Below are 144179 nucleotides of genomic sequence, written 5' to 3'. Positions count from 1 at the left end.
GCTGCCCAAATTATTGTTATTATTCATTGTAGCAATATTTTTGAACTCAAGTGCCATTTGCCGAAAGGTTTTTTATTGTTACATGATTCTAGTTTAAATTTATGAAAACTTCCTTCAGAAAAACCTTTTGTTGGATTTGTATCACTCTTCACACAGCAGGTTTTATTCAAGTCTTTCAGTGACCATGCTTTTGTATTTTTTTTTAATATCATCCAAATGCATTTTGGAAATTCAACTACATAATTAATTTCTCTCTCAGCTTGAATAGAATAATAAACCAGAAAATGTTTTTTTGAATGCATATTTTGTGATGCATGTTTAAAAATACTTGTTTTGTTTTGTAAAAGAAGTATGTCCCCTCCCCCTTTTGAGCAAGGGTGCACCCCCCTAAAAATAGCGAAGACCCCCAAAAGAAAGAACCTACCTGAAAAGAGAGAATAATACTCCTCAAATCAACCCCGCCTAAAAATTTCAATTTTGCAGTCTGCACCAAGACCTCCCCCCCCCCCAGGTGGGCACCCCTGGTAAAAGTCGGTTATCCGTGGAATGAAATGAAGCAAGCGCATGGACACCAGAGCAATTGCTTTTAAGACCAACGTGTAGAGGAGTTTTTTTTTTTAAGAATAAACACTTAAGTGTTTATTGTAGCAAGTTGTAGTGTTGTCGTGTTATATATGTAGCTATTTATTTCTTCTCAGTGCATTAAACTTTACAGAATCCAAGGAAATAATAATTAGAGTCATTGAACCCCAGTAGTTGTTTGGATAGAAATATATGAAAAATTGGAAAAGGAGGAAAGAAAATAATTCAAGTGTACTTCACATCACAGCGAGTTGGTTGTTTTCGGTTGGAATGCGATTGGAACAGGTATGAGATACCAGGCAGGTTTCACCTGTGATTTTTATTTATTTATTAATTATTTTTAATACATTTAAAATAACTTCCAACGTCAAATCAACAAGTTACTGAACCTTACCATATCAGATTTTCATGAAACTTTCAGAAATATTACTCATTGACATTTTCAACACTATATTTTATTCTATCATTTATAATTGTCGAATAATTAACTTTTGAATTCTCTAAAAGCACTTTTTTTTTCTATTTATTTCTTTTTTTACTTTATATGGAAAATAAAAACTAAGTTTTAGAGTTTTCCTGTAAAAGGGAAGGACTCCAATTTTCCAGCCCCTGAACATCTGATTTCATATTATTCACACTAAAAATAAATGAGGAAACGAATATAGTGACACACTTTGATCCAATATACTTTAAGACATTGTTTTGATTTAGCAAAAAAATTCTTTGTCAAGAAAAGAATTGCCACGGAAATATGAGATGCATGTTCGAGGCACCTGAGGACTCCGCCCCTTATCCTCAGGTGTGACTACTATTGGAGAATTTTCCCGAGGGGAGACGTTGGCTGCTATTGGCAAGAATGGTAGCCCCGTTTGTTGATCCTGGTGGTTCCAAGGGAGAACAATGTCGGAGGAAAAGTGCACGGGAAAGAGGGGTTGATTATATTATAATTTGATTATATTATAATGTTATAAACTGGACGGAACATTTTTAATTTTACATTGCTTTCCTCTCCTTTGGATATTGTCTTGTTTTTAAATTTGCAAAACCAGATAAGATAATTTGCGCCCATAGAGACTTAAGATAGCCTAAAATTGCATTTTGAAGAATTACCAGAGAAGATCCTCAGACCTCGAAAAGTACCCAAATATTTCTTTTTACACTTTCGAATTGAGAGGTCATATTTGAATAGATGTTGAATCCATCTTTGCCTGGCTTACACAATGATGCGTAACATTTTATGAAAAAGACTAGTCTTCCATTGTATATTGTGAGTTGGACTCTGTTGTCTGCATTCATAATTGAGAATGGAATTTTGTGTTTTAATGTAATTGGATGTAAAAATGAGTTTAACATGCTTTATGAGATTTGCTCAACTGCTCTAGATATTTTAGCAATTGAGACAGTGAGAAGCAAAAGGATGTTCGTGGCAAAATTAAATATTTGGGGACAACCAGTACAAATGATAGATGAACCTCTTCTTTGTCTTGGGGCAAGAAATAGTACTAGTAGCCCCGGTAGGTGCTGCTACACAGCATGATTTAGAAAATCTGTTCGATGAAAGCCTACTTAGGACCTTATCTTTAAACCTGTTTCACTCAAAACTTTAAAAGGTCCACTTACACCCCTTTGCCTCTCACAGCCTCATTTGTAGATTACTTGTAGATAGTGTAAATAATTATTCTGAGACTATTTTCAAAGGCACCTGAAATTAAGGCATTGGACATACTAAACTAGGAGGCTAAGTATTTAAGTAACTTGGAGCTTAATACCCAAGCTTTGCCTTCAATTCACGAGTTGAACTGCACCATGCTGCAGACTCTCGCTGGTGAGACAAATTTATTTTATCTACCAGTTTGTTGGCACTCGCAGCTTCAATGAAATGACATCTGCCTCCAGTTCAGTTATTCAATATTCCTGACTGAAGAGTTCTAATAAGAACATAAGTGCAGTCTCAGGCTGTGATAACCCGGTTGTCTAGTATATTGCATGTAGGAGACCTTTTTTTTTTTTTTTTTTGAAACAGTTGAAGAGACCAGAATTTCTCATGACATGAATAATTTAAAATGAATCAGATCAATTACACAGTAAATGTTTTATTCACAAAGGCACCAATATATACACACATTATAACTATCAATATAGTTCTCTATATATTATAGGAATTTAATTAAAATTTAAATATAAACCTTTACACCAGTGTAGGAAACAGCTCTGTTAACGTTTCATCCCAAGAATTACCAGCATTGCAAGGAGATGATATGGAAAATGATGAATCATAGCCAGTGTCACTACTAGATGCAGGACTGGGACAATCTTTTATACTTGAACACAAAATACCATTATTGAATGTATGAAATGAGAATGTGTTATCAAAATGCAAAATATCATTGGGACAGCTTAAATCTTCTGTGCTTGTAACACTAATGGTTGGAATGTTGGAAGAATCTGAAACTTCGATTTCACCTTCTGACTCTATTTTAGGCAATTCTGTAATATTGTCCTTTGTGGATAATGCACTTTCTGTAAAAGAAGTATTAGCATCAGCATTAGAGCTAACCACTTCTTCCTGTTTGTAATAAATATGATCGAAATGAATCAGTTCTTTGTGGGATTCCAAGCTTTCTGATGGGGTCCCCACCATTTCAGAATCTGTGGATTGCTACAAAAGAAAAACAAAATGTATAGCATATTGAGATACTAGAAATGACGATAATACAAAATTATGAAACAATTTATTGATGACCTTTATATGTATATACTATGGTTTACGATCGGAAATTCTGAATCCAGTGATATCCTGCGCGATACAGTAAAACCTGTAAAGTTGACCACCTTTGTAAGTTGACCACCTGTCTATGTTGACCGCTTTTGTCAGGAACGGAATTAGTTCTATCTTATATAATGAAGGAAAACCTCTGTAACTTGACCACCTCTCTATCTTGACCACCTGTCTATCTTGACCACTAATGAACACAAAGTTTGGTTTGGAGTATTGTAAAAAACCCTTTGTAAGTTGACCACTTGGTTTATTTTTTTAAATTTTGTTTAGCAAATTATTTTTATTATTATTATTATTATTTTATGCTTTCCAAGAATATTTCTGATGCCAGACCAGCATTTTACCAACTAAATGAAACAGCAGCATAACTAAACCTGCTTTTGAGTTTTATCACATGGAAAAACTACTAAGAACCCTTTTATTCTCCAAACTTGTTTTTCTTCTGTTGTTAAGCAAAAAATTTGTAATTTTTGATTAGCTATAAATTTTTAGGAACTATTAATATAAAATGAATAACTTTTCACAAACAATAAGGCTTTTTTTTTTTTTTTTGATCAATTTACTGAAATTTTAAATTGGCACGACACATTATACGTGATTCTGGGAAAATAATCTCGAAAAATATTTGAATAACAGCTTAAACTATTGTTTCAAAGTAATGCTAAACAATGAAAGTGAGTTAAACAGAAAGAGTAGGTGTCAATTGCAAGAATTACAAAAGGTGTCATGGTGCAAGAATTCGAAAAAAAAAAAAAAATCATTGCCCCCTTTACAAGTTGACCACCTGTCTAAGTTGACCACTAAAGTACTGCACCGCAAGTGGTCAACTTACACAGGTTTCACTGTATTTGGCAGGATCAATCCCACAGGTTTGAGGGCAAAATTCCACAAGATTTACAATCCCACAAAGATTTTCCATGCAAACATTTTCCAACTTTTGCCGTTATAAAATGAATATTTCCACAAGCATCATCTCAAGTTTGAATCAACACGATTTTGAATGTCCCTTTAAAGTGAGAGGTAACATTAGCGAAGTTATCCAAAAACATTTACTGAGATTTCTACATGGTGAAAGCAATCAGCATTCACACGATGCTGCAATGAACCAAATGCACCAATACAATGACCAACATCAATAAAGCAACAATGGTATTATCGAAGCAACAAGGGTATTCAAAATACAAGTTAAATTAGATGCAGCAATACACAATTCAAATAGACGTCGTTTTTGTCTGAAATTAGCAGCTCTTGAGCAAAAACCAAGCATGAACCTCATAAGAAAATAAAAATTTATTTTAGAAGGCAATGAAGTTTATGGGAATCTTTTGCTAAATGTCCACAATTATTAACTTCAGTGGAGGCACAGCACAATCTTTCATCCAGCACATGATTTTTTTTTTTGAGCAAAAATTTCTTCTCATCCCATGCAAAAGATGTTTCATTAAGATCCATTGGACTTTTTAGCACCAAACGATAGTTGCTAATTGGCATGTAACTTTTTAATACTTTACAATTGGTGTACTGAATTCGAGAAAACTACTACCTGAAGTAACAAATGCAGCTTTTCCTAAAAGTTTTTTTTTCCTTCTATTTGACATTAAAACTTAGTTTTTAGAAGAATAAAGTCAATCCTGCAGGATTGGCTCTGAACACCTAGGTCCAAAACCGTAGGCTATTTTGATGAAAAAGTTTTCATAAAATTAGCAGAAGAACAATGTTTTTAAAAGATAATTATGAATAATTTATCGAAGCACTCATGTGCTCACTATTAATTTATCACATAGCAATTTAAAAAGTAATCACATGATAAACCAATGGCTGTTTAATTATTTTATAAAAGGCAGTATTACTTTTATAAAATTCATGTGTGGTTGCTTCAAATTTATTAGGGTTTCAAACCTCCCCTTTAGGTAATGGCCTAGGTGTCTTGCACTTGTGATAATTGTATTTTTTTCCCCTAAAAACAAACTTATTATTTTCAGCACTAGAAACTAATATCAATGGAGTGGTGATTGGTATAACAATGCATGCATATTAGCTTGAAACTTCTAATTAAGTGAGAGGCGGAGTTTTTACCCGGCTTCTAAAAGAGGCAGATATCAGATCATACCATAGTTTTCTTTTGTTTATTAACTCATAGCGTCTCACTTAGTGAACCAAATTCGATGATTATGTTTTCAACGGATGATATGGGATGGTCTAACTTGGGTCTCATACCTTTGCTTGACCATATTTGTTCAGTAAAAAATTATTGGTTAAAAACAGTAAAATTCACATAATTTCCCTAAAAATGATTAAATATAAAACCCATTGTCAAAGAAAATGGTTGCCATAAAACAGAAATATTAAAAGTAATATAAATTTGCTATTAATACCAGTATCATAATGGGAATTTTGAATTAAGGCTTCCCTGAAGCAAACATGAAATTCATTCACCGTCATTGCTCTAGTGGTATTTTTATCTTCATCTATACCAATAATAGCTAACAAGGCTACCTAAGGAGACATAGGCTTTCTAACATGAGTAACGTGACATGTATCGTTGTGAAATATAAATTAGTTTAGGAAATCGTAAACATTTAAATGGATCAAGTTAAATTAGCACACAAATTGATCACAGAGAGGAACAAGGATTAGTTTTTTAGTGCAAATCACTTAAATTTAATGGAGATGTTAATTTTTTTTCTTTAATATGGAGTATTTATGTGTAAAAATAAGGTGAAAATTTGTGATAAAAAAGCAAGTTTGATGTTTCTGGACCATATTTACACTGAAAAACATGAAACAAAAATATTTTTTAAAAAAAACATCAAAATTGCAGCTGGAATTAGCTTTAAAAAGTAAAGCATTATTTGAACACTATCAATACTACTATTAAACATAATTTTGGAAGTTTGCGCACAAATAATACATAAATTACCCAAAACAATAATTCAATAACAAACATAAATTTCATTGGATCCATGTTCGTTATAAGCACTGATATACATTAATAACAACATATCTGTGAAACGGAATAAATGTTTTGTCCCCCCCCCCCCCCAAATATGAACACATAATTGGCTACAAATAATTTTATCTATTGTTTTCAAGCTGACTTCAAAAATTATATTTAAAAGTAGCATCAATGGTACTGAAAAAAAAAATTTTTTTTTTAAATTGTTTCATGGCAATATTCAGGTGCAGTTTTGAAGTCAGTGTTATTTATGCATTTATTTATTTTTAAAAAATATTTCTTTGTGTAATGAAATAAGACGTTTCTAAAATAATGAAAATAATTACTTTTCTGTCTTCTGTATTGCTGGGGATGGTGGAGTTGATGTCATACTGCATAAGATCTTCACTACACTGCTGCAGTAAAGCAAGAATATCATCATTCTGGAAGAAATATATATATATATGTAATATAAATACATATAAGGGTTCTTTTCACATGTACACATAACAATACAATAAATAAGAAACTAGCAAAGATGGATTTGATACATTTTGAAATAGTAATTTCTAACAAGGCAAGATCAATTATAAAATTAATGTTTCAATTTAAGTTTGAATACCAGTATACTTGAAAATTTAACAATTACTTTGCACATCTGCAAAGATAGGTGTGTTAAGAAGCAACGCAACCACTAAACGGTAGCTTAACTATACTAAAGAGCAGCTTCCTTGAGTGTAGTTTCATCTGTTAGGCACCAGTAGCGGATACAGGGAGGGTCATGAAATGGTACTACCTACATTTATATATTTATATAAGGTCTAAAAACACTTTTAGGTCACCTATATTTAAATCCTTATTCCTCACACAGTTTTTTGAATACTCAGTTTCAAATATGCAGATAAGTAACAAAATGTATTTTTTGTCTCCAACAATTTGTGCTTTTTTCTCTACATTTTCTGAAGGGTGAGAATTGCATAAAAAAATTAAAAAATATAAAACTTTGATGCAGGATGGGGGGAGGGGGAGGAGAGAACCAGAGGATCGAAACCAAGAATAATAAGAGAATAAACCATGCTTATAAGTTTTTTTTTTAGTTTTTTTTAAATTTATACTGCATAGCAGAAAATGATAGTTAACAAAATAAAACTGACCTGTATGTTACATTTCTTTATTTAAACAAGTATCATTGCCCCTGTCTGCTGAATTTAGAATAGAATGAAATTGATTTATTAGTATTACCATTGTTATATAAAAAGGTAAACACGTAGGTTTCATTGGAGGACAGCTAACGAGACGTCTCATTTTGTTGACTAGTAAAAATGTAGGTTTCGTGTTCTTCAAGTGAAATCAGCATTTAATTGATTTATCACTATATCGTGACATTAGACAGTTAATAAATAAGAAAAAAAAATGTTCAACATCAAGCAGGTGTGAATCCATTAAATAGCTTATCCAATAAAGAACTTCTAACATAAAAGCATCTTGCAAATATCTAACAAATATAATAAACATAACATTGTTTTTAAAACTGAAAACCTCTATTAGCAAAAAAAAGTTTTCTCCAAAAAGTAAATTCCGTCTCTTATATTGTTACTTCTATTAATCACCACCACAATTCAAGACATCAGTTTTTCCCCTTAAGATTTTGGAAACATGGTGACTTTGCATTAAATAGTTTACACAGTTACATAACAATTATTATAAATTAACAAAAAAATTACCTCGTTATTGCAGGTAAGTAAACGAAGTGCATCATCCAGAGTGTAAGCTTCTGTAGGTCCTGTTCCTTCTGCAGAGGCACATTAATGAGCGATGCATGCTCAAGGGACAAACTTTCAACAGACAGCCTGGATTCCGCTTCTTCATTCACCTCCTTTTCTTCTTTTTCCACCTGAAAATTTTCAATACATGAAACACAACCACATTTTTAGCATACAAGATCCAATTACTTCCGGCAAGAACAGAATTAACGGAACATAATGGTAAATTTCATTAAAAAGATAGCTAAAACAAAAAATACACTATTAAAATAACATTCATGAAATTCATTTTAGGAAACACTTGTTCACTGAAATTTTTGCAATTATATTCTTAAATAGTTTTACTAACATTTTATGACATAAAAAAGTGGTTTTTGGGCCCCGTCTGAACTTGTTTCCCCCCTTAAAAGATAAAAAACATTATCAAGACTGGAGCATGTTCAGGTTGAGCATGACATTACAAACAGGCCCATTATTCCGAATTTTTACAGGGAGGCAAAGGACGTTTACTCAATAAAATTTATCAGAGAACAAAAGACAATGCCTATACTTTTGTTTAAAAGCATTAATTTTTCAAAGCCAGTCAAACAAAAACAAAATATTGCTTCTGAGAATTCTCTACAAATGCTTCTGAGCTAACATTTTATTAAGCAGAATGCTGTGTCTCATGATGATCCACGCTATAGTGTGGATGTTGCTTTGGAGGCAATTTAAAACATGAGGGAATCTATACATTATTCCATCGACTATTTTCGTCAAAAATCAAAACTTTGCTAAACATGCAAGATATTGTCAATGTTGTATTCTGAAAACTGGCTCTACTCATTTTGGAAACTTCTGGATGAAAATTTTTAGCAAGTGTTAATGAGTAACTTCAATTTCGAAGTATTTCTGGAAGATAGTTCAGCCCTTAACCTTCTCAAAGTTGGTGTTCAATTGCGTATGTGTGCATGCATGCATAAATAAAGATAGTAAAGGGTGAGAATTTAAAATCAATGACCCCTCCATTGAACATTTTCTGAATCTGCCCTTGGATAAGTGGGACTTAAAAATGTATCCAAGCACAAGTATTTAAAACATATCATTTTAATATGCAGGGTAAAGAGGGAGTTAGGCTTCAAAGATAATGCTCCAACCTGTACTCAGGGTGAATACCCTTCGGGGAGAAAAAAATTCAAGCACTTTTCAAGGCAAAAAAAAATTTTTTTTCAAGGCAATATCAGAAATTTGTATTCAAAATATTGATGCAGATTTCATTAAATGCAAACATATAAATAATAGGCAATAATATAGAAAAGTAAAGGAAAACTAAACTGTTCTTTCTACAACAAGAGACACTTTGATAAAAGATCTGTGTCGAAAGTTTTTCGGAAAATGCCTGAAAAACTCGGTCATAAAGAGGAGTAGACCTCATGAAGTTTAGTTTTGCAATCTTCACAGTAGCATATTTTCTAAAATCAGGAAGCTAATATAAAAATAAGTAAATAAATAATTGAAAACTTCTATAGGTGCTTTTAACATTTATGGGAAGAAACCAAAATTCCTAAGTTGAGTGGCATAGTCAAACAGGAGGTTTTCAAGTCTTCAAAATATTTAAAAGATGCAAAAGAATTGAAATCCCAAACACGGAAGCAATTTTTCGCGATGTTGCAAATCGAACACATGTTCAGAAAATTGCATTGGTGAAATACTTTTTTAAAAGTTTTAAACACAATCCGATGATTTCTGGAAGAAATTAAGTACTAAGAAACTTTTTCAAGGTTTTCAAGCATTTGAAATGAACTATTTTTTCAAGCACTTTTCAAGGTTTTTCAAGGGCCGTACAAACCCTGATACTGTACATGAACAGAGCTACTTGCTCTTTTGTTATTTTTACTTGAAGCCAGGGTTGCCAGGTTTGACAAATATTAGCCATTTTGGCTATTTTTGCCAACATTTGGCTAGAAAAAATTCAAAAGCATTCGCCAAATTGATCTACATTTTGCTTAACATTTATCATTCATAACTTGAATAATGCTAAGAATCGAAAAATTTAATGATCAGAATATTTACAAAGAATATTAAAGAAACTATTCAAACAATATATTTCGAAAATATAAAAGCAGTTTTAAACAAAATCAATAAATCTTGCAAGTAAATGTAAAGGAAATGTCTTATGAGCTTTTTTATGGTTTCAATTAAAAATTTCCAATAGGTATATCCAGAAGGTAGGACAGTTCTCCTGCAGGATGGCTATTTTTGTATAATTTTATGAAGTGGTCAGGCTATTTTCCTGAATCTTCACAGTGCTTGAAGCCATTATAGATTTTAAAAGCTTCAAAAAAGGTATAAAAAAAGATTTTCTGTAACATAAAAGCAAGTATAAAATAACAGAAGAATGCTATAGAAATATTACTTTTACAATGCTTTCATCTGCAATTTTTCCACCAAGTCGAAGCTTTAATTCTGAATTTTCTTTTTCTAATGCAAGATTCTGTTTCTGTAATTCGGTGTTTGCCAATGCTAATATTTTTTTCTGAAATAAACATAACAGAAATATAATAAATAGTTATATATGCTCAATAAAACACATCTTGGTTTTCTCATACATTGTTAAAAAGGACATCAAAAAAATGACATCATTTAGGAAAAAGTTACTTTATCTTAAACAAATACTAATGATTTCATAAAAGTAATATGTTACAGATTTCAATCAGTGAGCAATTGCATGAAAGCTCAGCTTGTGTACTTCTTTTCAATTCTTGGGAATTTTTACATAATTGACAGGCTATTGACTTATGGAAGTAAGTTCTGGAGATTATAAGGCTCCTGCATTACTTTTGATTGAAATTAAACCTTGCTCTCAATAAAGAAATATTTTTAAAAATTAAGAAACACATTCAAAGGAATATTCAGTAAGTTACCGCCCTTGAGCCAGGACTAAGGCAGAAATACATGAAATACACCTCCAGCTCAGTCATTTCCAGCCGAGGACTGCAGTTTCGTGCTTATTAGCACTCATCAGCCCGGCATAGGAAAGTGACTGAGCTGGAGATGCGAAATGCCGGGCTGATGAGTGCTAATAAGCACGAAACTGCAGTCCTCGGCTGGAAATGACTGAGCTGGAGGTGTATTTCATGTACATTCAAAGGAAGTTTTATTTTGCAAATATGTAAATAGAATGGAGTCCAACACCTCAAGCCCTTTATTTTTTCCCAAATGAAATATTTTGTTCCTGTTAGCATGCTGAGCTGAAGTTGATCAAATTTTTCCTATATAGTAAATTAAGGGAAAAATTTTTTTAGAAAACAGAACTTTTCCTAGGCATATAAACAGTTATAAATTGCCATGGCTGAACAACTCAGATGTATAGCATTATTTTTTGTTTGAAAACAAAGTAAGCATGATTAAAATTGAAGTCATGACACTGCTTCTTTTCAACTGAAGGATTTTCAATGGTAAAAGACACAATCAGATTAGATTGAATATGCGCAGTAGAACTGGCTAGAAGCATAGAAGTACAAATCCAAACAGAGTCGGAGAACTCTATGAATCTGCAACAAATAAACCACCCGGTCATCTATGTAGCAAATCAAGATGGTGGGACTTTCACCATTTAGAACTCAGGAGTGTCCAGCTAAGGACATGATGCAGACTGTGCCATTGAAATTTTCAAGGGGGGAGGGTGCTTTTAGGGGTACTTTTTTGGGGGGAGGGGGTCATTCTTAGGAACTCCTTCTTCACACATAGGTTTTTTAAATTCTCAGTCCATGTTCCAAACAATTTTTGCTTTTGCTGATACTATTCTAAATCTTCACTAACTTTTCACTCTACACCAAGTCTAATTAGAAAATGTATTTGTTCATTAATAAAATTAATGATGAGTCTAACAGAGTTGGCACGCTTTTGATTCCCAGGTTTTCTCGACAGTTCAAAACATGGTTTAAAATGCCATTCAAAAATCAATTTATTTGTGGAAATTAATAAGTAAAATTCTTTATTTTTAATAAAGGATAACTTTTCTAAGTGTGTTGAAAAGAGAAGTGCATGAAGTAAGTTTGTTTAAACTTGAAATAAAATACACTGAGCTTCATTCCACCATTAAAACCTGCTGTTAGTAAATAACAGATGCATTGTCTTATGCATGAAAGTAACATTAAGTTTAAAAGGTTTAGAGCAGTAGTACCTAATCTACGACCAGGGGGGCAGATCCGGCCAGCAAAGCTGATCCGTTAGGCTGTTGTTTTGATTTATCTTCTTTATCAAAAAGTACAATTAGTGACAATGACAGATTTTAAGCAAAATGGTAAAATTATTGGTTTGTAATTTTCTTGCCTTTTTTATATTTTCTCATGTTACATAGAAAATTTAAAACAAAAAATGAATTTAGAAATTTTTTATATATTTTGGATCGCAAAAAATCATTTTAATTGTGGCCCGCTGGTTTACAACATTGGAACAGTAACATAACTGAGAAAGGAAATAATAAGTAAAGAAAAGTTTTTCTTCAAGCAAAAAAATAAACTTTTAGAAATGTCAATTTTGAAAGTACAGTACACTCCCGATTATCCGCGAGCGGATTATCCGCGAGCGGATTATCCGCGGGGTGGATTATCCGCGAGTCAATTAACAATCAGGAACATGTATTTTCGCAACAAAAAGCAAATACCAATGGTTTTTTTTTTTCCGAAAAATTGTTAATTTAAACTCAGCTGTTTTTGTTTTATTTATTTGGTTATTTATATATTTTGGGGGGGGAGGGGGGGTTTCTTCATTGTGCATACACTTGCTTGTTATTAACGGAAAGTTCCGGTGTGCAAAAATACAAAATATTTTTACTGCACTATATATATTTCAACTTTTTGTAAAAAGTATTATGCATCAGTGCAACCGAGTTTTAGAGGAAGGACAATTTTCAACCTTATTTGTCCCTCATTTCAGTCTTTTTGTGGTTTATCTGCAATTTTTATTGTCCGTGGCAATTGTGCCACCCAATTCCGTGGATAATCGGGAGTTTACTGTATAAATAAAACCAGATAACATTTTCCATGAAAATAATCAAGTTCTTAACCCTTTCATATATGAAAATCATACAACTACCATGATATTGGCAAAAAATAATTTTACTTACTTCTTTCTCAAGTTGTGTAACTAATTCTTCTAATTCAACCATTCTTGCCTTTTTTCTATCTCTTGCTGTTTGAGCAGCAACCCTATTCTTCATTTTTCTGAAAGTAAAAGCATATGTTAAATTAAGAAAAAAAGGGAAAGACTTTTTTATTTACTAAACTTTGCATTATTTATACTGTCGTGTCTGACCACTGATGAGATCGAAAGGCTAACATTTGGTTTACGGAGGAAAAGGATGCATCTTTTCGTTTTTAAGGATGCCATCTTTTGTAGATGTGCTCATCAGAAAACTAAATAGTCACATTGAAATGAAAGAAACTTGTGCATCAAAGTTAAACTTTTCCCCTCCTCATTCAGATACACTTGTCGAAACTGGACATTTGCCAATTCCATAGCAATCATGGGCAGAGAATGCAAAGTATTATCATCAGAATGAAATGCAAGCAGCCACTGCATGGTGATTAGCAGGAAATCAATTAGAGGTCTTAAAAACCTTTCACATTGTGGAAATAATAATAGTGAAAGTTACAAAAAAAAGTATTTAATGCATATTTCAAATGATTTTCAGCCAACAGTGGAGAAGGGTGTAATCAGTGCCGAATTTAAGGGAGGGCAGGCGGGGCTACTGCCCCGGGGCCTCCACAACAAAGGAGCCCCCACAATAAAATTTTTACAAATTATTCTAACTTTCACGGGTCGAAAATAATATATTAAAATATTCGGATATATATCAAAGTATCGGATATTTTCGAAAATATGATGATCTTTTCGAACCCTGGTCAGGGGCCTCCACTCCTTCGCTGCCCCAGGGCCTCCACACTTCTAAATCCGGCCCTGGGTGTAATACCTAACAAAAATAATTGTAGCTACTGCTTTTAAATATGTAATGCACAAACCACTGAGGCAACTTGAAATTTCGACTATGCAACTTGAATACTCTAGAATGCATTGGAGTCTATAATAATTGTTAACATATCAGAGAGAATAGGGATCTTTCATCAAACAATATTCTACTTCCTTGTGAATCTCATCAGATTATAATTAAAACATTGAGCTACATAAAAGGATAAGTATTTGTTTATTTCTTTTTGCTATGTACTAAAGTTATGATCAGGGATGCCCTAAGCTAAAATTTTTAGACGAGGGGAAGTTCTTGATTTGCCAAATGAAATTCCAATTTCATCGAATGATCAGGCCCGTCATTTGGGGGGGGGGGGGGTGGAGGCTGAATTGTCTCCCCTAACAAAATATTGAAAACTCATTCTTTTTGCATGTATGTTAACGTGATTTTTGATATTTTCCGATAAGTTTTGGGTGGACACCCTTTGCCGATAGGATAAATTTGAGATGATAGTCTAGCGAGTGACAAAATACAAGCAGTTACATATATCATATACACTACCTATTAAAAAGGAATATTAAGTATCAGTAAAAATCAATTGAAAAAAGTTGAAACCTAAATGTTGCAATATTGTCTCTGAACATGAGGAAATTTTGCAACTTGAAGAAAATTTTTGGTATGTCACACCTCCTGTGACCTGTCATCAGGGTTGCCTGGTTATGATGCGATAGCAGTATCAATTTTATTAAGTGTGCATGCAAAATGGAGTCCTTTTGTGCATACTGCAGTTATAAGTTTTGAAATATCAGTGTATGATCAACTTTCAAAAATTCTGGCAGGCCCATATTAATGGAAGTCAAGTGAGGAAAAAACTAAATATTGTTCATTTTCATAAATTTGCCGAAATCACTGTTTGACGAAAAATTGTTGATGAAAGCAAAACATAGAGATGATCGTAATTTAAAAAAAAAAATTCTTGACGTTTTCGTCACACTAAGTGATCGCAACGATCGGCCATTTTGGATTGCCAGCTGGGAATGTTCAAGAACTTTCCATATGTGGGCGTGTATGATTAAAGAGATTGCACTGAACATGGAATATAAACAACATAAATAGAACTTATAAAACAAACCAAGTTGCATCATTTGTCATCATTACACTGACCATCATCATATCAAATCATGAATTTTAACGAAATACATTTCTTACAATTGAATGTTGCATAATAGAAAAACTGGTAATATACCTTCTCATTATTTTTTCTTCTTGTGATAAGTGATCCAGCCTCTGCCGTTTCCTGGGCCGATTTTGTGTCACTTCACTTGTATCACTTTCTGCCTCACTTGTTAAAATTTGGGAACCATCACCATCGATAAACATAGGCAAGTAGGGCGATGTTACGAGAATATCATCTTTCTGATAAGTTCCAAAAATGTCTTGTATACTGATGTTGAATTTTGGTAAAATATTACCGGAGATATGCTGTACTTTCTTTAATTGAGGCATCCTTGTAAATATTCAAGGAGTTTGACACCTAATATCATCTAACCCAGAAGACAGGGCTACCACACACGCACGCCACGAAAGAAAACAAACCTTAGAATGGCCGAATTTCGTACTGCGTGGCGTCATCTGATTGGCTAATGAAATATCCAGTTGAAGTTTCGTCATCCTGCCAACGTACGCGAAAACACGCTGCAGAAAAATAACAAAAGGAATTTAATGACGCGTTTCAGGTTTTCCCCCCAATCTTTTTTTTTTTTTAGTAACAGTTGATTGTCGGTGCAGTTCTTATCAAACACCGCAGGTAAAGAAAGCGGAACTTTCTCTCTTTCATTTTAAAGTGAAAATAAATTGAAAACGCCAAACAGCCGTCCTTTACGAAAAAGATTTATTATTACTTTTTTTTATCTTCAGAACTTAAATTTCAGTTCAATGATCGAAATTTCGGAATAGGGCAATGCTCTTTATTTAGGGTACGCTTGATCAAGATTGGAAAGTTTTGAAAACATGTTCTGTGTTCTGAAAAAGTTAAAGGAATTAAAATTAAAAATTAAAACAAAATTAATCTGTTTCTGACAAATTTAAAATTTCGCAATCAAGGGTGTTGCAGTCAGGTGATTACTTTGTATTTGAAAAGTTATAATATTGCTTGAGCCGTCTTTGACCCCCTCCCCCCCCTCCCATTAAGAAAAACTAATGGTTTATATATATATATATATATATATATATATATATATATATATATATATATATATATATATATATATATATATATATATATATATATATAAGTGAACGTGTTTTTTTCCTGTTTTTCGATTACATTTGTATTGAGTTTTCGCACCTTGCCTCGTTCCTCCCCCCTGTAAAAATTCGTTAATGCCATATTACCATAAAGCAATCATCAAAAAATAAATTATTATGTTGTAAGAAATGTGCGCAGTTGTAATATTAAAGAATAAAAGATAGTTTAAAATACTGTAATCTCTCTATATATATTTTTTAAAAAGTAACGTCGAAAAAATTGTGAAAGGATGTCTTTGGCGGCCTGCGTCCAGGTATCTACAGCCTTGAAATTTTGTACAAAATTATTTTCAGCCCCGGGGGTTTGCACCTGTTTTAAAATTTCGAATTAGTTTTTTTTTTCCGTACTTAGTTTTTAAGCTAAAATCTCACGTGAATTGCTTTTCAAGAGAGGAAAGATTACCCACACCCCTTAACATTCTATGTCGTTCGAAAGAGATTTTTTTTTTTTTTCTGTTTCAAATAAAGCTTGTTCCAATTTTCTCAATTAATTAGAACAGCAGATATAAGGATTTGTATTTTAGCGAAAATTCCTAGGCTCAACTTTTTTTAAATGACGACACAGTTCTTGAAAAAGCACAGGAGATTTATTTACAGCTATGTACAGAAAATGTAGTTACAACTGCTAAATCAACCATAGCAATTAGACAAATATCAATTAACACCGTAAACTCAACGGTCACACACGTATTTACATCCAAATACGCGAAAACACAGTGCGAAGGCTCGAAGGCACAACGGCTCCGACAGTTTAAAAAAAGCAAAACTAAAACTTTATCACGCGCGGAGGCTATTTATAAATCCTAGCAAGGGCGTTTATAAGGAAGGGGCTAAGGGGGCCTGGGCCCCCCTCCAAAATCTGGAAAAAAAAAATTTGAGATTTTTTTTTTTTTTTTTTGGTTTTACTTTTACTACCAACTTTTAGCTGCAAAAAAAAAATAAGAATAATAATAATAAATAATGATAGTGTTAACAATAATTATAATACGTTAGATCAGGGACTTCCTAACTGGGTGCCGCAGGAAGAGGCGAGGAGTGCCGCGAAGTATCCAAGTTAATAATAATATGTAAAAACTAGATTAGGTTGATAGGAGAAAATTCCAATTCTTCAAAGGGTGCCTCGAATTGTTAAAGTTTGGGAACTCCACGTTAGAGGGCACTAGGCAATGGTGCTCAGAAGGGGTCAGGGGATCCATACCCCTAACTCAAGAAAAGAACGTGTCTTGAGAAAGTGAAGTTATTTTAACAAAAGGAAAGACAAATAATGTTAGGCGGGGGAGGAATCTCAGTTCTTTCAAAAAGAAATGTTTAATTGTTCAAATAGAAATGTTAAAAAATTTTAACAGATGCACATTTAGCAAGTTAAGTTCTCCTCTCTTTCTTTCACTCCCCGCTCCCCTTTTTGCCTAATCAATATGAAAAGAAGGGTCTTCAAAATGGTTCTCTCTTAACTCTTGTCCTCTGCAAGAAATTTAAAATAAGTTTTAGTTGTTCGGCTGGTGTAATAATGGGAATTGATGTCCTAAAAACGAATTTATTTAGACGTTTTACGGACATCATTTCAAAACATGTCTGGAGGAGAGTCCCGAACCAACATCCTTTTCACTGAGGTTACTACCAAAAAAGTCTGGAAGTGTGCCTTTAATATTTCAATGTTGAAAATTTTCGGAGAACGATCTCTAACCGCTCCTTACCTCTAAACGTCTCCAAAGATAACCTGTAATTGTGCTTTATCTTTTAAGGCAGGATTCTTGAACTCTTCCTTTCCAAAAATTGCCTAATTTTGGGGGAAATCTAAATTACTTTTTTTGAAAAGAACCTTAAAATTAAAAAAATCAAAAATTGCTTCAAGATTAGGTAATTACGTCCAACACCTCATATTTCTTTCATTCCCCCCCCCCCCCCCGCCCCATTTTTTTTTTTCTTTTTCCTAGTCGGTTAAAAAAAAGAAAGTCTTCAAAATGCTACAATTGGCAACTCCCCCCCCCCTCACCAAAACCATTAAAAGGCTTCTCAAGTCTCATTTTCAGGGCTTCATGTCGAAAAATTTCCAGGGGACAATTACCAAACGTCTTGCCTTCTAAAAGCATCAAAAATCGTTCTTAAGATTGCTTTCATGGAGCTTCAATTTCGAAAAATGGCCGAATCCTTAACGTTACCAAATACGGTTCCCAATCACGTTCTTAAATTTCAATTACAAAAAAATTTCGGACGGAGGCCCAACTGCTCCCGTATGAAATCGGAAAATGAAAATACTATGATTTCGAAAAATTTAAAATGGAGAGCGTTTAAATCTCTGCTTCTAGTATCACTGAATGTCTCTTTAAAACATCGTTTATTAGGACTTCAATTTTGAAATAGTTTTTGAGGAGAGCCCCAGAACCGTTCTGCCCGTAACAACATCGAAGTTTCGAAGTTAGTTTGAAACTGCGTTTTTGGAATTTCAATTTTGAAAAATTGAGCGGAGGGGTGGTCGATTTCGTTTTTTTTTCTTTTTTTTTTTAAATCGGTCCTGGACTACTTCAAAAAGTCCCATTCCTTTCATTACCCTAAAGTCAACAACTATAACCTATAATGGCGTTTTTAAGATTTGAATTTCGAAGCATTTCCGCAGAAGGCCTCCGAATTTTTCCTTCTCGTAGCATCACCAGAGAACGTCTAAAACTGCGTTTTTAGGACCACAATTTCAAGAAATTTCCGGGGGGATTTCAGAGAGGAGCTATATGGGCTGGTTATATGGAGAGATGGTTATATGGAATGGTTATATAGTATGGTATAGGAGATGGTTATATGGGCCCACTCCAAAATAAAAACATTTATACGCCACTAGTGATGTAAAATACCCGCAGGCCATACCCGGGTATTTTTTTAGGGGTAAATATCCAGGGTATATACCCGGGTAAATACCCAAAATGGGTATTTACCTCATTTGGGTAATCATTGGGGGATCTCATTGGGTTATCTCATTTGGAATTATTGTGTGAAACAACTTAGTAATCTATACATATTAAATGTGTTGGATATGCCTAATCAATGTTGATAGCCAAATTCAGATATAAAAATCGATTCTACAAAAAGTAAAAAGTTTAACTGGTTACAAAAAAAAAAAAAAAGCAAACATCATTTTTTTAAGGCCCTAGTCTTTTATAACCCAGTAATATTTCCCTGCATGACATCAAAATGTAACGAAATGTCGCTCAATTTATTATTACTATTTGTTTACCTATATCTTTTGCAGAAATTTCCCCCAATCCCAGTTCAAGTGCTCAGGCGTATTCTGCATCTCACACACACACATATATATATGTTACCGTTAAAGTATGAAATCCGTTATTTTATAGAATACCTAGTCATTTCATGGAATAACTAATTGTGTCCGTTAAAGTGTAAAACTCTCTTGTATTTCATGGTTTAACTAGCTATTTCATGAAATAACGATCTGCAGCCCGTTAAAGTGTAAAATAATCTACATCATATATCTTGCACGACAAATACATTTACCTTCCACTCCTACTGCATTTATCAACTATTCCAAGCCATACGTGTCAACCCAGTGTGTCAACAAAAAATGTTTTTGTTTTAGAAATAATTTTCTTTGTAATTCCAAGTGGTATTTTAGTAATCCTTGTTGTAACAAATGATTTTATGGTACGTTTCCATAAATACCGTTTATACGCTGCATAAATTAGATAAATTGCTTCTTTTTCATTTTAATTGTCTATGTCTAACATTAGTTTATTTAAAGAATACCTAGTTATTTCATTTTAGATAAATTGTTTATTTTACAGTTTAACAGTCTCTCATTAGTTAATTTATAGAATAACTATAGTTAAAGTGTCAAATTAATAACATATTACACACTTTAACGGACACGATCAGTTATTTCATGGAATGCCTAGGTATTCTATAAAATAATTGCATTATATACTTTAACGGTAACATATACAGATACACACATACACATAATATACAGAAACATTTAAAATTCAAAAATAGTAAGAAACAAACCAAAGATGTTCTGAAGAATGGACCTTGCGAACTAAGTGGCTGGTCTACCCCCTGACAACGTATCAGTCCTTAGTTCACTTATTTCATTTTGATACTTTGACTTTCTTTTTTTATTGTATTTCAAGCATATGTATTGAGTGTGAGAAAAAAAATAGGGACGTTACAGCAGTTTTACAATGTTTTAATTTAAAGAACAAAACATTTTAATACTAAAAATAAATGCAGTACAACATAAATGTTAGCATAAAAATACTTGATCAATCCTTCTTCAGTAAAATGTGTTTGAAGATGCTTAAAATTTTTTTATTATTTCTAAAGGAAAGAAACTGCTGAGGTTTGTTTCAAAATGATAAAGTACTGATAATGGGAAAGAAAAATTAAAGATTTACTTCCTGCACTTGCAGCAAGAAGGAATTTTGATACTGTCTCAAAAATCATGTGTTACTGATGGAATAACTCTTAAAGTAAAATCCCAAAATAGTGTTTTAACAAGAAGAAAATTTGAGCCTAAAATATTTCATTCTAAAATCTGACAGTTTTTGTGGTAAGATTTCATTCAGCTTTTAATTAAAAAAATTTTAATATATAAAGTTTTATATTTTTAGTCTTTCATTTTACGGTTTATGTTAAAAAAAAAAATCATCATCTTTTGATATCACCTAAAATATTTTTGCAAAATGCGCAATTACTAGGGTATTTACCCTACCTTGGGATAAATACGCAAAAAAATGTTTACCTTCCCATCCTACATCACTGATTGCATGTATTAAAAATAGTTTGAATAAATTTTCATCATGAGGTACCCGGAACAAATGCAAATGAGCAAGGCAACAGAAAACAATTTTTTTTTTTTTTTTTTGCTTATTAATGTAAAAACTGTTTCTATATTTGTCACGTTATCACTTAAACAGCAATAAAATAAATACATAACATCATAGTCTTAATAACTTCTAAATTTATTCTTCACTGTAAATACGATTCAGAAACGTTTCTGGAAAATAATAGGCAGCTGATGTGCCCAATTTCTGCCAGTAACATGTCTCGCAAAAACCAGGAACGTTTTCCGATAAAATTCAGTGAACTTCCTGAAAAATCCAGAAGTCTTCCCATTTAAAGCCAATCGTGTCTCCGGAAGTTCAGAGCAATCTTAGGTAAGGATAATATAACAGCTTGGCACCTTCCTGATTTATCAAGACGGTTGCAAAAGCAGCATTGCAAAAATGGCCAAAGCTAAGCAAGAATTGCAAGTATTACGTATCTCGCATGATTGCATTTCTTGCAAATCTACGTAGTCCATACTTATTTGCTCCCTTTGGGAGTTTAATCAGCATGGACGAGCCGCAATCGAATGGAAGCCGATACACCTTATAAATACTCTTAGTTAATCTCTAAACTGAGAGCTAAAAATATTTTTACAAGAGAGAGAAGTCTGTATTTGGACAACTTGTAGCAATTCAGGAAACTTTTAGACAATGATACTTGATATTTCCAGGAAGTGGATAAAAACCATTGAAATCCCGAAACATTACACGGAAACCCTCAGGAACGTTTCGGAATTTTTTTACAGTGTTCCAAACATCTCTCATCTTCCCTTTTTTTTTTCATTTTGGATATGATTAACCTAGGTTGTGATTTTGAAATCCTGAAGTTCATCATTGAATTGCTTATACTTCTCCAATTATGGCATTGAAAAGAAAGATTCTTTGGTTCACGATATATTTCTTTCATAATTTCATCAAGTCTTTCAATAAAAAATAGTGTAACTGTGTAATTTATATGTATGTATCAGTTTTACCAATTATTTAATACTTATTAGATTTAAAAAAAAAAATCCCATTCACTTTATGAATTTTTTTCTAAAATACTCAGTTTTTGGGTATTTACACAGGCTTTGGGAAAAAACCTGGGTAAATACCCAAAAAATATTTACCTACCCGCTGGGTATTTACCCGATCCACATCACTATACGCCACTGAATCCTAGAGAAGTTTCGACAAAATTCAAAATGCTTCTCGATGTTTTCTTTTTATTCCATTCACAAATATCATCCGGGGACCATATACTTCAATCGAATGTTAGGGGGTTGTATGTACATTACAAGAAACTTTACAGGTTACGTTACTAAAATAATTTTAGATGAAAAATAATGGAATAAACGTCAAATTTAGCTAGATTATAACAAATTAATCATAAAAATAATTACTATTTACAGAATTTGTAACATTATTTTATACTAGAGACCACGAATCTCAAAGCGACTTTTAAAACTCATAAAAAAACTGCCGTTTTACGTTGGTGCGAGTTAGTTTGGAACCAGGGAAAGGGGTGCTCTTCAAAGCGCTTTTTTTTTTTTTTTAATATCTGGGTTATGCATATTTCTACCTTTTTTTTTTTTTTCAGGTTGGATTTAGTTCTAATTGGTTAGATTGTGTTCTAATTGTAAGCTCTTTACTTAAATACTATTTACTACTGGAGGAAGAGGGGGATTTTCATTTTGAGTAAATTCATTGGAGCTCGTAACGCTCTTATTCAGGGGGCGGATACAGACTATCATTTTAGGGGTGTCATGCTGAAGAATGACCCCCTCTCCCTATGAGCGAAGCTACGTTTCTGGGCGCGAAAAGTTTCTGAAACTGCTTGGGTGTCAATTAAAAGCATCAAATTGTACAGGAGCAGGGCACATAATACGACTTAAAGGTCACCAATTAATTTCATAAACAATGAAAAGCAGTATTTTAAATATTTATTTTTTTAAATCTCCACATAGTATAAAATGAAGTCTCCAAAACGCGTCTGTGTGTTTGAACTCGAAAAACTCGAGAACTACCCGGACGATTTCGGTGAAATTTTCACAGTTTGTTCCTTTAAGTCCTGAAAAGGTTTGCAGACCAGTTCGAAAAAAATTCGATGAAGAGTTCTTTTTTTATTCCAATTTAGGCCAAATTTTCACGTAAATTCCCGAATATGGGAGTGAAAAATTGCTTCACATATTAATAATATATATCGTTGGAAAGAACAGAATTATCTGCATTCTACGGAATTTGTTTCAATGCTCTAACCTACTTACGGCAGGAGTTATTTGCTTTTTTAACTCGAATTTGTTTAAGAAAGCTGCCTTAGCTGAAATTTAGGCACTACTTTCTTCATTAAATCTGTCAATAAAAAGTGAAGGAATAAACCCACAGTCTTCTTTTTGAATACCATTGGAAAAAGTGATATTTTTTACTCCAGATCTATCTCGACTTACGGTCGAAAAGCTAAGCTTCTATCTCCAAAAGAAGAAAAGTTACAAGCCTTTTTAAATCATGATTAAAAAATTGCATTTCCATTCAAATTGTTAACCATTTTCTTTCGCATTTTAATTCCTTAAACATTGTATTTTGTGTTTCCATGGTTACGCTTTTTAAATCCGTCTTTCTCATAGACTAACAATAAGAGTAGACCGAGCTATGGTAACCCTTTTGCTGTTCATAAACCAAACCATGTGACTGGTGGATATCCTAGCAACAGCGGGCGTTGATCGTAGCAGACGATCAACGCCCGCGAGAAATAAAATAAATAGAATTAATGGAACACGGAAGAATGATCTTTTATGGAGTCCGATTTGTAAGTTTGTTATTCTAAGTTGTAAATATTTTGTTAATACAGTGAGTTTTTCGTTTAGATAGTATTGTGCATTTTCTTTAGTCAATTTCAATAACTCTCTAAGCAATTAAAGATGCAACGTCCAAAAAGAATCGACAAACGGTAAGATTTTTACCTACTATTTCAATTTAAGATATCGATTAGTACATTTTTGCGTCAACGCAAAACGTTTATGCCATTTTGTTTACACCAACGCTAACGCAGCAGTTCCGAATGATATAAAAGTTACTGAAAACTGTGATCAAAAACTAATTACTAATGTCAAAATAATGCATAACTAAAAGAAAAACAGTTCAATCTCTGCACCTGGAAAAAAAATTACAATAAAAACACATTACGTCTTAAAATACATGTCGAGTGCCAAACTATAGATAAACCTGCCATCTAGCAACCATGCTGCCAAAGTTTTCGCCAAGCCTCCCACCAGTCACATGATGTATCCATGAACCAATTTTTTTATCCGCAAGTCTGAGAAAGCTCGGTCTACTCTTATTATTAGTCTATGGTCTTTCTCGATTTAATTTCTTAAAAGTATTTTAATATCTGTCGTCATTGCTTGGAAGGAAAATTTTGCATGATGTTTTTTGAGCAATCACGATTGCTTATTGCTTTCATTTGACCGTCCTTGACGTTACGGTTCCTTTTTCAGCTTGGACCAGGGCTGCAGCACCACCGTCCACCGGCGGCGGCGCGGCTGGTCCTGAGCACTGTCCACCGGAATCCACTTTTGCTGGGCGGTGGCGTCCATGTCCTACACACGCATGGTCATATACACTCCCCTACGTGCGCACGCCTTTACACACATACACACGCCTACGTGCACACACGTAAGCCTACACACACAACTATACACACTTAACCACCCAGGAGGAGGGACATGCTTGGGGGGGGGGAGACGTTTCCAGAAACAATAACTCTAATCAGTAGGGTCTTGTCGCAACTCGTGATTGCGAAAAACATAATTTGAATTCAAAGTTTCGGAATTCAAATTAGAATTAATTGGGGGAAGTAGGTCACAGATTTTACTTTTTTGTTTTTATTTATTTATGTCTGATTGTTGAATATACGTCACTTCACACAATTTTTATTTTTAAGGTGGACCGGGCAAAGCCGGGCAACGCAGCTAGTAATTAATAAATTGAAAAAAATATGAAATGGTTAACATTTTACAAAAAAAAAAAAAAAAAAAAAGAGGGTCTGAACACAATGCGGGTGGACAATATTTTCGACGGTTTGGGAGGGGTCATGACCCCCATGACCCTCTTCTTGTATCCGCCACTAATCTATAAACAGCTCAAGCATGTGCAGTAATTGCTCAGGCCTAAGATGTAATAACATGCACACTAATATCATAGACAAAGATCTAGAAGAGGACGGTGCTATGTTTGAAGAGGACTGAATACTGATGATACTTTACATCAATATGTCAGATTTAACGTCCTACAGTTTTATTAAATATTACTATTGAACTCAGTTTACGAACTTCGAAAAGTTAATAAAATATGTATGGTTGCAATATACAGGCAAATATGCCTATTTTCCAAAGAAAACTTTAAAAGCTGCACTTATAAAAATGTTATCATTAAAAACGATTTAATTATAAAATCACAGTTGTACAGGTGATATTTTTATATTTTAATATCATCTGTGTTGGAAATATATTCATTTTTAACGCGGCATTGTCCAGAGAAGTTCAGGTTTCTCCGTGCTGCAGATTTATATAGCCTTGACCCATGAAAACCTCTTTTCTCTAATAGAATCCCTTGAGTAGGTGGTGGTGAGGTTGTAGTTTATTCAAGGGTTTATCACAAACGTACCACCGGCCCCTAAAATCGCAATTGGCTTTTACGAAACACAATTCATACGAAAAGTTAGTTTCCTTAGTGATAAAGAATATTTTTCCGAAAAATCTAAAAAAATCCGAACATTTTCTACTTTACACTCTCTGTAACTCTGGAACCTTTCACTTAAAAAATAATAATGCTTAGGACCATTTTGTTCGCAATTTCGTGCAGATTATTTTTTATATTGTACTTTTTGCGCTAAATGCCATAATTTTCTAAATATTTCCGAAAAACTGATAAAAACTACTAATTTACCAACTTCTCCCCCCCCCTCTCTCCAAAACCTGACGCTGAAAACGGTGTAACTTTTTACTAGAGACTTACCGAGCACTCGGTAACTACTCGGTACTCGGCTTACTCCTCCAATTTGCCGAGTACTCGGTACTCGGCCAAATTTTGATCAGGTACTCAGCCAATACTAAATAGTTGTAAAAGATTGAATATTGTTCAAAGCAGATTTTACAATTAATAAAAAAGTGCAAGCCTACAATGTACTGCAATCATTTACAATTCAAATTTAAAAGTCAAATTTAAATTTAGATATAATGAAGTTTGTTATGCTTCAATGGAGTATATCTTATACTAGCAAAAATACCCGGCGTTGCCTGGGTCAGTAATAATTATTAGAAAAAATCGTTACTTGCTTTTGTTTTCTGTTTTAAGTGAAAGAATTTAAAACACATCTTTTTGACGTGATTAAAAATCGAGTTTCTTCCTTACCCATAAAACTAAAATAGCAATAAGTATAAAGAACAAAGTAGTATTGATTTAAAAACGAAAGCACTATATTTAAGCATATACAAATTTAAAAAACATGAAATTAATCTTCTCATATTTAAAAAGATTAATCTGTTGATACTTTTTTTTTAACATGGAGTCTAAAACCTTCTCTGTATGGCTAATGAAGTACGAAGTGATTAAAAAAAAGTAGCTGCGCTCGTAATCCCCTCATACTTGCTTTAGTTATTTCGGGAAATTTCAATAATTGTGGCTCTTGGTGCGATTTTACCGAATTTGCGAAAGTCGTTTCGGGGTGCCTTCGATGATGCTCCCCCATTCTTTCCTTACTTTGTAAAACGATATATTAATTTTCGTTACAGAGATATCGTCGCCAGATGCTGAGATATTTTTGGTCACCATAAAATGGCGCTAAACAGTTTCATCCGAAATGTTACCAAAATAAGTAATACAATTTGGTGAATGTTTGAAATTGTGCAAAAAGGAAAATTAATGGAAGTTTTTGTGCTGTTTATGGATTTGCCTAATTTAGTTGCTGGATTATTTAACACAGTAAAAAAAGTCTTTTGAAAATTCTTTGATTGGCGATATTTTGTTTACATGGTGAAAGCTGAGAAATATTATGACGTAGTCTTCGGCTTCAAAAACAGCAACGTTGAAAAAACTGCCAAATGCATCAGCTACGGAAATCTTTCTGCAAAAATTTTGGCGATCTGCTGGTTGTTTGGATAATGAGTAAGTGTTCAATCAGCATAAATAATAATAAAAACCATTAATTACATTAAAGTTCCGTTTAAATGGAAAATCATCAGCCAAATCATGTATTATTTGCCAATCTTGTGCAAAAATCTTACTTCAAGATTTGACTTGAGAAAAGCCTTGAACAATCACGAAAAGCAAAGAAAGTCAACAATACAACAATTGTCGCTATCGACAGGGAGTTGAGATGATACACTAAATACTGTATTGAGTTGAGGAAAGCCTTCGAACATGGAACTAAAAAGCTCATAACTCGTTTTTTATTCTACTTAGAAATTTCGAACAGGTGCCATCTTCAGCAGAAAAATCAGAGCTTTCGATGGACATATAATGTAAATATGTGCAAGTATTTTTTCATCCCAATATTAGAGAATTTATACAAAAATTGTGTTTTATTGCCCCCCTAAGGGGGTTTTGCCCCCCATAACGGGACGAAAACTACCCTATGTGTTATTCAGATGCATAAGCTATATTATTGTAAAGTTTCATCAAAATCCTTTCAGTAGTTTTTGCGTGAAAGAGTAACAAACATTCATGCATCCATACATCCATACATCCATACAGACAAACTTTCGCATATACAGGGTGAGTTCGATCGAATCTGCCATACGAAAGGGGGTGATAGATGAGCCCAAGTGGAGCATAGAACCACCCATTATCGTGTCCAATCCTTAACCGTAACCGAGTTTTGGTAAATTTAAGGAAAATGAGTAAAAAAACAAAATTCTGAGAAAACGGCCAACTTCTGAAATTCTTGTAGGACATACAAAGAAAATAAGTACATATTTGGAAAGAGCAGACTAAATCCTACAAAATGATACCTTTCGCATTAAGATAGTCGCATTTTACCGAGAGCTACAAGCTTTGAAATATTGGACACACTCAGAATTAAAATGGTGCCAACGTTTTTAATCGACATTTTCAAAAACAACCGTAAGAGCTACAATCGGGCAAATCTACCAAAAACTGGCCCATTTTATTGGCTTCCCAGTAAGCAAAATATCTTGCCTCAGTATTGCATAAAGGTTGACACGCAAGAAAAATCATCTTGCATTAATGCTGCCTCAATCTTGTTATGTTACTTCATTTATGCTGTCAGCAGGCTGCCACACTGTTGACTGACAAGGTGTATGCAGCATACTATCAGGAAAATATCAAGGTAGGCTGCTTTTGTAATATTGCATACGTATTGATATGACAGGTTAATATCAAGATGTTGTCATGACAGCATGAAATCAAGGTCTAGGCAAGATGAACTTTCTTTTGTAATCTTGCATACGTATTAATATGACAGGATAATATCAAGATGCTGTCATGACAGCAAGAAATCAAGGTCTAGGCAAGATGATCTTGCTTTTGTAATATTGCATACGTATTGATATGACAGCAAAATGTCAAGATACATTGACATGGCAGTATGAAATCAGCACGTTTGCAAAGTGTTTTATCTATTTATTTATTTGTATTATTTTCACTTTAAACTCGAGAATTAAGTTTCATCCTTTAATTATTTCTGTTCTCTTAAAGATAGTTTTCTAGCCTAAGAATATTTTCTTAAAGCTGATATCTGATCGGAAATTCATATAAAGATATTAATAGTACTCGCAATTTAGTTTAAAAAATGAAAGTTTCTTCGTTTTGAATAATACTTGACTTATTTTTTAAATTCATGCTTCTAATTGTATTATAAAGACATAAAATGCCTAAATTTAGAATAATTGCGGTAGTTTTTATAGCACATTTAAGAGTAAAGATAGCAAAATAATAAATAAATACAATAATGTACATTTCCAAATGGATGTCAGCATTAAAAATATCCCATGGACAAAACATACGAATTTATCTTAAAGAATAACATAAATAACCATCGAATAAAATTAATCTTACTCGTGAGATTGAAGTGATAATAAGAAATTCTGGGCTTCATGTGCTTTGTTTCAAAGTCTAGGGACGAAAAAAGTTGTTTTCGGCCATTTCTAACATTGATCGCACATCGTCTGCGATATTACTTGTTTAGTACTATATTAATAAACGAATGCAGCTATCATCAGTCATTCATAAGTTATTCCTAAAACAATACTATTCCACTCTAATAACTAAGCAACCAAGTTAACGAAGCCTAAATGTAACGCCACGTGCAGCTCATCTGAAAACCGACTGAATCGAACGTCGAAGGAGGAAGATGTGTGCGCATGCGCAAGTATCAACGAAGGTCCACCTGTTCTCTTGTGTACTTATTACCTTGATGGCGACAACATGAAATCAACATCATCTTGACGGCATCAACATGTATGCAATGTTGTTATTGTAAGGTAATATCAGTATTGATATTTCAAGATGAATGCAATGTTGCATACGTGCTGTTATTGCAATATTGCTTTTTAATCTTTATGCAAGTTTTATGCAGTATGAAACACGTCAATATTGACGCCGTCAGTATAATATCAAGATCTGTCAAGGTTGATGCAAGACATTTTGCAAGTAGGGTTTCAGATGATACAACAACAAATCATATTGGGCTTCAAGTTCAGCTGAAAGTCAGGCTTTTGTTTGAAACAGTTTAAAAATCTGCATTCGTTAAAAAAAGGAAAACCAGCGAAGAGTCGCACTTTTCTGTTTTGAATTTTCTGTTTCACGATAGCATGTTGCTTTCTTTGTTTAAGAAAATGATATTTTTATATAAAAATAATAGTTTTAACAGTTTAATAAGAAGAAAAAACACACGAGATAACGATTCGTAGAAATAAAAGAAGCATTACTTTCCCGTGCTTTTCACAAAGGGAAAATCAATAACAAAAAAATGTTACACCAGCATCGATTAGTACATTTAATAAACCTGCAAAATTTACAATAGCTGCTGAAATTGGTCGCCGCCACATCTGATACACGCTCTTACCCTTTTGCGAACGGAAGCAACCGTTGCTCTTAGAGAAATTTCATTCCTTAGTTTGCCTACTGCTTCAACAAGCCGGTCGCTCAATTCTTTCAAACTTGCTACTTCTGTTTTGTAAGCTTCTTGTTTTAAGAATCCCTAAACAAAGAAGTCCACTGGCGTCAGGTCTGGGGATCTAGGGGGCCAAGGGAGGGGGCCCATACGACCAATCCATTGGGGATACTGTTCAGTTAGAAATTCCCGAACGGCATTTGAAGAATGTGCAGGGGCTCCATCGTGTTGGAAAATGATTTCTGCCCTCTCCTGAACAAGAATAGCATCAAGAAGGTCAGGCAAATGATGTTCAATGAACTCTAAATATGTGTTTCCTTTTAGGTTACCTCGAAACACATATGGACCAATTAAATGATCTCCTATTACGCCAATCCAAACATTTATGCTGAATCGAGTTTGGAATGATGAGTTTTGGGTTAAGAAAGGATTATGTTCAGTATAATGATGCCAGTTATGCAAATATATGATGCCCCCTCTAGTGAACAACGACTCATCTGTCCACAATATCTTTCTTAGAAAATGGTGATCTTCAGTGTCTCGGGCTAGTAGCCATCTGCAAAATGTTATCCGCTTTTCTAAATCTGAATTGCGCAGTTCTTGTACTAGAGTAAAATGATACGGGTGATACTTGTTTTGGTGCAATGTTTTCATCACTTTACGTTGTGATAGTCCACCTTCTATAGCAATCGAGCGTGAACTCACACTTTGGTTTTCCACTACTCGGTCCAGCACATACTCCTCAACATTGGCAGAACGGTGATCCTGGCCCCTCTCGAACAACGTACCAAATGAACCTGTCTCTCTGAGCTTTCGATGTATAGAGGCAAACACATCTATTAGATGCAGAACGATTTTGGTAACGGAGCCGGTATTCTTTCTCGGCTCTGCGAGCATTACCATCACAAAATCCGTACACGAAATGCATGTCAGCATACTCTTCGTTAAAAAATCGAGACATACCCAAAAATCGAGAAAAGAATATAGCAACTTATCTTTAGAAACTTTCACGAAAACTTTCAAAAACTAAAAACACACTCTCTACTGACTTACTGTAAGAAGAATCATAATTCTAGCAATTTTCAAAACACATTTACAAAATATCTGAAAGAAGCAAACGATACATAAAATATTATGACAAATGAATAATTCTGTTTAGTTTTTATCATTAATTGTTTTGTTAAACAAATGCTTTTTATTTTCAGACGATATTTTTCACAATCATAAATCGTAATCGGAAGTCTTTTGATGGGTCTGTATACGTTTTAAGGTCTTATAATGCAGGAAGCTCATATTTAGAGTTCATTGAACATCATTTGCCTGACCTTCTTGATACTATTCCTGTTCAGGAGAGAGCGGAAATCCTTTTCCAACACGATGGAGCCCTTGCACATTCTTCAAATGCCGTTCGGGAATTTCTAACTGAACAGTATCCCCAATGGATTGGTTGTCTGGGCCCCATCCCTTGCCCCCCCTAGATCAACAGACCTGACGCCAGTGGACTTCTTTGTTTGGGGATTCTTAAAACAAGAAGTTTACAAAACAGAAGTAGCAAGTTTGCAAGGATTGAGCGACCGGCTTGCTGAAGCAGTAGGGAAACTAAGGAATGAAATTTCTTTAAGAGCAACGGTTGTTTCCGTTCGCAAAAGGGTAAGAGCGTGTATCAGGTGTGGCGGTGAGCAATTTCAGCAGCTATTGTAAATTTTGCAGGTTTATTAAATGTACTAATCGATGTTGGTGTAACATTTTTTGTTATTGATTTTCCCTTTGTGAAAAGCACGGGAAAGTAATGCTTCTTTTATTTCTACGAATCGTTATCTCGTGTGTTTTTTCTTTTTATTAAACTGTTAAAACTATTATTTTTATATAAAAATATCATTTTCGTAAACAAAGAAAGCAACATGCTATCGTGAAATAGAAAATTCAAAACAGAAAAGTGCGACTCTTCGCTGGTTTTCCTTTTTTTAACGAATGCAGATTTTTACACTGTTTCAAACAAAAGCCTGAATTTCAGCTGAACATGAAGCCCAATATGATTTGTTGTTGTATCATCTGAAAGCTAATGGAATGGGCCAGTTTTTGGTAGATTTGCCCGATTGTAGCTCTTACGGTTGTTTTTGAAAATGTCGATTAAAAACGTTGGCACCATTTTAATTCTGAGTGTGTCCAATATTTCAAAGCTTGTAGCTCTCGGTAAAATGCGACTATCTTAATGCGAAAGGTATCATTTTGTAGGATTTAGTCTGCTCTTTCCAAATATGTACTTATTTTCTTTGTATGTCCTACAAGAATTTCAGAAGTCGGCCGTTTTCTCAGAATTTTGTTTTTTTACTCATTTTCCATAAATTTACCAAAACTCGGTTACGGTTAAGGATTGGACACGATAATGGGTGGTTCTATGCTCCACTTGGGCTCATCTATCACCCCCTTTCGTATGGCAGATTCGATCGAACTCACCCTGTATAATATTAGTAAGATTTTAATGCCCCAAAGTTAATGAAACTTATTTATTAAAAATTCGGAAAAAAAGGTAAGTACAAAAAATATGAAATTTTTATATTATTAAATGGATTTTTGAAGCATAAAAAATATCTTTTCTTAAAAAATAAAACAACGTTAAAAGCACAAATGTGCAGGAACACTGCAGACACGTGTTTTGGCATTACAAGAAAGGCTTTTTTAAATGCACAAAATGTGAGCTTATGGATTTAAAGACATCGTACAAAAGTCGGATCTTTTTAAAATCATTAGCTCTTATTTTATGCACTGAAAAAGATGTTCCTTGTAATGCAGAAACATGTGTTTGCAGTGCTCCTGCCCATTTGTGCTTTGAACGTTGTTCCATTTGCTTTTAAAAATTATTTACGTTTAGCGGACTAGAAGTATAGATTGATATAATTTGTTTTAATTCCAACTTGATTAATCCTTTCTTCGTGTATTTGTTTATTTTTAGTTTAAATAAAATAATAGTTTAAAAAACTAAAAAAACACGCTTTCGTAGCAAAATGAACTAAAAAGTGAAAAATAATCTTCGGATGATAGTCGTTGACCAATCACTTAATTTTAATGGAATACAAAAAAGCGTGGGGTGCTGTCTATTTTCATTTTTGCTTGGACATTAAATGGAAGAAATTCAAGACAACTGATAAGAAGCCCCCGACGCTTTTTGTATTCCATTAAAATTAAGTCATTGGTCAACTACTATCATCCAAAGATTATTTTTCACTTTTTAGTTCATTTTGCTACGAAAGCGTGTTTTTTTAGTTTTTTAAACTATTATTTTATTTTTCTGTTTTTTAGTCTTATACTGGAGAATTATCAGGTAAAGTTTTTTTTTTTTTTTTTGTGCGGTATGTGAAAATTTGAATCAGACTGGGACTTAATTGACGAAATTATTTATGAAACGAGTGCGAGGTAATATCTCAAAGTTAAGACAAGGGCACCCCGATGGGAAGCTACTGTGAGTCATCGATGTATGTTTGCGGAAATTATATTTATATTACTTTGAAAATTTGAGATGCATTTGAATAAAAGTTTTGTTCAACAATGGTCTCATCCGCAATAAATTTCCAATTGAAGGCTCACCTCAATTTTGGTATGAAATTAGTTAAAAACAGTTATATTTCATGTTCTAATTACCTTGGAACATTGGAACAAATTTTGTCTGATGCAGAAAAATTAAAGGTTTTTGTAGATATTTTTAAATAATTTTTGCGAGTTTTTTTTAATGTATTTTTTTAAATTTTTCTTTTTTCACATTGTTGGATTTATGCCAAAATATTGATTAAAAATGGAGGAAACTCACAATTAAAAGAGTTAATTAATTAATTTGATTATAGAATATTGCATTGTCATCGGGTCTGAGGTCGCGTGCCAAATTTCAAAAGAATCCGAACGCAGGAAGAGGGCGAAATTTGAGCTGCAAGATTCCATTACAAGATACATACATACATACATACATACATACATACAGGTGAAGCTAATAAAAGCGTGTTAAAAACAACTTATTTGTAAAATTATTGACACAAACAAAATCTTTTCAAAAGTGCATAATTAAATTTCAGCTGGAATTTTGCTTTAAAAACTATTAATTGGACATGGAGGAATGGAGGTCAATACTACTATTCCAATGAGCTCAAAATTCGTCACGTGTGTGTCGTGGTTCTTCTTCTTTATCTTTACTAATAAAGCTAAAAGTCACTCTGTCTGGATGTCTGGATCCCTCTGACGCGCGTAGCGCCTAGACCGTTCGGCCGATTTTCATGAAATTTGGCACAAAGTTAGTTTGTAGCATGGGGTGTGCCCCTCGAAGCGATTTTTCGAAAATTCGATGTGGTTCTTTTCCAATTTCAAGAACAAAACTATCAAAACATGGACGAGTAAATTACGAAATTATCATAACATGGAACCGTAACATGGGCACAAGCCAATTGGCGAGATACGAAATTATCATAACGTGGAACCGTAACATGGGCACAAGCCACTTGGCGAGATACGAAATTATCATAACGTGGAACCGTAATATGGGTACAAGTCAATTGGCGAGAAAATTCACCATACATTATTTGTAAATATACAGGCGAACCAAAAGACCTTTTAATTTTTCTATTACGGACAAAGCCGTGCGGGTACCACTAGTAAAACATAATTGGAACTCGGTACTCGGTACTCTGGCCGAGTAGTGAAAGGCCGAGTATTCGGTACTCGGCCAAAGTGCTACTCGGTATATATGTGAACTGTATAGAACAATTTGGAGTTGGATGGAAATTTTTACTTGGGATGTTGAGGTTAGGCCGTTTTTTGAGCTATATGCACCGTACTATTTGTGACCTTAACTTTGGACATGAATGTAGAATGTACATATGTAGATGCCTTTGCATGACTTTAAAGCTACGTTCAACTCAATGTTTTATATTTCCTACAAAAAAAAAAAAAAAAAAAAAAGAAAGAAAGAAAGAAAGAAATGTTACTTTATGTTATGTTTGACTTTGGCCACTAGAGGGCGCCTGTGATGAAGGGAGTGTTATTGCTGCTAATTTGATAAGTGTTTTCTTACTATAATTTTTCATTATTACTGACTAGTTTTAGGTTTTTTTACTTCACTTTATCATGTAATTTAGTTTTATTGTGTTTTGGGGGCTCATTTTAGCTGTTATTGTATTCTTGAAGTGTTTTTGCATTTTTTGGAGCTAAGCCTAACATGTGGTGATCTCCTGGTTTTTGATCTTGTGTGCTTTATTGGGTGTAGCAACTCTGTTTATTTACTGCTGTTTTTAGTATTTATTCTGTGTTTTTTTGCATTTTTATCTTTCTGTTTTGCCTTTTGGAACATATTCACTGAGTAGAAATGGGTGTTATATGCATTATGAAAGAGGTAAAGAGTGGGAAGGGGGACAGGTGGATCTCTTGTGATTTATGTCATATGTTCTGCCTGTATAAGGGGGAAAATGAGTCTGTTTTTGAGGAGGATTATATTTGCACTAAATGTGCTGAACTCTCAGACTTAAGACTTAAGATGCTAGTTTTGGAAGCCCAGTTAGCATTAGGGTGTAGGCCAGTTGTAGAGGGTATAAATGTTCCAGAGATTCAGGGGGAAGTTTCAAATGAGGAGTTAGATTGGGAAACTAAGGGTGTAATTTTGGGGGACTCTATGGTAAGGGAGGTGGGTAACACAGTTGGGAGAGTAAAGCGTAAGGTGGCTAGGTGTTGTTTACCAGGGGCTCGGGTAAAAGACGTTAATATGGTTGCTGAAAAGAAGGGAGTATTGAATAAGGAGGACATGGTTACTTTGTGGGTGGGAACAAATGATGTAGGCCACAGTAAAAATGAGGAGTTTTCTAGGGAATGGGAATCCCTGTTGGATAAAGCAACCAGCTTTTCGACGAATGTCCAAGTGGTTGGTTTGCTTCCCAGGTATTTAGTGCATAGGAGCTGGCTAAATCAACGTGCGAGGTGTATGAACTTGCTACTGAAGTCAATTTGCGAAAAGCGCAGTATCAGGTTCATTGATGTATGGAGTCATTGTAAACGGGATTGGATTGCTAGGGATGGCCTGCATCTGAGCTCTACAGGGGTCAAAATGGTTAGTGGATTAATTTTAAGGGCTTCGGAGTCAAAAAACTAAGTTGGAATGGGGGGCATGGTTCAAGCATCAGGTATCGAGAGAATGAAATTTTTTTGGGTATTGCTAGAAATGGAAATAAAGTGACGAACAAGAGTAGTAATGTTAACAATTGTAATTTAGGAAATTTCAGGGTGTTAAATAAAAGCAACTTAGGCATGCTTAAAGTTTTCTATACCAATGCTCGCAGTATTAGGAACAAGATGGATGAATTGAAAAGCATAGTTATGGATGAGAAGTTGGATGTTATTGGAATTACAGAGACATGGGCTACCGAATCTGATGCAGAGTTATTACATATTGCTGGGTATAATTTGTTCAGACAGGATAGAGTAGGTAAAAGAGGTGGTGGGGTTTTATTTTATGTTAGAGCCAATTTTATTTGCAATGAATTGGTCATAAATGATAAGCCTACTGATATTGATATGGTTTGGCTGGAGTTGATGAGCAGTAAGGGCAAAAAGCTACGCTTTGGAAACATTTATAGGCCACCTAATTCAAACCAGGGACAGGATGAACAGATGTATCGTATTATTAGTGACATGTCCAGTAAGGGATCCGTTATCATAATGGGGGATTTCAATTTTCCAGGTATTGATTGGAATAATTTTTATCCTGGTAATGGCAAAGGAGAGGAATTTTTAAAAGTAATTGGTGACTGTTTCTTAGATCAAGTTGTAACTCAGGGAACTCGAGAGGAGGCAATTTTGGATCTAGTTTTTTGTGACATAGGTAGTTTTGTTCAGGGGTTGAGTGTAGGGGAGCATATTGGAGATAGTGATCATAACAGCATTAGGTTCCGGGTTAAATTTGAAGTGTGCAAAGATGATAATTTTAGGTTTGTGCCCAATTTCAGAAACACTGATTTTGTTTCACTTAGGCAGAGCTTGAAAGAGGTTTTTTCGTCAGGGTTGGAAAATAGCGACGTAGATCAGCAGTGGACGGAATTTAAGGATAAACTTGCTAAAACCGTTGGGGACTATGTTCCATTTAGGAGAAAAGGTGTTAATACCAAAATTTGGCCCATGTGGTTCTCCAGGGAGACTAAAGAAGCTCTTAATTATAAGCAAGCCACTTTTCGTAAGTTTAAAGAAACTGGTCAGAGTGCGGAGAGGCTCCAGTATGGTAAGGCAAGGCGAAATTTTAAGTATTTGGTACGGATTCAGAAAAGGGAATTGTAGCAAAGGCTGGCAGATGACATTGATGGGAACCCTAAGAGGTTTTTTGCTTACGCTAATTCTGGGAAAGCTCGAAACAGTCAAATTGGGCCTTTGGTTGATGAGTATGGAAATTTAATCCAAAACGATAAGGATATTGCAAATGTTCTGAATAACTTTTTTTCCAGTGTGTTTAACGATAACTGTATCTCAACAGTTGACACTAACAAGACACAAGCTATTATACAGCTTGAGGATTTTGTATTTTCCAGGGAGGAGGTTTTATTTCATTTGAAAAAGATTAATGCAACTAAAGCTCCGGGACCAGATAATATTTATCCAAAAATTTTAGTTGAATGTGCAGAGGAATTAGTGGATGTTATTTTGAATATTTTCAATGCTTCTTATAACTCGGGGACGGTGCCAGAGGACTGGAAGCTGGCTAACATAACGCCACTCTTCAAGAAGGGGTCTAAAGGTATTGCTGGGAATTATAGACCTGTAAGTTTGACTTCGGTGATTTGTAAGATTTTCGAAACTTTGATCAAAATTAAGATCATGATGTTCTTAGAGACTAATAGTCTGTTGACTAGTTTGCAGTATGGTTTCAGGAAAGGTAAATCCTGTACTACTAATTTATTGCATTTCTACGACAAGGTTACCTCAGCTTTAGATAACAAAAAATGTGTGGATGTTGTTTATATTGATTTTCAAAAAGCTTTTGACAAGGTACCGCATGTTGCTCTTCTCAGCAAGTTAGCTGACATTGGAATAGGAGGAAAAACTTTACTTTGGGTTAGAAATTGGCTTACTGGTAGGAAGCAAAGAGTAGTTGTGAGAGGAAATCATTCTAATTGGAGCGATGTTTTAAGTGGGGTTCCTCAGGGATCAGTTTTAGGGCCTCTTTTGTTTATTATATTTATGAATGACATCAATGAAAATATTTCTGGAAGCATGAATTGTTTTGCTGACGATGTAAAAGTTATGGGGATTGTTGAAAATGAAGAACAAGTAAAACAGCTGCAAGAGGATTTAGATCATATTACTAAGTGGGCAGATAAATGGGGTATGGCAGTTAATGTAGGGAAATGTCAAGTGCTACACTTAGGTCATGGAAATAAGCGTATGAGATATCGTTTACAGGGTTCAGTCATAAATCAGGCAGAAAATGTTATGGATCTGGGTGTCTTTATAAATCAGGACTTCAAGTTTAGTCAACAGTGCAGTATTGCTAGTAACAAAGCCAACAAAATGCTTGGGTTCATCAATAGATCTATTTCAAACAAATCTAAGAAAGTTCTTCTGCCTTTATATAGGAGTTTAGTAACACCTCATTTGGAGTATGCTGTTCAGTTTTGGTCGCCTTATCTGAAGAAAGATATTTTTGTATTGGAAAGGGTTCAAAGAAGGCTAACTAAATTAGTAAGGGGACTCTCAGATTTAGATTATGATACCAGACTTAATAGGCTTAACATGTATAGCCTGGAGCAAAGGAGAGTCAGAGGGGACATGATTCAGTTATTTAAATTTATCCAAATGAAAGATGTAAATGGATTAAATTTTTGCTGGAAAAGCAGGACGAGGGGTTATTGTTTTAAGCTATTTAAACCTCAGGCTAACTTGGAAATCAGGAAAAACTACTACTTTAGCAGGGTCGTGGGCACTTGGAATAGCTTACCGGAAGAGGCGGTAATGAGCAAGGGAGTGGATAGCTTTAAGAGGGCCATTGATCTTCATTGGGGACTAATTAATTGACTAGGACCAGCCTAGCTGGGCCCAGAGCCTGTTGCTGGTCGTCACATTTGTATTTGTATTTGTATTTGTATTTGTTATTCACATACACAGACACTCACATTCATTTCCGAAAGAGAGTTTCGAACCATCTAAACTGATCGGACCGATCAATAACATTCTCGTGCTCGCCTGGATTCGTATGTCACTGGGCGGTTGTCGCACATGAAAAATTCCAAATGATTCACGCAAGACAAGACATTATATGATTTGGATGTAACAGATAAAAATCACATGCGTAAGATATAGATTAGTATATATGACACAAATAACGTATGAACTAAAAATGATATAAATTTAGTTTTACTATTGATACAATTAACAACTTTTATGAATATTTAAAATCTAATTTTGTTAAAATCTTATTTCTAAACAATATTAAAAAAAGAAATACCTTCTCAAAATTTTTTCTTCTGGTGTCAGATGACTCAAATCTTCTCTGTTTCCTAAACGTTTTTTCTTAGGTGGAGGGCAACGTTCTCGTTTTACAAAAACCTTTTGAATAAAACTCTTAGTAGGAGGACAATCACAGCTTGTACGTTTTCTTTTCACAAAATTCCTTTGATCAAAAATGTTTGGATGAGGAGAATCGTATTTTGTACGTTGTACATGCTCAAAACTCAGAGGTGGAGGAGAGTTAGAGTTTGTATGTTCTCTTTTCACAAAAACCTTGTTATCACAACTCATAAGTGGAGATGGAGAAGATTCATTGCTTGTACGTTCTCCATCTACAAAAACCATGTTATCAAAACTCATAGGTGGAGATGGAGAAGTCTCATAGGTTATGCGTTCTCTTTTCACAAAAACCTTGTTATCACAACTCATTAGTGGAGATGGAGAAGATTCATTGCTTGTACGTTCTCCATCTACAAAAACCATGTTGTCAAAACTCATAGGTGGAGATGGAGGGGATTCATAGCTTGTACATTCTCTTTTTACAAAAACCTTGTTATCAAAACTCATAAGTGGAGATGGAGGAGATTCATAGCTTGTACATTCTCTTTTTACAAAAACCTTGTTATCACAACTCATAAGTGGAGATGGAGGAGATTCATTCCTTGTACGTTCTCTATCTACAAAAACCATGTTGTCAAAACTCATAAGTGGAGATGGAGAAGATTCACAGCTTGTACGTCGTTTTCTTTTCACAAAAGTCCTTTGATCAAAACTCAAAGGTGAAGGACTGTTAGAACTTTTACGTTCTCTTTTCACAAAAACCTTTTTATCAAAACTCATAGTTGGAGGATAATCAGAGCTTGCACGTCTCCTTTTGACAAAAAACTTTTGCTTAAAAACGTAATATAAAAGTGAATTTTTTACAAACATATTTTCAACTTAAAAATATTTCCAAAATTTCACGCATATCAACACAACTTATACTTGATTGTGCTATTCTCTTGCCGTTTCAACTTAGACAGCTAATAAAAACTTCTTGAGCAAGAAAACTATTAAATATTGAACGAAAATAGCGTCGTTGAACTCCAAACCAGTAGAAGAAAACAGTTCATAAGCATGCGCTGAAAAATGATTCTTATTTCATTTTTATTCCTAGTAATTTTTTTTAATCCCAACTAGTTTCATAAATAATTCATATTTGAATTCTGAACTGTTATTCGAGGCGAGGAAATAGTTCGTCTGCTGCGGTTTTATTCTTTATTCCGATTTTCTAAAGAATAAAATTGCGACATAGTTCTAATTAAAACGTGTACGCTGACAAAATAGATTCATGATGCAGAAATTTCGAAGTATTCTGTCAACTAGTATTTTTATGCCAACAAAAAGGTATTTTTGGAAATAATTCGAATATGATTTTTTTTTTTAAAGCTAAGATTGATTACAACGTTCAGTCATATTGTTTTGAAGTACGTCGCTCATTGTTCTGCCATAAAAGTAGGTGAGAGTTATTTGAAACTCCAATAAACTATAAGGGGCGCTGCAGTCACTGTCTAACGGCGGATGCAAAAGGTAAAACAAACAAATGCCTTAACTTGTACCTTGCTTTGACGCTTAGTGAACGACAGTATTTTTTCATCGTGTTTGTGGGAAGCTTTCTTTTCTATTCTTTTGAAATTACATTACGCCATAATTTATCTGAAGCCTGTAATTTACCCCAAAGAAAATACGTGGAATGCAATGTTTTACCTTTTTCTTTAGTATTGTTAATCACCGCAAGGTAGCGTGTTCGAGCTTTGGAGTTGCGAATAGATTATCAAAAGTACGATGCTGAAATTCATAAAAATGGCGTAAAAATGGCTCTAAGATTTTTGTTTGTTTCCTTTTTTTTCTCGACAACCGAGCAATCTATGAGAAATTGAACAACAGACAATCATTTTTAAAATGTTGCAAACAATCTTTAATGTTTCGCCCTAAATGTTTTATGCGCTAGTTCTACTAGCTTTAAATTGTCTTCTGCAACCTGTACTTTTCTCCGCATCACCCCACCATTTAGCACGCGCCTTTGTTTTAATCATTCGGGCAGACCCGGCTCTTGGGGTAGGGGGCCTAAAGCGGTAAATTATAAGGGGCGGCAAATTTCGAAATTAATTTTTTTTGAGTAATCACGAATGCTTATTGTTCTCACTTGACTGTTTTGATGTGCTATCATTTTATTTCCCCGCCAGTACCCTCTGCAGCACCACCGTCGACCGGCCGGCCGCCTCACGATGCTGCTCCTCTAGCGAAAACCGTCTCCAGGTTACGTCACTTACTTGCCTACACTTACGCCTACACTTACACCTACACACACACATACATCTACACACACACCTACACACACCAAGACATACACACACGCATACATACAGACACACAAACACAGACACACAGCTACCCAAACATACACATACCCCCCCACACACACAAACACACATACACACAACTACCCACACACACATATGCCTACACACATACGCAAACCGCCCACACACAAACAAACATACCAACCTCCCCACACACGCCTACATACACACACTCGTGATTGCGAAAAACATAATTTGAATTCAAGATGTCAAAGTTAAAATTAATGTTTTTGAGCAATCACGATTGCTTATTGCTTTCATTTGACTGTTTTGATGTGCTATCTTTTTATTTTCCAGCCAGCACCCTCTGCAGCATCACCGTCGACCGGCTCCTCACGATGCTACTCTATAGCGTAAGCCGTCTCCACGTTGCATCCATGTGATACACACACACGTATACACACACACACACACAACCACATACACACACGCATACATACAGACACCTACACATACACACACACACAAGCACATACACACAACTACCCACATATTCATACATGCACACAGACACAAACACATATGCCTACATACACATACACATACCCCAGCCGTAGGTGGGGTCTGGTCTTTAGGGGCCAGGCCCGTCCCTATGCCGGTCCCAAGCCCGGGTAAATGGGGAGGGTTTTACGATGGTGTAGCATCCACGTATGTAAAACGACCACTCTTTACTTGCGTGTGAGCAGATTTGTATCTGCCCAATGGCTATCGAGTGGGACAGTGAGTAGGCAATGGGCACCACCGGAGTCAGGTCCGTACCTGGGTCCACGGTGTCTAGAGTCGTAAGTGGTTTAGATCTCGTTTCCTTACGGGTAAGGGGGCCCCGGCCGAAAGGTCAGTTCTCTGGAAGCCCTAGATAGCGTAGCAGAGCGGGGTTCCCTGTTTCGTACCCCCTACACACAAATACACATCCCCCCACACACAAGCACACACACCTACATACACATACATGCTCGTGATTGCGAAAAACGTAATTTGAATTCAAGATGTCAAAATTCAAATTATTATTATTATTATTTATTTATTTTATTTTATTTATTTATTTATTTTTTTTTTTTTTGAGCAATCACGATTGCTTATTTTTCTCATTTAACTGTTTTGATGTTCCTATGATTTTATTTTCCCACCACCTCCCTCTGCCAGCACCACCGTCCATAAGCGGATTTAGGCTGTGAATTCTGGGGGTGCAACAATATAGCAGTTGCGTAGGTAGGGAGGGGCAGAGAAGGTGGTCCGCCCGGGGCGGCGATTTAGAACTTTTGGTGTGAAAAAAAAATCAAGTAAGGAAATCATACTTTAAATCTAATACTGGGTGCAAAGTGGAAAAAAAAAAAAAAACCCTTTGAAATGTAAGGTTTTGGTACGACTGAACGGTCATTTCAGTGTTCAAAGTTGAAATATTTCCGTCGTGAGCCCTTGAACTTTTCTCATTCACTTAATGTCTTTAAATTGTAAGTTCTTAAATTGTAATTCAACGCTTAAATTGTATTTAAGTGTTGAATTAATGCAGGGAAAACAAATTATTGGAACTTTGTTACGGAATAAAAGCTGACTCACTATTGTCCCCAAAGGCTTAAACTGACTTCAGTTTTGATAAAGATTCGGTAGAGAACCTCATTCCCCCCAAAGTTACTTTTAACTGCAATTTTTGATGTAAATTCAGAATATTTCTCCGAGATAATCGCCTGACCCCGCCCCCTTCATTTTTGTAGGAAGAATACGGATTAAATTAGTTTCCCTTTGCTACCTTAAATGAAGTTTTCTATTTTGAGCGATAATTTTCAATGCCTTAATGTATTATTAGATACATCTCAATGAAACGGTGGCAAATAGAGGAACCGCACCGGGCGACAGAAACTGTAGCTACGCCATTGCAATACAGGGGATGGGGGGGGGGGGGGGTACAGCACTGCAAATGGCGACTAAAGCTGTTATTTTGACGGCAAAGGTGACTATTTTGATGACATAGAGCGAGTATTTTGCAATCAGTTGTAAAATACAGCGACTATTTTAGTAAGTGTAACTAAAATTCGTAAAAAAGCTAGTTTTTTTTTTTTTCTCGTAGAAGAAAAAAAATTAAAAAATCGCTCTTAAGTTTACACTCTAGTTACCACGGAAAAAAAGGAAAAGTTTCACCGCGTTTAATTTTTGAAAACAATTGTTTTAAAAAGTGGGAAAATGAAATGTAATAAAACATTCAAGACCAGAAAAAATATGAAGTTTATATCTTTGTATAAAAAGAGTTTCGTAAAATTTCGTCGCGATCGTAAGAGATCGCAATTTTCGTAACGGTATCGTTTTTGTGAGTGCGATTTTTGTAAAGGATTAGTTTTTGGAATCGCGATTTTTGTTTCTCAACTATTTCTTTTGCTTTTTTTACTGTTTTCTGGTTTTTAATTTCTTTTATTCGTACTATACATTCATTTTTTTTTCAAACGAGATTTGGAAAATATGTTTTAAAGTTTTCCTTTTTAAAGGTTGTTTGGAGAAAATTTACCCCACGTAGGTCTGTCCCTCTTCATGGCATTAAAATGATATAAATGCTTTTTTTTTAAATAGGAGACTAATTTATAAATTATTTTCGGTATCTGGTAACTATTTGGAGACTATTACTCATATTAAAGGCAACAAAAGCAACTAATTTTAGAAGCGGAACTCAGTGATAGCACTGCCCCTCAACCTTCATAAAATTTTGAAATTTTACAGTGGAAATGTTGTTTTCAGTTAATTTTAGTGTGTAAGGACTTTATATGGTTTTTGAAGAAATATATCACAATAGCCATATTGTTTGATTTTATTAGCCATGGTTGTTTCCAAGAAAAAGGAAATTGTAATGTTATAAAAATACATACCCAATTACAGAGTATAAAGTTATTATATAATACAGCGCTGAAAAATAATTAAAGGAATGTTTTTATTTGATTTATGTAATTACTAGCAGTACCCGCACAACGATGCCAGTGCTAAAAATTGAATGGAAGTTCGTTGAAAAAAAAAAAAAATTCTGATGTGAAATGATCGTTTTTCTTTGTATAAAATGCGTACACACCTTTTCAAAAAAAAAACTATTTAAGTTTCTTTGGAATTTAAAACTTTTCGTCAAATCATTAAATTAGATTTACAGTTGCTTTAAAACTCTATTTAGCGAGTGAAGCGGTTTTTACTGCAATTTAAAATATTTCGTCAAATAAACAAGAAAAGACATTAAATAATATCTTTCAAATATAAAAATAATTCCGCAGCTCTATTGTTTATCGCCAAATTTGCCCAGCAACCACGCTGTCATAATCCATCCATCTAACGAAAAAAAAAAAAAACATCCCGTGGAACATTCAAAAATCATCGTCAGAAAAAAAGAATAAAATGTCGTACATTTCACTCGGATAAAAACAAAAGTTTCTTTTCTTTCAAAACAAATCGCCAAAACAATGAATTACATTAACGGTTGCCTTAAAACAACAATCCTAGACTGAACCTGCTCAGCGCCTAACATGCCAATCGACCACGCTACCGGAACCCAGCCCTTTTGCGAGTGAAGCGGGTGTTTTTTCTTTAGCAAGAATAAATGTTACGCCAAACAAACAAAAAGGTATAAAATCACATTAACAGTAGCTTTCAAATCTTTATATATTAAGAGCTGCGTTGCCTGGCTTTACCCGGTCTACCTTGAGAACAAAAATTGTATCAAGTGACATATGTTCAACAATTAATTAAAAGAATAACTTAACAACTTAAAGAATAACTTAAATAAAAGAAAAAAAAACACCATGCAAAATTATCCTTCCAAACAATGAAGACAGATATTAAAATACTTTTAAGAAATTAAAATGCGAAAGCTGGATTTTAAAAGTGTAACCATGGAAACATGAAATAAAATAAGTTTAAGAAATCAGATGCAAAATAAGGAAATAATCAATGGATTCAAAAAGCGTACCATGGAAACGCGAAAATAAAATGTTTGACAACCTGAATCAAAATGACATATTTCGAAATTGATTTAAAAACGCTTGTAACTTTTTTTTCTTTTGAAGATAGAAGCTAATTTTTTCGACCAAAGGTCGAGAGAGATCTGGAGGTAAAAATCTCGCTTTTTTTCAATGCTGTCAAAAAGAAAACTGTGGGACAATTCCTTAACTTTTTATTGATAGATTTAATGAAGAAAGTAGTGCCTAAATTTCAGCTAAGCCTAAAAAAGTTCGAGCTAAAAACGCAAATTACTCCCGCCGTAATTAAGTTAGAGCATTGAAACAAATTGTTTAGAACGCGGAAAATTCTTCCCTTTTCAACGATACATAATATTAATGTGTGCAAGTAATTTTTCACCCCTTTAATAGCCAATAATAGGCAATTTGCGTGAAATTTGGGCCTAAATTTGAATAAAAAAGGAACTATTTATCGGATTTTTTCGAATTATAGCCTGTTACTCAGTAAGAAAGCACCTTTCATATAGTGAAAGAATTTTTCAAATAGGTGCAGTGGTCCCGGAGATTGCCTCGAACATATAAACACAAAAATCCGCCTTCTCTCTTTATAATATTAGTAAAGATGTATCATCTTTCTTTTTAAATGGAGAAATACTTCTTTTTAATTAATGTAGCACAATTTCTCTCGCACTGGCGATGTGTGGTGACCGGCTCACACAATAAGCTGCCTATTATTGTATTTTTGGGTTTGCTTTCAAGTAAATTAACTTGCATTTAGCTGTAGAAAAATATAAGCTGTTTTACAAAATTCTTGAGGAGATATATATATATATTTTCCTGATAAAATATATTTCATTTAAATTTTCTTTGAAAATCCAACCAAAATTGTTGGGGGTGCGGCGCACCCTCTGGCACCCCCGTAAATCCGCCTATGCCACCGTCGCGTCGACCGGCTGCTTCTCTAGCGAAAACCGTCTCCAGGTTGCGTCCATATCCTACACACACGCGCATACACACACACTCATGCCTGCGCACAGACACAAACACACACTCCTACACACACATACACACACTCATGCCTGCGCACAGACACAAACGCATATGCCTACACACACACCCGAACACCTACACACACGCGTGTACACACACAGCACTGCATACACAACACGCACACACATGCATGCATACACACACACACGCACCCACATACCTGCGCCTACACAAACACACACGCGCAGTCATACACACACACGCTCGTGATTGCGAAAAACATAATTTGAATTCAAGGTGCCAAAAATTCAAATTAATATATATATATATATATTTTTTTAAAGTCTCAATATTTGTTTTAGTGCCATAAGGTACACAGCTTTGATGTTAAAAAAAAAATAATTTAGAGTTTGTACCAGTGTTTGAATATGCAAAACATAGTTCGGAGTTCAACTAGAAATTCAGTTTAATCTGCAGACACTTCCCACTATGAGCCCCAGCTCCCCCTTGTTATACAAAGTTCCTACGCCAAAGATTTCGTCTTGTTTAGAGATTCCAAACTCGTCCCGCCATTGTTCTAAAAAAATGGTAGATTTTTATTCATTTAGTTTTAAATTACAAATGTGAGAAAAGCAACAGTTTCAAATTAAAGGATTACTTGTAATGTACCGGTTTATCTGGAGTATTTGATGAGTAAGGTTGGGATATAAGTCAGAATTTTATTTCTTTGTTTATTAAGATTTGTGTTTGAATGACGTACTTTTGAAAGAGCAATGGGGGCGGGGGGGGGGCGGCACTTGTCAACCTCGTTTTATCCTGTTTTTAAATACTAATCGTCTCTATCGCCCCCTTGAAGTGTCAAATCTTCCCTCTTTTGGGGCTATCACCCCCAGGGTTGGAAACCACTGTTCTAAGTTGGCGTTTATTAATTTCTTTCATTAGCGGAACCCTTTTTAATGCTCCCTTTTTTCGTGGAACCCCTGATGGTGTTTCAATAGTTTTGCAGTGGCGTAGCCAGCATTCTGTTTCGGAGAATACTCAGGTTCTTACCTCAAGGAGACTATCACATTAACTATTTGTCATTAAATTGCTAATTAAATACACATAACTATAGATCATTTTAATTACTCATTGTTAAATCCCTTGCATACATTAAAGTAGAGGGCGCGTTGGCAGTGTGCGTCAAGTAGGTGCGCACACGTGCCCCTATGTCATAAAAACTGATTTTGATTATTTTTGCCAGGTTAGTTGTTAGTTTTCGTTGGTTGTTGTCAGTTGTATTTTCTGTTAATGGTTAGGGCGGTGTTTTCAGTTTCTTAAGTTCATTATATGATTTTATATTTACACGTTTTTAATAAATGTATTGTATTGTTCGAATTGAGTTTATTGCCTATTGAAATACAGTCCACATAACCTACACAAGAGCATCGTACAGTTTTGGTCCGTGCGACCAGGACTGAATTACATTGGAACTGAATTGTGTTTCAGTTGTGATCTGTTTTTGAAATTTGAAAGAAATTGGAAATTTGCAATGACGGAACCTGCAACGAAAGTTTCTGATTTAACAATACTGAATAGAAAACGAGGAGCCATCAAAGGCCAAATTACTAGGATTGAAAATTGTGTCAATGCTGAAACTCCGCCCGATTCGAAAGTGTTAGAATTGAAATTGTCTTCATTGAACAACTTGAAGGAAAAGATAAATTCCTTACGAAATGAAAGTTTTTGTAGTCTTCCAAATGACAAAGACGTGGAAGATTTTGAAGGAACCTTAACAGAGGTCGAGGATTATCTAGAAGAAACTGAAGTAAGTATCTTCAATTTGTTAAAGATTCAAAATACTTCAAGTAGTAAGGCTGAAAAAGCTAATAGCGAATCAATCGCGAATGCTAAAATCAAGCTACCAAGTATTTCCTTACCGCATTTTTCGGGGAAATATACCGAATGGTTAACATTTAAATCGCAATTTATTACTTTAATTGATAGTAATAAACAACTGTCGGATTCCCAAAAACTGTTTTATTTGCAGTCGGCGTTGACAGGAACGGCGAAACAACTGCAAAATATTGATGATTCATATTCTTCTCTGTTTGAAGCATTAAAAAATAGATATGAAAATAAAAGATTGATTGTTCAAAGTCATATATCTGAAATATTAAATGCAAACAAATTAAAGTGTGAAAATCCTAAGGATTTGCGTTATTTAACGGATAATTTGCTTAATAATTTAAGAGCTTTAAAACAGTTAGATTTGAATATGAATGCTCTATCAGAAGCAATTTTAATGAATGTTATGCTGCAACGGCTTGATGAAGAATCAAGAAAGGTATTTGAAATGTCTTTGGATTGTAATGATCTGCCAAATTGGGAAAAATTCATAGAGTTTTTATTGAAACGTATTCAAGCGCTAGAGAATGTTCAACGTAGTGTTCCCGTTGCAAAATTTAAACAAGAATGTATACCTAAACAAAAAAATTTCGTGTTGCAAAATAACAATGTTGTTTGTCCTGTATGTAATGAGAATCATTTAACTTATAAATGTAAGAAATTTCTAGATTTACCTGTCCAAGAAAGATTAAATTTGGTTCGTAAATTGCAATTATGCTTTAATTGTTTAAGTAAACATAGAAGGTCAGAATGTTCTAGGTTAGATTTTAAATGCCGAATTTGTTCAAATTCTCACCATTCTATGCTTCACGGAGCTAATTTCGCAAAGGTAGATTTTGATAAAAGTAAGAATCCCAAAACGTTTGTGAATAATTCCCGACATAACGTAAATTCGCGTTCAGAGCAATTTAGTACAGTAAAGGCATTAGAATCCGAGGAACAGGTTTCGAATGAAGAAAATAAAATCGGTGCATGCGGGAATAGTAGTCGGGATTCGCAGAATTGTTTTACTCAATGGGGAAGTCAGTCAAATGTTCTGTTGTCGACTGCAGTTATTTATGCGAAAACTGCAGACGATTCCTTTTTGCCCTTTCTTACAATTTTAGACACAGGATCTGAAATTTGTGCCTGCACACAGGAAGTTGCAGACTTGTTAAAATTAAAGAGTCGGTCGGTTAACTTTTTAATTACGGGATTGAATGGAGCGGGTTTAAAAGTTAAAAAAGAAATAAATGTGATTATTTCAAATAAAAGTAAGAGCTTTCAGAAAACTATTAAAATGCTGGTAATACCCAAAATTACGAATTTGACCCCATCCAAACATCTTGATATTTCCAACCTTAAACTTCCACAGCATTTAATGTATGCTAATCCTAACTTTTTCAAACCGCAGCGCGCTCAAGTTTTGTTGGGTGGCAATGTATTTTATGAGTTATTGCGAACGGGACAAATTAAAGTGAAAGACAGTTCGGTAATTTTGCAGAATTCAGTATTCGGCTGGATTGCTACGGGAACACTTAACTATAGGGAAAACAGAAATTTTAAATGTTATGTAGTAGAGGATAAAACTGAAGCAGCTTTAAAGCAATTTTGGACTCTTGAATCTTTCGGCATTAAAGACGATTTAAAACGCTCAGATGAAGACGCCGCTTTAGAAGTTTTTAATAAAACGGTACGCTATAACAACGAACGATATGAAGTTAGTTTTCCTTGGAAGAAAAATTGGAAGGAATTAAATGACAATTTTGAGGTAGCAGAAAGGCGGTTTCAAGGTTTAGTCAAGAAAATGAAACGCGATAAGACTTTGTATATTCAATACAGTGAAATTTTGAAAGAATATTTAGCGAACGGAATAATTGAAGAAGTCAAGGAACCTGAAAAACGCATTGATAGACCTGTTTTTTATCTTCCTCACCATGCAGTATTCAAGCAACAAAGTGTTTATACTAAATGTAGGATAGTTTTTGATGCTAGTTCAAACGACGTTGGACAACTGTCACTAAATGACTGTCTTTGGTCTGGTATAAATTTGAACCCGCATATTTTTCAACTGTTGATTTACTTTAGAATTAACAAGATTGCCATGTTATCGGATATAGAGCGTGCGTTTTTGCAAATATCTCTAAACGAGTTTGATAGAGATGTGGTTAGATTCCTTTTTGTTAAACATGATCCTAATAAGAATGACAATGTAGAAGTAGTAGTTTATCGTTTTTTACGTCTGACATTCGGAATAAATGTGAGCCCTTTTTTGCTGTCTGCAACCATTAAAGAACACATCAAAAAGTACGAAGAAGCCTATCCCGTTACTACTGAAGTACTCAATACCTGTTTTTACGTTGATGACCTTGTTACTGGTGCAGACAATATAAAGGATGCTTTAAAAATTTCTATCGAAGCAAATAACATAATGAAAAAAGCTAGTATGAATCTCCGCAAATGGATTTCGAATGATGAAGTGTTGATGAAAATGTGGGAAGAACGAGAATTTAATATTTTACCGAGTAATCTCTCAAATAACTGTAACGAACCAAGTAAGGTTCTCGGACTGCCGTGGGACATTAAGGAAGATACTTTCGCTATAGAAGTAAAGGATTTGCTTGAATTTATCAAGACCGGAAAGAATACAAAACGATTTGTGCTGCAAGTAGCAGGTAGAATATTCGATCCTCTAGGATTTGTGACACCATACACCATCAGAATTAAGTGCCTGTTTCAAGAATTATGGATTCGAAAAATTTCCTGGGACGCTGAGCTGCCAGATGACATTTTAAAAATCTGGAATCGCTGGTGCTTTGAACTCCCTACATTGTTAAAACTCCAAATTCCCAGAAACGTCCTTGATTGTGCAGAACTTTCAAGTTGTGACATAGAATTGCATACCTTCTCGGACGCCAGTCCTAAAGCTTACGGTGCCGTCGTGTTTGTACTGATAAGATCTGATGACAAAGTTATTGTGAACTTTCTTACATCTAAAAGCCGTGTGGCTCCGTTAAAAAAGATTACTCTTCCACGAATGGAGTTGCTAGGAGCTTTACTTGCTGCTAGATTAGCAAATGAAGTTGCAAATGTGTTGAAGCGGAAAATATCCCCTCCTATGTACTTTTGGACAGATTCTCAAATAGCACTATACTGGATTAGAGGTTCAGCTTTGAAGTGGAAAACCTTCGTCTGCAACCGTGTGAAGGAAATTCAGGAACTTACAGACCCCGATAAATGGTTCTTTTGCGTAAGTCGTGACAACCCATCTGATGCTTTGACGAGAGGTATCAGTATCGATCAGCTGTTAGAAAACACAGCTTGGTGGTATGGTCCTACATTTCTGAAATCCGTGAACATTTATTCTACTGATCATCTTTCAGTGGTTCCCGAAGAGGGAGCAATCGATAAAGAACTAAAACCGAACTTAAAAACTGAACCAAATGAACATTTAATGAACTTGATTGCGAGAAATGAAAATTCTGTTTTTGATTGCATACTTAATAAGTCAAATAATTATATGAAACTTATTCGTATTGTAAGTTTTCTTTATAGGTTTATTTATAATTGTAAAAATCCAAAGTCCAAGAAAATAGGTCCTTTGTCTATTGATGAATCTGCTAATGCAGAAAATTGGTTAATACGTTCTCTCCAGGAAGGTGAGTTTTCTGATGAGTTTAAAAGGTTAACAAATGGTAAACAAGTTCACAGCAGAAGTAAACTTTCCTCTTTAAATGTGTTTTTGGATAAAAATAAAGTAATGAGAGTAGGGGGGAGACTGTACCACGCAGATTTATCTTATGCAACCAAACATCCTATGGTTTTACCTGCAAAACATCCTTTAACAAGTATAATTTTAAGAAATGTTCATCTTAAATATCTTCACGTAGGTCCCCAAGCTCTTTTACATCAAGTTAGACAAAAATTTTGGCCGCTAAATGGCAGGAATAGCTGTAGGAAAATTGTTCGTAACTGTGTGATCTGTTTCAAAAACAGACCTGTTACTGTTAGTCAAATCATGGCTGAATTGCCTAAAGACCGGGTAAATCCTAGTTATCCCTTTTTTGTCACTGGGATAGATTTTTGTGGTCCTTTCTTTATCAAATTTAAAAACCAAAGGAAGGGTGTATTAAATAAAGTGTATGTTGTTGTTTATGTTTGTCTAAGTACTAAAGCAATACACCTGGACTTTGTAACTGATATGACTACACAGGCTTTTATAGCAAGTTTGAAACGTTTTTTCGGCAGGCGAGGAAAATGTTCAAAAATCATTACTGATAATGCTAAAACGTTCGTTGGTGCCAATGTCGAAATCAAGCGATTGCAGAAAATGGTTAGAATTCCCGATGAAATTTTGTCAAATTATTTTCTAACAGAAGGTATTCAGTGGAATTTCATTCCTCCTAGATCGCCCAATTTTGGTGGCATTTGGGAGGCCGGGGTGAAATCGTTCAAATTCCATTTAAAAAGAGTGATTGGCAGTCAAAATTTAACTTTAGAAGAATTTATTACAATTTTGTCAGAAATCGAAGGTGTTTTAAATTCCCGGCCTCTCATACCAATGTCATCAGAAATGGACAATTTTGAAATATTAACACCAGGTCACTTTCTTATTGGCAGACCTATCACTACCCTTAGTGAACCACAATTGATTGATGTTAAGGAAAACACCCTTTCTAAGTGGCAAAGGATTACCAAATTTAGTCAACAAATTTGGAAGTTATGGAAAAGGGATTACTTAACCCATTTACAACAGAGAAATAAATGGAAATTTAGCAAAAATGATGTTAAAACAGGGACTCTTGTTCTCATTCGAGAAGAAAACTTGCCATCGACAAAATGGTGTGTTGGCAGAATCATTGAGACGAACATTGGTCGTGATAATAGAGTTCGAGTAGTAAAATTATGTTTGCCAAGTGGAAGCACACTGATAAGAAATGTTAGAGATGTTTGCATTCTTCCAGTTGAAGAAACTGTTTAATTTTTATATATAGCTTTGGAATTAGGATGTTTACTAGTTTGTGCTTGAGTAAGTAATGTTTAATTTGTTCATGTTATCAACTGTTATTTTGAACTTTATTTGTTTGGAATGTGATATTGAAATAGTAATTTCAATCGCGGGGGAGTGTTAAATCCCTTGCATACATTAAAGTAGAGGGCGCGTTGGCAGTGTGCGTCAAGTAGGTGCGCACACGTGCCCCTATGTCATAAAAACTGATTTTGATTATTTTTGCCAGGTTAGTTGTTAGTTTTCGTTGGTTGTTGTCAGTTGTATTTTCTGTTAATGGTTAGGGCGGTGTTTTCAGTTTCTTAAGTTCATTATATGATTTTATATTTACACGTTTTTAATAAATGTATTGTATTGTTCGAATTGAGTTTATTGCCTATTGAAATACAGTCCACATAACCTACACAAGAGCATCGTACACTCATGATTGCTAATCATTATTTCGTATTGTAAAATACCAGTACACTCCTATTTGTGATTCTGAGAAATACTCAGAATTTTTAAAACTGATAAATAACCTCAGAATTTCTGCATGAGTTATATGATTAAAATATCTTCTTAGTTAGGAAAAGAAATACTGATGTGCTTTACCTGCAAAAGTGTTAACAATTCCCAGTATCTCTTATTTTTTAATATTTTTTTACCCTTTTAACTTTTCCGCACAAAAACGAAAACCTGTATCCTAAACCCAAAAACCCTCAGCCTTAAAAAGTTATGATATCTAGTTTGCACGCCAAGTATCTGCCAAACTATCATCCTCCCTCTTCTCCTCTTTCATCACAGCTACTTCCATTAGAACCTCCTCCCACCTTCAACTCCTCAGAAATATGGATAGATCTTTTAAATTGTTTATCTTGTTTGGCAGGAAGCTTTTTGCTCACCAAGCAACCACTTCACTTTGAAAAGCTTCCCGCCAACTAGATAAACAATTTAAAAGATCTATCCATAATTCTGAGGAGTTGAAGGTGGGAAAAGGCTCTAATTGAAGTAGCTGTGATGAAAGAGAAGAGGGAGGATGATAGTTTGGCAGATACTTGGCGTGCAAACTAGATATCATAACTTTTTAAGGCTGAGGGTTTTTGGGTTTAGGATGCAGCTTTTCTTTTTTGTGTGGAAAAGTTAAAGGTTTTCTTGGCGGGGAAATTTTTACAACAGGGTTGTTTTTGATGAGATACCACATCTTTTTGCATTGATATTATTACTTTGTCTGTATTTTTAGAATTGAGAACTTCAAGTCAGAAAATTTTCAATTGAAACAACGCTTGGATAATAAAATACTATATTTAAAAAAATATATAATAAATTCTATTACAGTTTCTTTATTTGACAGATTATTCAACATTTTCATGAAGGTTTCTTTAAATGTTTTACAGCTTGCGGGCTATTTTAATCTAGCTTTTCCCTTTTTGTTTAATTACATTTTTTCTTAAATTGTGGACTGTTTTACGTTTTATGGGATAATTTTAATTGTTTGGTGATTTAGCTTTCTCTTGATAGAAGTCTTTGTCTTGTTTAATACCTAGTTTTGTTTAAAAGTTTATTAAAAAAACAAAATAACGCATGTTATCACCAAGCAAAAAAAAAAAAAACTAAGCCATTAAATACTTTAAATTTGAATGTCTCAGAAGATCTATACAACTGTACTCGACGTCAAATCGCGGATATCCCAAATTTGCCATAGCGAATGCGCATGATGCGCTCGGACTAATCTCATTAAAAGTCTTGCTTAAATTAATTGCAAATATTTTTTTCAGCTAACAAATTACTGCAAAGCACGGATATCCACATGCGTATTTCATATATTTTCAATTCATTATGTATTGTTTGTGAAAAATCCATTAATTTAGAAAATAAGCAAACCAATAAAAAAAAGTGCTATTTTTCGTTTTCAATTAAAAAGTTATATGTGCCGTATTCATATGCGTGCAGTTTCATATAATTTGTAACGCAAAATATTCTATAATGGTTTAACCCCAGTTTCGTGCCGACATTTAAAATTTCTCCCCCCCCCCTTAAATATGTCAAAACTGAAAAACAGGGGGAAGGAAATTTCGTATTGGCAAACCTTGTGTGTGGGGGGGGGGGGGACAGCATTCTAATATCATTCATTAATTTGTTTCTATGCTTAAGTATAAACAAACAACATGGAAATGGGAAATCTGAAAACAGAAAGCTCAATGAGCTAGTCTGCGCGCATGCGCAGTCGCTGTGGCAAATTTGTGATATCCGCGATTTAACGTCTAGCTGCAACTGTTGGATATGTTTTAGTATTGATTGGATTTCATTTCCTAAGACAACTTTGGAATAACTGTTATATCTGTTCTAACCTTGCAATTGCAGTCCGAGATAAACAAACTCTATGAGCTGAGAGGAAGTACATAAGAATTTAGGGGAAATTAGTGATTTTCAAACTTTAATTACTCCGGCCCATGATATCAATGTGGGTTGAATTTTTGTATATGTACTCAATGGCCCCCCAAGAATATGTATACAAAAAAATCATTACCATAGGCCCCCCGGGGGATGTGATAGAACCCTGGGAAAGTACAATTTGGGGGGTAAAAACAAGGGGGAAAGAGGAGGGGGGTCAAATGGCACAAAAGGCACATCAGTAGGGCACAAGGAATGTGTGTGCGAAATTTCATCTTGATTCCTTGTTTCGTCTGGGGTGTAGCCCTGTCAAAGAAAGCGAAAACGTTTTTGAACAGCGATTTTCTAACTTATATTCCTCCTCCTCCTGATGGTCCAGGGGATTGTATTTTGGTTTACGTCGTCAGGGGCCACTAGAGATTGAGTATACCAAAAATCAACTCCGGGGGTCTTCATGGGGCTAAGATACAGAGGGGTAAAAAACCCAGAAAACCCCAACTTGTTCTGTCGTGTAAATTTGTTCTTGGTCGCTTTTATTTTCTTTTGTCTTTGGCGGTGGATTTGCTTTTGTTGGGTGTTGGCGTTTGGTTTCCTTGGCGGCCAGGACGCTCCCTCGTCCCGTGATTCCCTCAGCCAAAACTAGAGTCGCTGTATAGGGGCCTTAGACAGAACTAAACCATTTAGACCCTCGTGACCAGTACTGCTCCTTAAATTGGTCATCACTCATTAAATGCTTAAATTGTCCTTTCAACTGCTGCCAAATAGATACTTTTCACTTTTCCCTTCCGAGTCCCCCGTACCTGCCACTATTTGTGGCTTAACCAGTTGAACCCTGAAGACAGCTCTGATTTTTTGAACCAGACCAGTGACCGAGCAATCCCTGGTTCTACACCCCAGAGGTATCTTTTCACTTGGAAGACTTTGTGCCACGAACATATTTAACGTTCCCCAGTCACCATTAATGAAGACGACGAACCTTCGACCAGCGAGGATCGAACTCGGGACCCTCCGGCCACAAGTTCGATGCCTTACCGATCAGGCCACCACGGCCTTTGCCGTAGATACTGGGCTAGTATAAAGGGCGAAATATTTGAAACTGATGTCAAAAATCGTAATTTATGGCAATATTTATTAATACATGAAATACACTGCCAGCTCAGTCATTTCCAGCCGAGGACTGCAGTTTCGTGCTTATTAGCACTTATCAGCCCGGTATAGGAAAGTGACTGAGCTAGAGATGGAAATGTTGTAAGAAAGGGATTTTGGGTGCTTTCCCGAAATTTGTTCAACATTGAAGCCACTTCTAAACTATTTTTGGCGATATTAGAGAGTCAATAGCTTCTTCAAAACTTTTTCAAGATTGAAGATTTTAAAATCCAATTTTGTGTTATATTTTGGAGACATTAGCTGAAAAATAGGCGTTTTGGGAATAATCTCGAAAAATTTTTTAAGTTAAAACCTTAAAGACACCAAAGTCAGTACTAGTGAAAATGCTCAAAATATCTAACTTCCGAAAGTAAAATCAGTGAAAACAGCACAAATTTGCAAAATATTATAGACACGTGTTTCGGAGCTATAAAGAGCTCCTTTTCAATGTAAAAAAAAAGAATTGAGCTCAAGGGAACTTTTATCTCTGAGCTCACATTTTTTTTGCATCGAAAAAGTGGTTCACTGGAGCCCAGAAGCCAGAAACGCGAGTTTGTACTTTTTTTTTCCAAAGCTGTTTTAAGCGCTATTCGTTTTACTTTTACTTTTTAGCACAAAAGAATTTAGTTTTTCCTCTCTGCTAAATGGTTTCAAGTTTTTGTTTAAAAAACTTAGCAGCTAATTTATTTTGCACTTACAAAGGGAATAAAAAGTTATGCTTCGTTTAATGAAACGTATTGCAGTGTTTAAATGCAAAACTGGGCCGTGGTAGCCCGATCGGTAGAGTGTCGGATTCGGGGCCGGAGGGTCCTGAGTTCGAACCTCGATGGTCGAAGATCCACCGTCGTCATTAAAGGGGACTGGGCGACGTTAAATATGCTCGTGGTCTCAATGTCCTCCAAGTGAAACGATGCCTCTGGGGGTGCTAGCACCAGGTAGCTATTAGCTCCTGGTCTAGTTCTAAATTCTCATGAACTGTTCGATCCGGTGATTGTGCTGCCATATGTTGGTATAAAAAAAATAATGGAGGCAAGGCACTTAGTATGCAGTCCTCGACATAAATACAGTTGTAGTCAGTTGTGACTCGAAATCGAAATGCAAAACTGACTGCCTGCGGTGGGTTGGTGTACTTCGCCGTTCACCTGTAGAACCGAAGTGCACCTGTTTGGCCACTACCAGGCATTATTAATGTGATCTTAGTTTTCATATAGGGACTCTATTACACGTTGCTTCAGATTCAGCAGATTGGTCTCTCCGCAGGCATTCTAACTCTGTAATTATTCATAGTAGGAAGAGGACAACTCAGCCAAATTCTTACATATTGCAGCGAAATGTTTATTTTTCAAGTCCATTGACAATTCCGAAAGTACATTATTTGTTTTAAGTGTTTTGATCCTCTTTTATGGGGTAAAACGCTGATTCAAGTGCAGTTTTCATTCATTTTTTTTATATTTTTTTCATTTTGTTTCGTAATTTTTTTTTAATTTATCTCCCTGAAATCCATTTAGTCTGAAGGTAATTTAAAGACGTATGCTACAACATATATTTAGTTTAATGCTAACTAAAACCTTATAGGTTTTAATATTTCAGTTTGATAGTGCTGTAGTTAGAATGAAGGCTTTAATAATTATTTACCTTAAAATAGTGATAAACATGAATAACTGTAAAAAGGAGTGACAAGATGTTTTTTTACATGCATCATGCATCACAGAATTAAATATTTTGCTCGAGTCATGAATTTCCATTTTTTCCCCCCACAATTTGATACTTAGCAGACACTATAAAGCTACAGATTCTTTTGAATTCATATAGCATAATCAAGTTTAAAATTGCTATATTTTCTCATAAAAAGCTGAATCCATGAATATTTTTGGTCTTTTTGGTAAAATTTTAAAAAGTGGATTGAGCTGACTTTGATACTGAATCCCTTATATCGTCGACTCCGAGCAACAGTAAGACTCTTAATCCTAGGAATAACACTAACTCTGAGGTGACGATATATCTTTTTGTGGCAGTTTTTTTCTTGTAGGAGATGAATTATCTGTAGCAAGCTTGTTTCTCAAGACAGAGAAATTTTTTTCTGATGAATGTATATCTAAAGTGAAGCATTTGTTTTTAGAGGAGTACATGAAAGTCTTTTTTCAATTGTTAGGATACCTATTTAGTTAATGTCAACTAAGAAAGAAAAGTTTTTACCTGATATATTAAAGTTATTTCTTAGCATGAAAAGTACTTTTTGTCATTAGAAAATAAAAAATAAAGCTCATATGCAATCTAAGAAACAAAGTGAGGATTTTCTTTTCTTTGTTTAACAAATATGACATGATTATTTGTAGGCAAAATGTTAGGACGCAAGCAGAGTGTGAAAGGGGAAGAAATTCTAGCTGATTACGGTGCTGGGGAAACATTAATGCAATTGGGCATTGCAGCCGATGATGAATGGGTAAGTTTGCGTTGTGTAAAGTAAATCACATTTTCAAGGTCTTCCTCTTTGGTCTGATTTAAGTTTTTAAATCAGATTTACATATTTTCGATATTACATGGTGTGCAGCCAGTTATACAGGATCTGTTTTTATGTTATGATTAAATTCATACCAGATTGGTTTACAGATATGGTTACAAAATTTTAGTGATATTCAAAGTATGCTCTTAGAGTATCAACACACCTGCAGTCAAATTTCCTGTGCTTCATATGCTCTCTGAAAGTCAGCAAATGAAACATCTTTCAGAGCACGCTTGCAAGCCACTTTAACAGGATCTAGGGCTCCCTGGTTGTGTTCTTTGATTGCAGCTTTACTCTGAGAAAAAGAAAAAAATCTGTATGGGCAACATTAGCGCTATAGAGATGCTTAGAAACTGTTTTTGATGTCATTTCTTGTTAGATACTCTGCAACGACGAAGCAGTTGGGATACGCGGATCTTGTCATGATATATCTTCTAAGCCCATCATTTCTAAATTTTCCAGTGGAATCGGCCTGTGTTCAAAACATTTTATAGAGGAAAAGCAACCAAATAGGTACAAAATTCCTCAGTTCATTATGTTTCTGAAATTCATAAGGAGGCCGATTGACCTGTACCTGATTGCTGAAATGACGATTCTTGTAACTCCCTATTGGCGGTCAGTTTCTGGTTTCTCTCAGTTGACCAGTCTGTTCAATCCTTTGTATAAAATTTGATTTGCTCAACTCTGGGTAATGTTTTGCTGCATTTTGAGCTTACACACATGCTCTGTAGATGTTTCATTTGCTTACTTTCAGGGAGCATACTAAGTGTGGAAAACTTGCCTGCAGAAGTGTGTCAACTCAAGGAGCAGACTTAAAAAACAACTAAAGTTTTGTAATGATATCTGTATATTCATTTTGATTTGTGGATTTATTCTCATTACTTAGAATGCAGACAGGGCCGGATTTGGACAGTGTGGAGGTCCCAATCAGGGTTTGAAAAGATCATCATATTTTCGAAAATATCGAATACTTTGATATATATCCGAATATTTTGATATATATGTATATCCGATATTTTAGATCAGTACTTTAATAGTAAATACATCCCATGACCCCGCGAAAGTTGAGATATTTTGTAAAAATTTTACTGTGGGGGCCCTTTTGTTGTGGAGGCCCCGGGGCAGTAGCCCCACCTGCCCTCCCCTAAATCCGACCCTGAATGCAGACCCTGTATATTAGGTATAGCTGGGTGGTGATGAAGGAGTGAGGCTTGTTTTGTGCAAATGAGTCACATTTTTCAACTCGTTCTTCTTTGCTTGCTTTTAGCCTTTTAATCAAATTTACATATATTTGTTAGTGTCAAATTGTGTGCAATGATGATATTGAATGAAAAAAGTTCAAATAAGCTTTGTGCTACAATATGATTTTTTGAAGAAACCAACATACATAAAGCTCAAATTAACATGAAAATACATTTTTGAGTAAAAAATGTATTTTTGTGTTAATTTGTGCTTTATTTATGTTGGTTTTTCCAATTTAATCAATGATTATATCGATTTGTAAAAATTTTTTATCCTCACTTTATTTAGGTGTGGGGTGCGTCGCTTGTTACGACTTTGTGCTCTTTTGAGTCTGCTGTCAGTGAGCCTAAATACAACTCGAACCTTTGAGCGTTATCCATACTTAATTTATGCTACGTTTGTGTGTGATTGTGTTGTGACTATCCTTTTCACAATTGAAATGATCGTTAAGATGTATTTTCGTGGATTTGGGGTACGTATAATGCTGTTTTTTTCAACCTTATTACATGTTTGCACAGTTATAGTGAAGTTTATTAATGTTGCTTCTAAAGTTGTTTTCTCTTGGAAGTTTTTCTTCTAATTTTTTATGTAATAATAGTCTTTAGAAAGATGTCATCAAGTTTTAACACTTCTAATTATCAAGAAGGAATTTTAATTTTCTCAAATGTTTATATTTTGGCTGGCTAAATTGAGTTATTTCAGTAACTTAGAATTTTCTCAAAAATATATATCTGAAACTATTGTGCATCAGTAGATCTAAGACAAACTTTTTTAATTAATGTGAATCAACTAGCATTATGTTTTATCACTACACAATACAGTGAAATACAAAAATGACTATCAGCAACAAGCTCTTGGCATAGCTAGGCTCTTCCTAAATAATTCTTATACATTCTCATGGAAGATTAAAAGCCCTTTTAAAATAAAACCAAGTAGTAGATGCTTCCAAAAAATTGTTCCAAGTGTCTCCAAACCTATTTAAGTAATATTATTTTCTAGCTATTATATTAATTAGAGATTGAATAGCTTAACAAGGGTCTCCAACCTACAGCCTGTGGACCACGTCCAGCAAACAGATTTTGGCGGTGTATTTCATGAATTTCAGTAGTCTTTAGGATTCATTAATAATTTTTGAAAAAAATTATTTCAAATGTTTCTTTTCATTCCGTCTGAAATTAATTAGTTACATTTATGCCCTATTCCTTGCCAATTTGATGCTTTTTATTGACACCGAAAAATTTTAAGATATTTTTCTACCTAAAACCATAGGTTTATTTTGGAGGGGGGGGGGGGGGGTTCATACTTTAGCATGACCCCCCCCCCTAAAATAGTAGTCTGTATCTTCCTTTGCCCTTGAGTAAGTTAGGTCAAAAGAACTCTTAGTTAAAGCGAACCCTGAGCGGAACTATATCTTTTGCTTCATAAATATCATAGTTTTGGTTGCATCACAGATTTACTAAACTGAGATATTCTGATAGAGAACAATGTGAAAAAGCAAATAAAAATCCTTAAGCAGAACCTTTTTTTTTTTTTTGCATTCACTTCAATGAAATAAAAAGTCTTTGATGTAGTTTCATTGAAAACTTAAATAAAATGTACAAATTGTTATATGAAGTTGAATGTTTATGCTCCACTTGGCTGCCTCGATGTTTTTATTAAATTGTAAAAATTTTAACTATCTTTTCAGGGAGAATATTCTTATTTAAAAGATCGTTGGTGCCAATTTGATGCTACAATGGTTTTTTTTCTTATGGATATCTGTTATACTTCAGGTAATACTTTTTTAATAAATTGAGCATATCCCTGCTTTTTCTTATACTTATACATGGATCTAATTGTAGAATTTGTTTAGTGATCAAACAATGCTTAAGGTTTATAGATTATATATTTTAATAAGCTGCATAAAACTTTTTTCAGATATTTGAAATGCTACATGTTGTGCCAAAGTTTTCATACTTGTCAATTTTGAGAGCTCCTCGTCCATTAATTATGATACGTTTCATAAGAGTATTTTTGAAATTTCAAATGCCAAAATCGAGAATCAATCAAATTTTTAAGTAAGAATTTCAATCATTCTTTTTGTCATTGCATTTTGTGTTGTGTTAACTTTGGTGAATTGGTTACATAATTTGTAGTTTTTTTTGGGCAGGGGAGGGGGATGTTGGCAATTTAAAGTTATTTGTTATAAAACAGGCCCGGATCTATAAATTTTGGGCCCCCACAGCAACAAAATCTGTTGGGGCCCGTTCCCAAAGACCAGTAGTGTATATTTGCTACATTAATAAGTTTTAGTGCTAGTTTCCCCCCCCCCCCTTTTTTTCAATTTCCCAGGCTGTTAGACCCCTTAAAGACGTGCCCCCCCCCCTGCACTGCAGGGTCTGTGGATACGCAGACTGGATCTGGTTATAAAAACTTATAATCCTTCCCCTACCATGTATTTGTTTGATACATTTATAGTTGGGTTATGGCTAACTTAGCAGCGTACAAAGTATATAATGATGTGATCAGGCTTACTGCAGACTTCAGTTTTGCAAAGTTAGCTTTGCCCTAACAACAGTAGCAAACATGCAAAGTTTTATATGAAATCTTGAGGGTGAGACCAAATGTATGTTTAACTGTCAATTCTAATTACTTCCAATTCTTTCTATGTTCATTCTGTCATGTTCCACTCTGATACATGTTTATGTTTTAAGAGACAACTGCTAAAATCTTAGTCTACAAAGTATCCTCTTCCTCCCAGGAGAAAAAAAAGAGGAGGAAAGTAGAGAAGAGAAATGCTTGTGTGTGTGTGAGGAGGAAGGGGGGATTCCATACGTATTTAATGTACCCCTGATTTTAGTTATCTTTTTGTCCTCTTTTTCTCTCGGTCAAAAGTGGTGAAAAGATAGGGTAAGTCATAGATTTCAAAACTTGAAATGTAGCAGATACGCTGTAAAGACTTCTTAATTTAATAAAAAAAATAAACACTGTCACAAATTTTCTTGAATGTTTATATAATGGTTTGTAATAATTTAGTTTAGCTTATTAATTAGTTTAAAATATGATTTTACATGAAGAAGACAGTGATAAAATTATGTACAACACTTGGTAAAATAAAGTTGCCATCCCAGAAATATAAAATAGCTTATCGCTCTAAATGTTTTCCAAGAGGTAGGACTGATACTGCTATTACTTGAGAATCTTAGTAAAACATACCATGTTCACGTGTGCTCGTGTTCAGAAATGTCCCCTTTCCTAAACAATTTTTTTATTATTGTGTGCATGTATATATATATATATATATTTTTTTTTTTTTTGGTAAGAGGAAATAATAAAATAGGCAGTAGATAGTGAATCATCTATTTGTCCTGTGGGATTTTTGTATTGAAGTAGCTGGTGATAATCAGTTCATTAATAAGCTCAAATCCTCAGACCAGAAAGATTTTTCATCAGGAAATGCATATGAAGGGGAAAGCAATTAATTCATGATTATTTTCCCTTCAGAAAGTCAATTCAATAAAATTTATTCTGTTTGTAAATGGTTCATTTCCATGACTTTATTCTTCAAACTTTGTTTTTTAACCTTTACAAATATTATTCAAAACTAAGGTGAAATCAGGAGATTTTAATGTTTTTCTTACTTGTGTTCTAGAATGCTACTTATCTCTCTCTCTTTTTTTTTTTTTTACTTCCAGGCGTTCAAGTCAACAGATCTACAATGTTACACTCTTTTTTCTATTCTTCATGTCTTTATATGGTCTTTTAGGAGTTCAATTTTTTGGTGAAATGTCAAACCATTGTGTTGTGAACGGCACTGATCCTAAGTAAGTATTTTGTAAAGTACAGACAGAACCTACTTTCAAAAAATTTGTTATTTTGTCTTTGATTACAAGTATGTATTATAGTCACAAAAGTTTTATCATAGTAATCACTTATGCAGACGAATTTATAGCAATAAATATCAAACATTTGTTACATTCTTGAAGTTGTGTCTTAAAAAAGAAGTTATCCAGGCTACATGGGAAATGATTTTCCTTGCTTTCCTTGTACTCTTTACTTTATCACATGATAAAACTTGCTGCACATTTTTACTTTCTTCTATATCTAATGTATAGAAGAAAGTATTTATTGAATTCGTGCAAATTTTCGAACTTTGACGGATTCAAACGTTTTGAGGTGTGCTGAGTCTATTTCGACCATTTTTGGAAAATGTCTATCTGTGTGTATGTTTGTATGTGTGTGACCGGTTTTTTGTGGCTGCTCTACAGCAAAAACTACCACATGAAATCGAAAGAAATTTGGCACACATGTGTCCCTATATGAACTTGTGCCCATTGGTTTTTGGTGCAAATTCCTCTAAGGGAGGGGAGCAATGGAAAGTTTCTTGAGTTATATGCTTGCCTGCTATTCCTCAGGAAGTAACTGGCGGAATGAACAATAACGTAACTAGGGGTTGGCAACAGTGACTCTCGCCAGGAGCCGAGGAGCTAGGATGGTGGCATTTCGATTGATTAAAAAAATAATAAGTTTAAAAAAAAAATGATCATATGAGTAGAGAAAGGCTTGTATAAATAAAAATATAAAAAACTCACAAGCAAAAGAGCTAGAGGGGAAACTGAAACATTCCTTAATTCACAAAAAAAGGGGGGGGGGGGAGTTCTCTACCCGTGCTGTGAAATTCTATTCCGATTCATTGATCTAGCTAAAGACTTAGACTACACACAATTTGCACACCAGAGGAGCGGTGGTGGAGAGCGTTGTATGCTGGATGATTCCATTTTTTTCAGGGAGGGGACGACATTGTGTTGGGTATAGTTTGAAGTGTATAGTTTTTCTTAGGCTAAATATTTATTCTCATTATAATAATTAATAAAAAGTTTTAGTTGAACAAAATATTGGGAGGCCTTAATTAATGAATATATAGTACTTTTATTTTGCCTGTATGTAAACAGTCGTGTTTTTAAGTCAATTTCCAATTAGCATTGTTTTTTGTATTTTCTTTGCTTTCCCAATTTTAATAAAATTTTTTAAATGCTTTGATTTTCATTAAAAAAAAAAATAAGTTTTCTTTCTTTTAGTAAGAGTGTAAATTATGTTTATTGTACATTTTCCCAATATTTTGAAACAAATTCTATTAAAAGTTGAAGCTGCTTAAAAAATAAATAAATAAATAAATGAATACATTGTTATAAACTGAAATTTTTTTGTTCTCATATGGTTCAAGAACGCACATTATTTATGTTTATCAACAATTGCAAATATTATTGAATTTATGTGAAATGGTGGCGGGAGAACTAAAATTTTTGGGAAAGGGAGAATTCCGAATTAAATGTCAAATGAAATCCCAATTTTACCAAATGATAAAATTTGAGTATGCACACATAACCATACATAACATCTACTGCAGAAGAAAATTGGGATCATTGAAAACAGTTTAAAAATTTAAAATAAGAATAAAAAGTTACTATATTGTTTCCTAATTTGTCGAATCAATTAGTCAAATGTTTCCCCAAGAATTTTTTTGGGAGGTTAGAGTGAACTCCGGTGACTTCCCATCGGGATGACGCTGTAGGGGAGGGGGGCGCAATTTCTTGAGTTTGCCAGGGGCGCCAGACCCCTGAAATACGCTACTGGGAAGGAAACAAAATTTGGTCCATATGTGTCCCCTAACATGTGCAGGTGCTGATTCAATTTTAGTGTTAATAGCTCAAATGGGGGACTGAGCTATAGAATGTTTTTTTTTTTTTTTTGCCACTTGTGACTGCTATATCTCAATAAATAATGAATGGAATTAAACAAAAATTTATTGACAAGTAGCCCTTAGAGCAGTGGTTCCTAACCTTTTTCAAGTCGCGACCCCTTTTTCACCAACTAAAAAGCCTGCGACCCCCTAAGATTCTTCCCACTAATAGATGCGTGTATGCATATGCGCATATTTTACATAATTCAATATGCTTGAGATATTTTATTTTTGCTTAATGGAGGTGAAATACAATGTTTGTAGAAATAGAAAAAAGATGGTCACTATAATGTTAAACATACATTTCAGCACTTTCAAAATACTTGCGTCCTAGCAGTGGCGAATGCAGAATTTGGTTTCCAGAGGAGCTCAGGTCATGAAAATCGTACATAGTTTTAGTAGCTCCAACTTTCATTGAAGAGAATGGATGCATTTTCTTTTAGCAAGGCTGTCGCGAGGTGAAAAAAATAGGGGGGAGGGTGTTTGGCAGATTTTTTTTCCAGAGAGTGAGAGTCCAGATTTTTGCTTGCTGGGTGGGGGGGAGGGGGAGGATTTCATTACTAGCATATGAGCAACCAAATCAAAGGAATTGCGGTATGTAGGCGGAGAAAGAGAATTACCAGTGTGAGTATAATACTAAGTTGAACATTTGTCAAGGTCCTCCCCCGGAAAATGTTCGAAATTGCAGTTTACATGATGTCTGGTGATGTTCGGAAGAGGAGAGGTTCTTGGACTGTTATAAAAGCTTTCGGAGCATCCTGGCAAATGCAGGATTTGATTTTCGGAGCAGCTGAGGCCATAAATATCTTATATAATCTTAGTGTCTCCAACTTTCATTGAAGTGAATGAAAGCATTACCTCTTAACAAAGCCATTGCGATATCAGAAAATGAGAGGAGAGCGTTTGTTAGTTGCTCAGTTTTTATTTAACGTATATCCTATAGCGAAAGAGAGAAGGAGCAAGAGAGTTCAGATCTTTGCTTGGGGGGGGGGGGGGATGGTCTCATTACTAGCATACAAATTAGGAGAATAATGTTATATAAGCAGAGAAAGAGAATTAACGATATGAACCTGCAGTCGTAAGTGTAACAATTATGAAGTTCCTCAACCGAAAAATGTTCGAAATTATAGTTCTAAAATTACAGTTTGCACGACAACTGGTAATGTTAGGAGGATGAGAGGTTCATAGACTTCTATGAAGGATTAAAGCTTGGAGATTCTGTCTTTGAAATTTCTTGAACTTGGAGATCTAAGAAAGAAGTTTTTGACAATTTTTAACAATAGAGAAGCGGAAGGAGGATCGGGGATGCTCTCCAGTTTTTTGAAAATGGAAAAGATATGTCCTAAATAAAGTTTAGTTGTAGGCCATCTGTGTTGAAGTTAAGGGAAGAGAAGGGTTTCGGGAAACCCATCACAGTAGAATTTTTGAATTTGAAGTCCTCAAAACATAGTCATAAACCATCTTTGTAAACGTCAGAAGACCTGCCCTGGTCCCCCCTCCTCCTCACAGCCTCCCCCGGAATTTTTTTCAGAATTGAAGTTCCAAAAGCGAAATTTTAGCCGAGTTTTAATGATGCGGGAGGAGAGAGGACTGGAGGTACTCCCAAGGAAATTTTTGTAAATTTACCCCCCCCCCCCAAACAAAAAGAATAGTAGACAATCTTTGATGACAAGGTGAAATGTTTCAAGACTCATCCAGAATTTTTCTGAAATTTAAGTCCTAAAAACGAAAATTTATACAATCTTTATCAATATGAATGGGACAGTAAGCACTCCTCTAAATTTTTTTTTGAAATTAAAGGCCTAAAACCCCATTTCTTGGCTAATTTTGATGAAGTTAGAGGGTGGGATGGAGTTCGGAGTTCTCCCCGGAATATTTCGAAAATTAAGGCCTAAAAACGCAATTACACGACATCTTTTTGGAAAAAGATTGGGGTATAGACTTTAAAGAATCTCTAATCAAAATTATTTGAATGAAGTTCCAGAAACGAAATTTTAGATGATATTAGAGGGAGGTGAATTTGGGACTCTTTGGTGGAAATTTGTGCGGATGGAAGCCCCCTAAACCAAAATGTAAAATAATCTTAAAGGACGTTGGGGGATCAGGTACTCTTGTTTCTGGTATGAGGGGAGGGGTGCTGATGCAACCCCATAGCCCTCCTCCTGGATTCCCCACTGCATTCAAGTATTGATCCTACTCTAAAATGATACTACTTTTCCCCTACGTTTTTAATTTTTAAACTATGCAATGAAAAGTTTTAAATCTTGGGATAATGTCGCATCCCCCGAAGAAATGCGTCTCGTCCACAGGGCCGGATTTGGAAGTGTGGAGGCCCCGGGGCAATGAAGGAGTGGAGGTCCCTAATCAAGGTTTGAAAAGATCATCATATTTTCAAAAATATCCGATACTTTGATATATATCCGAATATTTTGATATATATATATACATCAGGGTTTCCGCTACGGTCGCATTTTTCGCAAAATGCGAAAAACCTATCTAAATTGCGAAAATAAAACAAGGCGTTTTCGCTTTTTTGCTCCAATAAAAAAGTACAGAAATAAAGAATTAAAAAAAAACAAAACTATGCATGAAGCATGATCCGAGAGATTATTAAACAAGAACAGCGATACTCAACTTAATCATATTACAGTTCTTAGTTCAGAAAATGTTTCAATTACTATTAAGTTCAACAGCCAGTACTGAGCCTTTATTTTCAATCTGACCTCCTAATAAATGAATTTTTGGGCTTCATTAAATGTTGATGTTTTAGCATTTTGCTAAACTTTTTTTTCTAACTTTAGCTCTTTTGCTAAAGAAGTTTTAAACTCAGCTTAAACCCTGATATATATATATAAATAAATAAATAAATAAATAAATATATATATATATATATATATATAGATATAGATATAGATATAGATATATATATGTGAAAGTTAGGATTTTTTGTATAAAAATTTTGTTGTGGAGGCCACGGGGCAGTAGATCCGCCTGCCCTTCCCTAAATCTGGCCCTGTGCGACCCCCTTGGGGGTCGCGACCCACAGGTTGGGAACCCCTGTCTTATAGGGTACAAGAGCTGATTCTATTCTTGCGTCAATAGCAGAAGAAAGTGTGGTGCAATCTAACGTTCTTTCTTTTTCAATATAGTTCAAGAAGTAACGCTATGTTCTGGATGAAATTTTGAATAGATGTAAACAGGCATTGGTTCAATTTTTGCGCCAATCGCTCCAAGAGGAGCTGATTTTTAAAATTAGAATAAAATAGCTTTAATAATGCAACAATAAGAAAGATAAATCGTAATTGACTGTCGTCTGCGCATTTCAATTGATTTTAATTGTTGGGAAATAATCGGAAATATTATGTCAATGATTTAAAATTTTTAACTGTTGCATGTTATGTTGGTTAAGAAATAAAATATCTAATTAATTCAAGCAAGGCTTTTAAAATTACTTTCAAGTTTCCCTCTTTGCTTTGATTTTGCAATAATTCGGAAATTGGGACGGTCGTCAAGTTTTTGTGTGCGTTTTTTTTTTTTTTTTTTTTTGCTGGGAATATTGCTTTTTTGTCAAGCTTAGGGAGGAATCAGAATTCATAAGAAAGATATAGAAGAAAGTTTCATAATGACCACAGCATACTAGTTGTATTTAGTTACATATATTTTTAAAAAGTGTTTATAATTGTTTTAAAAATTGAATGAACCTTGAGAGCTCAAATGTACAGCATATCAAATTTTCCATAACAAATAATGATTTAAATACAAATAGATATTTATGAAAACATTGCAATAATCAACAAAATTTTTCATTGATATAAATGTTGTAAATTTAAAGATTCTATCAATATCTTTTAATGCAATTTTTGCTTGGTAAATATTTGTTTCTGTTTTTAAAAATATAGTTCACAGTTTCGTTTATCCAACACCTGTCTGTGGCTTTTTAACTATTCGACGTCGAGCCCCCCAATAGCACTGAGTCAAGTTGTTGGGAGTCACCTTGGTGAACTCTGTAGCAGATTTAGCATTATGCCGGGGTGCACCACGTGGAGGAATTTTTTATTTGAATAAAAAAATATTGAATAGGCTTTAATGAAAAATGTAACATTGCGAAATTGTTATAAGAACATTGTTTTTTTAAATTTATTATTATTTTTTTAAGGATCATCTATTGGAATTAATTTTCCTGTTTTGATTTTTTTATATAAACTTCAGCCCTTATAAAATATATCATTTTTTTTTGTAGCAATGTGACTCTTGATGATCTTGCAATTCCTGATACTTATTGTTCAAACATTCCGGATGCTGGTTATCATTGTCCTGAAGGAATGGTTTGTATGGAGCTTGAATTGCCAAAAAGTATATCGGGCTTTAATGGCTTCGACGATTTTGGTAAGTGAAAGGATTATTGAAGTAGCAATTTGACCCAGAGTTGCTCTGTAGTTTCTACTCTTTTTAGCATTCCTAAACTATGTAAATATTTCTCTTATGCAGTTCCCAAAAATATGCTTAGTTTAGCTATAAGGTTTAAGACTTTTTGTCCATTTAAAACACTCAAAATAACTTGGCAGGCTTTCTGGAACTTTCTTAAATGTAGATTTCTTTCATCTAATATTATTTTTTATTTAAACTAAAAAAAATATTCATTTTTGAATTAAAAGCACTTTAAAGTAGCAGAATAAATAATTAAAATGTCACGTTAGATGGATGTCATCAGTAGCTTTGTCTTACATAATATTTATTTTTGAAGCTTTAGAAGCACATTTAAGACTAAAAAAGTCATTCTTTGTTTGAATGAGTTTAAAGAGATTATTTATCCAATAGATTAATTTTTTGCCAATAAAGTTATGATGTTTAACCGAAGAGTTAAAGTTTATCCTCCATTTTAAATGCAAGTATATATCTTAACAGTTGCTCAATATTTTATTTTTACAAATAATAAAGAGTTTAGAAAACAAGTTTCTCCTAGGCAGCAGCTATCCATTTTATATTAGTTTGCGAATAGAGGCATCAACATATTTGGGAATGAAAGTTAATTATCATTATTAGATGAGTGCAGCACTCTGTGTGATGTGAATAAGTATTAATTTAAAAACTATAAATTTGTAACTAAAAATTTCTATTTTACTGATTTGCATATAACTTTTGTATTTTTAAATGCCAGAGAAAGGAATATAGTGTTACAAATATTGGGATGGCTTATAACCTGATTAATTCGAATATTACGGGAAATGCTTAAGACCCACTTATGAAGCTTTTGAGATTGAATTAAAAGTGCTTATTTCATTTAATTACTAAACTCTACAAGAAATTCTTGTACTAATCTTGCCATAAGTAAGATCAATATTTCACTTTAAATTATGCTTCATTTTTCTGCTGAAATTAATTATTATTTTTTTAAAACTTGGACTTATGCCCTTTCTGCAATCAATAATCTGAAAGTAATTATGAATAATAAAAATATGACTTTTCAAGTAAAATGGATTTACTTTGATTTAAATTAATTTATGATGATTGAAAATAATATAACTGATAAAATTGGTTAGTGAGATTAAGAAAATACTTTCTAAATTTTCCACTTTCTCTCAGCTTGTTTTTACTTTCGCCAGCATATATGTGGCAGAAGCATACAAATTCTGTATCAATTCTAGAATGATGTTAAAATCCACAAGAAATGAGAAAATTTCAGTCCAATACTTTTCCAACTTATCTATACCATGAAACTGCTAGAGTGAAGATGCTACTTGTTTTTACTTCATTACGCAAGAAATTAAAAAAAAAATATTGATACATATCTAGGTATTATATTTACTACCTCTAACCTGAGCATTTTATTTGTCAGAAAATTGACAGAAAGGCTTCTCACATTGTTAATGTCAGGCAACTGTTTATGTAAAACTTAGATTTAAGAAAGGGGGAAAAAAAACAGGTTAATATTTAGCTCTGCTGACTACAGGTTTGTAAAATTTATTGTAAAATTTTTGTTTTTAAAAAAATCTGTTTTAAAAGTCACCCATTTCTGATTTTGCAAACACTCGTGGACCTTCGACTTAATCCTTGATTCAAATATTGACTCTCTTAGTTTAATAGAAATTTCATTTTGGCTGAAATATTGTAAAAACCTTAACAAAGAGAAATTCTATGTTCAAATGAAACAGTTAAAGTAAGTTTTGAAAGGAGTTTTAGAAGAAGAAGGGTGAATTCAAGATACAAGCATGCTTACATACAAATTTATTAGTGCACTTCAAAATTTCAGTGACTATAAATCAACCATATCAACAAACATTTATGTGTAATTTTTTCCTATTTGCAGCACATAGCTTTTTTACGGTTTATCAAGCAGCATCTCAAGAAGGCTGGGCCCTACTTATGTATAAAGCTATGGACAGTTTACCTGCTTGGAGAGCAATTTGTTATTTCACTACTATGATTTTCTTTTTGGCATGGTTAGTTAAGGTATGTTTTGCCATTCATATTAATTAGAAGAGTTAAAATAAGTACTTAGGGGAAGGTGGGGGCACCATGGCATATGGCTCACGTTGGGACACCATAAATTTTGGCTTTAATTTTGTAAATAGAAATTAGTTCTCGTAGGATATCATCGATGGCTATAGGATCTACTCTTTGGTGCACTTTGGAATTGCTCACATGAACAGGCAAAGTCTGAACTAATTTCCTTTGTTTTGAAAGGTTCGGAGTTACATTAATAGGTGGTTTCATTATTAAAATTTTTAAGCCTGAAATGAAATAATTTCAATCAGAGCATGTGGGAATTTAAAAAAAACCTTTCATAATTATTTAAAGGTTAAAAAGTGAATGTGCTGCTAAGTCACTTTCTAAGTCACTAAGGCTTTTAAAAAGTTGATATATAATAACAATCAATATGGGGCAGGATGGGACACTGTCCCAAGCTGCTCCATTAGTGTTCAGTACAGAAAAAGCCTATTTCATTGTACTAAATAAATTTTATGAGTTAAAATAAACTAAAATTAAGAAAATGGCTATTGTTATACAAAAAATCATGTTGTGAAGTTCTTCCACAATCGTTAGTTTCAGAAGAAATAATTTTTCATTTGGATCCATCTACCCCAAAAATTTCTCCATTTTCTCTCAATTTTGATGTTAAATTTCAGGGTTCGTACGCCCTTGAAAAACCTTGAAAAGTGCTTGAAAAAAAAAAGTTCATTTTCAAGTGCTTGAAAACCTTGAAAAAGTTTTAAAACCTTGAAAAAGTTTCTTAGTGCTTAAATTCTCCCAAAAATCAACGAATTGTGCTTAGAAGTTTTAAAAAAGTATTTCACCAATGCAATTTTCTGAACATGTGTTCAGTATGCAACATCGCGAAAAATTGCTTCCGTGTTTGGGATTTCAATCCTTTTGCATCTTGTAAATATTTTGATGTTTTTTACAACCGAAAGATATTTTGACATATGGTACCTTAGATTAGTTTATTTTTTGTTTAATTTCATTAATTAACAAAGAAATTAATTTGGAAACCATGACAACATTGACCTTACTCGGGTTTCGCGGAAAATTGCTCTTGTGTTTGAAATTTCAACCTTTTTGCATCCTGCAAATATTTAAATATTTTGGCTAATCAAATGTTAGTTTTGCATATGCTACCTTAGATTAGTATATTTTTTGTTTAATTTTAATAAAAAAACAAATAAATTTATTTCATGGGAAACATGCCACGTCGAACGAACTCAGACTTTGCGAAAAATTGCTTCTCGTGTTTGAAATTTCAATCTTTTTGCATCTTGCAAATATTTAAATATATTCACTAATCGGATGTTATTTTCATATTTGCTACCGTAGATTAGCATATTTTATGTTTAATTTCAGTAAAATATAAGTTTATTTTATGGGAAACATGACAACATTAAACTTAATTCGCGAAAATTTGCTTCCCTTGTTTGAGATTTCAATCCCTTTGCATTTTGTAAATATTTTTATGTTTTTGGCAATTAGTAGTTATTTTGACACTGCTACATCAGATTAGCTTATTTTATTTTTTATTTTAATAACTAAAGAGTTAAAGAATTTATTACCTTGGTCTTGTTTAATTATTTGCTAATTTATTTTTGCAATTTTGAATGATTATCTTTACCTAATTTTTGGTCATAGCAGATTTAAAAAAAAAAAAATAAATTTCAGCAGTCAAGCACCTAACAAATTAACTTAAAGTTTGTATTTTAAATATAAAGTTGATTTATATAATTTTATTTATAAGTACATCATTTTTTTATGTCTGCTAAAATAAATAAGGCGTATAACAGGGGTGGTTGTGTTATGATTATTCACTTGAAATCCAGTAGTGTTCGTTTTTATGCTTTTACCTCCCTATATCTCCAATTTTCCCCTTTTCCTCAAATGTTCAAAATTACTACTTTATTAAGGTTGTGGGTACTTGGAGCTTACCGAAAGAGGCTTTAATCAGCAAGGGGGTAGATAGCTTAAGGAGGGTCATTCATCTTCATTTGGATCTAATAAATTGACCAGTACAAGCCTAGCTAGGCCCAGTGCCTGTTGCTGGTTATCAACAGGCACTGGGCATGGTATTTCTATGCAAAATATTTTGACTTAATAAACAATTTAATGAATTGTATGCATAGCAAAAGTTGTTGTTGTACATATGTATATTCAAGTAATAGGGGTCTTAGTTTTAAAAATTATTTCCCCCCCCCCCTCGCCCCATTTTGCTCTTTGAAACTTTCAGGTAATTTTTTATGAACTCACAAATCACCTGAATATTATTGCCTTTCTAAATTTAAATTCTAATTTCAACAATAACCCATTTTTTCCCAAAATAAAACTACTTTTGTCATAATATATGTCAACTTCTTGTGAATCTTTTCAATTTTGAAATATGGCTCTATAAATCTAAACTTGCACATTTATTGTCTATTGCAAGTTAATCAATGAAAGCTGAATAGGCTCAAGTTTGCATTCACAGTATTTATCACTGCTTAAGCTGCTTTTGTATATTTTGAGGTGTAGAGACTGGACTGTGGACTTTCATAAACTTTTCTTACTTCCTAATTTTTAAATTTACTCGAGGACAGTTGAAATGCCTTATTGTCTGAACAGCTAATAAATACATATGAATAATTGATTTGCATACTTATAAATGATTTGCAAACCTAATATTTTTAGAACTTAATAGTGAAAACTGAAATAACTTTCTGGGTAGTGTTTTTGTCCTAACCGCCCTTATATTGTAATAAACCACTGTATAGATATTGGAAATAAATGTTGAACCCCGGGGGGGGGGGGGGGGTGACTTCAAAAACTCCTCTCTGGCAATGCCATTGAACTTGGGTATTTTAGTTTCTTCTCTTAAAAGTTAAAAGCACTTATGAAAGTTTTTTTTTTAAGCATTAATTTGCTGATTCTAAAACATATACAAACCTCTGACTGCTGCAACCTTTGAAAAACCTCAAAATTAAACCTTTCGGTATCTGCTTCTCTTTATGACCAAACTTTTCAAACATTTTCAGAAAAACTTTCAACGCAGTAGATCTTTCATCAAAGCGTCTCTCGTTGTAGAAAAAGCAATTTTGCTTTCCTATACTTTTTTGTACTATTGCCTTATTTCTATGTGTTTGTAGTAAATGAAATCTGCATACAATATTTTTAGTACAAATTTATGATATTGCCTTGAAAACAAAATTTTTTACCTTGAAAAGTACTTGAAAAGTGCTTGAATTTTTTTCTGCCTAAAGGGTATGAACCCTGAATTTGGAGATTTTGCTTTATGTTTTTTTCTTCTTGCCTTTGATGTTACACATTGGTTGTCGGATAAGTGACTCATATCATTGTCAGATTGGGTCACAAAACCAACAGAAAAATTATCATCTGATTATTCACATACTTTGTTATTTAAAGGTTAAAAAGTGTATTGTGCTGCTAAGTCTAACTTTTAAAAAGTTGATATATAATAACAATTAATATGTGGGCAGGGTGGGACACTGTCCCAAGCTGCTCCACTAGTGTATAGTACAGAAAAAGCCTATTTCATTGTACTTAATAAATTTTATGAGTTGAAATAAACTAAAATTAAGAAAATGGCTATTGTTATACAAAAAATTAATTTTACTTTCTAGGTAAAGTATTAAAATCACAGAAGTGGTGAGATCTAGAAAAGAAAATAGAAAGATCCCAGCTCTTGATATGTCTGCTCTGGAAACAGTAGCCAAAAATATTCTTAGTAATTAGATTTCAATTGTTGGGGATGACAATTATTAGGGTTTATTGCTGGTGTCCCAAGGTGCCCCACCTAGTGGGGCAGGTTGGGACATTGCAATGACTTTTTAATTTTTTTAATGGAAATTTAATTTGATGACATAATGGAGTAAAATAAATTTAAATTGAAGCAAAAATGTCTAAACTGCCTGTTCAGCTAAGTTTGGTGAAAATTGGTATGAAAATAAAATTTCTAGAAATCATTATCAAAAAAGTGTCCCAAGTTGCCCCACCTTTTTTTCCCCTAATATTTTATTAATGATATATATTTGATTAAAGGCTTTTTTTTTGTTTCAGAATGTTTTCATTGCTGTTATTACTGAGACATTCAATGAAATTAGAGTTCAATTTCAACAAATGTGGGGAGAAAGGGGGACTATTCAGACTCAGTCAACACCACAAGTAGGTTTAATTTCAAAGTGTTCAGAATAATAATACATCTTGTACTTTCTTTCTTATTAAAATTTGAATTGTGAATGAGACTTACTTTTAAATAATAGGACTGAAAAACCTTTGTAAATACATTTCACTTCTAGTGAAATTAAAGTCTTTTTGACTTTATACTGTTAATATACAGGGAACCATTGTCTTCTGCAAAATGATGGAAGCTAATGACTTGTTCTTTACAATTGAAATGAGACTATTCATGGTTTTTAAGAAGCAATAACTATGTTTTCCCTTTAGCGAGGTGTTGTCAAAGTGTTTTTTTCCCTTTGTAAGGGAAATAGAGGGGGGAATCAGACAAAATATTCAAGAAAAGGACTTATTTTTGTTATGTTGCTTAGGGACTTTCATTTTGAATTTTATGTTCCATTAAAAAATGTTTACATGCAATGGGCATTCATGATTAATTATGTTTTAGAGAAAGTTGTTTCCCTACTATTTTGTAGAAGTAGATTTTAAAGGGTCTGCCTTTGGTTGTAAAAGTCATGCTTGGCAGTAGCATCATGCTATTATCCAGTTTTCAGTTTGTTGGATAAACCACTTTTCTTGTAATTTTCCCTCTACTAAGTTGTGACTACTCTTCTTAAAACATATATTTAGATTAATTCATGAAAAATTAATTAAACTTTAGGCTGCTAGAAAGAAAATATAGATGTGTTTGTGTGAAGATATAGACAAAGTAAAATTAAAATGTACTAATGGGGTTTTTGGGTTACAGGTTTCGTGTTCAATACCGTTTATTCTGAAAAGGGTTATTCAGATTCTCGGACCAGAAAGTAGAATGTTACTTTGAATAATTAACAGCATTTAGGCATTCAGAATTCCAATAAGATTGTTGACCATTAAAGAAAATTCATAAACTGTTTAAAATTTGGTTCCATGCATTAGTAATATGTGTATAGTGTATACATATGTAGTTTATAGTTTACACAAGTGGGTCAACACGAACTGTTTTGTTCATTCTCAAGTGTAAAAATATTAAATTATAAAAAATCATCCCCTTTAAAAGGAAAAAAAAAAAATCCTTGTTTTTTTATTAAGATTACTCCCTCACCCCTTGCTGTTAGTAAAATTGAGGCTAAGCAACTAGATGCCATTGCTCATTTATTATTATACTAGTGGCACCTGCAGACGCTTTGCCCGTAGTAGAAAATTAAAAGGTCATTTGGTTTGCCTGTATATTAACAAATAATGGATGATGAATTTCTCGGCAAGTTGCTATTTTAAATGGCTCGCCCATGTTAGGGTTCTACGTTATGATGATTTCGTAATTTACTATTCCACATTGTGATCATTTGCTCAGAAAATTTTTCTTAAAATTGGTATAGAAAAAGAACAAAATTGAATTTTCGAAAAATCGCTTCAAAGTGCACACCCCCACGCTACAAACTAACTTTGTGCCACATTTCATGAAAATCGGCTGAACGATCTAGGCGCTATGCACGTCACAGAAATCCTGACAGACAGAGAGAGATTCGGACAGAGAGTCTTATAGCTTTATTATTAGTAACTAGTGGTACCCGCACGACTTTGCCCGTAATAGAAAATTAAAAGGTCTTTTGGTTCGCCTATATATTTAAGAATAATGTATGGTGAATCTTCTCGCCAATTGGCTTGTACCCATAATTCCTTTTCCTCGTTATGATAATTTCGTATCGCGCCAATTGGCTTGTGCCAATGTTACGGTTCCACATTATGATAATTTCGCAATTTACTCGTCCATCTTATGATATTTTAGTTCCTACAATTGGAATGGAAAAAGAACCACATCGAATTTTCGAAAAATTGCTTCGAGGTGCATACCCCCATGCTACAAACTAACTTTGTACCAAATTTCATGAAAATCGGCCGAACGGTCTAAATGCTATGCGCGTTACAGACATCCTACAGACATCCTCCGGACAGAGAGACTTTCAGCTTTATTATTAGTAAAGAAGATTATTATCATCATTATTATGTTCTTGTCTTAAGTTTTGTTGTTTTTTTTCTTTTTTGGTTAACTTTTGGCTAATAGTAATGATGTCAGTAATTTTGATTCTCACAGATTTTAAAAGGTGATGATTCTGGCTGGAAGCTCATAACTATGGATGAAAATAAAGGCCAAGGTAAAGCTCCGGCTTGTCTACAAGTATTTTTGCAGTCAGCTATATTTCAAGTCATAGTAATGATGGTAAATGTAGCTAATGCTATTGTAGCTGCCAGTATTAAATTTCAGCATGATGGAAGGCCAAGAGAGGAATTTTATAAGCACTATTATTTAGCTGAGGTAAGCACATTTTTCATTTTTTAGTTTGAATATTTTTGTTTTTAAATCCCACATGTATTGTTATTATTATTATTTTCTTTTCTGATTTTGATTTCTTGTATTTTAGTTCTTACTTCAATTTTGTCTTTTCTGAAGCAATGACATTTTCTTTCATTTGCGCTCAGATTTATTATTTTTTCATTTAAAAATCAGAATCAAAGTAGGAAACTAAAAATAACAATGTTTCCAAATGTTCATAAAAGAGATTACAAATGTATTTGATGTATAGTATTTATTCTTATTATTATTTTAGACCATAATTTTAAACAGTTAACAATAACAAGTAAAATTGTTTTTCTTTTAGGTGGGATTTACGATATTTTTTAACCTTGAAGTTATTTTCAAAATTTGGTGCTTAGGCTTTCGGGGATATTACAGGAGATCTCTTCACAAGTTTGAGCTATTGTTGGCTATTGGAACAACTTTTCATATTATTCCTGATCTGTATATGTGTGAGCTGTCATCATTTCAGGTTAGATATTTTACTCAATGCATACTATTTCAAAACTGCCATTAAAAGCAAAAAAAGAAAAAAAAGCTTTAAATTTTTGTGCGAAAGCAAGCTCTTTGGCTGTTGTAAATAAAAGGGAGAATTTAATTTAATTGTATTTCAATAGCATATTTATGCCTAAGTTAAGTTGACAGATTCAAATTATGAAACTGTGTAGATTTCTTTTTAACAAAAAACAAATATATGTTCGAATTTGTGGGTTGAATAAATTAACACTAGAACCGCGGAAATTCCCATATACCTAAAACCACGGGCAGGGGTCAATCTGACCCAAAGCTTTAAATTGATTCCTTAATGGTTAGAAACATGTAAAAACATATTTTTGATGAAAAAGAGTAATGCTAAGATTATACACTATAATAGTAAGATATAAAATTCTGCTGAAAAGTTTTCTTCTAAAAACTTTAATCATTTATTCATTTCACTTTGTATTGTAAATTTTTTAGCGCAAAGGTAAAGATATTAATATTTTAAAGAAAATTCTGTAATTTTAAGAAGGAGGAAGCATTCTGTGGTTTATTTTAATTATATTGCTTGATTTTTTTATGAATAAATCTACAAAAAATGCTTAAATTAAAATGACAAAGCTCTTACCAGCAATATGGATACATTCTTCATGTATTACATGCAATTAGCACAGCTCTTTTTTATACACTTAGTGCACTTGCCACATATTGGTTTTTTACAGTCAAAACAATTGTCAAGTTTTATTATTGCATTTGGAGACATGACTCTTTGGAACTACTGAGATATTTTTTTTTCAGATCCAGAAGCTAAACTTCGGCTTTGCAATATGTCTGGATATGTTCTTTTACGTTTTGGTGAAATGTATGTTGCTCTCAGTTCTTCGATGAGCTGCTGAAGAAACTTTTTCCTTAAAATGTTCTTTCCTTTGGCTTGTTTATACAAAATCCAAGAATTTATTCCCGCAAGGTTAAGGATATTGTAAAAGACATGAACAGGCCATCTCCTAGACCTAGCTTTTACGTTGTACTTTCAAGCCATTTGGTCAGGCGACATCCACACCACATCTTGTAGAGTTACAAAATGATACCGTTTCTTTAAACATTTTCTTGTTATTAGTGTCAATATGAACAGTTGAATGCAATGAGCTAAGTAGTATGACATTTTTCTTTTGCTTCCCTTGATAAACTGTCATGGTGATGTCATCGTGCTTTAGTAATGTCGTTTCATGCAAAGGTGTCTTAATTTTTTTAAAACAATTGTAGGCATTTCTGTACAATTTCGTTTTACTGTCTCAACTACGCTTGTCTTTTTTTTTTCTTTTATAATTTTTGCTAGGTTGAGAGTTGTAAAATAATTGTCCGTGGTGACATTTCTTGCTTCATTTTCAAATGGTTTGATTAAATTCAGAACAACATATTCTCAAAGATTCTGATTTTTAGGACGATTCTTATCTTTACCCAGATATGGAAAACCATTCACTATGTACTTTGTGTCATCATCTGTGGCAATCCAGAATTTTATCCCACACTGGTCAGGTTTATTTGGCATGTATTGCATAAACTTGCTTCTGGCTTTTGTGGGAAAGAGTTGTTCATCAACTGTAATGTAGGGTCCAGGTTTATAACAATTGATAGAATTTTCAGTAAACATGTCTCGAATTTTTGAAATTAGACAAAATTTGTCCGTTTTCAAACATTTTGATCTGGTTGTTTTCTGATCAAAGCATAAAAATCTTGATATTTCTCTAAACCTGTCTCTCGCAATTGTTTCATGAAAAAGAGGAGGACTCTAAACATTTGACCATAAACTATCAAGTTCAAGGCCTTTGGAGCAGTACAGACCTCGAGCATGTAAAATTGCAATAATCGCAAAATTTCTTCTAACTTTTTCTTCTAACTTCAAATCATTGTTTCCTAGCTGTCTAAGAGCTTCTTCTGTACACATTTTTATGTGACGAAGCATACTTTCGTTTATGAATAGTCTCCACAAGCTGGACGCAAATTAAACATCAATATTCTGCTTCACGTACGATGTCGGGCCACAAGCTTTTTTACAAACATTATGTTGTGAAGTTCTTCCACAATCGTTAGTTTCAGAAGAAATAATTTTTCATTTCGATCCATCTACCCCAAAAATTTCTCCATTTTCTCTCAATTTTGATGTAAAATTTGGAGATTTTACTTTACGTTTTTTTCCTCTTGCTTTTGATGTTACACATAGGTTGTCAGATAAGTGACTCATATCGTTGTCAGATTGGGTCGCAAAACCAACAGAAAAATTATTATCTGATTATTCACATTCTTTGTTTGATGACGGGGCATATTCTTCTCTAAATTAGTCATAATTCTTATCTTCAAACTCATTTTCCGTCAGCTCTTTCATGTATTCAAGAGCTTCCTTGACTAAAAGCAAACGACGTTTTCTGCCGAGACCAAGAATGGTTTGCAACTAGCAGTATAAACGTAGCTCTGTCACATAACAAAAAAAAGAGAAATAGTTAGCTTTTTTTTATCAGTAACCTGTCTTGTTCTGTGACCTTGATCCATTTAAAATTCAATGCCTGCTATAGGTCCTTTTCATACCAATTGGAGAGCCATTTTGACTGTTGCTGATTCCAAGAATCGTTTCGTTTTGCATCTACTAAGCAAAGGGTCATTCTGACCCTTATCGCGGTTTTAGGTATAAGAATTAATATCTCGTAAATAAAAAATTTTGTTCGGCTAATTCTTTAGCAGGTTAATAATTATACAATTTAAGAAAAAGTCAAAAAGTGTCAAGTCATTCCGCTTGTAAAATTTCTGAAAAAATGGAAGTGATATTTGATTTGAATCAGATTGACCCCTACCGCGGTTCTAGTGTTAACTAATTTAGGCTTGTATGTGACAGCATCTGCTACAAGCAGTGAATGTCAAATGTGTAAAGTGCAAAATAGTATAAGTAAGGTGTCGGTAAAAGTAAAGGCTGTCGGTATTGTTCAAAATCAAAGTTAGAGCGTACATGTGGCATAAAAAAAATTTAATTTTTAACTTTCAAATTTTTTTGTTAAATAATGACAAAATATTAAATTCCTCCTCTTTTTAGGGTTCCCACTTATCTTTCTTTTACGTAAATAGTTTTTAGTGCCAAATGCTAAATTTAATAATAAAAAAATCCCCCCCCCCTGATTTTTTTTTTTAATTTCTTGCATTAACAAATATTTTTTTGTAGGTGCTGAGAATTGTTAGACTAATAAAAGCATCGCCTGTTTTGGAAGATTTTGTGTATAAGGTATTGGTTTTCCTTAAGTTATATTTAATGAATGTTTTGCTGGGAATTAAATAACATGGCATTTATGTTGCTTCTAAACAAATGTCAGTCTTGTGTCAAAAATGTTCCTATTGTAGATTATGATGATTGTATAGTGTTGGTTTAAAGGTTTATTCCTTCTGTTATTAATTGGAACTGAAATTGTGAATTTTTTTACAAGTTTGATGCTTGAAATACTTTTTTTGTTTCATTGTAATTAGAGGGAAGCATATTGAAATAATTTGCACCCTAGCAATAAATTTATACATTTAATAGTAATAACTACATATAAGCACTACAGTCAAACCTCATTATCACGACACCATTGGGACTGTCAACAAATTGTTGTCTTAGCCGGAACAAAGTTACAACCGGAATAGTTTAGAAATTCATAATTAAACATTAGTTAACAACAAAATTAGATTTAATGAAGAAATTAATAGTGTTTGTATATATACACACTTGTTTTTAATTAGATTTAACTAATGTAAATTTGAAATATTGGTAAATATAACAAAGATCATTCAAAAAAAAAAAAAACTTCATTAGTTTTATTATTATTATTATTTAAAATTCTTCAATACTTTCCAGAGTAAGTGTTTGTTAAACTTTTGAATAACATTTGTCACATTCCTCCTTTCCATGAAGTTATCAGCAAGAAACAAAACCAATTCAAGACTTCACTTTTGTCCGCAATTTGATTAGATTTTGGCGGCTTAGCCCTGACTTTCGAAGGTGAAAAAACCTTTTCTAATTCTTTTATCCACTTTAGAGCTGTGTGTCCCTTTTCAATCTAATGAGATTCTCTTTTCTCTCATGGGAGAAACTTGTAGTGACCACCTGCAGCTTAAGGTAGCTCTGGTCTTTCTCTTGTCCTGCTATTTCCTCGCCCAGTACAACAATTCACCTACTTTGAATTTCTTTCGATTGTCCTTCTTGCTAAAGTCTGAAACCTGTACCTTTCAGAACTTATCTACTAACCCCCCGCCATTCTTGAGGTGTCATGCCTGGTCAAATCTCTTGTCAGAGTCTGAAGTTCCTACAACAAACATTTGTTTTCATTATTTTGCTAACATTTTTTAACTGCAAAGAAATATTTGATCTAGTCTGCACAGCTCAAAGTGTCGTTGTATCCGGAGTTGCACTATAAAAAAAATTAAAAAAAAAACCGTTGTAATATCCGGAGTCACTTAACATTAAAATTATATGGCTTTAGTTCGGGAATTTGAAAAAGTGGCATGACATCTGGAGCGTCTTGAAATCCGGGCGTCAAGATAACGGGGTCTGACTGTATTCACTTTTATTAACTTAGTGTCATAATTATTTATCTCACTTCTAATCACAATATAGGAATAATCATTGCTTTCACTTTATTATATTTAATTTAGTGTTTGTTTTATAATTTACATTTTAAATATCTATCTAGTTTTGAATACTTGAAAGAATTGGCTGCATGGTAAAACATAGGATATACCCAATCCATTATTAATCATTATAGGTATTTTCATCATTAATCAAAATTATATTAAAATTTATTTGTTGTAAATAATCTTATTACGATATAGAGAAAATTTATTTTGATTATCTCTCTCCCTTTTGCCGTGCGTGTGTGTGGTTTTTAAAATATTTTCTGCATCTTTTCTTTGATTTATACTTTAAGTGTACAACAACAATTAAAAATTATTGTTTTTTTTTCTCTAATTAATCAATGCTTTCACTTCTGTTTTTAGATTTTTGGTCCAGGAAAAAAGTTAGGGAGTTTGATTATATTTACAATGTGCTTACTTGTTATTACATCAAGCATTAGTATGCAGCTATTTTGTTCTTTGGGTGATTTCACTAAATTTGAAGCTTTCCCTGAGGTCAGTATATTTTTAATAGTTAAAAAATTTATTTTTTAACATTTCAATCGAATTTAAAATTATGATTCATTAAACTTTTCCGGGAAAAATTTGCGCTATGCTATTCTGCTTATTGCATATTGCACTAAATTAAGTAATTATAATTTTTTAAAATCTGTGATAAAGTTCTGTTTTCAGTATAAAAATTGCAAACATCAGTAATGTTAGCTGAAATATATGCTACCAGAGTATTGAATGCCCAAACTGCTTATAACTTGATAGTCATGCTTAATGAGTGTTAATTAAGCATGAGCACAAAGAATTTTATTATTCAGCAGAAATCACTGGAAAAAAGGATTTGTAACCTCAAAGTTTATGTGAAATAATTAACAATTTATAATTATTTTTATTTTAATTAGTAACACTGTTTTTAAGACCTTAATTTCAGTGCAAAAATATTAATTGATTTTCCAGAGGGCATTTATTGAATTTTTAATGTGTTCATTTTATTGTGATTATAGCAATTTAAATAATCCTTTTTTTGCCAACAAAATGGCAACAGATAAATAATCTTAATATATAAAAATTAATATCCTGAGATAACATATATATATACATATATATATCAACGCACAGTCGAAACCGCTGAAGCTTCAGACTTGAAATTTGTCAGGCATGTCCGCATAATTACGAAAGTAACCACTAAGAAAGGATTTTTTGAAATCTCAATTAGTTCAGGAGAAATTAATTAAAACCTCTTAATTTCTGCGAAATTAAAACCTGTCATTGATTCAAATCCCTTATTTTTGAAGGCTTTCCTCCATTCAAATCATTATTCAGTACTTCATCTCAACTTTTGGTCGATAGCGAACTATAAATTTGATATTGTTTTTGTTTCTCACGTGGTTCTTCGAGGCTTTTCTCAAGTCAAATCATAATGTTTCTGTCTATTGCTTTCATTTTTTCAAAACTAGAAACGAAGTTTTTAAGAACATCATCACAGGCGGACTATCCTTTTGAATTTAGAAGAGTGCAGTTTCCTGTTAAAGTTTGCTTTGCAATAACCGTTAATAAGTCACAAGGACAGACATTAAAAGTAACAGGGACCGATTTAAAAGAAGACTTTTTTCACACGGCCAATGTTATGTAGCTTGCTCCAAAGTCAGTTCATCAAGCAGCTTAATAATTTTAGCACCAGAAAAAAAAACTAAAAATGTTGTATACAAAGAAGTTCTTGCTTAAACATAGGTATATCAATAAAATGTGGATGGCCTGTGTTTGCAAAGATAATCAATACTTTAAAAAGATCGTTAATAACAGTTAAAGATCGGTTAAGGACAAAGGCATATATGTAAGGAGTCCAGGAGCCCCGGGATCCTCCCCAAATTAGAAAAAGTTATAGTTAATAAGTAATTATTATAGGGGATTTTCGAAACTAGGTGCACCAAGTACTGTTAACCCCTGCTAATTCCATTACCCGAGCAATGCCGGGTACGGGAATGCTAGTAAATTATATTATTTAAATATTGTTAAGTGTAATTTGATTAACTAGCTCTTCAAAATGTGTGTTCAGGTCTTGAACAAACCTAGTTGAAGATATGACCTTAAAACTATGGAATTTTTTTAATGACTTTCTTTAACAATGTGTGGGAATAAATTAAAAGCTGTCTGCACTAAATGAAACTTCTGCCGGAATCGTATTTGTGTCCCTTGCAATAATCATAATACTACATTCTCAATAAAAAAAAGTGAACTGCCTTCCAAAATATGGTAAATGTTTACAAAAAAAATGGGGGGGGGGAGTCTTACTAATGTCGTGTTTCAACTTGCAAAGGAACAAGATATAGTAGAACTCTAATTATTCGAATCAATAGGGACCGGACCCCCCTTCAATTGAGAAAAATTGCTTTTAATCGATTAAATTAAAGACCATGCTTTTACATGTTACTGTACATTGAAAACATACTTTCAAGCGCTGTACATTGGAAGCCAATAATAGAACTACACTATGAGACAGTGAGTCATTACTCCAATAATAATGTTCTCATTGCGCCTAACACTAGCTTCCTGGGGGGAAAGAAAATAGCTCACATACACAAAATCATCATTTTGTGAGCACCATATATGTCCATCTTATTGTATTAATTTTTTTTTTTTTAAATTCTGAAAGCGATTGGAATAATCAGCAATTTGGATTGTCAGAGTTTTGATATGTGGATTTCTACTGTATTTACAATTGTATTATTACAGACTTCAACAACAAATAAGTATTATTTTAGTCTTTTACTAAACAAGTAATTTTAAACAAGAAACTATTTTTTCTTTCAATGATAATTTTGTGTACTGAATGTAATTTTGAAATTCTGTTCTCTTTTTCATTTTGAAATTCTATTTTATGTGGCATCCATTTAGCTTATAGGAAAACATGTTGTCGCCTTAAAAGCAACACTAAGACATATAATCCCAGGAATAACACTAAAATATCCTACTATTGCTCTGGGGCGACAATATATAAAAAAGTTCATTATTGTTCTAGTGCTTAAATTCTGAACTTTACTGATGTTTAGTTTGCTTATTTCAAACTTTTATGCTTAATGTTTAACATGTTGCTGCGAGTTGAAGTTTAGTTTTGTTTGAAAAAGTTGATTTGTAAAATACTGTGAGAATATAAATGTCAGATTTATTTTTCAGGCATTTATGTCTATGTTTCAAATTCTAACACAAGAAGGTTGGGGTGAAGTAATGAATGAAACCATGTTGAGAACAAGTACAAGTATTGGACCTTTTGTAGCAATTTATTTCATCTTGTATCATTTGTTTGTTACTCTGGTAAGTAAGATTTTGTTTATTTTCTTTATTATTATTGTTAAGGGTTGACAATTTATTGCAATATAGTAATCCCATTTTTTTATATGGCTCATTGGAATATATTGCACTTTTTTTGAACCTCCTCCCCTCAAAGAAAAGAAAAGTGAAAGTTATTAAGTTCATTAAGTTCAAAATCTTCTCTTAATTTTAATTTTTATAGACTCACAAAGGTAAAAAAACGTTTTGTGTCTCAAAATTCCGAAGCAGGTAAAACATTTTCTATCATTGATTTCAAGTAGACAACTAAATTTCAAAGGCTAATTCATTACATTTTTTCCCTTTTTTTTGCATGTATGAAAACAATAAATTTACCCTTTCAAAAGCCGCATATAAATAAGGCAATAAGTAAATATAACGAGTGAGTGTATAGATTTTATTATTGTTTGGAAATCAATTTCTTATTATTTTCTTGTGCAGTATTGATGACTTTGCAAAGTTTGATGATTGTATTGTGCTCTCAAATATGTCGCACTTTTTTATTTCCCTGTCAAATTCATTATAAAGAAGGGCTGCTGTGTTACAATTTTAATGTAACTTCAACTTAATCATGCTGAATCAAAATAGATTACTGCCATAGGAAGTTAAAGTTCAGTATCGGCAAATTTTTCATTATTATTATTTTTTGCATATTTGTCATCTGTTGTACTTTAGCTTTACTGTACAAGCTTGCTCATTTGTTTTCCGGTGAAAATAAAGCACCAAAAAAAAAAAAAAAAAAAAAAAAGTAATAATAAATAAATTCCAACTTTTCAGTATTTTTAGTATGGAATCCAAACTGTATTTCTTCAATTATCTCAAAATGTCATTTCTTCAGATACTGAGCTTTACATTTTCATGACAAACTATAACTTCTTTTCCAAGAAATAAAGGTAATGAAAGAAAATAGTGAAAACAAGATGCCACATTGATCAAACATAATTATATCAAAGAGTTTTGTAAATGTCTCTATAGATTTTACACATACATTGTAATATTGAGATAGAGCATGAATGTAAACAACACTACTAATAACATGCTCTATTCTGATTAATGTCTCATAAGATTATTAATGATCTTTCTTAATTTATTAAATCAAACTTCCTAGATTTTTGTTTTCGCATCGAGAGATCCTATGATTGCGTAATAAACCTATGTTTCAAGATTCAGTTCAGAATAATTATGCCATTTCGAATAAAGCATTAGTCCACAAGCAAGCCAAGTGATATTCATCGTCAACCTAATGTATGTAATGTAAAGGGCATCCCCCCTTAGCATGTATTTTATATTTTGGTTAGATATTGTTTATCAAATTTATCTCATTGATAATGAATTAAAATTTTACTAAAATTGCATAATGCAAAAGTAAAATTTTATGGAGAAAACTCATGACATTTTACAGCAGCATGTCATAATCTTGAAAATCTTGAAGTAGTACTGCACATGATTATAATTCAACCGTTTGGGATTGCCAAAAGAAAAATATATATTTGATTGAAATTAATTTTGGATTTTAAAACTGAAAATGTTAAAAAAGTCATTATCACAGACAGGGCAAGGTAGTAAAAAGTGCTCGCTTCCACAGCATGACAAATGACAAAGAAGTCTTCAATCTTTGTATTTTTGAAGTTAAAAAACTGAATAAAAGAATCAATTAAAAACAAATTGTTCTATAACCCTGGCACAAATTTACCCCTTCCTAGGTTGTGCAATGGGCCTCTTCCATTTTTGTAGAGGTTAAAGATAGGTATATAAATATAAATTTTGCAATTAGTTCTTTCACCGCAGGCCTATTTTTGGCCCAAGTCCCATTGCTGTGGTGCCCCTAGCTAACACAGGGGGGGGGGAGGGCGTGCACAGATCATTCAGTAAAATATTGATGAAATCAAATAATGGAGATTATTAACAGTTATTCTTTCCAATAAAACATTATTCATATGTTTGAGGTTATTTAGTAAAACACTTGCATTGATTTGTAATTATGAAATGTTGCTTTTAGCACAAATTTAAACACACTATGTGTTTTTCAATAAAGATTAAATATCATCATAGTATTTTAGTTTCATGTTTACTTTATAGTACAACTGTGAAATAAATTAATAACTTAAAAATAACTTTTAATTTCTAGATTGTGTTGAGCTTGTTTGTGGCTGTCATTTTAGATAATTTGGAATTAGATGAAGACATAAAAAAAGTGAAACAGGTGTGCATGTTTTTTTTTTGTATTAAAATTATCAAATATTTATGTATTACAGGTTCATATTAGCTTTATTTTTATTTAATATCATTCTTTCCAGGCCTTCTGATCTTTGAAGAAAAGTTTTGAAAATTGCAATTAGTAGTTAAAATGTTCTGTTTTTATTTTCTTGTTTTGCCTTTAATTATTTTTCGCTACTATTTCAACTCAGTATTAGTCTAATTCCTATTTCAAGTTCTCAAGCAGGAATTTCTTTCAAAATTTAAATTATGTTGTACTGTGTTGATTCTAGTTTTACATATTTATTTTATTTTTTATTTTTTAAAACTTTTTCTTAACAATTATATGAATTGAAAGATAATGGAACGTTTTCAACTGATTCATGCAGCACATAACTTTTTAAGCTTATAACTGAAACTTATTTAGTGCATATAATTGCTTTTATTATTAAAAGGTGGGATGATCTTTTAAATAGTCTATCATCTCTTAAGAATATTTCTGCTTACATATTTCTTGTAAAAGTAATTTATAGCTTTTTAATGCATATTGTTTGAGGGAAAAAAATCTAACTTTCAAATTACCAAGTACAAATATGATTCTTTGTTAGCATAGATTTATTTATACTCCATTTTTGTATATTCTAGTTGAAAGCAAGAGAACAAAGTGCAGGAATAAAAGAAGGCTTACCATTACGTTTATTGCTGTTTGAACGTTTCCCAGACAGTCCCCAAATGAGCAGGCTTAGTAAAGTTCCATCAGAATTTATTGTTCCAAAAGTAAATAAGTTTGAAAAACATCTTAATTATTCAATTATTTTTTCTTCTATGTTGAATTAGTTTATCCTCAATTTAAACACTCTCTCATAGGTTAGGGAAAGTTTTATGCGGCAGTTTGTTGAAGATCAGCCTGAAGATTCTCCAACTATGAAGAAATTAAGTGAAAATGAAGACAATTTAGTTACTTTTCGCAAAATTAGACCATTGAAACTTATGGCTTCGCCGTGCAGAGTGAGGAACACTACAAATATTTTAAGAAAAGCAAGCGTGACTAACATAGTTATGTAAGTTTAATTTGTAACTATGTTTTCGTACAAATTTTTGAAGATGTAGATGTTTGAACTTATACAGTAATACAGAGTTCATCGTAGCTGCAGAGCCATGAATTTAAGGTGGGGAGTTTGTAACCATAGGTGCCCTTATGATTTTTGTAAGGGGAGGGGGAGGAATGCTTTTTTAATATTTTGAATAAGTTGTAAAACTGACACTGGATTTAGTGTCTTGGAACCTTAAGAAAAACCTTAGTTATAACCTCCGGTTATTGAAGATTTTTTAAAAATACTTTTTCATTATTTAAAAGGATTTGAATAAATTTAATCCTGGTGCTTTAAATAATTTAATGTGTTACTGTAGTTAGGGAAGAATGTGATGGTTATAGTCCATAATCAATTTAACCAGGAAAGTTGTGGTACCTAGAATTACACACTACAGTTGATTGATATGCTAAACTGCAGTAGTATGCATAAAAAAAACCCCTCTTTTTTTCATATCAGAATAAAATTACGCTGAATAAGTATCAGTAGTTTAGCAAGGTATTTTGAATATTTAAATTAAATAAAAATATTTTTTGTTACATTTTACTGTCAATTTCAATACATTCTTAGTTTCAAATGCTTTCCTGGGAACTAAGTTTTGTCTACTATAGGAACATAAATTTATTTGTTATTGATCAGAATATTATTGTATTTTATTAATTTACGTTATTTGATTGAATTTGTTTATTTCTAGTGATTCTAATAACCAAAGATTACTTGTTGGTGATTCTGGACAAATTCCAGTTCTTGGAAAAGGCCCAAAACAATCACAAAGCCAAAAGACTATACGATTAGATAGAAGGTATGCCTATAAAAAATATTTATTTGCAGTTAACTCTATAATTAAATACTGAAAATTATGCATCTTATTTTCAAGTTTTCAATATGAAATTTAAACATTGATAAAATTTTCACTGCTACTTTTTATTTTCTTATAAATACCTTCTAGGTATTTCTGATTTTTTTTCCCATTAAAATATTTTTTTGCAATTTATTCTAAAGCTATTTTTAAATTTTAGATACCGTCTTTCATAATCTTGTTTGTTCTGAAGGAGTTTGAAAAGAATGACCAAATTATAGAAATTTATTCCTTCAAAACTGTTGCATATATTGCAATAATTTACACTCAAAATTAAAAACATATATACTTAACACTGTCATCAGTATCGCAAATGTTCAATATTTGAGCCTTTTGTTGCGTGACAAACATCTGATCTGTAATCCAATTTGTTCCACACATATGGTGGTATTTCACTATTGATAGTTTGTAATGCTGCACAAACTTATCGGCTAATGGTTATGCTGCTGCACAAATACATTCTTGTTGTTTGTGTATTGTTTTTCTTCGGCAGTGGTGTTTAAAATGTCTTTGATTTAATCCTATAAAACAATATCAGACAGTGTGTGGAATGAACTAGATTGTAGATTAGTTGTTTGTCACATAACAAAAGGCTGACATGTTAAACATGCATAACTTCAACAAACTTAGCATATGTTTCTTTAATTTTATGTACCATTTATTTTAATATGTGTAACAATATCAAAAACGTAAAATTTATAAATCCGATCGTTCATTTAAGCTAACTCAGTATGTTTGTTGTTCAATCTTATTTTATTTACTTGTTCATAAGCTAAGTAACTTACAACAACTTAATTTCAAAAAATAATAATTAAATTAAGTTCAATAATTTTTAGCAGATAGTAGAAAATGCAATAGTAAATGGTATGCAAGTAAAGGATAGCAACTGCAAATGTTTCATTTATTTATTTATTTTTTTGCATTTTTGTCACATGTTTTACTGCAATAGGGCTTTGTTGTACAAACTTGTTTATTTGGTTTCTGCTTTAAAAAAAGCTCGGAAAAATATCTATTTCCAACATTTCCCTATTGTTAATATTGAATCCAAAATGCGTTTCTTCAAGTATTTCAAAAACTTATTTTTGCAGATACAGCAATTTCCCTGTCCTCATCGGTATAAACCCAATTATGAAACTACTTTTTGTTTTTTTCAGCATACTTTTATGCAGTGGTGTTCCCATATGGTATATACTCCATATACGCCGTATACTTTCAAACATTTTTTAGACACATATAGCATATACCCTCAAGCTTCAAAAATGTTCATATTATGACATATTAGGTATATGATCGCATACACATATTGTGTGTAATGGATTACTAGGAGTATACCCTCAGAAAAATTGATGGGAACATCACTGCTTTTATGTAAATTATATTTCAAATATTTCATGTATAATATACATTTAAAAGTTGTTAATGAACAGCATTACAAGTTGTATTCAATTATCTATGTTTTTCTGGTGGTGTACTTGTTTATTAGTTTTTTTAGTCACTCTAAAAATTTAATATGCATTTTGTACAAGTATTCAAATATATTTTTTCTGAAAAATATTTCCTTTAGCTAGTTTTTACATTGCTATTATTTTGCTATATTTTATTTAAAAAAATGTCATTTTTTCCTTAACAGAAGCATGAGACGTTCAATGAGAGGTTCCATAAAAATCAAGCAGACATATGATCATTTACGTGAAAATGGTGATGGAGGCACTTTAAATCCTAGTACTTCACGAAGTCCCCATGATTTTGATATTAAGCTGCTGCAGCAAAAAAGACAGCAAGCAGAAATGAAAAGGTGAGCATTTTCTGGTAATAAGTTTCTGTTTTCTATTGATTTATATACTTTTGATTTTTAAATTTGGGAAACATGTTACTTAGGAATGATGTTACTTGGAAGAGATAGGGATTAACACTGATATACAGTTTATTTTTTTATAAGTACTACCAGCCCCGCTTAATTGGGTAACGGATAAACAAATACCCCGCTTATACGAATAAAATCTTACTGAACCAAATATTTCCCCATAAAATTCCCCCCTCCCCCCCTTGCAAATGTTAAAGATCCCTGCTTTATCGAATAATTTTCCTGGATAATAGACTAATGCTGATCACTATTTGCAAATATTTTTGCTCAAAGTATTTTAGACTAAATTAAGAAAGAACAATTATTCACGTAAAAATATGAAGTAATATTTTTCGCCGACAACTGTCAAGAAAAGCAGCATTCATATTCCATCAAAACGTTTCCACTATTCTATAGTTTCTTTTATCTTTTCCATTACAAAAAAAAAAAAGATAGCGCAGTCGATAATTGAATTAAATAAAACAAACAAATATGAACATTTTAGACGATAATAAATTGATAAATATTAAATGTAAAACACAGCAGACAAGAGGTGGGGTAGGGGGGGGGGGGTAAGATATATGTTCCAAAAGACCTTCAGCAAGCAATCCACTGTTATGGAATTTTTCAAAAAATAATATACTGAAAAAAAGTGCCAAAACAAAGATTTCACAACTCAAGTTGTAAGTTACTTATAATTTTCATACATACTTGTAATGTATACACTAATTATTAAACTATTTAGTTGCTAACTTAGCTTTTTTCAAAAACTTTTTGCCAATAACATTAATTCATTTATATAGCTATTGCTTTATTATTATTACGTTTTAAGACAAATGTTGTCATTTTAGAAAGGTAAAGAAAATTTTCCCGCTTAATCGAATAATATTTCTTAGAAGCGCCAATATTTCATTAAGCGGGGCAGACAGTATTGCATATTTTCAGAGCGGCTAAGAGATTAATTGGTTCTCAGGGCAAAATACTTCCCTAGAGTATCGAGCAATCTCAGAGAATTGGTCGCTAGGATATGCATACGCTATCCCTGCTTTTAGCAGCCTTTCATATTCCAGCGAGCTGTGTGTCCTTTTTTTCCCAATCTTCTATTTTCTGAACATCTGTTTACCTTTGATAATAGTGTCATAGGACTTGAAATTTGTGTAATTAATGTGTGTAGAGTTAATCTACCCATTAGGTCGATTGTGAGTTTCAAGGTATTATGCCTCTAAATTTTCTTTTTTTTTTCGTCATTTTAAAGACTTGTTAATTTTATTTGTTACTTTTTATCTGAAAAATTGCCAGCTATAAATGTAAAGAAACGATTGTAAATAACTATTGATAGCATTGCGAAAATCTTATGCAGCATGATTTTAGGCTTAGGATAATAATATTGTTATTTCCATAAGATTGTTATCCTGAAGAAGTTTGTATGTTTTGGTACTCAAGAAGCTTGACAAATCTCAAAAGCTGTGAGATGAAATTAATTTTCTTCAGCACACCTGAGAGAAAATTGTTTCTCATTTGCGGTATTGAAATCTAGGAAATCTACTGTCAGTCACTTGGAAGAGTATTAATCTGCTATGCACTGCAACAACAAAACCTTCTTGTTTCTCAAAGCAAATAAACTTGTAAAAACATGTTTAAAAGTAATATTAATGTTGTTCAAAGAATGAACTTATTTTTATTTCTCAGTGCAATTTAGAATTATTGAAACGCTATTTTTTTCCCTCAATTCTGTTTTGCAGTAATTTTTTAACTCTCAAAATTTCTTAAAATATAGTTTTTATTATTCAAGAAATGTTTAAAGCAAATATTTCGCATGACTGTAATGCTACCGTATTAAGCTCAAATTGTATCTGCAGATGAGTTCAAAATTGCCATTTATAAGGTTTTGCGCCTCCATGTATTTGATTCGGGTGAAACTTTTTTAGAATGTAAAAAAAAAAAAAAAAAAAAAAATTCCTATTGATAAATGACCACAAAACATTGTAGTTAGGTAAAATATGTGACAAAGGACCACCTGGTTACCATAACTCAATTTTCATAAAATGTGCAGATATACAACTTTTGTGCTTAGCACGGCAGTATGCAAGTGTCTCTAAGTGGTTTACTTGAAGTCATTTTGTAAAGTATTTCTGAAAAAGCAATACAGTAGAAGGCTTGATTAAACCAGCTTTGATTAACCGAGGTTTCTATTAGCCGAGCCGTTGTTAAAGTTTATTTAAAAAAAAAATAATGTAAATTTTATATGATAATGAATTTTGAATTTAAAAATAAAAACACTTTGTGAGAACTTGTGATTTTTTAAATGCATCTTTCAATATTTAAATTGGCATTGTAAGAAATGTCAATTATTTTTTAAAAATTTAATACAAGTTATTTTCTTATTTTAGTGTTTTAACTGCAAAGCATTAATTTTTGTGTCCATTTTCATATTTTGAAAAAATTCTATTGTATTTTTTAATTAATTCATTTTAAAAATTTGCGATCCTGGTAAGTGTTATGCAAAGCTTCTATTAACCGAGACTTCCGACATCCGCACTAGCAGTCCCAATTAGCTCGGACAATTGAGGTTATACTGTACTTCTAAAAAATCGCAAAAAAAAAAAATCATTACCTATAGTTTACCTAATCCAAAGTTCCAAGCAAGATATTTCTTTGTGGTGGTAGGTACAGCCAGTTAGTTTCCACTTACTGCTATACATTATATGATTTCTTTTTGCTGTTTTCTCTTTGTCTTGGTAGTACAGAAAGACTGAATTTCATTTCTTTTTCTGTAGATAAAATAAGGTTTTGATGTTCAAGACTTTTGGTTTTAGCAATTAGCAACATGTTATGATCTTTCTCTGAAAAAAATGCATATAACAAATAAATATTGATGTATAAGCATTGCTTAAGTATTAATGCTCATCCAAATGTTAACAAATTCTTTTTGTTGAGAGTTAAAATTTTGATTTAAAAAGCTTTATGGCAGAAGTCTTGGATGTGAAATATGTGTGTCTGCTTTTCAACTATGATCATTAAGGGCCATTCTTCCAAAAAATGATCATTTTTCCTTCATGTGACACCTCATATATTTCATCAAAAAAAAAAAAAAAAAAAAAAACTTTAAAATACTAATGACCATTTTTTTCTGCTTAACAAATTGCAAACTTATGTGTGATTTCTTAAACAAAAATTTTTGTCATTAGACCTTTAAAATTATTACTTTTTAATGAAATACATGAACCGTCACATGCGGGACAAAGGGTTGACTTTTTGGTGGAATGACCCTTAAACTGTTTGTTATTTCAATTAAAACTTCAAGCATTAGTTACTAATTCTTTTCTTAGCTAATAAAAAAAAACTCTCTTTTTGTAGAAATCAACGTGAAGAAGATCTTAGAGAAAATCATCCATATTTTGACACTCCTCTTTTCATGGTGGCTCGTGAGAGTAAATTTCGTAAAATTTGCCAATCAATCGTTTGGGCCAGATATGATCCACAGATCAGAGACCCTGTAACTGGCAAGGAAAGGAAAATCAAATATAAAACTTTTCAGTATGTTGTTAATCATTTTATTATTTACAGTAATGTTTGATATTTGGCTTGATCTGATATTATTTTTCTTTTTTTGCTTGTTTTTATTCAAGCAATTTGCTAGGCCTAGTGACTTATCTGGATTGGTTTATGATTTGGACAACTACGCTGTGTTGCATTTCGATGATGTTTGAAACGCCTCAAAAAAGGGTTATGAATACACCTGTACTGCAAGTAGGTTTTCTTTTTTCAAAACATTGTGATTTTTTTAAATTTAAGACTGTTAAATACATCTTCACACAAGACTTTTAGTTTTTAGATATAATTACTGGACTATTTTAATGTGTTTGTATAGTTTATATAGTGTATAACTGTGCTGGATCATTGCTTGTGTTTTGTACTGGAAAAACTTTGATTTTATTTGCAGATAGTTAAAGTTTCTTGTAATATAATATTGCTCTAGTGTTATTGTATAGCTTTTATTTACTGCTTTTATACACTGAGATTTAATTTTTCAGTTTTAATGTACAGTTTGATTTTACATTGTTCTGATTTCCCTTTAGATTGCAGAATATGGGTTTGTGGCTGCTATGAGTATAGAAATTATCCTAAAGACCCTAGCGGATGGCTTATTTTTTACTCCAAAAGCACTAATCAAAGATGCTGCTGGTGTTATGGACTTTTTCATATTTTCGGTTAGGCTTAGCTATTATTATCATTAAAATAGAAATTTTTGTTGATCAAAAGTTTATACAATAACTTCTTTTTTGCTAAAGAAATTTCTTTTCATAAAAATAGATTTATTTCATTCCAGTCTTATATTCAATATTTAATATAGAGAGCAGTGTTCACCAAATTTTTAACTGTTATAAAAATATTAGTAACATCAGGATGGTGTTGAAGTTTTGTTGGTGTAATAAAATGCAAAGATAATTTTTGGAAACACCATGGACTAAGGACAAATATACTATGTAGATTGTAAAGCATTTAATTATCTGAATTGAGATTAATGTCAAACGTAAAATTATATTTGCCATTTTAAGGATTTAAAATTTTTTGCTCATGCTTTATTTAAACTAAAATACTGTAGTAAGATAGGGAAATAGTTTTTTTAAACCACACACAATGAATTTAAAATCTTAAAACGTATATCTCATTAATTTATTAGTTAATTGGAGATTCAATATTGTGTAAAATTTGTTGTTACGTGACAGCCTGTTTCTTATTCCAAATTTTCCATGAGGGCATTTTTTTAAAACCCCTCTGAGGGAAAGCTCAAAATGAAAGATAAGTTACAGAACAATAAACATTTTAAGAGTTTGTCCAAAAATATTAAAACAGCACTGCTGAAATGAGTTTGGGTTTTAATTTCATTTTCTGATGACTGCCATGTAATGTTAAAAAAAAAAAAGTGTTAGGTTGAAGTATAAAATAAAATATTGAGTAGAATGTATCAGATTCCTTGATTATGCAAAATAAATAATCTTTATTTCATGCATTTTATGCTCCTGTTTAAAGAAAGTTTATATTATTTGTTTGTTTTCTTTGTTAAAATTAGTTGAACAAGTTATATATCTATGAATTATTAAACTAATCAATATTGATACCTGAACAAGGTATAAAATGCTAAATTTTTTAAAAATAATTTGTGTCTACAATTTTTTACAAACTAGTGCTTTTAATATCTTATTTAATCAATCATCTTTTACATTTCAGCTCAGCAATATGTATTTCCAATTATTAATAATTTCTTATTTTAAATAAATGTCATAATTTAAACAATACTCCATCTGTTTTTCGTAAATAAAGCATTTCCTTAATTTAAAAATTCATTTGTTCTTTTGGTATTTATTTATGTTGTGGCAGATATTTTCAGGAAATGTTTAATTTCTAACATTGCATGTTTTTTTATTATTTTGTTCTTTGTTTTTGAACAGGTGTTGTACATAAAAGCTTTAAATTTTTTATTTACTTTAGTTTGCGCTTGTTTGCTGTTTATATGTCAGAATATGCAAATTCTTTAGTGAGTGCTCAGAGCTCTGCATGACCATTGCCTTTGAAGCCATCAGTTGCTTTTATTCAATTTTATGGTAATAAGCATATTTTTCTTATTTTGCTTTTTTTTCTCTCTTCATATCTGTCAAGGACGGTAAAAAAAGTTTAATGTCAAATGACTTGTGCCCTTTTTACCGCCCTCAACAGACTGAAATATTGAATTTTTAAATTCTGTTTCGATTATTTTATGTTGCTGCTTTTATGAAATTTTGTTGCCTCTGTCATAATACTTTTTAATTTTTCAATTGAAAAGCCTATCAAATAAGGTTTTGGAACTAATCTTTAATAATAGTTTTATTATTCTAGAAAGTCTTAAGCACACTAAAGAGGTAAGTATTACATTAATAAAATATTTTAAAGTTCCCATCACCAAATGAGATGGTTTATGGTACCTTTAAGAAAAAAAAACGTTTAATTTTTTTCATATGAGGCATTGAGAAGCAAAAGGATGCAACTGGCAAAATTAAAAATTTGGAGATAACCAGTACAAATGGTAGGTTAACCTCTCCTCTGTCTTGGGGGGAGAGATAGTTCTAGTAGCCCTGGTAGGTGATGCTCTACAGCATGATTTAGAAAAAAAAAATCAATGAAAGTCTACCCAGGACGTTATCTTTATAGTTGTTTTACTCGAAACATGAAAATGTCCACTTACATCCCTTTGCCTCATATGTGATTCAAAAAACTAACAGAACAGTCAAATCAAGAGTTCTGATCAAAGAGTTTCCATATGAGGCAGTGAGAAGCAAAGGGATGTAAGTGGACATTTTAAAGTTTTGAGTAAAACGACTATACAGATAATGTCCTAGGTAGGCTTTCATTGAAATTTTTTTCTAAAATATGCTGTACAGCAGCACCTACCAGTGCTACTAGTACAATCTCTTGCCCCAAGACAGAGGAGAGATTCACCTACCATTTGTACTGGTTATCTCCAAATTTTTAATTTTGTCCTATCTTTTTGCTTCTCACTGCCTCATATGTAATTTATATTTATTCATCACCAAGGAATTGATCTGTAGCATTTTAACGCATTGACAATTTCTGTGCATAAAATGTGAATAAAAATGTCATGCACTGTTTAAATTTAATTATTGCATGTCCTGTGCATTTAGTCATGCACAAGACTAAATATTGTGATTCCCCATAGGAAAAAGTATATTTTTGCTTAATTTTGAATTTTGTTGATTTGTTGGTAACAACTCTTACTTTTAAAAAAAAACAAACATAAATGTACACTAATTTTACTAAGCCTGTTGTATTCTTATGGGAAAAAGTAATTTTTATCTACATCAAATATTTGATATTTCCATAAAAGGTTGTTTAATGAAATTTAATATTTTATCTTTGTTCATCCACTTTTAAGCTGAAATGGTGGAGAATATAAATAGTATTACTGTAAAAAATTAAAAGTTAGAAATATTAGAAAAGTAGGAAAATATTTTTTAAAACCAAGAATAAACATACTTCTTGTAAAAGGTAATTATTCATTTTTGAATAGCCACTATAACCTCCTGCAGAAAAGAGCAAAACTCAAAAGCATTCCAAGTATCCTTCTTTCTGTGATAAAAGTAAAAAGAAATCTGAAATGTTTTCGTTTAGCTATTTTTCACTCTTTATTTCTGAGAGGGGTTAAGAGCTTTTAACCCCTCTTTGGTGTTTACTGACATTGTTTACTAATTAACTATAATTTTATTTTCTCAGGTGAGTTTAGTATTTTTGGCTTGGATGCCTAAAGAAGTTCCTCCTCAGTCTGGAGCTCAAGTTTTAATGATTTTAAGATGTGTACGACCTTTGCGTATTTTCAGTCTTGTGCCGCACATGCGTAAAGTAGTTTATGAACTTTGCCGTGGATTCAAAGAAATTCTTTTGGTACGTTGATTATTAATTTTGGTCCATTTTTTTTTGTTGTTCAGAACTTTTTTTTTTTCCTTTTTGCAAATATATTTCAGAATTAATTTATATGATCAGTTACATTTTGGTGTATAACTATAACCGATCATACAAATAAAAGGAATGGAATTATTATTATGATTTGATAATTATAAAAAATCACATTGGTGTATGCTCTCAAATTACTACTTTTGATCAAAAAATTTATCTTTTATAGAAGGGTCATTTTCTTTTAAAGAAATTCACTTATTAATTTAATTTTACCCCTACTAAACTATTGTTCTTTTGCCTATACTATGTTTAATATTTAAGTTTTGGCAATCTCTTAAACATTGAAGTTTCTTTACAGGTCTCAGTATTGCTTATAGTTTTGATGTTTGTCTTTGCTTGTTATGGCGTTCATATGTTTGGTGGTCGTTTGGCTCGATGTAATGATCCAGACATAAAGGAAAGAGTAAGTTCACTGTCATAACTCTTTAATTCATTGTTGATGATTCATTTTAATAATTTGAAATTTCTTATTTTTCTGCACACATTTAAACCTGTGCTGTTTTTACTAGACAAAATATAAATTTCAGTATAAAACAAGAAGTTCATCTACAACTGAATAAGTTATTTTTATTTTTATTTAATATTCAGTTCTGCAAGTGTAATCCCTATAATTCCCTTCATTTATAAAATAAAGAAAATATTATAATTACAAAAAAAAAAAAAAAACTCAAATTTTGACCTATATTTCCATTTTACTGAACCAGTGAAATAATTTAACATTTAATTTGTTGTTTATTTTTCTTGTAAAGAGTAATATACATAATTTTGATGGTTAACAGAAAATTTTTAGAATGAGTTGAGTGAAAAAATTGTACTTCTAATATGTTTCTGTAATGTAATTATTTATTAGTGTAAGGTGCGGCAATGCTGCTTTTAACTTGCTCAAATAGAAAATTTGAAGTTATTTACTACAACCTTATTTCTGCCTTTCCGTGTCCATTTTTCCTCTATGAGGCACACTTTCATGACAATTGATACTTCTGAACCTAGTTGTGGCCAAATACCATCTCCTGACAGCCAGACTTTACTCAGGGTTCGTACGCTCTGGGAAAACCTGGAATTTTCAGGGAAAATGACATAGTTAAAAATGTCAGGGAAAAGTCATGGAATTTTCCAATTTTTCCCCCCAAATTTTTTTTTCAATTTTTCCACAGGGAATTTTGTACCATGAGATCTAATCTTCGTCTTTATCGATGTTTCCTGAAGAAAAGTGTAAATGTTTTAAGTCAAAATAACACTGGAAATTTAAAAAAAACTACCGCACAAAAAAAAAAAAGAAAAAAAAAACTTCCGCGGACACCATTTTTACCCCTCAATAGTTCCCAAGAAAAAAGATTCCTAGGGTGAACAGGAATTATGCACAAACTCAACACGGGCGAAGACAACTTACTGCTTCTGAAGCACAAGCCTGCGGATGGTAGGGGCCGATGGGGAAAATCGTTTTTTTTAATCGAAAAGTCTTTTTAGCTACGTGTGAAAAGTATCTCCGCCGTTTTTGGAGATTTATAAGATAGAATTAGACACGATACAAAAATGCCCAAATTTCCAAAAACAAAGCAGAATTGGATGTTTTCTTTAGCTGCAAACTAATGAAAATAAGGAAAAATGTGCTGCAAATTGTTTTTTCTTTTTAGTTTTATTTTAAATAAGTAATTCTTTCTTGAGAAAAATGAAAAATTTGTTCTTAAAACTTAATTTTATCCACATTGCCTTGGATGCAAATGTGCTAAAAACTTTTCAACTGAATTGTAGTTTAAGAAGATTTATTATTTTTAAGTTGTTTTCATGCTACAAATTCAAAAAATTATTTCTTAATTTTTGTTGTAGCTGCCATATTTGGTCATTCCCAAGATGACAGAACACGACTTTTTAAGTGCCTAAGTCTCTGAAAATGGCATTGGATGTTTATTGCAATGCAAACTATTGATAGCAAGGCGAAATGTGCCCTTTTTTCCCCCCCGGATAATTCATAATTATTTTCGGTTAAAATGGGAAATTTCATCTCCAAAACAATTTTTTTTTTATTCTAATTGATTTAGATGCTTATGTGCTAAAAACTGACTATTTTGTCTTAACTGTAGTTTTTAAAGAATATTAATTATTCATAGCTACTTATGCTACAAATTCAAAATTCTACTTATCTTAAATTTTTTACTTAGTCCCTGTATTTGGTTGTTTGCAAGTTGGAAGTCGACATAAATTTACAAAAACATAATTGGATGTTTATCTAAATGTAAACTATTGAAAGTAAATGTGCAATTAGTTATGAATTTTTAAAAATTGAATTTTTTTCTAGAAAAGAAAATTTTTAATTTTAATGTAAGCATCCCTTTTATGCAAAAGAAAAAAAAAGATGATTATTGGTATTGGCCTATGATGGACAGATGTTGATTTTTGTTATTATGCATTATATGGTATGCCCGTCCATGCAACAGGTTAATCATATTGATACTGAAAAGTTGCTTTGTACTTTGCTCAATATGTTTTGTGTTACATACTAATAAGAAAATAAAAAGAAAAATTGTAAACCAAAAGCGGAGAAAGATTGCTGCACCATTGCAGCAAAACGCTAATATGCATGACATGTGGTATCAAAGATTACTTTAAAAAAAAAAAAAAAACTTTATTCAAATGTCTCATTACCAGGAACAGTGTGTAGGAGTATTCATGCGAAAGATATTCATCACCAAAATGAAACTACAGCCTGGAGAAAATGAATCATATCCTGCTATGCTTGTTCCAAGAGTGTGGTAAGTGTATGAAATGTAAAGAAGCAGGTTATTCTTTCCTTTCTTTGTTTTGATCATTTTAAAACTCACCTTTTTAAGCTCTGCATGATTTTTGAATCTTTGAAAATGAAAGAAATCTGTTTTATAAGTTCAGTTTATTGATGTATCAGAAGTAATGGAATGAGAAAAAAGTGGAAAAGAGACTCTTCTTAAGTTAATAAATATATTTTGTAATTGTTATTATTATTTAAACTAGAAAATCACCCGTCATGGTATGACAGAACAAATTGCTTCTTCATTAGAAAAATTTTCCACAAATTTTGGCGTGTTAAATTTGAAATGTTTTACATTGATTGGGAATTAATTGATCTTATATTTCATGACATAATATAGTTTATAGCAGTTTAAGTTGATTTTATATTAAACGCTCAGCAGAATAAAACATGGGTCTTATTTTGCTATAATGGCTTTAGCTGAAAATGAACCACCAATTTATCTTTATTCAATGTCTGACCAACAAAAAATAGTTTGCTTAGTAGATCTAGTTCTGCCTTGTCAAAGGAAAGCACTTATCTGCTTCTCAAACGTTGCCAAAAATTGTTATCAAATTTTATAAATAACATAACTGAATGGTTAGTGATGCAACAATGAAATAGTAGCGTCTCCCAAGATATCACGCTAGTTTCATTGTTGATGACGTCAGAACTTTACTCGATCAGTGATTTTGGCGAGGATTGTGTGAATGCATTCAGCTTGGAGCTCTTTTAATAGCTGCCTTTGTTTATCTGAGCTAAACTGAGACAATACAAATAACTTATAAGATTCTACTTTTATGCAGTTGCAACATAATTTCTTTTAAATCTGTTACAGAGATGGGGAACTTTTTTTTTTTTGAAATTAAAAGACTCATTTAACTTGACTGTTGGTCAACCAAGTAGGTTGTATAAGAAGAATCTTTAGACAACATATTTCTCTTTAATAATTGTTTTATCTCCTTAAATTTGTATTTTAAAAATATTTAAGAATACTTTGATGATAAACATTTTATATACTTTAAAAAATTATATTTTAGGGCAAACCCTAGAAGATTTAACTTTGACAATATTGGAAATGCCATGTTGGCTTTATTTGAAGTTCTTTCGTTCAAAGGCTGGCTAGATATTCGTGACGTATTACTTCAAAGGCTTGGAACGGTAATTTCTATTTAGTTGTAATTCTTACTGAATTTTATAATTTTTATGTTTTAACACTTTATTGAAATATTCTTTTCCTTTTCCTTTTTTTAGGCTCATGCAATATACATTCATATTTTTGTGTTTCTTGGATGCATGATTGGACTAACTTTATTTGTTGGTGTTGTTATTGCAAATTACAGTGAAAACAAAGTATGTGTATTTCTCTAACATATTATTTTAAGTCATTAGTAAAGAAAATTTCTTGTCAAAAAAAAGATAACAATTTCAGAAAATAATGTTTGGAACGTAGCTGGCACAAGTGCTTTGAAAAGCTAGAAATCTTAGAAACTCTTGGCATGCTGTAGTTGATTCTTTAATGTTTGGTAGTGGTTACAAAGGTGTGAAAACTGCATTAACGATCTAGGGCTTCGATGGGACCATTTATAAAGTTTACGACAACCAGGGATCATTACATCCCCGGTTGGCTATAATGGGTCCGATAATGTGCACATATTAATTTTACTTTAATTCATTACTAAATTTTTTTTTTATGGAAGATCTATCTGAAAAAATATATTTCTGTTTAATATTATAATCAATTTCAAGACCATTAAAAGCAGAAGAAAATAGCACCAATTCAAACTATCTGCATCAAGAAGGTTTTGACCTCAAGTTATTTACAAATGTCAAAATTCTGAAATTTTTAAAAAAAATTCTGTTAAAAATGTCAAATTGTTTGGCTGTCTTAATAGTTACAACCATGGATTTTATGCAACGTTGGGGGTTGAGGGGTTAATCTTCTTGAACCCTGTGTTTTTAGCCATGTTGCTAAATCTAGAATGTCAATATAAATTCAAGTAAGGAACTATTATGTCTCTGCCCCTGGAAAATTCTTGTTATACTAGTGAGTTAACAAAAAAAAAAAAAAAAAAAGGTGGAAAGGGAGGGGGGGGATGTTTTTATTTGGAAGAACCATTGCCTATTATTCAGCTTTACTACTATTGTTATTGTTCTCCCTACTTCTGCATGCCAATCAGCTTTGCTAAACAAAATGGTACATAAGTTATTTCGGAAAATTATAATGCTGAATTTGCTGTGCTTTTTTTCTTACATGATTTACTTTTATATACTACTCTGTTAATGATTTTAAAATTAATACCTTGTCTTAACTTTTTATGAATTTAGCTAGACTAATTAATGAAAAGTGAGTAACATAATTTTCTATCAAATTCTTCTTACTATATAATATGACTTTTTTTAGGGTACAGCATTGCTGACTGTTGATCAACGAAGGTGGTGTGACTTAAAGAAGAGATTGAAAATAGCTCAACCCTTGCATCTACCTCCACGTCCCGATAGTCACAAATTTAGAGCTTTCATATATGATATTACACAAAACATTTATTTCAAACGTTTCATTGCGGTGCTTGTTTTAACAAATAGTAGTCTTTTATGTGTCAGTGTAAGTACAAATATTTTTTCTCGAAGCATTTCTGAATTAATTGGTTACATTTCTTGTTAATCTTTAATCTTTAAAATTTTAGTGGAAGTCTGATGCAAAACATACTATACCACTGGCGACCTGTTCAGCTGCCTTTACTTTGCTTTTCACTATAGAGGTATTTGCTGAATTTTTAAAAAAAAACTTGATAATGCTGATTGCACTAAACTCTTAGATGGTACATTTTACAAACAGTGGACTTTTTGAACTCAATATGTCAAAATTTAGAGAATCTTTTGCTAAACTCTAAGCCATACTTGTGTTTGTATATAGCAACCGGTCGACCACGGTTAACCAATGATTAAACAGGAGCGCTCTAATAGAGCCACGGGTGAACTGGTTGTTGCCAAAGTTGTTCTAATAGCTTCATCGGTTGATCCACTAGTTGATGGAACTATGTGACATTTTTGACCAATTAAAAACTGGTTGATGGAATCACGTCACATTTTGAACCAATTAAAATTTTAAAAAAATTATCTCGAGAGTTATTTGTCTGCTCAAGTAATCACGCACTAACCAAAAGCGTTCAATAAACATTTGCTTTTAAACAACCGGTTAATAACCACTGATGTCATTAGCTGTCATGTGATCAACCAACTGCAGTTGACCGGTTGCTCTACATGAACACAAGTTTTGTCACTTGTCGAAATATCCGTATTTTTTCTAAACTTGCAATTCTAGTTAAAAAAGTAACATCTATAACATCAAAAAGCAATTTTCTCATTGATGAATTTTTAAATTTATATTTAAGGAGAAATTATGATGAAAACAAACAATCAGTGCTTAAAAACATATGAGAACTATTGAAAAATAGTAGCTTGTAGATAGCCATTGCAAACTTGAAACTGTGCTTCTTTTATGCAGCTTTTTTGCAGAAAATGCTAGAATGTCCAACCCCCCTCCCCCAAAGGCACACAAGCTCAATTGTTGTACCCCCTCAAATTCTACTAAACCCCCTCCTAAGGAAGAGATCCCCCAAAATGAGATCAGAAACCCTGTCAAATTAATAATTCTTAATATGTGTGACTTATATATGTGTCTTAATACAAAGTGAGGTTGGCGTACCCATTAGTCACTTGCACAACATTAATGAGAGGGTTGATTTTATTTTATTTGATATACTTTAATGCCCCCCCCCCCCCCCGCCTTGATATTCTTTTGCACCCCCTGCCCCCAAAGGTTGAGAACCGCTGATGTAGAAGATAAATAATAATAAAAATATATTGCATGAAATGCATATTCAAACTGATTGTTGTTTAGAAGATAATATAAAGTTAAACGTTATGAAGACATTTAGAATACGAAATTCTTTTGTTATTACTGGAATAATTATTTTTTTAAGTACACTGCTGTGCTGCAAGTTTCACATTCAATTTTGTTCCAATTTATTCACTTACACTTCATAAGAGTAACGAAAATGAAACGACCGACTACTGGCTCATGCATGGCCAAGCACTGAATTTCCATGGCCAACTACTGGAGCATTTTTTCGTATTAACGTTTAACAATAGCTTGGTTTTTAAAATAAAAATATTTTTGTTCCAGAAACAAGTTAGTGAATCATTAGCAAAAAGGTACAGCCTAAATGTTTACATTGTTTTTGTTGTTGTATTGATAGCTGAAACTTATAGGTTAATAAAATTCAACAAATGATCTCTTAAATGGCCAACTACTGGAGCTTTTACCCTATAAAGTGTAGTTTAAGGCAGGAACTCCATTGTCTGTGCCCCCCCCCCCCTCCAGAAATGCATTTGAAAAAACTATTAGGTACTAATTCGATACTCAGTTCCATGCATTAAGCTTTCTTTTTGGTTAAAAAACTCAATGTTCTGTTTGATTGCCTATAAAAATGTGTTAATTTTAATTTGGCATATTTTCTGTCATATGGTTTTGATACGTAATATGTATGATCCCAACAATTTTAGTTCATTATTTTCTCATTGTTTTTAATTTCAATTCTAGGTAATAATGAAAGCAATAGCATTTACGCCGAGGGGCTATTGGCAGAGCAGGAGGAACAGATATGATCTTCTCGTGACAGTAGTTGGTGTGATCTGGGTAGTCACTCATTTCATGCTAATGGTAATATTCTAATGCATTGCTTATTACATAACATTGCATATTATTGGAGTGTTGTAACTTTGTTCTTAAACTTCGTTTTTCAAATTAAATCTGGAAAATTCTTTATTTTTATTTTAGAACAATACGAGCAATTCAATAGGGTACACAGTTGTCATCCTGCGTTTTTTTACTATTACTGGAAAGCATGTAAGTAGTTGCTCATGTTTATTTATGCTTTTTTTTTGCAGTACATTAACTATCAATAACCTTGTTGTGTTGTTTTGATAGAAATAATTGGCTATGCATCTTAGAAATGAATTTAATTTATGTAATGTTTAAATTAAATAAACTGTTTGCTCTTGTACTCTATTCAAAATGAATTAAAAATTTTTATTATGTGCTATACCCCTACCACTGCTTTAGAACTGGACATTATTTTCTAAATATGTTTTAGTATGGAAGTTTGTGCAAATCACATTTTAGCTATTTTTTGAAAATTAAAATTTCTTGTTACAACTATTTCAACTGTACATGTTCCATTAGCCTGAGGATTTTATAATACAGGCGTCCCTTGTATAGCACAGGTAATTCGTTCTGTGTAGTATCGAAACTGTTATACAAGACTTTTTTTAAAATAACTTTTTAAACTTATTTTTTACACTAATTAATCATGTACATAGTAAAAATCATGTCAATATGTATCGTGTTGTATCGAAACCGTCTTATACAAGACTTAGAGACCTTAGTGTTATATCAAAACCATGAAGTATTAAATTCAAGTTTCGTACCTTGTAATATGGAAACCATGTTATAATAAATGCAAATTTTGTACCGTGTAATATCGAAACCGTGTTATACAAGTACTGTGTTATGTGAGGGACCTTTGTATTTTCGCATTTGCTAACTTTCCTGCCTTTGGCTGGAGGCTCCTGCTTTTGTGTTCAATTTTCAGCCTCCTGCCACCAGAGAAAATAACAAGAAGTTCTGTCTAGAACTAGACGAGCCTACTTTCCCGTATACCCATACTGCTTTCTAGTACCTGATCAATATTCTCAAAAACAGCTAAAGTCACAAATTTTTTCAAGCATATTTTTAAAATACTTTAAGCTGATTTCTAGGAATAAATTATTCCTCACTCATCTAAAAAAATTAGATGCATAAAAAAAAAAGAAAAAAAAAACGAACAAATAAAATAGCAGCAATTTTTAAACAAAGCAGCTAATACACTTTTTTTCCATTAAAAAAAAATCTTTAACAGCTTTCAAAACGAAAAAAATAATAATTAAAATTAATAAGCTCATTAAAATAAATACATCATATCAAAAAAGATCGTCTTTTTCCCCTGTTGCCAAAAACATTTTTTTAAATGAATTAATGCACCTACCAGAACAAAACAAAAAAAAAAAAAAAAACAAAACAAAAAAAAACAAAAAAAACAATAAAATGTCAACTTAAAGAAATAATTTTCATTGTCAAAAAAAAAAAAAAAAAAAAAAAAAAATCATCTGCGCATATCTTTATGTAGAAACATAAATGACTTCGAGTTTATTCGCCAAAAACTGAGTACCTAAATTGAAACTTTAGCGTAAAAGTAAAAACAAGTCATATCAACAATAATTATTTCACAGTTAAAACCATAGCTGCAGAGTCGGAGTCGAAGTCAATCTCATTTCGAGATAAAGGAGTCGGAGTCGAATATTTAAGAATCGGAGTCATTCATTTGTCCTCCGTGTATAAATTTTTGCCAAAGCTACGAAGTCAGAGTCGAAGTCGGGGAGTCGGAGTCCGATTAATTGTCGGGCACAGGAGTCGGAGTCAAGTCCCCCTAAATTCTCGGAGTCGAACTCTGGAGTTTGGCGTCAAGAGTTATTTCCAACAAAATTTGTTTGAAATAAATCCGCCTTCAAGTACAGAATCTACATTGACTTTCAGTTTCCCCGTAGGCGCTGTTGTTAAGGGATTTGAACTGTTCAAAATTGAACGGAAAATTGTTCAAATCAAAAAGATAGTTTACATACAAGTTTTTCATCAAAAGCATTTTCCTATAAAGTTTGTTTGAAGCAAATTCGCCTAACAGTTCGGAATTGCCTTGAATTTCCCCGTAGACGCTAATGTTAAGTTTTTTTGAACTGTTTAAAATTGAACAAAAAATAGTTCAAATCAAAAGGTAAAATATAGGAATGAGGTGTCCTCGCCGAGATCTTTCGAACAAAAAAAGTTTTTTCGAATCGGACTATTCATTCAAAAGTTATTAGGGGGGGACAGACAGACAGACCGACGGACCGACAGACAGACCGACAGACATTTTTCCCCATCTCAATACCCTACTTTCCAATTTTTAATTTTTCGATATTTATTGAATTATTTTAATTATTTTAGCCATTTTTTTGTTTTTCGCGATATTTTTAAGGTGCATTGAGCCTTCTTGCTTTTTTCTTCTTTTTCTGACTTTTACTGGGAAAGTAGGCTAAAAAGTAGCAGAACTGAGTGTCCCTGAGGAGTAGCCTTCTTAATTTTGCATTCATCTTGGTAGTGAAAATTTAAAAAATCTAATGACTGTTAAAGCAAAGGAATCAGATATTTGTTACACTGATAGTTTTGGCAGAATATTTTTGAAAAATACTAAGGCAGATATTTATTCTGCTACTTTAACAAACATTAACACTTTTTACTTCCTTTTACAAAAAAGGAAGTATTGTATTCGCGAAAAAATTTTCATTCAAAAATCGGCCTTAATTTCCATCTTGCTCACCCCCGAATGAATATTGATTTTTTTTTCAACCCGACCACACGTGGATACATGCCTAAGAACGAATAGACACCTGAAGAATCCATTTCAACGATCCCCGAGTTAATTACAACGATTTTTCTCGTGACGTCCGTATGTACATATGTATGTGCGTATGTATCTCATAACTCAAGAACGGCATGTCCTAGAAAGTTGAAATTTGGCACATAGACTCCAAGTGGGGTCTAGTTGTGCACCTTCTCTTTTGGTTGCATTCGGATGTTCCAAAGGGGGTCTTTTTTATCTTTTTGCGGTAAAATCATTGTTAATTTCAATGTAGACTCAAGCGGTGCTATAATTTGGCAAACACTTGGCTATATCGGCAAGCTTTTGGTCGCTATGTTTTGTCGCCAACTTGGCGACAAATTTGGCGGGTTTTTTTTCTTTCCCTTTTTTTGTAAATCTGGTTTCAATTTGGCCATATTTAGAGAGTTAACCATTGAATCACATTAAAGCTGCCAATATTGGGAAAATTTATCTGTATAAAACGTTTTCTTTGCTTCGGTTTGCAACAGACTTGGAATCAAAGTATTTAAAATGTTTTTTTTTTGCTCACTTCGAGGTACTATTATCTTTAATTGTAGTAAAAGGAAGTCATGTGATGTTCAGCTCGTGTTAAATCATATCTCTGTCAAACTCGTGTTCAATTATGTGTCATCAGCTCGTTTCAGTTTTTGTTTTTATAACGATTTAGCTGGATGCTGTTTAATAACTTTTTTTAAATTTTTTTAAAAATTCATAGCATGAATGTTAATTATGACTATTTATTTTTATTTGTCACATTTAAAGTTTCTCTCTTTAATCATTGCTAGGCTGAAGAAAGTTGCTTGAAACAATGAAGTGGATAATCTTAAAAAGTAGAAACAACATATATCAGAACTTTATTTATAAATTTTTAACTTATCTTTAAAAAATTGTGAACTTAAGAGTGCAAATGTTATTTCTTATGAACTATTCTTTTTTATAACTTACATCTAAGAACAAGAAGAGTATCAATTTTGTATAAGCAATCATTTAGTTTCAAAATGAATAAAACTTGCTTTTTCATTTTATTTCTCCTACTTTTCCATTTTGTAAGGTTGTCAAGTCTGTGTATTTTATTGTAGCTTTGTTAGACATTTGAAGTTTGTTTCATTTTAAGGGATGAATTATGAAGAAGAAATATTTTTAAAGAAATTTTAAAATAAAATTTGTTTCAGTCAAAAAAAAAAAAAAAAAAATGGTAAACTAACAGAGATAACTTGAGTAATTTCATTGTATATTTAACTCAGTTGAGCTGGAAATCTGTTTGGATCTCATCAATATGTCAAAATTTTATGCAGACCAACAAATGGATGCCTTAATTGCCAAATCGATTTACTTCACTTCTTAAAAAAATCCTCATTTCTGCTTTAATAGTGATTTATCCGTGCTTAGCATGTGAATTTTTATTACAGTTTTGAATCAGTACATATCTGACCCTGTGATGGCAGAAAATGTAACACGAGAGCCTATTCACTTCAATGGATAATACTATCTTCTTCATAACGTTTCTCGACTTTTTGTTTTATGGAGTTAATCGATTTGGCAAATAATGCAAACTCTCTCACACACCAACAACTGTAATGACTCCAACTGCGTTAAGTTTTAGATCAATTTAATTTTTTTCCCTGTAGGCCACTCTGAAGATGCTAATGCTGACTGTTGTGGTATCTGTGTATAAAAGCTTTTTCATCATTATGGGCATGTTCTTGTTGATATTGTTTTATGCCTTAACTGGAGTGCTTCTGTTTGGGACTGTGAAATTTGGTGAAAATATTGGGAGGTATGTTTATTTCAAAGTTTTTCTCAGGACTTTAAAACTTATTTCAATACATTGTTGTTTTTGAGACTGTATAAGCAACTACTAAAGATAAGTCTTTTGAATATAACTGTAATCTTGTATCAGTCTTGATAATTATTTTTATCATAATTTATCTGTTGGATAGTTTTGTTTAACTTTTATTCTATATATAAATGTATTTTTTATTATGATTTATATTGCAGTATTTTAACAGTAACATGTTACATATTTTTAAAAACTTATTGCAAACCCTTTAGGCAAGCGAATTTTCAAACAGCTCCTAGTGGTATAGCTATGCTTTTTCGAATTGTTACTGGAGAAGATTGGAACAAAATTATGCATGACTGCATGGTAAGTATTTCTTGCACATACATTATCTATTTCTTTAATTTTTAGTTATTATATTTTATTTGTATTCCAAAAATTGCTCCTTTTTATACAGATATTCTTTTAAATTTAAATATATGTTTTAAATTTAAATAAGCTATAAATTTTAGTTATGTGTTTGTTGATGATATTTAAAATTTCATGCACAATTTTGTAGCTGTGAATAAATTCTGTTAATTTAAAGTTTGACTCAAAGAGGCGAAGAACGTTTTTAAAGTCTTTTATGTGTCTTTCAATGAAATTAAGAGCATCATAAGATGTTGTGGATTATTTATTTCTTATTGGTTTTTCTTTACAATTCAATGTTTTCCTTTTTGTACATTTACAGCTAACTCCACCCTATTGTACTCCTGGAGAAAATTATTGGGACACTGATTGTGGAAATTTCACTGGCAGTTTAATTTATTTTTGTTCATTTTATGTTATCATCACCTATATTGTGCTTAATTTATTAGTAGGTGAGTGACATTAGGATATCTGCTTAAATTTAAATTGTGATAAGTCATAAGAAAATTTGTTATGATAAAATTATATTATTTGAAGAGAAAGAAAAGGAAGAGGTTTATTAAGAATATTTATCATAATGTATCATTGCAGCTATCATCATGGAAAACTTCTCTTTATTTTATTCAAATGAAGAAGATGCTCTCCTTAGCTATGCTGATATACGAAACTTTCAAAATACATGGAATGTTGTCGATATCCAGCAAAGGGTCTGTTACTTCCTCAGTATTCATATAATTACAAATGTATAATCTAAATATTGATGCTTTGTTGCATAAACTTCTTCTTAACATTTCATTTTTTTTTTTAAATCTAGGGTGTCATTCCTGTCCGTAGAGTAAAATTTCTGCTTCGACTACTTAAAGTAAGTCAGCTTGGCATAGAAGAATTCTTTTTGTATGAAAAAGTAATAAGAAATAATGTGATTTAGAGAGAGAAAATGTTTGGTTTGTAATAGTTTTAGTTTTGATTTTGCGTTTCAAATCAATTTTTTGGGAGTAAAATGCCACTAACTTTGAGTGTGAGTAGGTTCCAGCATAAATGTCAACCATGAATCATATAACTTTTCTCGAGCTTTTCATTTTAAACTCAGCACTTGTTTTTGCTTCATTATAATTATTAAATATTACTTTTAAGTTCTTCCCTAGTAATTATAAGATTAGGGTTGACAAAATTGGGAAGTGTGAATATAGAAAACTTGAATAATAATGATCTACGGAAAACTTGTATTTTAAGGGACGCATTAAGAATAAATAAAAATGCAATTACAAAAATGTTGATAGAATCTAGGTCTAGACCCAGCTGTGGTGGTCTTAGTCAATTTATCAATATGCAATGAATATCAAGCTTCTCAATGAAGAACTACTTTTGAAACTATTCACCCCACTGCAAATAATAGCTGCAAATGCCTACATTCCTTTTGGTGTAGTATTTTGCTCTGATTTCAAGATCAGCCTGGGGTTTGAAAAACTTAAACCAATGACCAAGGACCGATATAAGGGAGGAGCGATCGCACCTCCCTTGAGGCATCCTGCACCTTTCCGTTTTAAAGATCTAAAACGCAACTCTGGGCCATTTTTGATGACATTAAGGAAAGGAATTGGGTTAAAATTTCCATCCCGGGAAACTTTTACGACATGAAGTTTCAAAAAAGCAATTGTTGGCGATGTAAGGAGGAGGCGTATGGAGACCTTTCCTCGAACATTTCACAAAATTTCAGTTTTAAAGAAGCAGTTGTAGACATCTCAGATAGTGTTAGGGGGAAAAATGGGTTTGATGATTTTCCTCCGGTAATTTTTTGAAACTGAAGTTTCAAAAAGCGCAATTTTAGATGGTCTTCGATTATGTTTGAGAGAAGAGGGAGTTTCGAACTATTCCATTGGAATAATTACGAAATTGAAGTTCTAAAATGCTATTTCGGAAAACCTCTTTCAATGGAAAAGGGAAGAAATAGGTTTGTTGACCTCCTAGTATGTTAAATCACTACATTTTAGTTGTTTTTGATAAAAATGGTCTGGTAACCTTTCCCCCTCAGTAAGCACGTGTAATCAGATATGCAGCAAAAGGTAAGTTAAAAAATCAACGACCCCCTCCTTGAAACATTTCTGGATCTGTCCTTGCCAAAGACCAGACCTTTAGTTTTTTCTCATGTAGAAAATATATCCTATCGGCATCTCACACTGTAATCAATTTAAGCAGTTGAATCATACCACTCCGACTCTCCTACCCTTGATACTGTTCAAATTAAACTGGAACTCTGTTTTATATCTGATAATCCACTTATTAAGCTAGCATTACTCCTTTAAACCCTTTACTATGAATTAATATCACTCTTGAATGAAAAGCAAGAGTTTGAAAGCAAAGTTATAGAACAGTAACTTTTCATGTATTTCCATTTCACCAAAGACTTAATGTAAATGTTGTAGCATTGCACCAAAGGAGCAAAAATGGGGTTTCCTTAGAGCGAGATTTGACTGTACTCAGTTTGTTGTTGCTACAGTTTCTGCCGCCCCAGGGCAGTTCCTCTATTTTCACCCTTTCGCTAAAACATAACTAATACATTAAACCATAGAAAATTATTGAACTTAAAACTGAAAACTTTATTTAAGGAGGCGAAAAAAAAAGAACTTTAATGTGTATTCTTTCTACAAAAACTGGGAGGGTCAGATCCCTCTTTCGGAGAAATTTTCTAATTTATGTCAAAAATCGCAATTAAAGAGGGGTTGGGAGTTTTTTTCGAATCTTCTTCAAAACTGAAGTCAGTTTTAGCCTTTGGTGACGTTAGAAGGTCCGGGCTTCTGAAGAATATTTTCTAATTTTAAATTTTTTAAAATAACAATTTTAGTAGGGGACGTTTTGGGAATGAGGAAGGTTCAGGGGCTCGATACGAAAGTGTTTTGATTTGAACTCTGAGGAGCACTGCTGTAGGCTTTCTTTGGTAGTGTTAGGGGAGGAAGGAGAGTTTGGGGTTCCCATTCAAAATATTTTTGAAATTGAAATCAATTTTAGGCTATTTTTTTAAAACGTTAAGGTAATGGGGAAGCTTTAGGCCTCTCTTTGAATATGGTTTAACACCAAAGGTGGGAGAGGGGAGGGAGAGGCCTCAAAAACGCAGTTGTAGGATATCTTCGTGGGTCTAGGGGGTGGGGTGATGTAATGTCACCAAAAATGCTGTAAAATAAGGTACCCAATCTTGGAACTTTTTTAAGAGTCACGTCCCGGAAAGACGACTTTAGAATTTGTTCGGTAATGTTAGAAGAAAGAAGGGTGGCGGAGGCTCCCTCCTGAAATTAAAATGCGTTGTAGGCTATTCTCAGAAGGAAGGTTCTGGACGCTCCTGTGGAAATTTCTGTGAAGCAAATTTTCAGCTATCTGTGGTGACATTTAAGATAGGGATAGGGATTTAGGGGGAGGTTTGTTTGCCAGAAATTTTTTGACATTGAAGTTTTGAAAACTTAATAATAGGCTTCCTTTGGAGGCGTTAGATAAGATGAGAGTTTTGGATATCTTTCTGACAAAATTTTCAAAATTAAAGTTTTAAAGACAAAATTTTCAGCTATCTTTGAACAGCTTAGTAGAGTTAGGTGTTTTAAGGATCCTTCTCAGATATGTTTTGAAATTTAAGTTCTAAAACACATTTTAGGCTGTCTTTAATCTGGTTGTAAGGGAAGAGATACGGTTTAGGGTTTGAGCACTCTCCTCAGAAATTTTTTGATGTTAAAGCTTTAAAAGGGCAATTTAAGCTATATGGTGAGACATTCAAAGAGGGTGTGGATGCTTTCTCTCAGTAATTTTTCCGAAATTGAAGGTCTGAAAATTTACTATTAGACTATGTTTGGAGGCATTAAGGAAAGAAAGGTTTGAGAGCTCGGCCTGAAATTTTTTAGCCATCTAAAAGACTTTTAAAAGCTATCTTCGTTGATAATAGGGAAAGAAGTTGGAGACTCGAGAACCCTCTCGTCTAAAATCATTTTAAATTTTATCTTTAATTAAAAAAGGAACATTGAAAGTTCCCAGCAAGTAATTGCTTAAAATTGAATTCTCCACCCCAAAAACTGCCCTTGTAGGTAATGTTGATCAAGTTAAAGAGAAAAACCAGTTAAATGGCTCTCTGTCCCAAAAAGTTTTAAAATTGAAGTCCTAAAACTGCAAATTTTACTTTGATGACATTAAGAACGGGTGTGAGGGTCGGAGGTTCGCCCCCTGAAGTTTACCGAAATTAAAGGTCAAAAAACACAAAATTTGGCTTTCTGATGGTCACTTCTAGGTGGATCACTAGTTACTTTTGAATCTCCACTTTGACTCCGCACTTAAATTTGATGTATGTAGAAGCTGCTGTCGGAGACCGAGGTCCATTTTGCCACACTCTCTAGATCTGGCATTAAAATACTTTAGTCCCTTGATTTCTCACTGCCACCCCTTCAGCCTGTAACTTAAGGTAAAGGGAGAGAAAAATAAGAAATTCTGCAATCTTATGTTCATAAGAACAACGCATATTTTGTGTCGGTGTACTTTTCTTCTTGTAATACCAAAACCTTACATTTCAAAGGGTTATTCTTAACCTCAAAAAATAAATTTTAAGTATCATTCCCTTATTTAGATTTAAAAAAAAATCAAACTGTTAAATTACCGCCCCCAAAAGAGTGCCGCCCAGGTCGGATCACACCCTCCGACCATTTCTAGCTACGCCACTGACTGTACTGTTATTTCAAAAATTATTTTTTGACTGTGAACTTGAACCAAACTGCTGCTGTTTTTCGTAATGCATTTTCGAAGTATAATTTCAAAACCATAATTTTTTAGGGTAGACTTGAAGTGGATCCAGACCGAGATCGCCTGCTTTTTAAGCATATGGTCTATGAAATGGAAAGATTGCATAATGGGGAAGACGTGACATTTCACGATGTTTTAAAGTAAATAAATTCATCTTCTTTGATTTTTATGCTATGAATGCTATGATTAAGAGTAAAAATGTAAAAAAAAGTCTTTCCAACATGGAATTTCTTATTAAAATGGATTCAATTAAAAACAAAAATGAGACACCCATAGAAATAAAAGAAAGTATGGATGAATGTTTGTTTTTTTTGGATTGTTCTCAAAATATTCTACAATTCCTTCATATTCCAATAATTTGAGATAAACAACGGGACTTTTGTCTTTTCGGCAAGTTGGGTTTTTCAGTACAACTTCAGGATTCATATCTCCTTCATAGAATCTCATAGAGTTATTTACATTAGTTAGTTACAATAGATAGCTCTGAAAGCTTGATTTTGTTGAGCAAAATGCTGATTCTTTCGATAAAATTTTCTCTGACAGCTGGTTAAATGCTGTGTCCTGTAAAATTAGAAAATGACTCGAGTCGTATTGTTTTGCCGCACTTTTCAATTGTATTTCTAAAAAAAAGAACTTGTCACTTTTTAAATAACAAGTACAGTATAACTTTTATTTAACTATACCCGATTTAACAATTTCGTCGATTTAATGATACATTTCACTGGTCCCTATTTAACTGCATTGAATGTAGGAGGGAGTATCAAAAAGTAAGGTAACAAGCCCAATCAGAGAAAACGTTTATTTAGGAATTAAAAATATATATATACGATGTAGAAAGGCACAGGTACATATTACTTTTCTACATAGTCACTATGCTTATCAAAGCATTTGTTCCTTCGGTACACCAAACCATCGAAACCGGCACGGAAGAAGTCAGCGTCAAGGTTGTGCAACTACATCAAGACGGCTTGCTGAACCTGAGCATCAGTTCTGAAATGCAGACCTCCCAAGTGTTTCTTTAACGGTTCAAAGAGATGGAAATCACTTGGTACAAGGTCAGGACTGTAAGGAGATCCAAGATCTGCCACCAAAAATGCTCTAACAAATCGTGCGTAGTTGTGGCAGTATGCGATCAGGCATTGTGGACATAACACTGGTACCATACACTTCCACCAATTGGCGATGAATTTCAACTGGAGAATATTTCTTTAAACGCAAAAAAGCATATCACAAATTTTTTCTCAATTGCGGACCATGCTTCTGTCTAGGCGTCCCTCTTCTAACTCAAATTCCGTCACGTTACCGGCCTACCAGCTCCATCTATCAACACCGTTTGAACGCTGTGATTGTTTCCGTTACCTTCAGAGGGATTTTTATTCATACGGATAATTTGCACACCCGTCAGAGCTCTTGTTACCTTATTTTTTGATACCCCTACGTATATGCTCCTCGATTTAATGATAACTTTCCCCAGTCCCTTGACAATCGTTAAATTGGGCTTATACTGTAACTAAATTTTATTAATTTGTTTATTAAAAATAAGAAAAATGATCTGTCAGTTATCACTGGCAACAGAGTTCCTCTGTAAAACTTAGATGAAAATTATAGCTGATTGTTAATAAACATTTATTTTGGTTAAGGTTTAACATTTTCTTTAACTTTCAGCATGCTTTCATATCGATCAGTAGACATAAGGAAAGCCCTGCAATTGGAAGAACTTTTAGCAAGGGAAGAATTAGAATATCTAATTGAGGAAGAAGTTGCCAAGCAAACAATACGCCAGTGGTTAGATAAGTGTCTACGTCGAATTAAAGCAGTGAGTAAACTTTTACGATTATAATAGAAGCCCTGCCAATTCTTCTATTTTTTAATAATGACAAATATTTTTTGAATGTAATTACTACTTTTGGTGCCATTTTTCTTTATTTTAAACTTAGTGAAAATCTTATAGTTTTATTATATATAACTTAATAATATATACTAATAGTGTTTGTTAGTTATATATTTTATGTTGGCAATCAAGCTTATTACTCATATTTGTAAATTGCATTTAGATGTTGAAATTTAACAGTTTGAAGATCAATTTTATGAAAAAAATAAATATGTATATGTGTGAAAGTACTTTTTACAAAACTAATTTCATAATTATCAGAATTTGGTTGCCGATATTCAGAGTTAACTTGTTAGCTAAAGTTTAGCAAAATAGAGCATGTAGAATGGCTAAATTTTAAAACCAAAAGGCATTATTTTAAGCTATTCAAATTAGGCCTATCTTGAAATTGGAAAAAAAAAAGAAAAGAAAAACCTTATTGCTTTAATGGGGTTGTATTCATTCGGAATAGTGTAGAGAACATACTTGTTCTTTTCAATGTGGCAAATAGTTTTATGTGGTAACTTGAACTTCTTTGAGAATTGGTTTATTGGTTGATACATTACTAGAATTGGTCTAATTGTTGACCTAGATGGAAATGAAATGATATTGGTCAGAATACAAGACTTTGATCCAATGAAATCATGAATTTTGAAAAAAAATCCTCAACTTGCAAAAAATCCATCTTGACCATGTTACAAGCCAAAAGTTATTGAAAGTGTCAGTGTGCATAGAAAATCAAAATAAAAAAGGCTTGTTGTTCTGAAAAGTGTAGTAGTGTCTACCAGATAACTAATTAGTATTCAAAATTAATTCATTTTTTTACGAAACATATTTTATGATGAGCTGCATGACTTTTGTATCACCTTGTACTTTAATAAGCAGGGGTACAAGCATAAATTTTCCAACACCAGAACCTTTGATTTTGTATTTTAGCAAAAGTCATTTTTAGACTGGCCATTTCATAACAATATTAATGCACTTGTGATTTTCGGTTTATTCAACTCAGTATTACGTATTTATGCTTTTCAGTTTATACCATTCAAAATGATTTTTTCCTACTATTATCTCCACCATTAGGTTAACATTGTCCTCAGTACATTTATTGATATTTCTGTAAATGTTCGTTATTTTATTCACAAAAGTCAATTTTATTTTTCTAGCAAAAACAGCAAAACAGTCTTATCAACAGTTTGAGAGCTACAACTGAAGCATTGCTTGCGGGCACTGAAATTCCTCTTAATAAGCCTGTTGCCTCTGAAGCCAAAGAAGAGGGCAAAGAAGAGGCTGCGGCTGCTTCCGTAAGGCATCGCAAAAAGGGGCAGCTGCCTGGACGATCAGACAGCATTTCCTCCCAGGTAACAAATGACACATAATTGTAATACTATCATGTTAACATATAACTGTAACACACTCTCCAATTGCCTGAATAAGATTATTTAAAAACTCATTAACAAATGAAACATTTATTTCAAAATTTGTTTGAATTTTTTATTCACATATTAGCGTTACAGGGCTCCCACCAAATCAACTTTTTTTTACCTAAAGTTATTTTTTTTTCATTGGACACTCTAAGTCACTTCTGAATGCCAAAAATCACTTTTTTGGTCATTTTCTTTTAAAATTTTAAACAAGTAACAAATATCCATGAAATTTTTCTTACGAACATCAAAAAACATTGCTGAGTGCTGAACCCCGCAGGGGGAGCTGGAGGAAAAAATTATTTTCCCCCTGGCCTACTCTATTGAGGGCCAAACGTAAAATACAGTTCTTCTACTTCTTGTATTTTTCAAGTCAAAAGGAATGTTGTATGTACTTTTCTTATTCAATTACTTCAAAAATTAGTCCAGTCAATGAATACATTGTAGCGTGCATGGAATATGCGATAATTTTTGACTTCAGAATATTGTTAGGGGTCGTTAGTAAGTAAACATACTAAAAGTCCCGGACCCTGGGGGGTGAGCTAAAGGTGGGAGAGAGGGGAGAAGAAAATTTTGGGTTTTTCAAGAAAACGTCGGAAACGGTGGAAAAAATGCGTTTAAAATAAAAATTCAAACTAAATAAACTTACTATGAAATTGCTTCTACACATATTTGTCAAATTTTCAAAAGTTTTCTAGATATATGTTACGAAAACTCAACGATTTTCGAAGAAATTCTCTCTTTTTGTCAAATATTTACTCGTAGTACCTCCCAATGTCAATACACATAAAAATTGTCAATGATAAAGTTGTAGGTCATAAAATTACCTTCAATTTGATATGCTACTTTGTAGCATTTTATTCAACCAATCAAAAGTTATAGGATTTCAAACCCGCACCTTCATGGCAAAAAAATGGAACACTTGCCATCAGGGTTGCCAGACGTCCCGGATTTCAAGGGACAGCCCCGTATTTTGAAAACTTGTCCCGCGTCCCGGTGAACATCCATACGGGATGGCTAAAGTCCCATATTCTGGCTAATAACAGTATTTTACAAAACAAGGAATTATTTTAAGGGGGGGGGGAACAAAACATGTGAAATAAAGAACAAAAAGAAAATCATGTGGCAGCAAATGCAAAAGTTATGTGTTTTGAGTTGGTTTGTATGTTTTTGTTTTGGCGGCAGACCATGAGGCTTACTCAGTCAAATTTCCCTATTGGCTGGTGTGGCATTAAAAAAAAAATTTTGCTCCACGATTCCTTGCATTACTATTTCCGTTAAAGTAGTCACATTTAACAAGAAAATTTTTCGATTGCACCGTTTCTCTTATAGTAAGCGCAAGTAAAAAACTAAGTAGCACCTGTTCTTATCAGCATCGATCTGTACACTGAACATCGTTTTCGTTCTATTGCTTGCTTTATTCTCTGAGATAGAATTCCTCTAAAATTGTGCTCACCCATAAACATACTGAGAGGAATCTTCCGAAAGCTATAAAAACATGGTTGTTTATCACCCCTTAAAAATACACCATTACCAGTAATTAATTGCACAACAATCTCAAAAATATCCCCCCCCCCTTTACTCCTAGAAGCCTGTCCCGTATTCACTGTTCTTAAATCTGGCAACCCTGCTTACCATTCATAAACACTAAACTGACTCGAACAGTTCAATCAATGAATACATTATAGCGTGCATGGAATATGTGATCATTTTTGACTTCAGAAATTTGTTACAGTTAGTTAGTAGGTAAACATATTGAAAGTTCCCGCCCCTGAGAGGTGAGCTAAAGGTAGAAGGGGGGGGGGTGCAATTTTGGGTTTTTCCATAAAGTCTCCAAAAGAGCGAAAAATATGTTCCAAATAAAAATGGAAGTTAACAAAATTTTCTATGAAATTGTTTTTATACATATTTGTCAAATATCAAGTTGTTTTCGATGTATACGTTACTGAAAATTGTTAATTTTCAAAAAAAAAATTTCAACTGGCTCTTTTTCTCCCAGAGTGCCAAACCCAAATATGCACTCAAGGGATCGGTAACAGGCCGCAATCATGGGACATGTTCACTGACGATTTTTTTTCATTTCGAAAATCCATCGACAGAACACTTAAACTGCGGGTTTAAACCTTAGACTAAAGGCTTATGAAGCCAGTGTCTAACCATTAAGACATCCAGCAGACAAGCTATCAAAAGTTATGAATTTCTAACTTGTACACTCAATGTCGGTGTTTTTCTTGAATTGAGCATGGTGACGCTACTATTATAATTAACATTTTAACAATAGAAATTAGATATTTTCAATTGACGAAAATTAATAATCTTTTGCAATATTCTTTTTATTATATCATTACTAATTGCGTTTTAAAAGTATTTTACAAATGAATACGGAGTGACAGTAATTAAAAAATGAAAATATAACTTTACAAGGTGACATCTTGGTATTCTTGAGGCGGAAATGTTGAGGCTTATTCAGGCTCATCGGCATTGGAAACAGTGTCCACAGAAATTGGCAGTGTGTCGATGTCGTCGCCTTCGACATGAATACATATTTTGGCACCGTTGCAATTGCTCTTGCAATGCAGGCATGCGATAGAGCAGTTTAGCGATGTTTTTCTACAACTGCACCTGCCGCTGTCACATTCTTTCGTGCATCGACAAAAAATCATTTTTAACATTTCGTCAGGAGCAGCATCCAACTCTGAGAGTTTTGGAACTAGTTGATCATGCTCCCTTTCCCAACCCCATTTCGTTGACTCGCCACTGGGCTCTTCTCCTAGCCACAGGTGTACTTGGTGATATGTCCGGAATGCGTGCTGTTAAGCATTTCTGCAGTTGGTGGGAGAGTTGAAAGATCAGCCTTCATGTTTGCAGCTATTTTGATGAAAGATTTGTATCGGAATTCGTTCAGAGACTCTTCCGTGGCTGGAGCACCATACCATAAGAGAGTACTCATGATCCCAGCAGTCTCAATGGATTCAGGAGAAGAAGAACCGCTGACAAATACCTCAGATGCATGCTGTACGATTTTAGATCTCTGGTGTAGTTTAACAAACCCCACATTACTCCTGCAATACGCTGCAGATGTTGAGTCGCAGCCTGTGAATGCATGTAAAAATAACAAGTGGGCATTGTTCTTCATTTTCAAATCTAGCTGAAGCTGTTGTGAGGAATATACAGCACTCTTGACCTTTCATCTGCCAGGTTTTATCAGTAGAATGTCGTGATCAGTTGGGGTTTTGGCAACCAAGTGAACAGCTAAGTCGACGTCTTCTCCAATAACGGCTACAGAAGAATTTTGCGATCTGACGATAGCTGTAGTCACAATATCAAAGTCAGCATCACCTAATGCTTGGAGTGTATTTATCCCATTTTTTAAGAGATGCATTTTGATTTATCAGCTGATTCTTATTATGGACATTTGAAAGAAAATCATGTTTAACTTTCACCTCATTTTCCAAACTGACATTGATGTCCACACATCTCTTTAACCGATATCGTCGGTTCAGTTCGGCTGCTTTTATGCTTTCTGATGTGTCAGTGTACCCATCAAAAACCACTGTACAGCCCTTCCCGTTGTAATGGGTCCTTAGAAATTTAACGTACGTGGATTAAGAGAGAATCCCCCATCAACAACAAGTTCAAACATAGTTAAATCCATGTCATGATCAATTTCCTTAAATAAGGTGTATAAGGTTGACTTTCTGCACTTCCTCATCCCACTTTCGTTAAATAATGCTGGGGGGTAGGGAGCTAATTCTTATTTCATGTAAATCTTCAAATCTTAGTCCGATTTCTTGTTTCTTGCTAATGGCAATTCGCTGGAAAAGCATGAATGGATCCACCACAACTTTTTCATCGTTAATCTGGATTGTTGAAAGATCAGGGAACAGGGAGTGCACGATTTTTCCGTGTTAGTTTGATGTTTGGGAAGGGCAAGTTTACCATTTTTGCCATTGCCTTTTTGCCAATTTTAACTGCTTCATGACATAAGACGCGGGGGCGCCTCACTTTAATCTCACCCCTTTCACGCCATCTTTTGAAAAAATGCCAAATGGCTGGTAACCTTGACGAATCATACACTGTTCTTTTTACAATTTTAGAGTTCTATTTGCAAAAACATTTGTTCAAAACATTTCTTTCTGATTTATATAAAATAATTTATGCAAGAATAAACTTGCAAGTAACTGCAAACTTTTCGATAGTACCTTAGGCGGCTGGTGCCAAAAAAGGTTAGGGAGAGTGGCCCATAAAGCTTTTTTTTTTTGTAAAATTGGGCTAGATTACTCGTAATTTAACATTTCTGATTTCATTTCTTCTAAAAATGTCAAATATGGCCTCAAAAATCGGGATGAATCGCAACCGTACACTTTACATTTCAAAGTTCAATTCCAATGAAATAAGATGAGAAAAGTTCCTTTTTTTTCGGCAGTTCTAGTTTTTACCTTCGTGAAATAAATCAGTTCCCAATGTAAAAAATCATTTTTCAATCAATCATGAATCTTTGAAAAGTGAGGGGGCAAGGCCTGTTTACGTTCGGAATTGAGGAGGCAGTCCCCCCCCCCCCCCCCCTTCCCACGTGCGAGCTGCCTGTGGATAGTATTATTTTAATATGAATAAGGTATTAGTACGCTTTCAAACATTATCGACGTTTATTTTCATAACGTATACCCGAAAAATTGTTGAAATTTTACAAAGATGAGAAGGAACAATTAAATAGCAAGTTTATTTAGTTTGAATTTTTATTTTAAACGCATTTTTTCCACCGTTTCTGACATATATTCGAAAAACCCAAAATTTGCTTCCCCCTCCCTCCCACCTTTAGCTCACCCCCTAGGGGCGGGGACTTTCAGTATGTTGACTTACTAACTACCCCTAACAATATTCTGAAGTCAAAAATTATCGCATATTCCATGCACACTACACCCCTATTTTGAGCACTCATTGACTGGACTAAATGTTTACTATTCTGTGTGTTCATGTTTGATAATTGAAATGAAATGCCTTTAATTTTGAACAGCTTTGGTCAATAATATTTTCCATGATTAAATTAATGATTTAAATGTTTTTTATGTTCAGAACATTACAGATAAAGCTTGAAAAAAATAAAACTGTATATTTTGTGTTTTAGTGGTAATAATTGATTATCGGTTGGTCACTTTTTTCTCTAATAGATCACTTCAAAAAAAAAAAAAACCTTTTTTTGAGCAAACACGATTGCTTATTGTTCTCATTTGACCGTTTTTGGTGTCCGTGCCTTTTTCAACTTGGACCAGAAGCCGCTGCAGCACCACCGCCCACCGTCCTCTGCTGGCGGCGCGGCGCGGCTGCTCCAGTTTTGAGCTATCCGCTTCTCCTGGTAGGAGGCGTCCATGTCCTACACACACGCACGTTCACACATATACACACACACACGACTTCACACACATACACTCACACACGCCTATGTGCATACACACAGGTCTACGCACACACACAACTAATGCACACTTCACCTCCCAGGAGGAGAGGCAGGCTTGGAGGGGGGGGGGGACAGGAACCATTTCTAGAAACAATAACTCCAATGAGTAGGGTCCTGTCTCAGTTCGTGATTGCGAAAAACATAATTTGGATTCAAAATTTCAGAATTCAAATTAATTTTCTTTCTTTCTTTTTTTTTTTTTTGCATCAGGTCACATTTTTTGCGAGAGCTCTGGCACTATTTTTAATTATTTCTTGTAGTCACATTTTAGTACTGCAACTGCTTGCTGAAAAAACGAAAATTTTGAGTAATAAAAGAGTTAAAATTCACCGTTCTGCTGGCATCATTTAATAAATCAAATATAAACCAGGTTGAAATTTGCAATCAAATTGCAATCTTCATTGCAAGTTGCTTTGCTGATGCTGGATTTATTTAAATGTATTAATTAAATTGCTTTGATCTAAAATTTCTAAGATAGTTATTTTTGAATGCTTTTCAGATTTGTGTGTTTTGATAATTTTATCTTTTCTGAATGATGTAGTTGATTTTGAGTAGGATATTATCTTGGTGATTTCAAAATTTTACCGAATACCTTTATTCTTAGGGTGGGAGAAAATTTTTGGCCCCTTCTCTTTCTGATGGAGCTGTACGTGCTGAGAAAGATAGATTTCCTGCAAAGAAATGGAATGCCAGGCAACCAGGTACAACATAGGTTTTAATTCTAGCTTTTTTGCAAAAAAATGTTGACTTGCTTTTCATTTTTTAGTAACATTGAAAGTTAAAAATATGTAGACATTGTTTCTCAAAATTGGCTATGTATCACATACCTGCCAATCCTTCCGGATTTCCCGGAAGTTTTACGGATTTTTATGTCCTTTTCCGTTTTTCCTTTTATGAGCAAAATCTTCCGGATTTTTCACGTTTTGTAGGAAAAATAATTATCTCGCTAATTTTGGCGCTAAAGATACTTTTGTGGAACGCGGCACCGCGTTTTAGGCCAAGTAGCCAAGGAAAGGTTGCCGTAAGAGAATGGCAGGAGAAGAAGCGAGGCAAGATTATGACGTCACTGAGTGATACAGCGCATGACTTCATCGGGATCCAATCAAAGCAAGCGTCGCGGCGAGCAATTAGGGGCACAATTTCGGCGCCAATTATCCTCATTCTCTCAATTCGAGCTGTTTTTGCTTCGTTCTTTTTTTAAGATGAGAAACAAATGTTATTTCCGAGCTTTTAAAGAAAGCAATAAAAGTAATATTTACTAAACGAAAGTAAGCTCAATTGATATGAAATTCATAACTAATGTATTGTTAAATGTAAAGAAGGTAGGTGTCCTGTTTGATTTTATTTTGCGTTAAAATCTTGTGGATAAAAATAAAAAAATCTTCCGGATTTTTTTTCTCGGAGGTTGGCAGGTATGGTATCATTTTCCTTTTTGTATGTTACTGTAAAAGTCCAAAATTAGTGAATGTCGATTTCCACTAGTGATTCAAGGGAAATATTCAGTCTTTCACATATGTCTATGATATGTCAATATCATAGGTATCCCTGGTAATGATGCCGCTGACAGACTTGCCGTGTAAGGCAGTAACCTTTCCATTCTCCCATCATCAATTTTAAGAGTCTCAGAGGTTCATTCCATGCTTATTGGCAAAATAAAATCCACTTGGAGGATTCCACCTGAACAAGATTGTTACACCACAGAGCAGCCTGGATTGTCCTTGTGGAAGACCTGCTCAAGACTTGCTCAAACTGCCTTAGCTAGGTTAAGGTCTGGCCACATTAGAAGTCTTTTCTTCGGCAGTTCCACCAACACTTTTTCTACTTGCCCATGCTCGGCTATTGCCTCTCCTTCTCATATTATTCGCTGTATCGGTGCCTCAGTGGGGCAGCTGCGGATTAGAGTGGGATTATCTTTTAGTGCGACATGATCTCTTAGACTTGGTCTAGGGGTCTAGACCAAGGGAATCAGCAACAACAACAACACAACATATGTTAATATTCTCTGGCCTATGTTGACATTCACCAGTTTTCAGATTGTCACCCTAACATTACATTTTAGGATAAGTTTGCCAATGAATGAGCTGCGTGTGACTAATGAGATGCGAACATTGAAATTCTTTAAACTTTTCTCATTCTTTAAAAATATAATTGGAAAATAATTATAAGAAATGTGTTGGTGTGTTCTCATGTAGGCTCTCTTAGAAATTATGCTTCTTAAATTCATAATTTTTTGAATAAATTTTTAGTTAAGAAGAGATCAAAATTTCAACCTATACAGAAAATTATGTGCACAATGTGTGACAGCATATAGATTTTAACGTATTCATGGCCAAAAAAAAATCAGTATTTAGAGAAATACGATTAGTAGTCACAACTATTATTAGTAAGAAATCAAGTTTTTAATGGAAAGACAAAAAATGTTTGCTTTTGTGACAAAAATAGTGTCATACTATAGACCTGAAGATTAAAATTTTTCGTTAGTCACCTGTGGCCAGTAGACACTTTCAGTTCAGTAGTCGTTTCATCCTGAACTTCTTTTTATGTAAAAACATTTGCATATGAGACAAAAATAACTGCAATGTTATAAATTTGAATAATTACTCAAAAATGAAGTAATGGAATTTTTAAGCGTTCATATTGCTTCAATCATCCTAATTTTTGTAAAGAGAAGGTACATTGTTGAATTTTGCTATGTTTTGGATGCATGATTTGAAATCCTTATAGATTGTAGTTAAATTGGGTTGTCATTCCATCAAAGGTTCTAAAGGTCTACCTGATCTCAGTGAAAGCAGTGAATTGTCATCACCTACTCCAGAAGAAGATGAAGGTGCAATTCAACCTCCATCCCAGAAAATGGGAATTGTTGTTGTAGAAGTTCAAAATTGGTGGACTTCTCAACTTGGATGTGCCAGTGGTTCGGAAGGTGAGGATTGACGTTCTGCAACATAATGCTTGACAGTTTTTTTTCTTGATGTGTCATGTAACGACATGCTCAATATGTGACTCGTGTACTTCCAATCAGTTTTCTAATGCTGCTGTTTATGTAAAGCAACTGGCCATTGTTTGCATTTCATGTGATACATTTGGTTGTTAAAAAATCAGTTATGAAACGAAAATAAGTTGCAGTGTGTATATGTGTAGTGTGTTAGTATAGTTGATATGTGAATCAACTGTTATCAACTAATCTGTACTGTTAAGTAACATTATTTTCAATATTTATTTCATTTGTGAAAGTACACATCTCCTGTTTCAAAGTTTGAGTACAAAATCTTGAATAAATTTGTTTTAGATTTTGTTTTTGGATAAAAATGGCTGATGAAAGAAGAAAACTTAATATGCATTAAGAGTTTATGAACTTTTAATGAAAATAATGTATGATTGCATATTTTATGAAAAATTTCCAATCGTAATTTATTTCACATTTTTAAATTTCAGTTTTTCACAATATTCTTTTAATTACCTTACCATACTTCATCTAACTATGGTTCTCTACCATACAAAAATATGTACTTTATAATGTACACATAGAACTGCTTAAATTAAAATAATACATGGAGTAAGATTAATTTAGTCTTGGGTATTGCTAGTTTCTGATCATTTCAATTTATGGATTTGATAACAAAATATGAATGATTCATCAATGAACAGCTTTTTAAGCTAAGAAATGCTCTCAACGTTTTAAAGTATGTCTGCCAATTACTGAAATATTTTTTTTCCTTAAGCTAAATGACTCTTAATTTCACAAAATCATTTGTAGTTAGTGTTTGCAAATCAACTGATATTAAGAAAAAAAAAATTCTTGTTAATAAATTGCTCTGTTTGAATATTGTCATTTGCTTTTGTTTACTGATCTGTTCTTCTAATAACAATTAGTCAAAAATTGTGTATTATTTAAGTTTCAGAAAAGAGTATAAGTTTGCTTTGGGTTTTAGCATTATTTTGAACAGGAGTTTGTTGTACTTTTGACTTTTCTTTGTGTAATTAGATTAAAAATTAATTTAGTGCCTCTCTCTCTCATAGTAAGTTATTTTAGTAAATAGTGTTCAATCTGACAATAGTAATTTTATAAACCTCTAATACCAAATTGTTAAATTATTCATTTAAAACTATATCTGTGACCTCTTTTTTTTAATTTTTTTAATTTGGTTATTTTTATTATGTTTTTTTTATTAAAAGCATTTGAATTACATAAGCAGACATATGCCACTTTTCTTCAATATTGGGGAATGTGGGTTTGTTATTTTGTGTGTATGATACATTTGCATGAGATAATCAAACTTTAGATAATTTAATGAAAAATATCTTTCAAGCATATCTTCATGATGAATTTTATACTAAATTTATCTCTTTATTTGTTAAATTTTTATAAAAGTTACTATAGTAATTATATTGTTACAAAATTACAATTTATTGCAACAAATGTTAATTTCAAATTTTTTTTTTATTTATCAATGTTAATCTACATTAACTTATATTTTATGAATGTTTTAACAACTAATGTCTCCATTTTTTTTTCCATTTAAATAGATCCGAAACTTTCAAAGTAGAAGTAGTGTGTCGAAGTAAATAATGTGAGAAATATTTAATTATACTTTTGAAATTCTCTAAGATTAACTTCATTCTATTTGTACATGAACAGCAAATGTTAAAATTGCACATTTTGTAAAAATATATATCCAGAAAATTTATTTATTTTTAGTATGTTGTATTTAAATTGCTTTTTTGTATTTTGTAACATTGATTTATTGTATTAAATACTCATGAATAAAAACTGTATCACAAAACTATAAAATGCACATTTTTTGAAAAATCGACTTTTTTCCCCAGCAAACCTATTATCCTCAATTCTCCACAACCAACCATGGTTTTTGTATGTAAACTGCACAGTAGGAAATAGAGAAATGAATTTCTGCAGAAAAGTAAAAGAAAATATAAAAATATTGAACTGCACGAATTTGCGGAGAACTGCATGTTTGTGTTTTGGCTTTAAAAGAAACCCCTTTTTCAATGCAAAAGGCATGAGCTTATGAATAAAAAGGCATGACAAAATCATGACCTTTTTTGACTATTCTATTTTCTTTTAGTGTAGTAGGATTCTCATTTCAGTTGCTGTTTCAAATGATTGTAATTTTCAATTATTGCTAAGATGCAAAACTCCAAAATAATTGGCAACTTTTTTATTGCCACAAAAATATTTTGTCATAAAATATTTAAAATTAAATAAAAATGGTTTGTGAGATTTAATCGAGAAATTGTAAATTAAAACAGAAAATGAAAAAATTATATGTAGCACTGAATTTGTAATACTGGCTATAAATTAATCTTTAAAAGATTTACTTCTAAAATTTAATTTCATGTTTTATACAACGTTACCATGAATGTTTTTTTATATTCAATGGGTTTCTTATTATAATTTTTAGAAATATAATAGCACACTTAGAAAATTGCATTAAAATATATGTAAGCAAAACATTATCTAAACCACACAAAATGTTGATTTCCAAATACAGTCAACCCTCTTTTATCCCGGTTAATTCGTTCCAGGCTTTACCGCGATAACTGAATTTCCGCGAAGTAGAATTCTGTATTTGTAAACCGAATATTTTCCTAACTAGAGCGCATAAACTTACTAAGGACAATCTAAATAGGTTTTTAACATAGTTTGAGCCCTCTAGACATGAAACAGCACCCTTAGCCACCATTACATTTGCATTACTTAATATATTATACAAAATATAAGAAAATGAGATATATTAGACGTAATAAATATCACATAGTTATATTATTGGGAAATAAAACGTACACACATGCATTTCTTACATACTACCATTAATCTATGAAAATAGCTTAACTTATTCGATGAATAATTAATTGCCAGTTAGTGACCGTATCTACCCCTTTATTCTACATTTATCCTTATTAAAGGTATTGGGCATACAACTTAAAAAGCTAGTACACTGTTGAACACCATTTACAGATTTATTTATCCTCTAGTGATTTATACTTTCTAGTTATAGTGTTTAACGGTTGAAATGAAATAGTGATTCGCTACTTTCTTCGGCGATTTTATACATCTACTCCCTCAACTAGTACAACTACAGCCCCTCAGAAGAGCTTACCTTACTTGAAAGACATACTGTGTTATTCTTTTGTAGAAAAAAGTTTATACGAGTGCGTAAAAAAGGCTAATTACTATACTTGAAAAAACGAAAAAACCGCAATATAGTGAAGCTGCGAAAGTCGAAGCGTGAAGTAGCAAGGGATGACTGTATTGCAGATTAGATGGATCCTATAATATGAGAATACATTTTGTTAATTTAAATTTCCTCTCAGTAACTTCCCTCATTTTAAATAAGTTCCCTTATTAACTTAAATTCCTTTTTCGACCGATTAAGAATCCCCCTCATTAGACACGGGCATCAGAGAAGACCCAGTGTGGATTGCTCATGTGACTTGAAGCGGTACATCAAGGACAATGAAGGGCTCTGAATTGATACGGCGCATTTGACATATGTTTGAAATCTTGTAATGCAAATGCAATAACACTTCAAAGTTTGCCCTATTTTTAAAGGATAACGATGGTGATTTCCACAATAAAAATAGCTTTCAAAGGATAAATTGGATGAAGTGAAAAAGAGGGACGCAATATTTTGGTCTTCAATGTCTAGAATGCTTGACATTTTGTACTACAAGTAGTACAGAAAATGAAACAAATACAAGTAGTGTTATATTTTTTTTCTTGTGCTAAGCAAGTGGACATTATCCAGTAGAAGTCAGGTAAACAAAGCAGAAACAGAAGAGCTTCCAAATTATTGGATTCATTATTAAATAAATAGCAAGATATGGAATATGTGAGCCACAAAAATTTATTACATGCAGTATGTTCAAAAACGTCAGAGCCATGATTTTAACTTGTTGATGTTGGAAGAAGTTGGCTTTGGTTCATTTGCCCTTCCCCCTCCCTCCCCATTCGCACATTTGAACCTCTTTTAATGCTTATCAAGTGGATATGCACCAAATATAATATTTTTTCTCAGGAAATTTTCTTACGATTTTTTCAGAGTGACCTCATTGCCCTTAGCTTGCATGTTTAATGATTGAGTCAAAACGTAATTCAACTTACCGAGGAGTAAATCTAAAGCTTCCATAGTTCAAAACATCTATTTGCAAGGTCGTAGTTAGGAATTTTTTTTTTTTTTTTTTTGGGGGGGGGGGACATGGTCAGAGGCAAGTGTGGTTCAAAACAAGTAGTCCAGGGGAAGGGGGATAGAGTTCAAAGTTGCGTTTATTTGGGGTTTGCAAAATCAAACTAAAACTAATAAAAAAATAGTTTGTAATAACTTTTTTATTAATTATTATAAAACCATGCGACGAGAACTTTTAAAAAACTTTTCTGTTACTTTTTCGTGACAAACGGGAATATCCCGAAATACACTTAATAAAGTGAGCCCCGACAAGAAAACAGCAAATACCATATAATAGTGATCCATTCCATGGTGGAAAAAAAAGAAAACTTAACTTTCTATAAATGAAATGGAAGATGGCAAAGAAAAAAGGATGTTCACTCTTAATTTTTAGCATTCAGGATGCTTGCAATCTTGCGTTTGAAAAATAACACAACACTCAAACTAATATTTTAAAAAATCCATTTTTTTCTTTTTTTTTTGTCAGTTCAAAAAGTGCTAAATTTCTAGCAGAAATGTAACGCGTAAAAATACGCTAGACAAAAGTTTTGAGGATTATCTCAGCACGCACATAAATTCCTCACTTTTTATACCACAAGTCTGTTCATTCAAATGAAAACAATGAGTTGAAATGAATATATATATATATATATATATATATTTTTTTTTTTTTTACAATTGATGTTAAAGACAGCAGTAATATATAAAATAACAAAAAAGTAGCCAAAAATAAATTTTAGTTTTTAACACATGGATATTTAACGAGCATACAATTATAAGAATGATTGGGTAAAAAATAGTAATTTTGATCAGGGTAAACATGTTACATTTATATATAAAACTCTTAATGAAGTGCATATTACAGAATGCTTTCCTCTATTTAATAATCATTTATATTTTTTATTCGTAGTGAAAGTCATTACCATTGATAGACACAAGTAAAAACACATTCGCACAAAATAAAATCTAGGAGTTCTTTCTCAAATTTATTCTTTTGACGGATGACTTTTTTTTTCAATGTAATAAAAATTACGCTTTTTAAAACTGAAAATTATTAATGTTAATTTCATTTTTACGGTGCATTTAAAATGTATAAAACAATGCAAATACTTTTTTCAGCAATTTTGCATTTTCATTCTTTTTGTAGAATGTCATTTCACTAAATGGCTTATTTGATATACTTTATTTATATATTGGTTTAACAAGGTTCAAACTAATAACTTAATATAAAACAAAAGTTTTATTTTTTTTTTGTATACATATATATAAGGCAACAAAAGATGATTGATTTATGTGCATAACTTCAAACCTCGAACAACAAGAATTTGAAAAAAAAAAAAGTTCATCTTGAGATAAATAGATGGATAATGTATGCGGAACTCATTTTCTCAAGACTATAGTTGCATTTAAAATGCTTGTTTTAAATGAATGTATTGATAATTCTTGCACCAAAAATATACTTGAAATACCCCCCAAAAATATATCTACAGATCAACTACATACCTGATTAAATACTTTTAAATACGTATGAAGGTGAAATTTATCAGCAGTCAATTATATATATGCGTTATCCTAAAAAATGAAATATAGCTTGCAAAGTTATGTTGACAATGAGTAAAGAGTCAGCATTTACGAAACGCACAAAGCGATGATACCAAATGCTAAAAAGCTATTTTTAAGGGGTGTTTAGGCGGTGAAATCAATGAAACATTCAGCCCACCAGGAAACTTGATGGTCCATCAGAGGACAGAGGGAACCAATCCCCCTGGAAGATGAACCAGTCTACGACATTCCCCATTTCAAACAATGACCCCTGTCCACTCTGCATTTTTTGTGTGTGTGGGGGGGGGGGAGTGTCAGAGAAGGGGTCTGACTGAAAGAAAGAAGTAACAAGGTAAAGGGGAAACGTTTTGATTAGAGGATTCAGGGTCTTGGTTGTTTCTTTTCTTTCTTTCTTTCTTTTTGAGTGGAGAAGGAAAAGCTAGAGAAAGGGAAGGACTAAAAAGTTTGTGACCTAGAATTTCGGGGGGGGGGGGGATTTGTCCCCACCCTGTCTATGGCCCTGTCTATTCGTGCATGAAATTAAGGATATTTTTCTCTCAAAATCCTACTTTATGTGTTTGTGGGCAATGGTGAGTGGCATCGTAATATATTAATGCAAAGGGAGAATAAAAATACAGGATAGTATAAATTATAAAATAGTATATTGTGAATCGGTAACCCATAGAGATAATTGTTTACAATGAGGGTTGGTCAAAAAAAAGAAAGAAAGAAAAAAAAAACACCTCTTGCTACGCCACTGGTTTATTCTCTGACCCTGGGAAATGCAACACTGCTTATTAGATGTTTACGGACAACGTAAATTTCTGTATTTCTTAATTCTAATTGCATAGATTTACTTTTCATTCTTCATTTGAGACAGTGAGAGGCAAAGGGATGTAAGTGGATAGGTCCTTTCATTGAAAAGTTTTTTTCTAAATCATGCTATACAGCAGCACTTGCCAGAACTACCTTACCAGAGTACTATTTCTTGTTCCGAGACAAAGGAGAGATTCAGCTGTCCTTTGTACTGGTTATCCCCAAATTTTTAACTTTGCCACGTACATCCTTTTGCTTCTCACTATTTCATATGGTATTGTGTTCACATGAATTTCAAATGGTAAATAGTTATAATCGATATAAGCAGGAAAAAATTAAAATATTTGTTTATTTACTCTACTCTAACTGTATGAAATTGCTAATAACTAAATAAAAATTACATACTAAATTAACAATTCGTCAGTACAAACAATAGCAATATTGTATCACATATAATAGTTAAAAAATAAATTATTTTACATAAAATGTTTTTTTCTCCTACGGATACTTTTTTTTTGTTGACCTCAATAGCTGCGGTAAGAAAGGGAACAATTCTTGTAAACATTTTTAAGTTCTTTCACAATTCTTGTACACATTATTTTGTGGGTTTTTTTTCTTCAAACTACTAGGAGAAAAACTTATTACTAACACATTGCATCCTCAGCTAGGTACTTGAAAAAAATTCTTAAATATCTCCATTTGTAAGTACGAAGAGAATTTCCCTAAATACTTTCGCCCCACAACTTGACACCAGAGAGGGTGGGGGGTGGGGGGCAAGAAAAGGGTACAGACGAACAAGTTGAGGACTGAAATGTCATTGATTTATTTTTACATGTTTCAATAGCGGTTCATAGCTGTTATGAGACTCTTACTTTGCGCATTACAACACTAGTAAAGCAGCAAAAAAAAAAAAAAAAAAAACGCCCGATTTTGTACACTGAAACACGTCAATGTCCCCGATCGGGAACATAGAAGTTTGATACATTATACACAGCACACTTTTGATGCAATTCGTTTTCTGTCATGTTTGTTCATCATTATGAGCCATTTTTATTGTTACTGTGAAATTTTACACAAGTATTAGGCTTTTATTAAATTTTCGATATATGTATTTTTTTTATTCGTTTTCGTGAAAATTGACAAAAACAGATGTTTTTGAGAATTTCTATGGGCCACAAATATAATGGAGAAATAATTTTCCTTTCCAAAAATCAAGTATGCTTTTTACATTATATAAAAAAAAATGTAATCCTCCAGAGCGAAACTTTTTTTTTAAACAAATTTTTTAATTCATGTTCCCATTTGGGTACATTGGCTCTTAAAAGGTTAATAAGTAAATGCTACTCTCTATATTAACAATATTTTCTAGGTCATAAAAGTTGTTAAGAACTTATAAACTACTAGAAAAAAAAAACTAAATATGAATTGAGAAACATATAGGATTTAAAAAAAAAAGAAGTTAGAGTTGAAATTAAAATAAAATTTCTAAAAAGAGCAGGAATTCGACAGAAAGATCTGTGCTAATACTGCTCTAATTTTTAAAACATTCTTGCGTTATTAATTATTTTGCGCAGCTAAAATTATTGACATTTGAATAAAAAAATCAATCCTATCTTTTAGTGATGACCAAACCGCTGCAAAAGACTGAACAAGAAAACAATAAACAAAAAAGCGGGAAAACGAAACATATTTGAGGTCAAGAAGAGAAGTTCCCAATGCACATCTAGCAGATAGTAAAGGAAACATTAAAGAGAAGAAGAAAATTAAAGTGAAAGAGGTTGAAAAAAAATTCAGAAATACTCGTGGAAAAAACGAAATTAACTAAAAAATGCGAAAAAGCAGCCAATTGCAAGCAACGAAAGAAGCAAGAAAACGAAACGTACTCGAGGTCAAAAGAGAAGTTCTCACTGCACATCTAGCAGATAGTAAAGGAAGCATTAAAGAGAAAAAGAAAATTAAAGTGAAAGAGGTTGAAAAAAATTCAGAAATACTCGTAGAAGAAACGAAATTAACTGAATAATGCGAAAAAGCAGCCAATTGCAAGCAACAAAAGAAGCGAGAAAACAAAACATACTCGAGAGTAAGAGAAGTTCCTCCTGCACATCAAGCAGATAGTAAAGAAAGCATAAAAGAGAAGAAGAAAATTAAAGTGAAAGAAGTTGAAAAAAATTCAGAAATACTCGTAGAAGAAACGAAATGAACTGAAAAATGCGAAAAAGCAGCCAATTGCAAGAAACAAAGAAGCGAGAAAACAAAACATACTTGAGGTCAAGAGAAGTTCCCACTGCCCATCTAGCGGATAGTAAAGGAAACATTAGAGAGAAGAAGGAAGCTAAAGTGAAAGAGGCTGAAAAAAATTCAGAAATACTCGTAGAAGAAACGACATTATCTGGAAAACGCGAAAAAGCAGCCAATTGCAAGAAAAGGATTGATTCAGATTCCAATACAATCTCAGAGATAAAGTCAAGCTCGAAAGCTCAAATTTTGAGCCATATTCAGACTATGAAGATGAGTTAATTAAAACGGAAGACAACACCGTCCTCCCATCTGTTCCCCAAAATGCAAAGAGCATTGTTATAGTAGGAACAAACAATGTTAATAGAAAAAGGTGGGAAAAAAATATGTCTGTCTGTTTTGTGGTAATAAATATGCCAAATTAACGAAGCATTTTGAAAGTGCCCATAAGGAGGAAGATGAGGTAAGACAAGTTTCCCTTCTTTATTCAGAAAAGATATTCTCCGAAAAAAGAAATCTGTTGATGAAATTAAAAAACCTCGGAAGTTACAAAAACAACTGTGTTGTTGTTCGAAAAGGTGAAGGTGATTTAATAGTTGTTTACCGACCCCAGAACAACACTGCGTTGTACGATCAGTACATTCCATGCAGTAGCTGCTACGGCTATTACGCAAAGAAAGATATTTGGAAGCACAAATGCCCTCTTGCAGGGAAAAAAAAAAGAAATTCTTCAGTGCCGTTAGGAAAGGAAAAGAGTTACTACCCATTCCTGCGGATATAGACAGTAATATAAAAAATATTGTGACACCTAAAAGACTTGATAAAATCCCAAACGTAATCAAAAGTGATTAACAATATACAAATATATTGCAAAAATGTATGCGAAAAAATGCGGAAATAGGGATCACAGAAATCAGGAGATTAGGAATTACTCCCGAGAAGTTACTCGCCTGGTTCTTTCATTTAGAGAAGTTTCAGGAGAAAAAAATGTTTTTGTACAAGACATTTTACTTTCATGAAATTACGATCGCATACTGAAGTCAATCAAAGAAGTTGCACAGTACGATCAAAAACAAAATAAATATGGAACCCCTGAGCTGGCGAGGAAATTAGGTATTCATCTAAAATCGATAGCAAACATAATTTTAACAGATGCCTTGCGAGATAATGATAAAGATAAAGTAAAAGAAATTGAAAGGTTTTTAAAATTACATGCATTAAGTTTTTCCGCTGAGATTACGGCACAAATCTTGAAGGACCCAAAAGCAGCCTGAAAGAATGCACCGAAACTTCTCCCTATGAGCAGCGATATTATATTGCTTCATGATTATTTAAAGCTTAATACAGATAAGAACTTGAAGACCCCCAATCAACCACTGAACAACTAACTATGGCGTGGAAGAAGATGGCGAAATTAATATTGACCAAAGTAATAACGTTTAATCGCCGAAGATCTGGGGAAGTTTCAAGGATAAAGTTAAATGACTTCAGTTCGTCAATAAAAGCAGGAGAAGACACTTGACCTCATTTCGGAGCTCACCAAAAAAGAGCAAGCTCTTTGTAAGCTGTGCACTCAAATGGAAATTTTAGGGAAGGGGTATAGAATTGTAACTGTATTGTCGACGCCAGATGTTGTAAAAATAATTCAGTTATTAATCAAATTAAGGTGCAAAGTTGACGTAGCTGAAGAATACGAATACGTATTTGCAGTCTGTGAAAGGGGCTCGTTATTGTATCACAGAGGGAATGACTGCCTCGCAAAATTTTCTAAGAGTGTGGTGCTAAATGCCCCAAACTAATCCGTTCCACCAAACTACGAAAACACGTAGTCTCCCTGTCATAAATTTTAAATCTTAAAAGTAATGAACTAGATTTGCCTGGTAAAATTTATGGAGCACGACATAAACATACATAGAGAGTATTACAGATTACCAGACAAAGTCATGGAATGAGCAAAACTGATAAAAATATTTTTGTGTTTAAAGATATTTTTGTGTTTAGAAAAAGGAAAGCTGCTATCTCAGATGGGTAGGACTTTGGAAGACATTGAAATAGAAGAAGGTAATTCTTTTTCAATCTAAGTATTTAAGCAACAGATGAAGCTTAATTTCGAAGTTTTGTTTAAATGACACATGTTTAATATTACTATGCTAATACTTTTTAATTTTTAAATACTGTCATAATATTTAGTGTATTCAGAATTCATATATATATATATATATATATATATATATAGGGGAGACCGGGGCAGATATTCTATAGGGGCACGTATTCCAACGCGCTATAGTTTAAGTGTTTCTCGCTAAGTAGCGACGTTTACTGGGAAGTGTGAAACTGCAGCACTGCGCACGCCTTCCACGTGATCCTCAGTTCATCAGCTCGCTTTGTCTTGATGAGACGTCTATTTTTGCGGTTTTTCTTCTGGTGAGTAACTTTGCAAGCATTTACTTTTCATTAAAAAAAACATGTATGATACTGTTTTTGTTTTACTGTCAGGACCTAACTTTAAACTACATTTCATTACGGGTCTGATGGCGTGATTGCTTTGGCAAATATTTTTCATTTTCATAGTTAAATATTACAAAAATAATCAAATATGGCGTTGAGGCACGTATTCCAATTCACTACGGGGCAGATTTTCTAATTGGAAAATGTACCCCGGGCTCTCCATGAATGTTTTTTATGTTTTTTTTTTTTTTTTTTTAATCGTTTAACTTTATATTTTTAGCCAATACAGTTTATAATTACTGCATAAAACCACAATTATAAATATTTAAAATTAAATTTGGAATAACTACTTAAATGATCTGATTTGTTTTAAATGGTATCAAGTCATATCTGAAACTGAATTTCATTCTCTAATGTGATATATCAGATGGACTGAATATGGTGCGCAATTACCGTAAGAAGTCAGATCAAGGACAACACGCAAGCGTAAATAAATGCAGCGCTTGCAGCAATAAGAAATGGATGTAGTGTTAGGAAAGCTTCTGTAGATTTCAATATAAACAAGAGAACATTAAATAACTAAAGCCACAAGTTCATTAATGTTCAGTTGCCTCCAACTGAAGTACCTCAAGTCGAAGTGCAGTGGCGTACCGAAGGGGGGGCGGAGGGGGCGGTCCGCCCCAGGCCCCGCTTTGACACAGGCCCCCAAATTTCAATTTTTGGTTTTCACCATATCTTGGTTTGAATGCTTAAACAAATTGGCTTAATAAATCATAATTTTTTTAAAGACCAAATATTTGTTCAGGGATACAATCAATACCTCTTCGGGATCAATGGAGGGTTTATGATACCCAGGCCCCGCTTTGACATAGGCCCCAAAATTTTAATTCGTTTTCTTTTTCGCCAGACGTGCCTTATGTCATGGTTTAGATAAATAAAAAGTTGACTTTTTATGTATAATGAATATTTTCTCAGTGACTCTTGCCTAAACAAAGAGAGAGCAAATTATGTCCCACAGGCCCCGCTTTGACATAAGCCCCGAAATTGTATCTTATTTTTTCCAGTAGATCTGTCATATACATCATGATTAGAAATATTAATCAGTTACCTATATATGCGAGTATATATCGTAAATTTTGTTAAATATGACTTTTTTTCATAGTGACCCGTCCTAGTGTACAAAGGCACATGAGCGCTTGGGCCACGAATTTAATGGGGGCCCCAAATTTTTAAATTAACTAAACCTATAAAAATCATTTGCTTTTATTTTGTTAAGTGCTTTCATACGCAAAAATTTTTTGTCTTAATTTCTGTCGAACATTAATTATTTTTATTTCTACCAGCGAAGCCGCGCGGAGCGTTTTCTCCACTTCAACACTTCAATCAAACGCGCCAGGCAAGTATAGGGTCACACCAGAGTTTTTTTTGTCTGAAGAACATAAAGAGCGTTTTTTTTTTTTTTTTTTTTTCTTTGTGAGTGAGACCTAGCAGAAAAGTTTTATTTAGACTGTGAACGTGTGAATTTCATCCTTATTTAGGTAAGGATGTTTTAAAAATATTTTTCTCTGAGATTAGGTGATGTTATCAGGTAAATAGTTCCCTGGTGTGTCTTACTCAAAGGAATAGTAAAGGGTTTTTTTTTCTGTAAAAGCCAATTTTTATCCTAAAATTAATTAAATCTGGAATGCCTAAACGTTTCTGTTCACTGTACTTGGATGTTCAGATGCAATAAATTTTTAAGATACAATATAATTTTAGGACTTTTTTCCGTTTTTGATATTTTCTGACAAAGCACAATTTTATTAAAAATATAGTATTTACTAAATTTTACTTAAAACCATATATTTTACTGTGGTATTTCCAATAGTGTCTGAAATCAAACCAACACTACTGAAATATGTAAAAATGTACCACTTAAAATAATTACTGTAATATATGGTACGTACACATAGTTTGAGAAACTTCAGTTTTAATACCAGGTAGGCCCCCATTTCGAGTAGCGCCCCAGGCCCCCATCTGTCTTGGTACGCCACTGTCGAAGTGCCTCAGGCCGAAGTTCCACAAGCCGAATATGTCCACTCAATCCCGAAATTTTAAATGATACAAACTAATAATGCCTTCCTATTTCACACACAGATCGGCTCCAG

General features: G+C 33.0%; 2 protein-coding genes across 2 annotated transcripts; one reads left to right on the top strand and one right to left on the bottom strand.

Annotated features, from left to right (window-relative positions):
• Positions 1-2659: 2659 nt before the first annotated feature.
• LOC129222646 (X-box-binding protein 1-like) lies at positions 2660-15625 on the bottom strand. Its single transcript, XM_054857180.1, has 6 exons — positions 15256-15625; positions 13170-13266; positions 10455-10574; positions 8021-8190; positions 6644-6739; positions 2660-3241 (listed from the first exon to the last, which is right to left on the bottom strand). Exons 1-6 carry the CDS (start codon positions 15513-15515, stop codon positions 3178-3180), a joined length of 807 nt encoding a protein of 268 aa, XP_054713155.1. The 5' UTR covers positions 15516-15625; the 3' UTR covers positions 2660-3177.
• Positions 15626-58801: 43176 nt separating this feature from the next.
• Positions 58802-132586, top strand: LOC129222636 (sodium leak channel NALCN-like). The gene is given in 43 exon segments (XM_054857169.1): positions 58802-58939; positions 59761-59875; positions 61458-61641; positions 62857-62910; positions 62912-62941; positions 63087-63226; positions 64844-64972; positions 71129-71274; positions 73196-73338; positions 77425-77529; positions 79616-79837; positions 80181-80348; positions 83562-83621; positions 85370-85501; positions 88172-88309; positions 90453-90527; positions 91166-91297; positions 91388-91581; positions 92306-92413; positions 94101-94265; positions 97671-97850; positions 97943-98063; positions 98393-98524; positions 101583-101750; positions 102121-102225; positions 104469-104572; positions 105624-105744; positions 105838-105936; positions 106988-107188; positions 107271-107345; positions 109190-109309; positions 109427-109495; positions 113732-113880; positions 114156-114249; positions 114614-114743; positions 114883-114998; positions 115106-115153; positions 119092-119201; positions 120727-120877; positions 122095-122289; positions 128412-128508; positions 130566-130730; positions 132335-132586. Coding segments are annotated over 42 exon segments (5205 nt in total). The 5' UTR covers positions 58802-58939; positions 59761-59765; the 3' UTR covers positions 132355-132586.
• Positions 132587-144179: the final 11593 nt, after the last annotated feature.

This window comes from Uloborus diversus, chromosome 1, assembly GCF_026930045.1.
Source record: "Uloborus diversus isolate 005 chromosome 1, Udiv.v.3.1, whole genome shotgun sequence".
Lineage (NCBI taxonomy): Eukaryota > Metazoa > Arthropoda > Arachnida > Araneae > Uloboridae > Uloborus > Uloborus diversus.
Note: the sequence above shows the minus strand (reverse complement) of the source record. Positions and strands in the feature narration are given on the sequence as shown.

Bases quoted from the DNA above. Each gene is read 5' to 3' on its own strand.
- LOC129222646 (XM_054857180.1), bottom strand. From the start codon at position 15,515: ATGCCTCAATTAAAGAAAGTACAGCATATCTCCGGTAATATTTTACCA. The intron at 13,267-15,255 runs GTATATTACCAG...TTTTACTTTCAG, and splicing joins GAAGAAAAAATAATGAGAAG to AAAAATGAAGAATAGGGTTG. The intron at 8,191-10,454 runs GTAATATTTCTA...GAAAATTTTCAG, and splicing joins CAGATGAAAGCATTGTAAAA to GTGGAAAAAGAAGAAAAGGA.